This window comes from Megalops cyprinoides, chromosome 10 (genome assembly GCF_013368585.1).
Source record: "Megalops cyprinoides isolate fMegCyp1 chromosome 10, fMegCyp1.pri, whole genome shotgun sequence".
NCBI classification, from domain to species: Eukaryota; Metazoa; Chordata; class Actinopteri; order Elopiformes; family Megalopidae; genus Megalops; species Megalops cyprinoides.
Window position 1 is genome coordinate 32,226,738 of NC_050592.1, and position 143,208 is coordinate 32,369,945.

General features: G+C 45.2%; 4 protein-coding genes across 4 annotated transcripts; 2 read left to right on the forward strand and 2 right to left on the reverse strand.

Annotated features, from left to right (window-relative positions):
• Nucleotides 1–29,981: 29,981 nt before the first annotated feature.
• Nucleotides 29,982–39,952, reverse strand: cep76 (centrosomal protein 76). Its single transcript, XM_036539298.1, has 12 exons — nucleotides 39,626–39,952; nucleotides 39,104–39,259; nucleotides 38,828–38,909; nucleotides 38,319–38,543; nucleotides 37,713–37,898; nucleotides 37,267–37,364; nucleotides 36,379–36,507; nucleotides 35,770–35,958; nucleotides 34,237–34,403; nucleotides 32,974–33,307; nucleotides 31,172–31,389; nucleotides 29,982–30,211 (listed from the first exon to the last, which is right to left on the reverse strand). The coding sequence occupies exons 1-12, from the start codon at nucleotides 39,686–39,688 to the stop codon at nucleotides 30,073–30,075; spliced, it is 1,986 nt and encodes a 661-aa protein (XP_036395191.1). The 5' UTR covers nucleotides 39,689–39,952; the 3' UTR covers nucleotides 29,982–30,072.
• A 282-nt stretch (nucleotides 39,953–40,234) lies between these two features.
• Nucleotides 40,235–43,888, forward strand: psmg2 (proteasome (prosome, macropain) assembly chaperone 2). Its single transcript, XM_036539526.1, has 7 exons — nucleotides 40,235–40,404; nucleotides 40,575–40,746; nucleotides 40,906–40,964; nucleotides 41,443–41,561; nucleotides 41,854–42,027; nucleotides 43,184–43,304; nucleotides 43,403–43,888. The coding sequence occupies exons 1-7, from the start codon at nucleotides 40,348–40,350 to the stop codon at nucleotides 43,481–43,483; spliced, it is 783 nt and encodes a 260-aa protein (XP_036395419.1). The 5' UTR covers nucleotides 40,235–40,347; the 3' UTR covers nucleotides 43,484–43,888.
• A 7,476-nt stretch (nucleotides 43,889–51,364) lies between these two features.
• Nucleotides 51,365–65,467, reverse strand: LOC118784722 (tyrosine-protein phosphatase non-receptor type 2-like). The gene is made up of 9 exons (XM_036539112.1): nucleotides 65,293–65,467; nucleotides 63,150–63,240; nucleotides 62,818–62,918; nucleotides 61,066–61,164; nucleotides 58,687–58,824; nucleotides 58,099–58,308; nucleotides 57,632–57,793; nucleotides 56,986–57,197; nucleotides 51,365–56,579 (listed from the first exon to the last, which is right to left on the reverse strand). The coding sequence occupies exons 1-9, from the start codon at nucleotides 65,347–65,349 to the stop codon at nucleotides 56,387–56,389; spliced, it is 1,263 nt and encodes a 420-aa protein (XP_036395005.1). The 5' UTR covers nucleotides 65,350–65,467; the 3' UTR covers nucleotides 51,365–56,386.
• Nucleotides 65,468–66,065: 598 nt separating this feature from the next.
• cep192 (centrosomal protein 192) lies at nucleotides 66,066–112,513 on the forward strand. The gene is made up of 56 exons (XM_036539586.1): nucleotides 66,066–66,344; nucleotides 67,033–67,083; nucleotides 67,712–67,858; nucleotides 68,701–68,912; nucleotides 69,922–70,020; nucleotides 70,327–70,467; nucleotides 70,954–71,108; nucleotides 71,622–71,775; nucleotides 73,696–73,700; nucleotides 80,042–80,222; nucleotides 80,723–80,833; nucleotides 81,050–81,204; nucleotides 81,656–81,717; nucleotides 81,842–81,986; nucleotides 83,646–83,761; nucleotides 83,945–84,034; nucleotides 84,798–84,950; nucleotides 85,038–85,191; nucleotides 85,502–85,680; nucleotides 86,817–86,936; nucleotides 87,108–87,474; nucleotides 88,709–88,861; nucleotides 88,991–89,055; nucleotides 89,423–89,650; nucleotides 90,128–90,269; nucleotides 90,592–90,683; nucleotides 91,061–92,075; nucleotides 92,659–92,776; nucleotides 94,111–94,267; nucleotides 94,703–95,498; nucleotides 95,712–95,860; nucleotides 96,047–96,277; nucleotides 96,446–96,571; nucleotides 96,746–96,886; nucleotides 97,338–97,401; nucleotides 97,520–97,659; nucleotides 97,917–98,009; nucleotides 98,099–98,217; nucleotides 98,922–99,128; nucleotides 99,538–99,628; nucleotides 99,998–100,177; nucleotides 100,383–100,643; nucleotides 100,765–100,886; nucleotides 101,322–101,431; nucleotides 102,721–102,883; nucleotides 103,441–103,631; nucleotides 104,065–104,188; nucleotides 104,538–104,643; nucleotides 105,076–105,274; nucleotides 105,928–106,004; nucleotides 106,439–106,534; nucleotides 106,938–107,057; nucleotides 107,213–107,325; nucleotides 108,494–108,620; nucleotides 109,648–109,706; nucleotides 110,639–112,513. The coding sequence occupies exons 1-56, from the start codon at nucleotides 66,234–66,236 to the stop codon at nucleotides 110,769–110,771; spliced, it is 9,216 nt and encodes a 3,071-aa protein (XP_036395479.1). The 5' UTR covers nucleotides 66,066–66,233; the 3' UTR covers nucleotides 110,772–112,513.
• Nucleotides 112,514–143,208: the final 30,695 nt, after the last annotated feature.

Genomic DNA, 143,208 nt, shown 5'->3' on the forward strand with positions numbered 1-143,208 from the left:
CTGTCATGCCTGTCAAAACAGTTCTGGGCTCCTTTATGCATATGTTCTGGGATTGTCCTAAAACAACTTTGACTGACTTTGGTGCTATCCAAATTGTTAGGGAATCATTTTGATCTAGATCCATGTTTATGTTAACTGAATGATGACTCGTCTTACAATTTTAAGTTGATTCAGATCAGACTTACAACTAGCCTCCTTACCATCTGCCATAAAATATGGTTTACAACAGAATTACTCCATTTCTTCCAATAAACAGATATTGGATGCTTAAGTTTCAGAAAACAGTGTGGAGTGTGGAGTGTGATAGAACCACACTGACCTTTGTTTCATTAATACTGCTTTAAAAACCAGAGACTTAGAACCACACTGAACAGAACTCAGCCCTCTACAGTACAACAAACATTGATCTCTTTGGTTTGGACCAAATTCTGTTTCCATCAAATGGTTTTCATTTCTAATTCCACGTGATATATCTTTACAAAGTAACTTGATCCAGTTGATCCAGTCTACATCAGTGGCTCTACCTGTGCTTATGTAATGTTTATTTAATGTTGCTATTATTGTTTATATTGATCATTTTTTTCTTTGCTTGCTTGTGTTATAAGTCATCTACTTTATATGGTGCTTTTAGAGTGTGCCATATTGTCCCATGTTCACTCCTGTGTAAACACATTTGAAAACCAATAAAATGTATGATCACAAAAAATCCCATGAGGAGCAGGTCATACCCATGCATTAGTTGAATTCCATTATCATGACCATAAATGGTAAGTTGACCGTTTCATGATAATCATAAGGAATACTAATTCTACCCTGACTGAAGTGTCACACATCTCTGAGAGTAACAGTAGTATTTCACTCACAAAATATGAGAGTCGTGTTCTCAGGAGTCTTGATCTCCTCACTATCTGTCAAAACATGAACATTCTTGTCTCATACTGTATTCTGCATGATGGACAGGTCACATATCCAGCTGCATAAAAAATGTGCACCATCCAGTTTTGTACAGTAATATACGAAACTGGAAAGGGTTTAATTCCATGCGCTACCATGGGCATTAACCTGGTGGTGGTAAAACTTGTCTGAGGAATAAGAACAGTTCCTTTTGTGTACAACTGGCACTGCTGATGTTCTGAATATATTGATTAGAAATGAAAACAAAAGTGAAATACCAACAAGCTACTCAAGATAAGCAGAAATATAATTGTACAGTCCTCATATGTACAAAAGAGCTGAAATACAGAGGAATGTTAGATGGTCTGAGTATTATTGGTGAAACCTTGTCAGATGTTTTCACTTTGACCTTTGTTTCATTGTTAATACTACATTCTTTCTTAGAGAGCTTTAAAAACCAGAGATGTCTTTCTGTTCTTACTGTTTTGACTACAAGACTACTTTGCAGGCCTGTCTGTCCTCCAGTAGATGATTCCTTCATTAGCCTCTATTCTTCACAGTACTGTACAGTACAATACAGCACTGCACAGTACCGCAGACACAATGACTGTCTCCATAATTATTGCATTTACAATGCATACATTTCTGCTAGGCATTCTTCCGCTATGCAGTGGGTAAGAAGGTTTGAACATTACTCCAGATATTAAGACACTATAGCTTATATGTGTGAAGCGTACACAACTGAAAACAAGAGTGTTTCACCTAATTATGAACCAAAGAACGAGCCCAGAGCTCTAATCACACCACATAACTATCGTCTATCGACTGCTTTCTGTCTACCAGCAGCATACTCAGGTGTGAGGCTCACTGCCGCGGCGAAATGTGGACGCAAGCCAAGGTTAAAACTGGCAGGGAAATAAAGACGTCTCATCGCGGATTTGAACAGGAAGGAAACGCGCCTCTCTTGACGGTTATCCGTCGGCGCGCGAGCGGTGCGCGGGCGCGATGCGGAGGCTGGCTGCTGCGTGAGCTCCGAGAGCGAGGAGACTGGCTCCCCCCTGAGGGATCCTCTCTCCCTGCACCATGTGGAAACCATGGCGCGTTGCCAGGATACAAGCCCCCAGTCTGTACTGACAAGAAGACATGAAGAGCAAAGATTAATTATTTACAAGCAGACCCCTGTACGCCGCAACCACTTGGCACATTTCCTGCATTAAATGTCACTATCTATGAAGCCATTGGTTTTATTACTTATTTATTTGGCTATTAATTCTGACCTGCGCCCTGTTTGCGCAGAATCCCAAACCAGAGCTGAGCATGCATTTTTTCCCTTTTATGTTTATGTGAGTAATCTCAAATACTCGGTTTGCTGCAGTGCGTTTATACAATTAGGAAGGATCCTTGGTGTAATAGAGCCCTTTCAGATATTCTCTAAAATAACAAGGCAATGTGGTGCGACCAAAGGGCATTCCACTCTTCCTTTTTGGGTTAGATATTACATTGTTTTACTGTTTGGACTGTATCACAATATTTCCTCTGGGTAACGTTCTCCCCTGATTCATTTAATATTTATGGGGTCTACGCCATAGTGAGCGAGATCGCATTTCAGAGCGCCGCTATTTACACAATAAATTAAAATGATTTATACCATTAGACGTCTTTTCTTTCACGGTCCTGTCTTTCTTTAAAATGGGGGGCATATTTCAAAGGCGCTGAGGGGGGTCATTGAGCGCGTTTGCAGGGCTGTTGCCGCGCTGTGGTTTAATTTGCTGTGGCAGATTTCATTTTCCTGTCCTTACTGTGTCGGTGCTCCGAAGTGATGGCATCCGTGCTGCTTCGCCCAAGAGGGACTCCCTTTGTTCTTGCTGGAACCCTTTGTTGTGCACCGCGCTGGGTTTTATTTGCATTCTGTCACATAAATATTCATGACGGAAGGGGTCACTCCACATCCAGAGGCACGATTTAATTGGGCATCGGTCAAAGGGGAGCTTCGATACAGTCACAGGTGGAAGATTATAAAATCACGAGGCTGTTAGTACCATTTGCTCGGTATTGTTGTTATTACTGTTATGGTATTATTACCAAGGAGAAGTAAAAGTCCTATTCACCATATATGTATGTAGATAGATAGATACTTTATTCATCCCCTTGGGGAAATTCAGGTAAAATGATATATGCAGGAGGGTGTGTGTGGGCGCGCACGCAAAAAACTAAATATTAAAAGATAATTAGAAAAATTTTGCTTTAGAATATGAACGCATGCTGTATATCTATAATGAGCTCTGATCATTGTAAAAATCATGGCTTTTTCATGGTGAATATGATTCAAGGGAGCATTTTGTATAAATTCTGTTGGCTTTTGAGAATTTTAACAGGACAGCATGGATAAGCCCTAAGCACCACTCATATACAATAAAGGCCAAAATGAACATACAAGATCACAATGCAAACACTTCAACAAAAATAAATAAATAAATAAGACAACTAGCAAGAGAGTAACACAGTCACCATCAGAGGAGTCATTTTTTTGAAAAAGCAGGCCTCATAATATGGAATGTTGTGTTATATCTTCTAATATTTAATCAGCTTAATCAAACAGACTATTTGTGTAGATTTAGTCTCCTTCTGGCCCCTCTGTTTTCTTGAAAATGTAAATGTCCTGCTCGACAGTCTATGGCTTACCTAGCCCTGATTGCCTCCTCTCAAATTGTTTTGTCCATCATGGTATGTACCACACCTGAAACAGATATATTTGAATAGCTTTCAAGACATTTCAGACATGTGCACTCTGGCCACTGGTCTCTTATGAATATTTAATTTATCTGGGTGCTTTTGAGAAATGGCAGCAATAGGGAGGAGACTGTACAACTGAGGTCCCACCATTAGTGAAATGAGATGTGTGAGGGCCGCCGGCTACTGCAACATTTACGGTGTCTTAAATTGTGAAGAACTGCTCAAATCATGTTTAGATGTGCTTATAAATTACTTTTAATTATACAGTTTAGCTCTTTTATATGGAAGCACAATGTTTTATATATAAACTCTGTAAGGCGGTAATGATATGACTTAATAACAAGATAATGACTTCCAGGAAATGCAATATTTTGCTGTTATCATTTAAACTGTAAGCAAAAAGTGTGTTCATAGCTGTAATTTAGGCAGAGTGTATTTAAAATACATTGAAAATTCTAATGTGCTTCTCTGTGTGAGCTGTTAGGGTAAACTATGCTGAACAGTGGTGAGGATCAGTGGTGGGAGTTAGCTGGGTTGTGCTGACGCTCTGCTGGCAAAGAGGCAGCTCACATCATGATTGATCAGCCTGAATGAAAGACGTCAGTGTTCATCTCAAGAGCTGGTGACTGCTTGTCAGTGTGAATTGGAGTGGATGATACTGAATAACCAGACAGAATGAGGATGTTTTTCTTGTGCTTACAACAGCTACTATGTTGCTGTTTTACGTGTACCAAACAAAGCAAAGTACTCATGGGACGATATTTATTGATGGGATGGTTGATTGATTGATTGACTTGCTGTTTGACTCATTGATCAATTGAAACCATGACCCTGGAATGATCATCCTCTATCAAAAGAGCACTGAACACAATGTGATTATTATTATTATTTAAATTTAAATTAAATGCCATGGCTACCCCACTGCAGGGCTGTCATGCTAGCCATGAGGTTTGGCTTAAAATGGCAGCAGGATTGTTTGAGGCACAGTTATGAAGGGTACAGTCTCATTCAAATTGCAAATATTTTTTGTTCTATTTCTCCATGTTCCCTTTGGAATAAAAACACAGAGGCCTTAATATTTGTAACCAAAGTATAACCGTGCAGTAGCTTTTTGCGCCACAAACAGGTTCAGGGTACACCTAATGGCTTGCCACCTGGTGATTTTCAAGGATTGGACAATGACTCCCAGAGCTGAGATTCAGCAAGCTGCTCACGCTAGCCCCGCCACCAGCGTAACCCACTTTTTCTGATTGCTCACTTCTTGTTTTGTTTGGTTCTTCTCCCCATCAAAAATGTAATTACATTGTTCTTGGTGAAGGACAGACGATAAAAAAAAACTTGGTATAAGACTCGGAGTACGTGCCATGCATTAATTGAGATGCGGTCATGCAGACAAAAAGTGTGTGCTCTTGTGGCATTAGAAAGTGTGTTTCTTTTTTCCTCTTCAGAAACAAATTCAATTTCTGCAAATGTGATGAATGATTTTTGTTGTGAAATTGCACATCATTTCAAGTTGCAAAGCCTGCCTGCCAACGTTTCACACAAATTGATGAATGTCACAACAAAAAATACATGAAAATACATACAGTTGCAAACAACTTGAGGAAAATCTTTTACTTTTGCAAACACAGATGTTCCCCAGAATAACTGTACTCTTCCCCAAGACATGCTCAAAGATGAAGAACATGAAAACATTTGTAAGCACATTTGAATTGCCACTGACAGAAAAGATACAAGCAAACTGATCAAAAACAAAGTATTTTAAGTTAAAATTAGTCCAAAACTTTTTCTGAACTTAAACTGTGTATTTAGAGTGAGTGCCAAGGAAAAATTTCTTAACCTGGCTGTAGCACAGATTGAGCGCAGCTAAGCAAAGGAAAGTGCTTGGGTTATGTTTACAGTCTCTGTATGTACAGATGCCTCAAACATCCTGTTCCATCAGCCACGCATGCAGGGGCAGCTGGATCCATCACATGACCACGTAAATGGACAAGGAATGACCACAGACGTTTAACTCATTTGATTGCGCCATACTGTGATGCTATGATCTGAGAACGCATCTTTGAACATAGTCCGATAAACCCCATAAGGACAGGTATGTGAAAGTGTAAGATTCCGAAGGTTTGTAATTGAAATCTATGCGCTTTGATTGCCACAAAAAGCTTCTTGTAGAAATGTCACATGCTTCTGAACGCTGCATTCTGTTTTCATCCATCAGACAGCATTTAATTATGAGAATTGATGGCTTTCTGAGGAAATATTTAAATGAAACCGTACTTCTCCTCACCGCAGATAGGCAACGTCCTTTACGGTTCTCCCCTCGATTGTCTGTTTTTTGTACGGAGCCAAATTACTGCAATCCATCTCATTTTTCTCAGTTAGCACTTGTGTGGAATATTGTGACATAAACTCAAGGTAATTCCACGCGCTCTCCCATTTAGCGGCGAACAATTAGCAGCTCGGTGCGACGAAAGAAAAATCTATAAGGACAGATCATCGCGATGGGATTTTACATCGCTTTTTAAAATCCAATTAACTTCTGAAAGCAAGTGGCTTTCAACAAATGATGTGCTGCAAAAGTGTTGTCGAGAAACACTGTGCACCGCATTAACTGGCAGTTATTCAAAGAGGGGAAGGCTGTAATGAGGGAGTTTCAGTGAACAATCGCATGCCCTACTCTGTGAAATCCAAAGCAGGCAGATCTGCCCTTTTCGCCATTGCAAAAATACACCTCCAGTTTGTTAGCCCATTATATCAGAGCCATCCACCGTAATCTATAACCTCATTTCATAAGAAAACCCGAAAGTAATTTCAGAAATATGTGCATTTATCATATGTGAATGATGCACTGTATAAATACCATCTGTTCCCGCAATTATATGTCAGATTCAGTCTAACCACAATCTGATCTGTCCTTAACTCACACTAGGGTAATTAATGCAATTGTTTCTTTTTTGCTCTGTTTTTAATTAAACTCAATACTTTTGTTGGTTTCAGCCGTTGCCAACTGGTAATGTTGTATAATAAACCAAAACAAGTAAAGCTTGCTTTAAAAGCCTACTCAGCCAAGGGCAAAAAAAGCATTGCGATTAGATTGAATCTGGGCCAATGTCACAATTCTACCCGCCCTACTTTGGTAATACGCAATTATGCTTTTACTGTTGATTCAGACTGAACCCTGAGGACTGTAATGGGACATGTGAATGGGATATGTGAATATTGATATTTATCCATTTTGTTAATTAATTTTCCAATGTGTAGCCATTTAACTAATTACTAATCTGAATTAAGTAATAAATGAAAATGGACTAAACACACCTCTAACCACAGTATGTGGTTATATGAATCCTGGCTATGCCTGATGAGAGGAGAGGAGTTTGTAAAATGGCCTGATATTTACTGAGAATCTGATAACATTGTAGTGCGGTCACAGACCATTCCAGTCATGGACCTTATGCACTTTTCCAAGAATGGTTCCTTTATTCTATGCACAATATTTCATTTGTTTATTTCCTCTAAAATATTACACAGATCCAGCTTTCTTCCCAGGGCATGTCGCCAAAGAAGCTGGGATCACACAATAAATGTATGTAAAGTGTAGCCAGAAGAGCACACAGAGTAGAAATCCCTCTTTAACTCGCTGTGGTGAAACTTCGAATTAGTTGGCACTGTCTTCCCCTGTGGAGGCCTTGCAGTATGCCCACTGAAGCCCCGGGGGTGTTTATTATACAGCTAGGCCCCTCCCCTCTCCGATGGGTGAAACATTCCGTGTGTAACAGCAGTGCAGTGCCTCCCACGCGTCCCCAGTGCCTCGTTTCCTGCCTTATCAAAGAGAAGACGTTCCTCCTGCCTCTCCCAGAATCCACCAGGTCCCAGCCCCAGCCCCAGCCCCTTTCCCTCCACAACTCCAGACAGCACCCTCCCCCCCATTAGGAGGATCCCATTACCAGGAGGCAGGGGCCAGATGAGATCCCAGTATGCACTGTTCCCGGGGGTCCACTGTGATCTGGACGAGATGTATGCTGTGCAGCGGGGGGTGAGGAGGTGGAGGGCTGAGATCATCAATGCCATTGATGAGACAGTGGATATCTGTGGTATCTAACAAAAGAAGATGCCTCACACTACCTTTAGTTAAATACCATAGACATACATGTGATGTTTATCCTGTCACCACAGCCCACTCTATGGTTAATCCCCAAATCTGCACTGCAGTGAGCATGTTGATACAGTTCATCACTCTCCAGTCACTGGGGATGTACAAAAATGTGTCAGTTTTTAGCCCTTTGTACTCTAGGTGATGAACTTTATAGGTGGTAGCTTTCATCTTGTCCAGGAAAGGCTCTATAGGCATGCCATGGTGTAGCTGCCCTGGAAGCAAAGGACAGGCGTGTGGAAGGGTTTTCAAGGGATATGAAATATAATCAAACAATGCAACGGTTATACCATTTCTAGGTTTGATGGAAAACATTTCATTGTACTAATATGGTACTGTCTAGGCCAATAACAGATATGCTGGTGATATAAGAAGAGCAATTCATTTCAAGTGTAGTCACTGCAGGACTCTATGGAATACAGCTCTCCACAGAAAGCTCACTGAGAGGAAGACGTTGCAGTCACATCACTTTAAAAGTTTGAAGCCAGTTTCAACATGTCGTTAAAAGGCAGATAACAGAGCTGAGATTAAACTTGCATGCAGGAATAAAAGCCGTTAGCTGTTTTGATCAGTAGAATGTTTTCTCTTTTAAACTCTGCCTTTGATCTGTGAGATATGAAAGAAACCAGGAAAGATAAACAAAACATCAATACAAAGTCACTGATAACTGTCAACAGGAATCGTTTAAAGATCCGTTCTTAAAACTTCTCAGCGGTGCCCTGGTGCTCCGTGGAGCTTTTCCTGGGAAAAAAGCAATCGTAAAGTGCAATGCTTAAAATGCGAATTTCAGTTTTAGTTACGTTCAAACGATACCTCAAGCTTCATCTCCCATGATGCGAATCCATTTTGAGATAGAAGCTTTGCTAACGAGCATACTCTCGAGAAAACAATAAAATTTGCAACCTTTTGAGTATATGGCAGGTAGCTTCATGTGGACATATCAGTGTAATGATTACTGTAGAGTTCTGAAATCTGAAAGCAGCGGTGCACTGAAAAATGGGTGAGATAGGTACCAGGGGCCCCAGTACGCGCATACACCTGCGAGGTAGGCACTGTATCAGCAGCTCAAGCCATTACCATAAAAGGAGGGAAACAGTCTCTGATTATAGAAAACAGCAACGGAAATAGCAGCCAGCGCAGAGCAACATTAGCATAGTCCCAGACAGCTTGTTAGTTGAAGTGGGTTTTAATTAGCTATTTTCCTGCTAGCAAATGAGGAAATTATCAGCAGCCCAAAACAAGCCGTAGACAACTGGGCCAACGACCAATGCACACACACGCGCGCGCACACACACACACAAACATTTTCCTGTACACACACAATCAGAAACACAATAATTTATTACACCCAGCGGCAAGTATTTTATTTTCCTTGCAGTGTTGAATCTGATGGTAATATGATTATTTGTTTTAAGTGCTTAATCGCGTTCAATTTCATTCTGTTCAGATTCAAACAATGAGCACTTCTGCTTCTGTAAACTGTTTATCTCATTTCATGGGGATTTCTTAACCAGGTCATCATATCTGAATGATAACAAGGTGGCAGTGTTTAATTAGATGGCAGATCCCGGTTTCTCCTCAGTTAGTCAATGCAGTAGTATTTAAACGGAAACCCCACACTTGTCTCTCAGCCTGTTGACGAAGCCATGTCACACTCACATACTGTGCCGTGCCTGGAATTCCCTCTTCATCCCTTGATCTCGGTTGGTGTCTCGGCGACGTGGTACTCTAATAAGGGCTTTAGATATCACGATGACCTCTTACTTTCACGCCAAATGCTCGTTTCCCATGGAGCCTGAAGGACACACAGGGTGGGTTCAAAAGTGATATGTGCTTTTACAATCAACGGAAGTCTGTGATGTTGACATTGTCCATCCTTCATCATCTTTTCAGGTGTTAAGTAGGGATGGAAAACTGCCCGACCAGGGATTTCTGGGAAACTGATCTTCTTTTTGTGTGGGAGTATGTTGTGTTGAACCAAGATCGACTACAGTCATTGGAAACATTCTTTATGCTTCAATGCTTTGAGGAAAAATACACATTTTCAGGGTTTGTTTCAGCATTGTTTAGCTGTATTAATATTTTCCTGGACATAATAAAACCATTTATCATATGTGATGTGTTATTCAAAGAATAAAAAGAGAGGGATTACATTCTAAGGAAATATAAAACACGTCTTGTTTGGAGAAACAGGATAGAGAGGAAAGCATAGGTCTGTCCCTTGGCATACACGTGTCAAATTCAAACGCCTTCAATTTCCAAACCGTAACGTGCCTAAAAAAGATGAATGATTCAATCGAACGTGAATGCATGCTGACATTAACATTTCATAGCTTAATGGAAGACCCTTGTACTTCTGGAGTTTATCGAAATAAAATATAAAGCAAAACAAAGCACCTCGCTCCTATGAGACCTCTGTGTGTTTAAATATTTCAATTCTTTTCCTCTCTGACAGTAAAAAAAATCATATTTGCTTGTCTATCTCCACATCTTGTGGGACTTGCTGCATGCTTGAGGAAGACAACTGAATATGATATGACTGCTGTCTCATCCCGGATCCTGCCACGGGTGGTAATTGGAGAGTTGGCACATCGCATAACCGGTGACCTAGAAAAAAAAAAAAAACATTGATAACCATCCGTGCTCCTCATTCTTGGCAGCTTGCACTGACGTTTCCTGCAAGATCATCACAACGCATTGTGGGGAGCAGAAAACAGTTCAGACCTTCATGCAAATGAATTGTGAGACTGGTGAAGTTTCTAGAGACTGGGAGAGAAAGAAGGTGTACCGTCAGTTCTTACCTCAGACCAGAATATGTAGGCCTACTCATGTTAGCACCTCCCAGCCTGCAGGTCCCAAGGATCTGCCGGTGCTTCTCTACTCAACCTCTAAAATATTAATTGAGGACAACAATTGGATAGTAATTTCATCTACGTTTAAATGTTTACCATGTTTAAATTTTATGTAAATTGAAAAGTGACTCTAATACCCTGCAGCCCTGCAGGACTGCAATCATCTATCCCTAATTTGCCCTCAGGCAGTGCCTGCAAATTATGAAATTCTGACATGAAAACAGACTGAAGAAAACAGACCTGAAATCACAGGTGATTCGGGTTGGTCATAACTGCAGTCATGCAGCATGTGCTAAAGTTGCTGTTTCATGAGCTGCTAAGTAAGGGAATTTTAGGTTCTGTGGAATGTGACTCAGAGAACCTATCCCTGGACTCAGTCATCATCTATCCTTATCTTTATCTCACAAATCTTGCAAGTACAAGTACAAGTCTTTCTTTTCAGCGAAAGGGCCATTTTTAGACAAATTACATTACATTTACATTCATTCATTTGCCAGAGGCTTTTATCCAAGGTGGCTTACAAGGCCATTATAACAAGCAGCATTGGCACAAATAATAAAGGATAACCATAAACAACAAAACTATGAAAAGTAACACATCTGAAGTTCAGTGCAAAGATAATTCTCAGTTCCCATACAAGTGAATGTTGCAAGACAAAGACAGAACCCAGTTTCACTGAGCTGCCCAAACTGTAGCCTGTTTGTGAAGAAGGCAATGAGGGCTTGCATTTAACCGTGAGCCAAAGTTCAACACAGCTGTTGATTGAATCGGGGGGATAACCTCTGTGACCCCCAATTAATACCACAAAGTCATTCACCCTTGTTACAGAAATGTAACAACTTCGATTTATCGCTGTGCCCTCGCCATGTGTGTGTTCCCGTCACACAGTCTCCAACCCCCGACACCCCACAGCTCGACACCGCCGTCAGCATGCCGGAGGAATAAAGCAGGCTTTATGAGATCATCACATCATCAGATCTCACGGCTGCAGCAGCAGGATTACATTCGAAGACACAGTGTACTGTTGAAAGCACCAGTTTGCAAAGGGCAGGGTAAAGCACACAGGTTATCAGTTTGTCATAGGTAAACCAAGGAAAGAGCATTATATCTGATAAAACTGCACATTGCCTGCAAATCTACCCTCCTGTTCTGTGGTTTGTTGTGGATATAGAAAGGCAGGATACAACTCCCTAACTGTGTGCACAGCTACTGGAGACGAGATCCCTCTCCCAGGGAGACCCATTCACACACACCGGACGGACCACAATGATTTTCACAGTGGGACGTTTAGTATAACTGAAAAGAAGGTATTGTGCTGTCACAAATCAAAACTGCACTGGGTTAGCTCGTAGTTATTTTTGCTGTTTGCTGTTGTGAAAATTAGTTATACTAAGTCTGAGGTGAAACCAGGGAAGATCTGCATTGGCCATGCATTATATCACACGCTCAGTCCGTTTAAGAGGGTTCACCTTTCAATAGCCGGACATAATAAAGTACACAATTTCTGTATCTACCATCTGAAATCCATCTGTCTCAACGAACCCCTCTGGGACAGACCTGTCAGTTGCCGACGTAGGAGCCGCAATATCGCGGCGGTTGCATGGCTCTCCTCTGCCGGAGACGCGCCGTTTCCCGAATTATCATGCCGCGGAGCAACGAGGCATCAGATACCTGGATGAAAGCGGCCCCCTTCCTTTGACCTTCCTCATCTCCGGGTTTTTAATGAGGCAAGCCGGGCGGGAGAGAGTGGCGTGCGCCTTCCATTAGCGGCGGGCGAGAGCGCCGCTGCGCTTCCCCCGTCAATTAGCGCTGCCAAACCCTGGGTGCGCTGATTGCTGAAGGAGCTGCAGCAAGCGAGAGGCGCCAGCTCAGTCCTCAACACCCCACCGCATTTTAATTAGCCGTCCTCCCCTGGATATTCTACACGCCGGCAGGAGAATCCAAATCATGCTGAACAATAATATTTCTTTACATCAGCAACCAGACGACTGTTTTATTAAAGGGATCATTTCAGATTAGTTCCCCAAAATCTTTTCTTTAAAGGATGTGGCTTTCTGGTTAGCTGAAGTGTGGTTCATATTCAGCATAAACTTTAAATCACCTTTGATACCAGCGCTTTGATCACATGTTACTTCAGTGTGGTTGGAAAGCAATAATTGAGTTTTGAATGGTACAAACAACATGCACACAGTTTACTAACCAAACATACATTGACTCGCTTTGTTATGCAATAAACATAAACAATCAGACGTCCTTTTAAAATGTGTAGCATATCATAACAAAACTTAACATTCTCTTGAAAAAGGCTTCGAATTAGCCAATGTCAGTCTTGTTGTGTTTACTTTTCGGTGACTGTAGTCACATATGTTAGGACAGTCGTACACCTGTATGTATATGTGTGTGTGTACAGTATATCTGTGAGTGTGTGCGTGCATGCATGTTTGAGCACGTGTGTATGTGTATGTATATGCATATGTATGTCTGTGCGCGTGCATACACGTGTAGCAACTTTTGCCCTTTTCAGTGACCTGGAACGGCGATAATAGATTGAGTGAAGCCTGCTGGAGCCACTGCAGGGACGTCTCTACCCTGAGCGCGCTTGGGACACACAGCAGCCCGGCGCTCCCTACACTCTCCTTCATCGACGTGCCTCACAGCTTCTCCACATTAATCACCAGTCTGTCGCTTTTCCCCATCCCTGTCTCAATTTATGCACGGTGGTCTCCCGCCTTTCTCCTGAATCACGGCTAATTAGGTACCCCCGAATCTGATTTTCATAAAATCTGGGTGGTGGGGGTGGGGCAGCATCCTTTTGTGGAGGTAATTATTTTTTTTCGCATGTCTTTTATTTTAAGAAAATCCATTTCACGTTTCAATATCAATTATTGCTCTATACTCACATTGTACCCCACAGTTAAAATTAATATTTTCTACTGAACAAGGAAATTTTTACCAGTAATACATACTTTTTCTCCATTTACTAATTTACTTTATGGATGTACTGAATGGCCCTCTTCATTTGGAGCAATGAAAGTTACAGTTAGAATAGAATATTGTACAGTTGCAATGTTCCTTACATTTTACATTTAGTCTGGCTGAGCTAAACTCAAGATATTTAACCTCAGAATAAAATACAGCAGAGTTAAAGCAGCAAGTACCATAATGTAATGCAATCCTAGAGCTGACTTCAGAATGTCATTAATCTATTAATTTATAGCTGTTTGTTTCTTTTTGTTTCCATTGTGATTTGTCTGATGTAATGGTATATTTTTAGCAATGCAAACATACTAATACATGACAAGTATTTTAAAAGGTATATATCACAGTCATGATAGTACGTAGGCCTATTGTATAGGCCTGTAAGTAAATATATTAAAGTGTATTATGCCTGTTGAATACATCTCCCTGGCAGTGTCATGATATTTTAACTGTCATCCTGTGCAGTTATTTTTTTACAGAAAATTATAGCTGTATTCTACATTATGAGTTGCAGGGAAACGTGCCAAAGCTGAACTAACACATTTTGTACCTGATGGACGCCATCACATCTTGTTTCTTTACTGGGGCAACCTAGGGGCTCTGGGACACTCACCAAGAACAAAACTCTCGCATCTTTCTCCATAAAAATCCAATAGTCCTGACTGTCATAGTGGATGTGTACTCTGAAAGAAGCGCTCTAAAGAAAGGAAAATAAATGCTGGCTTTGCGTGCGGAATAACACGTTAAACGTCACTGTGGGTTAATCTAATCAGAAAAGGCTATTTGGTAAGTGTTATGAAGAAAGCGAAGAACACAGAAGATAAATTTAATGTACGATATCTTTGGCTTAATCTGTACAATGCAAAGTGGTGCGTCGGAAAAGAAACCTTATCTGTCATGTTGCACTAGGATGAAACGACTTTAATCAGCCTGTTTTGTGAATGGATAAAAAGGAACACATGTACACTTTAATAGTTACCAATGCCATGACCGCATATTTGCAGTGTTTGCAAATGAAATTCTGTGCCATGCTCTTGATTTCTTTGGCCGTACTATATTCTGTCGTCAATTTCCTCCTGGGGTTCAAACACAAAAATTGCGGAGCCTCTTGTCCGTGAAATGTGTTTTTTTGATCTAGATGTGTTTTCTGATTGAATTATTCTCCACTTTTATTTTAACTGCATATAGTAGTATGCATCAGTCAACAAAGCAATACGGCACAGCAAATGATGTGCTGTACCATACCGTAGAAGCCCTGTTGTTGCAAAACGTGTTACGATTTTATTTAGAAATGTGAATTAATTTGTGCTCCGTCTTTTAGATCACGCAGAGTGGCAGGTGTGCGTTTTGTTTGCGTGATTGCGAGAAAATTGCAGGAGACCGATCTAAAATTTTCAGAGAAGGTTTGACAAGTCGTGCTTTTCCCCAGTTCACACATTTATATCGACGACGGTAGATAATCTGAACTCAAGGACTGCATTCAAGATACAGCAGCAAGCGAGTGGTGGAATGTCTTTGTCCTGAGGTATTCGCAATACTGAGGCATGGCATTTGTGTTCCGTTATGGTTTGGCGTGTAAAATGGGAATTCAGGTTAACAACACTGTCATGACGTTCGGTTGGGATTAGTGTGCCTTTAAATATTTGAGGTAAGAAGGGTTCCAATAGAAGTGCTGAAAATAACATAATTCTATTTCTCCTTAGCGCTGGAAACTATGCTGCCATGGTAACCGTTCAAATCAAGTTTTTCTTTCGGTTTATTACTACCTGCAGATTTATAAAGAAAAACCCTCAGTTTTCAAGAGGACCTTTTGTGTGACACCTGTTTTGTGGAGTAATTAATATAATTGTTCAGAACCAACAGCTTCAACAATGTACAATTTATTCATACTTCACATTCACATTTTAATGACAGACTTTGAACCACAGCTCTTATAAGATATAACTTAATGCAGAGAACAGGGTGAAAATAGCACCCTGGGATGAATTTTGAGGCAGATTCTGGTGTGGGTGTGATTTGAGATGGTCCACTCTGTTCTAGGGGCTCCTGAGCTCCCCTGCTGGAGTGGAGCTACACATGGCAGGTTTATTTTAATGAGGACCCCAGTGAAAGGGCTTCTCCTCACAGAACATCCTATGGGGAGATAAGCAAATACCAGGCCAGCTTCTGCTGTGACATTAATGTAAGGATATTCGTGGTGACGTCCATCATTTCATCAAATGAAGCAGTTATCACAACTGGGAATCCTTGGTCAATTAAGATGTGCCTAAATGGATCATGGGATATTGTTCTTTACTTGTAAAACAGCAAAAGCAACCATCAGCCCACAACTGTTGCTTGTCAATTACTTTGCTTTTGTTTACCATGAGGAGGGATAAAAAGCAGGAGCATGTCACCAGGACAGTTTGCAGATATAGCATCAAGTGTACGGACAAATACTATCAATGTTGTGATATCTTACATTGTGGGCTACCAGTGGCAATGTATACATAATGTGATATATATATTGACATCAATGTGGTAAACCATTACTCTTAATGTTAAAGTTTGATTTTTAAAATATAATAAAGGTCCAGGGATTATATAAGGACATTTACACAGCAGCACCTCAGCACAAACAGCTCATGTATCAGCATTGTGGTGCTCTTTAAGAAACTGTGATAGACCAGCCATTCATGACATGCAGTATGGAATGTTGTGGGTGTTAGGGAGCATGTGACCTGCCTAAAGTAGATAATTATCTTTATTTTGTTTTCAACAATCTTTCACGGTCCATCTGTGGGCCTAAGTGTTCTGACAGCATGAACATAATTTATCAGTGAAAAAACGTAAGCGTTCCTACAGTCAGTTTTTTTCTTCAGTGCAGGAGGGACAACAGTTCCACACATTATGAGCCACCATGAGCCATACTCCATCTTGGCAATGTTTGTAATGAGAAATATAGCATTGTTCTGGTGGAAAAAGGCTGCTTGTTTACTAAAAAACCCCACATAATATGCACATAGTGGGCTTTGCGTCTGGAGAACAGACCTTTGAAAGGAACCATTTTGTTGATTTTGTCTGGGAACAGGGTGACAGTCTGTTCCAGGGCCACACACAGCAGCTCCAATATCTCACAAGAGGCTGCAGGTTGCTGTTTATTTTCTTTGAGTGCATCCCCATTACTGTCTGCAGCTAATATTGCTGCAGAGAGGGGTGTGTTCCTGGCTCTCCTGCACAGGCCGTCCACTGAGAGCTATATCCAGCGGCTCACATGCAGTGATGTCAGTGTTTGCCTCCGCAATGCTTTGTGACACAAACTGCTGAGCACCCTCTAACCTCCAACCGCTAAAGTGGAATCTCCATGGATGCAGCCTTGAAATCACTGCTCTGTTCATCTGCGATGCAGATTCTTCTGTGTCCATTCCGTGTAATTTGTCGCAGCCTCTTTGCAGTGGAAAATACCCTTGTTTATCCTTCTCGTGAATCTAGTGTGGTTGTATGCGTGTGGATGTATGCGTGAATGTGATTCTGGTGTTAGGCTCCCAGTTTTCTGTGAGGACTCCGGGGTGATTCTGAGTGGCACCTGTGTGTGGTGGGCACCCTGGCACTCAGCTCACATGCCTCTATCAGTGCTGTGGTCCTCACGCATCCTGCCGCTTTTGCTAACTGCAGACCTTCAGCTACGCAAGACATGCTCATTTGTGAGCATCGAAGGCCTGAAATCAAGAAGCCACAGTAACGTCGGTGTGCGCTCGCATCTGTGAAACTGCCACATTTGCATTTCAATGGCTGTTTACACTCAGGGTTAACCAAGTCTGCCTTGCCACTGTGATTATGCACACTGCAATAAACATAATGTGCTGTATAGCCCAGTAAATGAGGGCCTGGCAGCTTCTAGTACTCTAGGCCATGTTACAGTGTCTGTCTTCTACCGTTGCTTAGGAGGCACTTGTGTCCAGAGCAACTTACATCATTTGCATGGTATCAGCTGGACATTATATGGCTTTATATTTCACCAAGGCAAATTCAGGTTACCTACTTTGCCTAAGGGCACAACAGCAATGGCCCACTGGGGAATCAAACTGTCAATATTTGGTTTAAGTACATGCAGTGCTAAATACAAATCTGAACAGGTCTTATAGGAGTACAGAAGCCAATGGTTCTCCAAGTTACTGAAATGGTTAATAAGTCACTTTGTTCATTCTGCTTCTCTGTTTGGCATCCTTAAAGAGGTTTAGAAGGTGTAAGTGAAAAATCAATTACGCTAATGAACACGCCTTTGGCGTAATGCACTGCTACCAAATATCCTGAAGCTATATATGTAGCAGGAGAGAATGTGCGCAGAGCAGTAAATAAAATACCATGTGCATCAAATCCAATATCTATCACAATGAATTGCTTCTGACTCCCTGTGCTGGGCATCGGCTGAGTAATGTGTGAAAACAATCGGCATCCACACAGAACTTAAGCAGATGTAGTCAGATCCAGTCTGAATGTGGGTTGGGAGCCTTGCAGCCGAATGCCAGTGGTGTCAGCGGTACTCCTTTCTGGGTTCACCTAATGGCACAGAAATATGGCCTCAGGAGAAGCTCAACCACAGTTGCTGCTGCAAAAGACTTCCTGTCACAGAACGCAGGGCACTTCCAGCCCCCTGTCAGTATCCTCAGGCCGGTTTTGACAAAGGACCGGGCCTCCAGGTTCCCGGGTGTGAGGTGATCCAGTTGCAGCCCTGGCGTCATGGGTTCCGCCTCACGAATCTCCCAGACTCCCTTCACTGGTCCTTTTTTTTTTACTGCTGTTTTTTCTCCTCCCCTGCCTGCTTTCCTTCTTTCCCCTTCAGTCGCTCCAATAAATTATTTACACGGAATATAGATCTACAAGCACTCAATACACCACAGTCACTCAGCCACGGCGCCCCAGGGAGAAGAATATGGCCGAGCGTTTTACAAAAGAGCGAGCAAGCGAGGCGAAAATGCAACGTTCTCCAAAAGGTCATCAGCGCCCACAGGGGCTCCAGTGATATTTTCATTATTGAGGGCGGAAAAAAAGCACTTCCATGTCGTATGCGCCACCTTTAAATCTGTAGCCGTAATCCACGTTCAGAGCAGAGAGAGAGGGAGAAAGAGAAAGAGAGATTCATTCAGTTAGGTTTGCATTACGGCAAAGTCTCCTCCGCTAAACCTTAAAATCAGATAGGCTTTGATTGTTTTTGTTAGATACAGTTTAATCTCGGTTATCTCCGAGCCGGTCTGTAATTGAATTCTTCTGGGATGATCGGAAAAAGGGCTTCCCATTACCGGCAAATCTCTTTGTTTCAAAGGCTCAAACCAACAGCAGCCAATGCGTTTGGTGAAGATTTTATTGTAAAATTCTCAGGTCAGGTAGATTCCTTTACATCCATGTATTTATAGCAATTCCCATGCCCAAAAGGGCTGCTTTTTACATTACACCAGCCTGGAACTACACCTGATAAAGTACAGCTTCTGTAAGCAACTTTTCATTCAGCCCTTTAATAAGAAGGCCTTGGTTCAGATCAGAAGAAAAGATTATGGGCCTTTAGGCGTGGGTTTGTTTCCATCTAAACTTTGTAATTATTCTGTAGCAAAGGGCTATTATATTTGCCTCAGTTGGTGGGAAGAGTATTCTTAATAAAATCAGTGTGTCTGTGCTATCTGCCTTTTCTGTAATTAAAAATGTAATGATGTATGGAATTAAAATAAGACACAGTCACCCAACAGTTACTACATTTAGCACATGATGCTGAAGTCAATGACGTTGAAAATCTTCAACATTCTGAAATGAATAAAAGTCAAGCCATTTCATGGATGAATAATTCATGAAAGTAATAAGAAAACAAAAAGCAATTGTACGGACACAAAAATTTAATCAAATGCTTTAAAAAGATCACATATGGTTTACTTGACTCAAGTCAATTGGTCTTTTGTCCGGTTAAGTTTATCTTGTTTTAAAATCACACAAACTGCACACACAAACACACACACACACACACACACACACACACAAAAGCATAAGCAAGCGCACATGCCCACACACACATGCACACAAACAGGCCTATTTTCTGTCAAAGAGAAAGAACTTGGAAATATAATCTTGGCTGCACAAGGCTGCCAGCTACTAAACTCCACAAGCTTGTATCCGGAAATGGCTTCCTTTCTCCATGCTCTGCAGAAGGGAAGTGGACTTGGGGGGGGGTGGTATATTTCAATCCCAACAATTGCCACTTATGCCGCCGTTTCAGCGTTCACTGAAGTGAATGGCAAGAGGGCCTCCTTCCAGCTTGCCCAGCAAGCCCAAGGGACCCTGAAAAGCCTGGGATGGGACTGTCCGCTTCCCAAAACAGCGTGAGAGGGGCACGGTGCATTGTGTCGACTCTCTCTGCTCTGACCACTGGCCTCCGCCAAGCGGCTGGCCTGGGGCGCCCCTGGCCCGTCACCAGGGCCGGCACCTGCGAGGAGCCCGATGCCACAGCGTCCTGTTTTGCCATGGGCTTTTTTTCTTTGGTCTCGAGAGCGACCCTCGGTTTTGGCAGCCGGCACAGTGTGCATTTGTTTGCCGAAGACACTCGCTGGCTCTAATGGAGCCAAGAAGTGCTCTTTCATTAGAGAGAGAGGGGCTCTTCTTTTGAATTTCCTGCTTACTCCTCATAAACAGACAATGCGGCCCTTTTTGTGCACTGGAGGACCAGATGTACCAGGGCCCACACCACGATGCAAAAACCTTTTAAGCCACCCCTCCCCCCCTGCAATCCTGTTGTTTTTGAGCCCTTAACGGAGGGAAAAGTGAGTCATGACCCCATCAAAGAGCTGCAAGCCATTGGACGCAGAGGACATAAGGGCATGGCCGCCATATTTGCTCTTATAGACGGCCACTGAAGGAATGTAAGTGAAGCAGAATGTTGGTGAAACAGGCTGTCAGAGAAACAGGATTTCAGTGAAACAACATCGAAGAAAACTGAATGACTTTCTCTTCCACCATACTTTGTGATGTGTTCAGGATCTGTGGTTCCATTTATGTAGATGCTTGCTGTTTAAACTTCTGATTTTATTTTGTCTGGTCAGTTGGTATGAAACCATAGACATCAAATTCATCCTCCAACTGCCTGTTCCCAGAATGTACCACACGATGCAATAGGTTGCACTAATTGTAAGTCGCTTTGGTTTAAAAAAGCGTCTGCGAAATACCAAATTGTAAACTGTAATTGTTTTGAAACAAATATTTAATATGTACGTGGCGCACTGGTACCTATTGTTGCAAACGATCCACAGCTTCTAAAGCAGTCTGTGTTAAAAATCAAAGGGGAAAAAGGACTGCACTTTAAAACGACTGTTTTTTTTTTTTTTACACGTCGGTATTTAAATGTCTCCCTGGTATTCAAAGCGTTAGGAACGTTTAATCCAGCTCAGTATTAGAGCTTTGGCTTTTGCCACGAGCATACAGGGTCACGCCTTCTCCTTCCGAGATTTACACAATAGAAAACAATGCAGCCGGAATTGAAGTCACGTCGGGGTCGCAGCATCCCCCGTGAGCGGCATATGAATGCTGGCGCAGTCCGTAAGAGAAAAAATACGGGTCTTTACGTAACCCACGCATTTCACTGTATAGCCGCAGCAATAAAAGTAGGCTTAACAGTAAGCCGCTATTAATTTGATCATAAACACCGCCGTGCTTTATTATGCGAAGCTCAAACGCGTTGCTAGCAGCGTGTGCAGGAGTGTGGCTTGACCGCTGGGTCCTGTGTTTTTTGCGTTTTTTAATCCATAATTTGCATTTTTGCCACATATCCCTGTTTAAATGAGTGCCTTTTGACCCCATTAATAAGCCCACAAATAAACAATCAGCAATGAATACTGTATATGAGTTAATTACACAAAGCCTTTAATAACGCTTTAATTAGGAAAAAGAACAAAAGGATGAGAATCAGAGAATATAAAATGTCAGTAAGAACAACTCTCAGTATTGTTGGTAATTTACAAGTTTTAAATGTTTTTGACTTTAGTATCTTTTATCATCACCAAACCTTCATATCTCAGACGGGTTAATGTCTTTCTTTATAAACAAACACAATATAGTTGTTTATAATATAATGTGTCACTTAAATATGGGAGAAAGAAAAAATCCCATTAATTTGAGTTCAGTAGTAATTACGTTTGCCCGAGGAAAACAACAATGGCCTATTTAGGAATTTTCATAGAAATTCCATCATTTCAAAAGGAAGTGGTTGATAATACACATCGAATCTAGTCAAAATAGGTAAGACATTCAATTAATTTTTCCTGACAATACCAGACAAATTTATGGAGACATCTTCAGCACAGGGCCCTCTGAATTTCTGTACAGCAATCTTCTCAAAACATATTTACCCATTCAAAAAAAAATATGGCAGTGTTTTCTATTTTGGAAAACACACCAAACTGATACTGATTTTAAATATTGAACACGTTTATTTCCATCAGAAAAAATCCCTTCCTCTGCATCAAGGTCACCCACAGAGCATCGCAGAGTTCTATAACTGACTAGTCTTTCATCAGAAAAAGTTCTCTTGTACTCTGTCAAGCCCACTGAATACAATTCCAGCATTCATTCAGGGTAATTCAGGGTCTGATTACCGAATGCGAGTCACCTGCTCCAGTGGGCATTAATCAGCTGCTGGTTGCTGGATATTTCATATACATACAGTATCATTCCTCTGACAGGACTGTCCTTTTATCCATACTAAATGCATGAATGAAAGTAACCTGAAACAAAATTTTGGAATGTAGAAAATAGGAAATGATTTATCCAGTTTTGTTGCAGGCTTGTGGTTTACTGTTAGGGAAAGGGGAATTACAATCATCTGTCAGATGAAAGCATGAACAAATGAAATGAAAATTGGAATAATCTGGTTAATATGTGCTTGATGAACAGTCCAATCAAACCCTTCATACCACTTAAAAAACTGCAACAGATATTGAATTATTCTTATTAATATATTCAGTTTAGTCTGCACAGACTACACAAAAGGACACACACCCACACACACACACACACACAGACGCACACAGACACCACAAAGGCATGCATACATTATAAAAAACAAGAGAGCTCAGATTTTACATTTGTTCAGAACCCTTTCATAGTGGTTATGTTCATTCCTATGGGTGTTACATCTTCATATACTGTACATAAAATTAAAAATATTGATTACTATACAAAATATTTGTCATAACTTTGACAGCTATTTATTTATTGTTCTGAAAATGAAATAAACCACTGTCATTTTTTATTTTGATGTTGCATTTAATTATAATTTTTATCCAAATTTCAATACGTTTCAGCATGTGTATTTTGTATTTAATTACAGAAAATTTACTGCAGGTGTATTCTGTAACAACACTGTACATATTTTCTGCTCATCACTGCACATTCTAACAACTATCACAAGGTACAGATGCTGTGTGTTGAGGGGTTATCTACACGATAATGTACAGGATGCAGGATGAAGTGGGTAACTGTAACGACTAATAGATACAAAAGTCAAATGTCAGAAGCAGCTTTAGTTTTATGGACAAGTGCTTAGAAAAGGTGTGGTAAACCCCACTGCCCGAGGACACCTTCACTCACAACAGCTCTGTAGCTGTGAAGGTCAAATGCCAAGGGAAATTGGAATCTGTCATCGTCTGCCGGCACCCTCTCCCTCTCTGCTCTTTAAGCTGGGCGTTTCTTTGCTTTGACTTCCTCACATCGAAAGCAATCACCACCAGCAATCTCACTTACGAGCCCAAATCAAATCACATAAAGCGCTTCTTCTTAAAAAAAAATCTTTAAAATATTCAAATAAAAAAAAGCCCTCAGGCTTTTTGCAGTTGGCGTAGGAATATCAAGGAGCGCCCCGTTGAAGAGGGGGAGACGCGCCTGCTTTCTTCTCCTCCGCTTTTCTTCTCCCTCCCCTTTTTTTTGCCTCCGACAACAAGCTCATTAAACTGCGAGTAAACTGACATTTCACCCTTACTTTTCCTCCCGTTCTCCGGTTTCAGATCATTAAGTAGCAGCGTGAGGCTCAAAGGTAGCTCGCCGAGTCTTTGAGAGAATGTCTCGCCCGGCGAGCAGGCGTTTTGATGAGCTTGTCACTCCCTCACCCCAAACATGTCTCATTAATAGTTCAGTCAAACCGCCTCTCTCTCTCTCTTTCTCCCCCCCCCCGTCCCTTTCCCCCTCTTTTCGGTGCTAATTAGCTCGCTTTTTCCCTCTTCTGTGCTTCCCTGGTTACATCTCAAAGGGAGACGGATATGATTTTTCTTTAACCCAAAGGCCAACTTAATCAGCTGAATTAATGACTTTATTACCAGTTAGGCTCCGGGCCATGCAACACATTTCTCCAATACCCAACGCTCCCTCGCTCCTCTTCGCCTGCAGGATATTTCATCTCTAAATCAGGAGACAGGAGGAGGAGATATCAGGGGAGGGAGGCATGCACAATGATTTAGAGATATGGATGGAGTTACAGAAGTCTTCATGTACACCATTAAGTTTGATGGCATTGCACTGTATACTCTGTACAATACGTTGTGTGTATTAAATTTATCAATGGCGTTTGAGATATCACAGTGGGTTTGGACATTTTTTCCCCCAAAGAATATTTCAAAAACAATGTGTTGAACTGAAAAAGCTGATTGTCAGTGTTTCCCTGGCAAGAGAATGTAGTCTCCTCACATATATGTATGATCTTTTTTTCTGAAAATTGAACCCTGGAGGTACAAAAGTTAAGGCAGAAATCCCTTATTTAATTATGCAATTAATGCAAATTGTTATGACTTTCTTGGTCATTTTACATTGTTTTGTTTCTTATTTCCCCTCCTGTCACATACAATCACTCTACTAATTAGAAGTGGTTAAAATAATAATACCTAAAACTCTGTTGTGTTTGCTGTTTCAGCCTGGTGTGGATCCAGGAGTGCTCTGGCAAGCCAGCACTGTGGACTTAATTTAATTCCAGTTTAATTCCAGCCTGCCGGAACATACCAATAGCATGGAGATGAATGTTTGCTTGTCAGCTGGCTTCATTTGGAATTCTGACTTTGAAACAGAACGAGCCTTTGAAAACAAATCTCTGAAAAGACACTGGTAATATATTAACTGTGCTACACATTTATGATACATATACTCAAATTATGTATTTACTAGCAGATTTACTGACTGCGCTAAAGTATTGCAAGAGAATAATCTTTTTAAAACTACTGTTAATGTACTTCCTGAGTGCCAAATTAGAAATGAAAGATGTGGGACCGGGTTGTATTCATTAATAAGTGAACTCAGCTCATGTGAGAAGACTCATTACTTCTTTCCATGGCTTTAGAATAGGTGTCACTGAGCTATATCAATTAAACATTGGTGAGTAACTTTCAAACACAATTATCACCTACACAGTTACTGAAATGTAATTTTTTAAAAAGTGTTGAGAAGTGTTGTAATGTGAGTATGTAATTGCAGCAAAGTCTTACAGATCTCTTTCCCTCTTTTACAGAAAGCTACTGGCAAGTCTTAATAAACTTTTTTCAAATATTTTATGCATAATTAAGAATCCCATATCACAAATCCCAAGCTGGTGATGGTTTTAAGATTTATTTGAACTAGGATCCCTCTGGCCACAGAAAAAGATGTGAACCGTGATACTGTAATATTCAGTGTTCAGTCCAATTAAGTCATATTTCATATTACCCCGTATATTCTTTTTACATTTGCATTATGCTTGGTTATGAATAAATGAAGAAGACATAATTTATTGTATCAGTTCTGTTGTCATTTATACACATTTGACAATAATCTGGATGTTGCAGATTTTAAGACTTTTTTTAGATTTTTGTGTTAGTATTTATTATATACTTCATGGAAATACACACATACGCACACGCCTGTGTGCGCGCGTGCACACACACACACACACATAGAGTAAGCATGTCCATGTACACACATACATGATATGTTTAAACAGGCTATATATATCATCATAAATCAATCATCATATATCATCAAAAATAATTACAGTGCTCGCCAATTACAAATTACAACAAAATTACAAAATACCAGTATCATTTAATTAGACGTGTTTCAGATCAGTTATCAGTATAATAACACAAATAATAAAATAATAGAATATATATCAAGGGTCTCTCTGCAGAATGACAAAAGGGCCTGAATATCTGATTTTAGGTGCAACAAAGTCATGGCATTAAAATGAAAAACACCACAAAATTTTGTAACAAAAAACACCATTGAATATATCTCAATGAATAAAGGTATGTATCATGTCTGTTATACTTTATGTTATTTTCATATATGGAAATTCATATGAAGCAGGACGCAAAGTATAATTTGTGAGGAGGTTTTTAAAGTTGACAAAACAAACGCTAGTTCAATGGATCACAGCTATTTTTATACCAATGCCCTATGAAAATATTTCTCCTTGTCGAATCTAATGGATGTTTTATAGATGGCAAATTAGCCCATAGTTCCATGAATAATGCAAACTGTTAATAAGACGTTTATAGATGGTTTATACAATGTTACCCTTAAGCACCCGCCAAAACCACCAGATAACAATGTAGACACCTCATTTTTACCACATTGTTTTAAGTAGGTTTACAATTCTCGTTAAAGCCGGCAAAATAAACGATGACTCATCACAACCCAGTAAGGTGTCACTGTTTTCGTTATTTTATTCTTGTGAGTCCCTTTTCCCTCACTACCAGCGCTGCGTCCCACAGGACCTATTAGACAATTACACCTGAGTGATACTGTTTAATATGGGGTGAAAAATACCTGAGTTCCTCACATCAAACACTTCCTCTCTGAACATTTCCTTTCCTCCGCTGCGGTAATGAGGTGCGGAGTCGCGCGCGCCGGAGAAGGGAGAATTATTCATTAGTTCTGCCGTCCCCCTGATCCGCGTGTTCAACAACTTTGGAATGAGCACGGAATTGTAAATTAGCTCGCAGCGAAACTGAATTAATTGGATGTCCTCACGCGCTCGTCAAGTTCGGGGCTGATGTCATCGTTCCCCTATGGTGAATAGATTTGCGATCTATAGCAAGCGCGCCGCAGTCAAAGGGCATCGTGTCACTTGATGTAATGCACTGGCTCTACAAAGGCAAAACGGCATTTTGCACGAGCCATCCACGTACCCTCTGATCAAAACTCATTGGATCCAATTGCAAAGAAAAGATGTTTACTTGTTGAATTTGCGCTGGTTTGTTTTAAGATAATTGTCACTAGCCATTAAATTTTTAAGAGTTGTTTGACCCAAATATACCATTTCTGAAGTTAACTGAGTGTTTGAGAGAAAAAATGCTGTTTGAAATTTGGGGTTAACCAGTCAACCTTGCCGAATGAAGATAGAGTGTACACATTTTGTTATTATCTGATGGGTCTAGGTCACTTTTGATTTATAAAGAAACAGTATTGCTTTTTCAATTAGTGAGGAGATTACATAAAGGTTGGCATCTCCCCCAAAGACCTCGAACGCCTTTCCTTCAAAGTGGATCGTGGTGCACCTCAGCTGCAGGATGACACGCTCCCAATATTAAAATCTGCCAGGAAGAGCAGCCACTGTGAAATGTGAGGAAAAACTATTCATCTCCTTCACTGTTGCAAGGACCCGGCAGAGACAAGTGAGCAAGATGAATGTATAATGTACAGATTCAGTCTGAGCATCCTGTCTTCATACTGTTCAATTAAGAGTGCAGTCCTGGCAAACATTATTTGCAGTGCAATTTTCATTATGTCATGTCCTATTTTTTTTTATTGTATTTTTGTTCTTTTCTCAACCTCTGTAAAAGAAAATGAAAAAGTCAGTGCTGCGCCCTACGTTCTCTCAATCTTTCACAGCTGTGTTGATTTTGTTTGAGGCATGCAGTTTAACTCTTATTTTTGATTCATATGCAATAATGCCATTGAACTCAGTTTTTTGTCTTTTCAACGACTGCTTCCTCCTCGACCCCTTGCTTTCCCCTATTACAAGTTGAACTCCCAGTTAAAATGCATGTACTTCTATTTGAGGTCATGAGTGTTTGGATCATTTTTGGTTTCACCATTGGCTCATTCCTGAGGAGTGGGAGGGTCCTGGATCAGATAGCCTATTCATAATAACCTTCTCCAGAGGACAAGACAGAGACTACTAACGAGAGGCATAGGGCCAGGTAGTCACAGCCACAGAGCAAGTAGATACCGCAAGAACCGCAAGTTCAGACAGTCTTATTATTAAAATTGTATTGCTGGTGCCCAGAGAATGCTTAACCAAAGAAGAAAGACATATCAGATGCACTCAAAGTACTTGGTGTACATGTGCCTTGTGATTGTGTATGGGTGTATTGGTCTACGGTAGGCTGCCACTGAGAAAAAGTGACAGTTCTCAGATGCCATTTCACAAATTAGTTCAATCTCAGTTTCTAAACTGAGATTGCAGCCCGGGAACATTTTTGCATATTGCCCTTTTCTTAGTCTGCTCAGTGGCAGGTACAGCATTTTGTTATAACACCCATCCTGTCCCCCCAACCCACCACCATTACAATTTTTAAAAAGTGGCTGCATTTAATTTCATTTTAGGGAATATGTAAATGACAGAGACCACAGATGCTTTAATATATTTTACATTTATGTGAGGTACGTCTGACAGTTGAGAAATAGATCCACACAAGAACTTTTATTAGAATCTGGTTCTTCTGGTGTGAGACAGATAGCATGGATGCTCCGCCACACAGCATTCAAGATGCACCAGCACTCTTTTAATATTGCAAATGGGTACGGAGACCTGTGCAAATGGTCTAAAAGAGTATTTTATTTCCTACATTCTTATGAACATCTCCATAAAATAATTATAGTGATACAGATAGAATAAATTATGTTCTGGGTGATATCAGGCGTTCAGCAAACAGTTCCTTCATCCACCGCTCGTAAACATGAAACGCAAAGCTCTCCAATCTTTATACTCACACGCCATCTAGTGTTCATAAAAAGAACGACATTCAATTTCAAAGCAGAAATCTATGTAGACGAATTGCCCTGAATTACCGTTTCTGTTACCACAAAAAACACATACATTCTTTATAAATCAGTTCGCACACGTTTGTAAAAATAGTTCTGCCAATCAAACTATTGACATTTTCTTAGTTTCCTTATGCTACTTCTTCTGCTTCACAAAACATGCATTAAACAGTGCTAATGTTGAACATTGATAGTAGTAGTCAAGACACTGATAATTACTGATATTACTGCATATAGTATCTACAGCTATGGTACTTGGTACTGGAATATGGAGGGGAAAGTACCCTTGCTGGTCTGAATCAGAAGACTAAGACTGCTTTGAATTCATACGTGACACAGTCATACATGCCACACAAGAGAACAAAGTGGAGAAGACAGGCATGATTTGTCAAATTAACAGATGTGTGACACTTGAACTCGTGTGTAAGTGTTCTGTAGCTATGCAGCATGATGTGCTTTCTGTCACATTGCACCACGGACACATGTTTAAAAATTAATGAATTTTTGCCGGGGAAAAACGGGGCACAGGCACATTGCTGAAGGATAATCCTCAGGTCCAGACTGTTCCACCTGGGTCTGGAACCTGCAGCTCTTCAGAGCCACAGAGGACAGCCAAGGAGGGTGTGCTCACTCTTGAAACTGTTGTTAAGGCCTTCTAACTAAGAGCACAGGTCAAACTCTCCAGGTGTTCACACAGCACTGAAGCCTTCCTTGTGCAAATCCAGCACACATTTTCAAAGGGGGTAGTACACACACATCCCCCGATGCTCTGCTTGATGCTCAGATCTGGCTATGGACTGCAACACTGAAGTTAAGTTCTGACCGGGGAGTGTAGGGGGTGACTTTCCAGGCCAAGACGAAACCTACCCTAAATGCCTGGGATCCCACAGCACCCACCTCCATTCCCTCCTCACACCACAATTACCTGATCAAAGTCATCAGATCCTCCTGCACGTCTGCCCAGGGCCTTCAGGAACAAGGAGACCTCTTCACTGTACAAGTTTGCCTATACTAGATTGAGCAAATCTCTCTGACTTTAAGAGAGAATACAGCATACAGAAAGAGCACTTGTGTGTGTGTTTAGCGTACAGTTTTATAACTGAAAGTACTGGACTGTGGCATGTTTTGGGGTCTCTGTGCAGTGCCCCATGAATAATTTTGTGATGGTAAAAAAAAATATTAATCCAACTAACCTGCTTTTTTAATCAATTTCCACAGAGCTGTGAAGATCTCAAATACCTTTCTAAGAGACACCATCAAGCTAAACAGAGCAATTTAAAAGGAAATACAATTATTTATTTACAAACACACATATCATGTAAATATCATGTAAAAGAGTAAAAAGGGTCCTGATTCTGTACATTGGGGGGAATGATACATTTGGAAATAAAGGTAGGAGTGTTGTATGGCTCCGTTTTTCAGCCTGATGGGGAGCGGGCTGGGTCACGGCACGGACCGGTACTTGCAGGCGAACATGATCCAGACGGCGCACGCGGACTCGGGGTATGCGAACACCCGCACTCGCACCGCGAGCCTCACGTGGTCCCCACGGCAGCACACGATTTCGTCGCAGAACGGAGACCTGTTACGACAACGTCACATTCAGCGAGACACGTTAGGCTCAGTGATCGTAAGCCTTCAAAGGCACTGAGACAGGAGCAATACCAGCCACAGACACAGAAACTACAATGAATTCCAGACAACTCTTAATGTAATTTAAAAAGAGAAGGGTCAGATGTGTGAATGTTTTATCCTTGGAATTTCAAAGTTGTCCAAGAGACCAGAGCTAACCATTACATACAGGCTGAACATACAGTACATAGGCTGACTTATTAGTCTTCAGTTTTGGACAGAACTCTAGATGATCTGTGTTTCAACAATAAAACAGACCTAAAACAGGGAGGAGCCATTTGAGTCCTGTAGGGCTGGTGCTGTCTTGCAACTAGCAGCTGGTCACCACCTGAAGTTGACTGTCCATCCATATCATGATTTCGGCTGCATGATTACAATCTGAGATGGACCACACAAAACAATAGCAAGAAATGCAGTCCTAGTGGTTTGGAGTCTCCCACTGCTGATTTACACAGTCACTTGTGAGTTAACATTCAGAGTGTCAGTAGGGAGCAGCTGCTGGCTTTCTCTTGCCTCATTAGTTAATTGTTCAGTTTTTTGTCTCCTCACGAAGCACGCCAAGGGTTAACCAGCTGCTAATGGAAAAATCAGTCTGCAGGACTGCAGCTGTCTGGAATTGGCTACCTCTGGCGTAAACATAGACATGGTAATATGAGTGTGGCTGTGTTTGAGATGAAAAATAAAAAAAGCATGTTTATAACTGCTCTAGTTCTTAGCACCCTCCCTATATGCAAGTGGCTTGAGGCAGGAGCTGCCCTCAAGTACTAATCTTGGACCAGACTTTGTAACAATAATTCTACCCTCAGCAATTAAAAGCTGAACAGCGACTACTGGTCCTAGATCAGCACTGTTGGGCGGCATCTGCCTGGAGCTAGTCAGATCTAACCAGCACACTGGATGGGCCGCCCACCTGAGGCTGGTGGCGAAGGCCCGGCGGGCGTTGCGGTGGATGAAGTGGATGGGGAAGCCCTTGAAGGTGTGGCCATCGGGCACCGCCCTCCTCACAGCGTCCTGGAACTCCTCGTTGGCGCAGGACATGCCCGTGGTGCGCTCCAGCTCGTAGGCCGACAGCGCCGCCGACAGCAGGTAGCACAGGTGGTCATCCCAAGCGGTGGCCAGGCCCAGGTCCTGTGGCAGGCGGGGACACGGGGCACAAGGACAGTGGGCTGAGCGGGGGGACGCGCGGCGACAGTGTGACATTGTGCACAGCGTACGCATGAGAGAAGAGGGGAACTAGCACTTTCACAGCGCAGTACAGGAGATGTAAAAATGGACGCACAACATGGATGAAGGAGTAATTATGGGATAGAAAAGGAAAAAGAAATTAGGAATTTCAACATGGGATACAAATTAAAGAACAGAAAGTTCAGCATGAGAGAAACAGAAGCAGAGAAAGCACAGGACACACCATACACTAAAAGCATTACATTTATAACACACAGTGTTTGCTCAGCAGACAATCTTATCCAGAGTGATTTACATTGCTTACACCTTCTTACATGTTATCCATTTATACAGCTGGGTGTATATTTTTGCAATATTATGTTGAGTATCTTGCCCAAGAGCAACAGCTCACCTTAGAATCAAATTGCTAACCTTTGGTTTAAGAGCCCTGTTCCTTACCACTATAAAGAGTGCTGCCCACCTGAGTCCTTCTTAACAGCTGCACAGCTAAAGTTAAATAGAGAAGAGAAGTGTGATCTTGATCAGGCCACAAAGACCCTCCAGAAACAAAATGCAGGGCAGGGACTCTAGACACTGCAGAGGAGACTGGTGACACTTGATTTACGAGCAGAAGGTAGGGAGGTCCCGGTCATAAACCTGCTCTGGCATGATTGATCATGCCAAGTGAAACCACTGGCATGGAACAGGGCCCCCGAACCAAAGCTCACCCCTGGTCGCCACGCGTGCCACACTGCACGCTCACGCCAGAGTCACGCCGCTCCAGCAGTTCCGCAGCAGGTCAGTGGACCGGTCCTGGGATTCTGAATCCATTACTGCTCTATCAGGGCAATATTACCCCAGCGACATGACTGTGCAAAGGAGCAGGCCACACAGACAGTAAAGCAGGGCGGTGTAGAAGACCCCACAGGCTGAAATGGAACGCTACAGTTCTTAACAAACCATGTGGAGATCCCCTCTTGGTGTGGAAGACGTTCAAGTCAGTCTGCTTGCTCGCTCCTGTGGTAAAGCAGGGGCAGCAGTGTAGTGTAGTGGTAAGGGCTCGTAACTGAAAGGTTGACGGTTCGATTCCCCACTGGGACACTGCTGCTGTACCTTTGGTCAAGGTACTTCACCCACAGTTGCTTCAGCGAATATTTGGCTGTATAAATGGATAAAATTGTAACCTATTTAAGTCGCTCTGGATAAGAGTGTCTGCTAAATGACAATAATGTAATGTAATATAATGCTGATGCTGATGTTCATGGTCCCTATGACACTCACTGAAATGATTTCTAATGTCTAAGTTGCTCTGGGTGAGATAGATATATATATATATATACATATATATATATACATATATATATACACACACACACACACACATATATATATATATATATATAAATATGTGTGTGTGTGTGTGTGTGTGTGTGTGTGTGTGTGTGTGCGTGAATAGAGATGAGCACTCATGCATGCTGTTAATGACACGCAATGAAAGCGACGGAAGGGTGTTCACCACAGTGATGTCAATACAGCCGGCAGCCTCACCTTGCGATGCTCCGACACCAGGTAGCGCATCTCCAGCTCCAGCTGGTTGCTGGCGGCGGCGGGGTCCACAGGGGAGGCGCAGAGAGAGGGCGTGGGGGCCAGGGAGGAGGTGGCCCCCGAGGCGCACACGGAGCGGATCGCCTCCGCGCTCATGGCCTTCCAGCGCGCCCCGTCCCCGAGGTCGAAGACGCACAGCTCCACGGCGTCCGAGGGCTGGCAGTTGGCCAGGAAGGCCTCGTGGTTGAACACGCAGCCCACCGTGCGGTAGGGGTAGGAGGGCTTGGGCTGGGGTGTGAGAGGGGGAGCGTCTGGGTCGATGGGCTGGTGCAGGTACCTGCAGAACGTGGCCAGCACAGGGGGAGAGGCATGTCAGGAGCTGTGCCGGAGCCACTGCTGAGACGCATTATATCATCTCACATCTGATATGTGTGGGCGCAACCGACAAGCCCCAGCACCCATGCCCACATCAGATTAGAGTGACAGATTCACCATTACAGCCAGCCACCACAAAAGACGGGCCACTGGCCATTGAGAGTCACTTACCTCTCCTCCATTTTCCCTCTCGCAATATCACACGCCAAGATGTCCTGCTTCAGTGTTTGCCAACATAAAAGAGCATTCCTCAGGTTCTCCTTTAGCTGCCACTTAGGCCATACCTGCAGCTTTCCATTGATACTGTTCTCACTCTCTCTCCCTCAGAAGTGTCAGCTGTATGCAATGCAATGCAAACCTATGTGTGTAGATCTAATTTGTCAGGGCCAGATTGTTTGCTTGTGTTTGGTTTACTTGATTGAAAATTGGTTACTTTAAATGGAAATTCAAATAAAAAAAACGTAAAACAAAAAGGATGAGTGTTCTTACGCGCAATAAGAATTTTTTCATTTACAAGAAAGGGTTCTGAAAAAAAAAACTAGTATAAAAAGTATAAGCTTAGGAGGCCCAACCCATTAACATGGCTGTTCTCATGCTTGATGGTACAAAACCTTATTTATCACAGTTGCTCTTCACATGGAGCTATACAGCTTGCATTTTACACATTAATATATTACCATAACTGGTCACAGTTCCATTTTCCAAACCACTAAACTGCCTCCTGAATCTCCTCCTCTGTGTTCTTTTACAGCAGCCCTGAAAATCAGCTTACAGGCATGTTACTGCCACCTACTGTTCTGGACTATGTAGGCAAGACGACAGACCATGCTACAGTCCTCTGAGGCTCTAAATAAAGCCTCTGTCCCAGGAGGGTGAGGCCAGCTTCCTCACCTGTGCGCAGTCAGGCTCTCCCAGAAGGTGACGGTGCCGTCGGAGCCGCAGGTCATCACCCAGGCGTGGGGCGTGCCCTTGGCTTTGGTGCCCACGCAGACGTAGGCGTCCAGGCCGAACCCCAGGAGCAGGCTGCACAGCAGCGTGGCGTGGTCCTCGCAGTCGCCCTGGAAACAGCCAGTGGCAAAACAGCTGACATCTACACGCTCCAAAAACGGGGTGGGGGGGATCATTTATTCCGAGCCATTACGCGGCACAACAGGACTCATACAATCTGAGAGACTGAGGTTTCCCGCTCAAGCACACAGGTCCCACCCAATCCGGCCAAAGACAGAGGCACGTGACCCTGTTCCTGGAGCAGGACAATCACCCCCCCTAGGGCCACTCTGGCACGTTCTCAGTAGCAGAACAGAGTACCATGATGACACAGTCATTCATGTGAACTTGGCAGAATGAACGGTGAAATTATGCAATCAAACAATGACAATGACAAGAAACACTGCTCAACACTGCGGCTGACCGCTGCGGCGAATACCCCCACAAGGTCAGGCTACACTACGCAGCTGCTCACAGACCACACTCAGCTCCACAGTTAACAACCGTTACCGTCAAACTCCTCTGTGTTAATAACCCCTCCACCCCCACACGTCCAGGCTTTCCCAGCATTCAGGCTGAGCCCGGCCCTGTAATACAGTCGGTTTGGTGGAGACTGAGATCCCTGGTATAGGGGAAGAGGCCGGGCAGTCAGGATGACAGATTAGTCTCAGCAGCATTGATACGGACAGCACAGTCAGAAAGTGGGGCAGGAACAGACACTAAATTAATTTACTCGGAATGGAGACTATAAATCAACTGTGACAGGGCCTCATTGCTTTCCATGGGAGTGGCGCTATTGACTTCTGAGAATAAGGAGGAAAAAAACTGGCATTCGCAGGGGCAGGAGCCAGGAACTTCCAGGAAACATCTCGCTTCTCTAGAATATTGTTCTTCAGCCTTGCCAAGCGCAGAGACACAACACACAAAGAAACATAAAACTGGCAATGAAATTAGTTGAGATCAATTGTTTTTTTTAACATCCCAGTGTGACTCATGGCATTAAAAATTTCACGGCAAGTCAGAAGCTTTCCTCTCATAGAAACATTCACGGAAAGGTGAAAGATTAATATTGTGAAAGACTTATATGGTCATGAGAGACATCAGAGTGAAGTATTCCAAGTTAATTTTATGACCTCTTGTATATCTAGTACAAAATACGCATTTAATTTTTGAAACAATTTCAGAAGATGTGTCCTTGTGCATCAATTCATTGCAAAAAGAAAAAAAATAAAAATTAACAGCTCCGTCTGTCTGGTTTCCTGACCAGACAGAGGTCAGGAAACCATCAGAAGGCCTGAATTTAGCCAATGAAAGTACTTTCTGCCCTTTGAAACTGATTATGGAGCATAATGAACATATAAATGTATCATAATGGTTATATAAATGGTTAGGGTAAGGACTGTGGTGGAAACTGATCTCAGGTCTGTTAAATCCAACCTTGTTCCTGCAGAGGAAGGCCAGGAGGGTACACCACTGCTCCTGCCTGGCCCCGCCCCCGACCACAGGGGCCCTCTCCATGCCTAGCAGGCTGACGAAGCGAGCCGCCTGCCGGGGGCTGTCCAGGAGCCGGCCCGCCCTCAGGACCCGCACGTACGAACACACGGGCCGGTTCACCCCGTTCTCATCCTGCACACAGCACACAGGGAACAGGGTGTAAGAGAAAACACTCCACATGCATGGGGGATTACATAAACCCTGCCTGTATATCTTCATATCCTATTTGTCAGTGTATCACCCTCATGAATGGCACATGCCCTGACTGGAAGTCACATCCACCTAGTTTAATGATGTGATATCTGTTTCAAAAGTTCAAGTGAAGTGCTGAGGTAACAGGATAAACACCATGTGGGCTGAGACACTGTAATAAATCTCCCGGGTCAATGAAAAACTGTGGAGATGTGTGTACTTCCTTTTGTTACTTGAACTAACTGTTGGATCTGGGCACGATTTTCCTCCTTCTATGCATTGATATGAGTGCACTGATACAGATACCCCACACAGGAAAGCACAGCAGGACTGTGTAACGGTGCACTGCAACACACTGACCTGCGCAAAGATCTTGACCAGCTTGGTCTGGTGTGAGGGGCGGATCTCCAGAAACTCCCTCCACCACTGCTTGGCATAAACCAGAAACAGACGCTCTTTCTCCGCGGACCTCTTCCGCTCCAGCGATTGCTGCGGATAGCAAGCACGGCACGGTCATTAGAAACCTGGCCTCTGTCACAATGATGAAGGGACACGGAAACACTGAGTGCAGGGAGGGAGGATGCGCTACAGAGGTAAACAGCTGCCGGAGGGGTTTAAAATGGGCACAGGGAAAACTCATAACACAAACAAGCACTGGAAACCCACTGGAAGTGAGAACTTTAACTTAACAAATGAAAATGAACAGCTCACCATTCTGGCACTACTGCACTCCACTTTGTCCTGGCATAAGTGATGTTCTTACATAACAGGCTCGCTTTGACCAGACTTTGTGTTGTTACTTTAACATTTACTAGGTGAAATAATAGGTAATTATATGTGATATTGAATGAACTTGGTAAATAAATATATGGTAAACTGTATATACTGTGTATAGATTCTTCTGTTGTGTATGGGGTTCCTCGAGCATATACACGAGTCGCCTACTAATTTGCTATATTTTTCTGGAATGTATTCATTTGCAAGACCTGACTATAACAGTTTTTTCTAACCCCTCTTTAGTGAATGCATCCAGGTACTGAAATGAACAGCTAAATATTCCTGACTATAGCAGGGCTGTTTTTAATATCGCACCATGATAAATTACTGGCTGCGAAGAAACATCAAACTGCCAGTAGGCCTCTATAGTAATTGAAATAGATATCAGACACAGCAAAGCCTCAGCATAAGAAACAATGACCTTAAAATACCCTGTTAGCACATGTAGGTTCACAGGGCACAGTTATTCACCTGAGTGGTGATAACGTCTGGGGACAGCGTCTCTGTAAGAGGAGGGTACAGCTCCAGCCTCACATTCAGAACACCAACCGGGACCTTGCACTCACTTCCTGTTCCGCAAACACAGACACAACTGAGCACACTCAGCCGCCATCATCAGCTGTCACTTACGGGTGGATATGGGCCTTTAAATCACAGTTCAAGACAATCTGGGTGGGCAGGATTCAGGCCACTGTGCAAAATGCCCACACAAAATGGTACCCAGGTTACTCATTTATTTTCTGTTTAAGCTCAAGACATATTAATGAGTTTCCTTCATGTCATTTTATGTATTCTACACACAAGCCCTGAACCCACGTTTCCAGTCATGCATCAACTACTATTTTAAAAACAACAGATTTTATTCATTGGGCCTGTAATGACTACGATTTTCATTTGAGGAGATGAGTCTGACTTACCTACTCCCAGCAGCTCTATAGCGGTGTTTGTTTTCCCAATGGGCGCGCCCAGGACAGTCCGCCAGTCCAGGAAGTAGGAAGAGATGAGCGTGGTTTCGCCAGAGGTGTCTGTTTTAATCAGCACCATGTGCACCGAGTCACTGATAGAGAGCATTGTGGTAGCGTCCGCCATCTTGCTGCCATCACCTGTGCAGAGTGCAAGTGCAGTTCAATAAGCATTCAAGGAAACTCAAAGGTTCCTCCAATGTTCTCTCTTCAAGTTTGGGGGGATTCAAAGAATAGAGACCCCTGCATAACTAATGACACAACCAAAGACACAGCAAGGACATCAATTTATATTCTGATGCCACGTGATTGTCTTGCTACCATGTCATCTTCAAGAGCAGACCAGATGATGAACCTGTTGGCCATTTTATTTCACTACATATTTTGGATTATTTACAGCTCACAAGTTTCTTTTTTCTCTTTACGTTTAACTTTCATTTACTGTCATTTATCTGACTTTGCCCAACTCCAGTGTCTATTACTGCTGCTCTGAGTAAATTTAAATATGAACTGCTGCAATGTTGAGTATTGTTGTGAAATGAACAGAGATCAGCAGTGTACCCAGGGTGTCTTTGTGGACCTCCAGAAGGAAGCCCTCATGCAGGTCGGGCTCACACGCGCACGGCACCGGCTTGGAGCGGAAACGCTGGTTCCTGAAGCTCAGGTACAGAGTGAAGGTGGAGCACACCTGGCCAGGCAAGGGCTCTGGCTCCTGGAGGTGCTCCAGAAAGGCCTTGCCCCCCAGGATCTGCAGGTAAAGGCACCTCCTCGTTGGGTCAATGTTTGCTGGGGAATAAATTCCGGCCAAATTATCGGCTTGCTCCTCATTTTCACTTCAATATAATTCTTATGGAGCAGTTATAAATGAAGATGAAATAAACTGAAATTAGAATTGCTGTGCACAATGTAGACTCAACTTCCTGATGAATTAGTGTTCTTCTTAATATTTCATTTTCAATGTCATTATACCTGTCAGTTGATATTGATTCATTGTTTAAGCTTACCCTCCATATGCATCTACACTACACTTTTCAAAAACTACTTTGGCCATCTGGACATAATGCACTTACTCTTCTTCAGCTGTATCCCCTCTTTATCAATAAAATGTGTTGCAGGCTTGGGAGACGGTCCAGCCTCTGCGTCTGGTATTTCCTGAAATGGAACAACAGGATTTCCATACTGTCCGTCATGCTTTCACGGCATTTTCATGGATAATCACTTCTCAGTCTTCATTTTGCAAGTTTCAAAACCTTAACGCTAGAGGCCATCGTTGGCGTATTAGGTGATGCTGGTATTTCATGGTCATTTATGTTGTCTAGAGTGTAAAGTTACTGTTAATTCATCACCTGCGCAAAATGTAGGTCTCTCATTACATCATCCACGATTCCCCTACGTTGTAAAGCTCGTATGAAGTCCTCCTCAGATAGTGGGCGATGTCCAGGACCTAACTCCTCTTTCACCGTCTCTGCGAGCACATCGCGAATTTTCCCGTGGATGTCCATCTGAACAAAGAATGATTTAATATTGAACATTATCTAGGTCATCATGTTTTTATTATAATTAGCGCCAGCAATCTCGCACTGTTCCTAGATGGATACGTATGCTTGGGGAAAAAAACATACATCGAACATTCAGAATGTTTTTGAGTGTTTAAGCAAGCAATCACAACAATCACGTTAAAAAACCTAGCTAGCTAACTAGCTGTGTACTTCAGCTACAAAAGCATCCAGCCAGTTAACATTATAAATGCCGAAAGACTGTAGCATGACACTTGCTGGCTACGAGTCACAGTTAGTTAAGTTATTAAGAGCAGTAGAAGTTGTTGAGAAGTTGAGACTAAAGGTATCTAGTGATGGCTAATTACTCACTTTTGTCAAATGGTTGTGGATGATCTGCTTAAGTTCAGCAGCCTTTTCCGGAGGCAGAGACATTTTCACAGGAGATGAAAAGCGTCAGGTAGTCTTGCAAGCAAATTCAGCTTGGGTCGTCGTTAGTATTCCAGGTATAGCTAGCCACCTAATTCACAGCCAGTAATTTGGTTACATTTATTTAGTAAGCTAGCTACATGCATGACCAGGTGTCTGCGAGTTGGTGTGGGAATAAAAATAATCAGGTAAATCACAGGTGTGAAAACCCAAAACTTCGTCAAATGGTCTACAGCCTCATATTTTCACTGTTACACAGGGTTGACTACTCCTACAAGAGCTGTCAGTTTAAACTGTGGCGGAAAAGACAGCGGGAATCCACACAACAAAGAGCCTGAATTATATTCTGAAAAAAAAAGAGTAAAAATCCCATACAACAATTATTTTAAAATACTTTTGCAGTACAGTGTTACATTTACTGTAATATTGTATTGTAAGCGAATAAATAGTCGATACAACAAAAAGTGTTTATGTTTTCATTCAGGCATCATCCCAGGCTTCCCAATAGTTTAGACGTCAGAAAGACGACATGATACAAGAAAGCCCCTTGAGCGGAAGAAAAGTGAAAGCAAACGCTCCGTATGACAAGTGGTTAAAGAAACTTACTCGAAACGGTTTTATAAGTATAATTACTTGTATATTTTAATTACATTTTAATTTAAACCATGTTTGTCCCGAATGAAAACTCTTCACTCAGTTTCAAAGACTTTACCTTCATTATGGTAAGTACTCATTAAAAGAGTGGTTCTGATCATTCAGTTCGCACTGTCATATTGTAGGGAATGACACCAGTTAGGGCAAATCTGCCTGAAAGCTAGATTTGGTGAATAGCTATATAATTTCAGTGTAATGTCTTCTTTAAATTATTGCACGGTTTTATCCATCGCAACAGCCTGCAGTGTCCGTGGGGAACGTGGGGCAACTCGCGACAGACCTCATCATTTCGACCCTCAACATGCCACAAGTGGGATACTTCCACACCGACTGCCTTATTCCCATGGCAGGAAACAATCCTTATGCCACACCTGGAGATAGTTCAGCTGAACTGTGCACGGCAGCAGAAGGTGGGTAGCTATCTTGCTAGTTTTAATCGTGATAGCAAAGTAAACACAGCATTCTTTGAATGGATTTCTTGTTCATTTAGCTTCCTTAGGTCACATGTATCTAGCTAGTTACTACACATATACAGAATGAACAGATTTCGTCCTTTTTCATTTATACAGTTTACTCCTTGCCTGACTTGAAGTTGGCTGTACTGCAGATTCGGACACCTATCCTCCAGGTGAGGGAGTGCGGTAATCTCATCAATGCACCTATTACAGCTACGTATTTTGAATTAAATTTTATCATATGGAAGGGTTTGCTGCACTACTATGGACAGCTTGTTATAATTGCTTTCCAATTACACCTGTTGCTGAGTTTTGAGAATCAAAGGTTTCAATGAACTGAGAAAAAGCCTCAATGCTGCATTGGTGTGTTAGTACTGAACTGTCCTTAATGTGGCATCAGACTGTCAGTACTGAATTGTGAAGAATCCTTAATGCTGCATTGATATGTCAGTAGTGAAGTGCCAGCAGAAGCAGTCATGCCGTTCTGCCACTAGTGCAAGTACTGTTCATGTAATCTGTTCAAAAATGTACACTTTTGATGTTTTTAATGATTATTTTTATTGTTGCTGTGCTATGCATTTGCTATGTCGTGTGTTTAAGTGATCCTGAAAGTATCACAAGACAAAAACATAATTCCCCCTTTACTTTTAGGCAAAATACAGACAATTCCGTAATCTGATTACCTCCTGGATCAAGACAAGCGGCTTTGCTCGAACCATCATGTTGTCCAGCAGTCATGCCTACCAGAGGGATGACCAGCAGATCCACAGGTAAACATCGCCTCTTTATCTGAAGCATTTATTTAAAAATACCATGCATATCTCCTGGCAGCCTTATGAACCAGCATGTTTGTGGGTTAGGCTTCTTGCTGCCGAATTTGACTGTCACAGGAAAGATAACATATATTTCAGTAACTTTGTTTAATTTTCTTTTTCAGAAATCACATGTAACTTCATTTGTGCTGTGAAAAGATGGAAATTAGTAGGTTATTGTGGCAGTATTGTGGTGTTTTGGTAAAGAGCAGGGCTCCCAAAGGCTGCTGGTTTGATTGTCTCTCCCCAGCACTCCTCTGCGGTACTTGCTGAGCCCTGCCATGCAGCGCAGGGTTGGGGACAAGCTGCAAGAGCTGGAGTGGAAGGAGATGGAGAGGGTGGCAGTGTTTCCTGGGATCAGTGACACAGAGAAAAGGCTCTACATCCCTGGAGGGGGCATAACTAAAGGCTTCTACACAGACTGGTATGTTGAGAAATCGTTACATCCTGAAAAGCTGTGTGAAAGTCAAAGCAAGCAGTCACGTTTCCCATTTTCCCTGAAAAGTAATGGAAACTGCTCAGACATTAACATGTTTCAGCGTTCCAGAATACATCTATTTGGGCTCCAGAGCAGTTCAGTGCTTAAGACATTGTCTTTAAGAGAATTCTGCACTCTAAAGTCTGGGTTCAGTCCCAACCATGTCATTATTTGATGATGATGATGATGATGATGATGTAGGGGTTGGTATGTCACCAAGCGTTGCTTGTCTCGCCACTGCCAGACACCATGTGACTCATCAGGCGCCAGCAGGTTGCTTGGATGATGTCAGTGAAGTAGCACCTAATGCGAGCATTATGTGTCCTTTTGGCAATTCCAAAGTAGGGCTGCATAAAGGGGGAAAAGGCAGTAGAAACAATAAAATACATTCATTTTTCTCATTAGCTTGATGTCAGTTTGTCTTACATCTGGTGATGTCATTTTGCTGACTGGCAGCAAATTGCTAAGTCAGTGGTTTGTCCATTAAGCATGCTACCAAATTGGTGGCTCATGCTCACTGCCAATAGCATCAACAAGTGTGTGTCCATGCAGACACACACACACTTCCGTCTTCAAAATAACCCACTTTAACAGGAATTTGACTTTTGCAACCATAGATGTAATCTTTGAAAATCTTATTTGTCTTTAAAACATCACCGAGAAGCACTGGAAAATACAAATCTGAACTGAAGGAAACCTTATTTTTATTGGATTTTTAAATAACTATAGCAGCTTGTTAAAAAAATAAGGAAATGTGTAATTAATAGTGAGGGAATTACACAGTTCACATGCACCCCATGAGCAAAACAGGATAACTGAATTACAGATTCTTGTGGTTTGGTATTTTGAAACTCAGCAGAAGCAAAATAAACAGAGGCATGCGCACTAAAGCAAACAGGGAGGACTTCAACCAGCTTTATTTATTTATTTATTTTTTGCTTTCCTAAACATTTGAAATGCAAAATATAAATGTGAAGTAAGAAAGCTGGTTGCCAACCTGCCATTTTGAGTAGGACAGGGTATGGGGCTCTAGTGTCCTTCACAGGAAGTGGAAGGCAGTCTGCAGTGACTTGTTAACATTCCACTGCTCTTCTTTCTACAGCTGTTCAGAGGACCTCCCACTGGCAGTGGTGCTGATTTTCTGCTCTGAAGGCGACAACATCCCTGACGCGTTCAACCTCATCAACCACCTGAATGACTGGCTCCATCTGGTGGACAAACCTGTAAGTGCTCCTGAGCTTCAATTCCACTGTGGCACCTTGGGTCGTATGCACTTCAGTTTCGCTCAGCCAGAGCTCTCTCTTGTTCTTTGCCCACTCAGAGCAACCCGTCGGCACAGTGGAGGGTCCCCTGCTCCTGGAGGCTGCTCTTTGGCAGTGGCATCCCCCCAGCCCTCTTCTGAACAAGGGTGCCCCATCACCCAGCACAAAGAAGAGGGGGGCAGCTACACACCTTGCAAAATCATCTATATGTCCCGAGGAGACGCCCACATTCACCCGACCTCGTGCACCATCTCCATCTCTGCCTCAGATGATGGGGTTTACTTTGTGCTACTCCCCCAGCTTAGTCTCCCTATCACAGCCACACATAGGGGTCCTCGGTCCTCATTCAGTAACGCTGGAGTCAAGATGGCTGCTGTGCATAATACGCTTATTGGCCTGTGTACACTGAAGGCGAAACTGAATCCAGTAGTGGAGATTGTACTTAGTCACGGGAAGCTTGTATTGTTCATACTCCTGAATCTGATCTGTGTTGTCATGTGCAATCTTTATTTTGCCAAAAAAAATATTACACAGTTCCTGTTCATATCCACTGCAGTGTATTTGAAAAATAAAATCTGAGAAATGCTGTTTTTTAATAAAAAGGAAATGAGAATGTATTCTATTGAAGTCTTCAGATGAGCACATTTTTGTTACATTAACAACTAAATCCTGCCCTGAAGTGGCTATTTGTACTGTAGATACCGATATATCTTACACCATGACAATAGGACATTATTACAAAACCAGTCAACCACAGGGGTTTTCCACCTCCTGTCAGCCCTAACTCTCTCCCATCAAAACATGATGTTTATGCATGAAATACTCTGGAAGGCAAGAAAAATATACACAGTATTAGCAATAATGTTCATGTTGGACCTCTTTCACAAGTGACATAGAACACCATTATAGACATTCACAAGTTGGCTGCAGTGGAATTGTTTTATTAAATTCTGTCTTTATTTGAGAAACAGGGTGATACATATCAACAAAGCAACACAAAAAACAGAATTTCTTCTCTGCGACACCTGTATAAATAATGTCGCTATACCTTACAAATACTGCCATAAGCAGTACACGGTATACAGAGTATCCCTCTTTATTAACACTGAGTGTTGTGTCCAATGAAACAAAGCAAAATAAGTGTCAATGAGGGAAGAAGAGGGAAAACAGCGACAAAAACTATAGATTCTAACATTTGTCATATCTCCCTTCTCTCAACTTTCTAGTCTTTACTTTATATAATTAGATCTATGAACACATAAAATAACCTGGGGTGCTCTTTCCTTTCTAATAACTCTGTTATAGATGATTGATCATAATTTAAGCAAAATCTTGTCTAATGGGTGCTATATACTCAATCCATTTTGACCAAATAGTCAAGAATTTTTCTTGTTGGATTCTAATGGCATAGGTCAGTTTTTCTAATACAAATATTTCATGGATAATTTCTATCCACTCCTCTTTTTTGGAGCTTCTGTCTTCAACCATTTCTTAGTTATTGCCTTGCAATCTACTTGCAGCCAGGAGAATTGCCATAAGCTTGCTCTCCTTATGTCCTCTCAGGACCCCTTCCATATTGCCCAGGTATATAACTTCAAATTTAAAGGGGATGTTAACTTTAAGAATCTCCTCTAGTCTCCCGTGTATCTTGCTGTATCTATTGCCAGTGAGCAATGATGACTGGACATTTCCAGAATATGTGATAATGATGTGCCAGATTATCTACACACTCTCTCCAACACCCTGCTACATTTGTTTTGTGTCTTTTCTGAAGGGGGGTAATAAAAAAGCATGTGATGTTCTTCCAACAAGATTCGCTCCATACTAATGAACGTTGACTTCTATTGTGCTTGGCATACCTTCTTCCATGCTTCAACTGATATCACCAAGTTGCCCTCTCTCTCCCATTTCCCCTTAATATACAATGCATTCATACAATGCATTCACTTGTTTTACATGTACATTTTACATGTAAAAAGCCTTTATATATTTTAGCTATAACTCCGTTACACCCCTCCTTTATAGGCTGATGTAAATACCTTCATAATGCCCTCATTCAGAGTCTTTAAAACTTCTTCCTTAAAATTTGCACAAAGATAATTATGCATTTGGAGATATCTGAAAATGTTCGGTTGGATTAAGCCATGTTCTTCTCTGAGGTCCTGGAAATGTTTGAGTACCTCCCTATGAATCAATGTGCAGTAGGCTGTCAGCCCTTGCTTCGTCCATATGTTAAACCTACAATCTGTTTTATTAGGAATGAATTCTGAATCAAAAGCACACCATTTTAATAATTTTGACGACTGATTCAGTTTACACATTTTTACTGTCTCCTGCCACAATTTCAGCAGTAATTTAGTACAGGGGTTTTCTTGGTTTAGAAATTGGTTTGTCAATTTCCCATCAAAAAAGTTGAATCTTTTTCTTCATATTTTATTTGCTTAAGTATTTAAATTACAATTTTTTGAAAACACCACCCTCCACACCATGTAGTATAAAGACCTCTATGGGTCTTCATCCACCATTGTGGCCTGTTTTTGATTGACTCTGTGACTCTGTTCTGCTGCTGTGGGTGGCCGGGATGAAAGTTGCTGGCTTTGACCCTCCGGTCGGCAAGTGCGTTCCAGCCTCCAGCACACTGGTGGTGTGAAGGCGCTGCTTGTGGTAAATTGGCCGTGTTTGGTGTCCATCTTGATTTTCATCAGGTTTGACATTCAGCCGGTTGAGTCACCTCATCGCCTATGAACGGCCAGCTCGTTCACTGGGAGGCGGAGCGCTTGGGCAAAGTCATTGGTGTTCATCACAGTCAGCCGTTAACCATCAATTAATGCAAGTGATGCCGAAAACCTTTATTCAGCATTCCAAATTAGTATACTTCATTTTCACAGAATAAAGAGTGCATTTCTTTTGCCCAGTCACGGTCATGTTTTTAATCATTGTTACAGCACGCAAAAACCTATTCGCAACTTAAGCTAAGATAAAATAGTACATTCCATGACCGTATTTATCACGGGAGATCAAGTGTTCACTGAAGTTAAGTCTTATTTTTAATATTTAGCTCTTTCATTTATAATGGGTTCTAAACAGATGTGTCCTAAACAGAGTTGAAGTAGCAGGATTGGACAGCATTAATTTTCCAATTGAGAGTTACATCAGACATTTCTGTAGAGAGTTTTATCCAAAGAGAGCAGATAAACAAAAACACGCCATTGAACCACCCACGCTCCGCTCCCACGAAACAAAGAATTCATGGCTTGTTGCGAAATGGTTTTATGAAAACAATATAGTGTTTGTGAATGTGGCAAAGAACAGTCGATTTTAATGCTGGTTACCTTTGGGCATGGTCTTTTTCTACAGAAGAGAACCATTTTTTCCATTGCCGTTTCTAAATCAAATAGTCTACAGAGTATTTCTTAAATAGTCTACAGGCTCATCTGTGACAGTAGTTACGTGCAAACATGTTTGCCTCGAGGCAGAAAATATTTTCATTCGAATAATAAAACAACCTTTAATGCTATTTTATTTTATAACGATATAATTTTATGATGCACAAACAAAATGCATCTCTTCAGTTGGGAATAATTTTACAAGTCCAGAAACATTCCAACTGTTATTGTATTAGGACAGACCTGTAGTTTGAATTACTGTGTTATTGCTGTCATAAAACCAAATTACAGATGTTCCTGGACACAATTAAAAAAGTCTAGTGATCGAAACTATCACGTACCGTGTCGCGCTAATGCTGCTGGTCACTCTGCTGGGTTGATGAAATTACTGCGACCATCTGCTTGTTCGGGAAATATTGAATCAGTTCCTGGAAAGGAGCAGAGTGGATGACCGTGTAATTTTACCTGCCGCGGTTCCGCTAAGTCACTCAAATCATAACCGTAATGAAATTCTGACTCACCGATATCAAGTGGGAGGCTGAGCGCGTGCGAGAAAAAAGGGCACCGCAGGGCACTATGACCTTTCCCAACACCTAAAACGAGAACTCGCGACACCCCCACAAACTCCTCTCCCTTCCCTCCAACAACGCCCTTTTCATTGCCTCTGAATGAACTCATGATTGAGAAGAACAGCTTCTGTATCCACAAGAAAACAAGAGAGACATTAAGATCTGAGTGACCGGAACACCCTTTGATGTGTCTGCTAAACGCGCGACCTTTTGTTACGGTCACTTGCGGGAAAATGTGCTTTAACGCAGCAGACTGGTGGGGATCGACTTCCGACACGTTTCTGGCCCCTGAGTGCTACCCAATCCAAAAGGACAACAAAAACAATCGCGCATTGCTGGGAATGGGACAGTCATATATCAACTTTCAGCCACTTCCAGAAAAAAGATAAGCCGTTGGCGTGATCATCACGCCGTTTTCCAGAAAATCTTTCTACACTATCAGATTAGCTCATCAAAGCAGTCAGATTATTTGGACAGGAACCTACACGTAGTGCAGGTGGCAGACTGCGGCTTTGAGAGAGTAGCCTATCCACTTTTGTACCACCCAGGAAGCTTCGCGCCACAAAATACGCACATATACATTTTTAAACATAGAATGAATCGAATTTTCTAAATCCTGAAATCGATATTCGCTGCCTTATATGACACCGCAATTTATAATGGTACAGTCACTTGTGACAACAGAATAATTTGTAAGTTTAAAAAAAAAAACTTTTCTGGCCTCACCAATCCAAAAGTTCTACAATCAAAGGGTTGTTTGGAGTTGGAAGAGTTAAGCAGAGGCTAGGTTTAGCTTTATTTGTCTTGGAGTCTTCGTGAAAAACCATCTTAAAGGTTACAGTGTTCTGTGTCCGAATGTAAGGTGCTTCATCTCTTAAACTGCCAATGCTAAGTCCATTTCGGGTTTCAGGGGAATTTGAACGAAGTACCACCATCTCAGCAAAGCACCGTAATGCTTCAGAGGGAAGACATTCCGCTAAGGTCAAATCTAATTGCAGCGCATCAGCGCGACAATTGTTTGTCCTGCTGAGGCTGGAATGGAATTAAAATCCTGACTCATCAGGTAAAAACCACACGAACTCTTATCGCAGTTCCGTCTGCTCAACACGAGGAGGTGGGTTCTGCCCTTGAGGTAAATGGTGAGTACATTAGGTGTATAATTTTCGAAAAGCCGAGGAGTACGTTTTGAACGAATCGACTCCGGTTGTGACACTGAACCGCTATACGTAGCGGAATATTCTAGGATGGTAACAGGAAAATGCAACAGCAACATTTACAAATTTCGAAAGAATAAACCATGATTCACATAATCAAAAAATAACACAGGTTTTATTAGACGACTGAATTCTTGGATAAAAATCACATGACGTTGATTTGTTCAAGTGTAACTTTATAACACTTATAGTCAGGATAGTCAGTTTTAAAACAAATACAAAAAATGGTCTGTTTCCATAATTTTTATAAAATATATTTTTCGACATATCTGAAAAGTATTCCCTCAGCACTCCCTACTTCACAAAACATGCTTGATGTTTTTCTAATTTTCTCTGTATAACACACTTTAATCTTGCATGCTGAGACCTTAAAGAGCACGACTGATCCAGATTTGTCCCCAGTGACATGCGTGTATCTTAAAACGATGCAAGGTAAAAATTACAGCTAAGCCCTAATTAAATTATGCACTTAAGCGTTGCAAAGTTTAAACATCTGTTGTAAACATCTCTTTCCAGCAAGCTGGTGACTCTGACCTTTCCAGGAAGATAATGAAAATTCACTAATGTCATAACCTTAAACAAGTCAAAAATACTGAGAGCCTCCAACAGTTTCAGCATTTAGGCTGTAAAACTACACTGGTAGCTCTTTACTGAAATGATTAGCTGTGCCCCTTTGTCCCACTTCTAGTACAGTAGTTTGGCCAGTGCCTTCACTGTCTTCTTAATCTTGAACCTTTGGATGACCACCAAAAGACACTATACTGTTAACCTTAAATATAACTGGACAGCCAATAAAAATGACATTTTTATGTTGACCTGGAGTTTGATTGGACAGCCACTTAAATCCATTTTTCCGTTGACCTGGAATTTGATTGGACAGTTACAAAGTTACATTTTGCCTCCAACTTAATGATAAAATCTAGTGCTTACTGCCAGGTGGAATACCCCCACCCACTAAAAATGTGTTCTATAAAAGGTATTCATAGTGTGTCACTTGGGGCGAGACATATTTTATCACTCAGTAATGTTACACATGTGGTTGCATTTACTGTCAAGTACTGATTCGAAGGCTTATTTCTGTCATGGAAAAAGACTACAAAACAGTATTTGTTCAGTATTACACACTGGAAGTGCCTGCTAAGCCTACACATTTTTTCCTGTCTTTCTTGTTAGTGCAAGCATGCAAGCAAGTGAACACAGGGCACCTGAAATACTACTCCTTGAGTCCAAAGCTGGCGCCTTTTATATATAAAAAAAATCTTCATCCAAAGAGAGGGACATTTTGCCTTGTAAATGGTTAGATGGGCATGAGGTTGACCTTTGGGTTTGGGGTAGAGATCCCTGCTGGCGTGACTCTGAGGCCCACAGGAAAGCCACAGAGACTTCAACGTCTGCAGATTTTGCTGTGACCCGTTCTCTGCCTGCTGCACACACCCGCATGCGCACCCACACACACACACACACATACACATACACACATACAAAACATAGAGAACACTGGTTCAGTAAACATCCCCCTTGCGGAACAATACCAGTCAAAGGTTTGGACATACCTGATTAAGGAAAAATGTGTTCAAAGATATTTTGATCTAAAGACCTATGTTTAAATGCTTGAAATTTCTTAGGCAAATATAAATAGCAAAGTTGATGTCTATATATGAATTTCTTTCCAGAAAAAAATGAATAAAAAAATGTTTTAGACAAAATGTAAGATTTAAGTTTTGATTTATTTAACATGGTTTTTGGTCATTGTATAATTCCATTTGTGTTATTTCATGGTTTTAATGTCTTTACTGTTATTCTGAAATGTGGAAACTTTTGACTGGTACTGTAACACATACTAAGAAAGACCTACACCCTGTCCCCCCAATAAAAATACTGCAGTTTCACAAAGCCCAAAGCAACGTTTCGCTGATGTTCTCCAGCCCCAAGCGTGCAGAGGTTGTTCGTCCACTGTGATCGAAGAAGGCTGGTCTCATTAGGGTCGTGTGCTGTTTCTTTTTTTTTGTTGTGGTCAGAAAACCAAGCAGTCAGCATTCCATAAACCCTTCAATAAAAGAGCTTTCAGTTGAAATGTCTGTAGTCTGTCTGCATAAGCTTTTAGCTTCCATATGCATATGCCAAATTAATGAAGCCTTTTTAACTTAACAGTTACAACATTTGCTTTATTGCTGTCCCTCTCAGTATTTTCACTTGAAACTCAGAACAGGCAATACACCAGACATTTTCTCCCTCCAGGCTCTTCTCAAACCTAGGCTCTCTCGTCCCAGTGGTCAGATGTTTGATATTTGATTATGGTAACTGAATTGCACCTCAGGCATTTCGAACTGAAACACACGCTCTTGCCAGACTTGAGGAAGATTTAGTATAGCCCTGTGAAGTATGACTAACATCACATTTACACCAAATATATATTTAGTCCCTGGGTTCCAATGTAATATGGCACTACTCTTAAGGTTGTTACTGTTGAGGTCATGAACATAGCATGATACACCACTTGGGAGTTGCTTCAAATTCTTGTTCAAGGGCACCAGTAGAAGGTCTTATAGGCTATGGGGAGCCTACCAAGGCTTTAGCTACAGCTGAAGAGTGTCATCTCAGAGTCAGAACTGAGAGCACCCCACACAAAAGCAACAAGAACCAATGACCCTTTGGTTCAATTCACCCAAACCTTTTATTCTTTAGGGAGCAATAAAAAAGCAAAAGATAGCCAAAGGTTCTACAGCAGAGCTTAAAAAAGAAAAGTTCATTTCTGAAGCTTTAGGGAAAAAAACCACACAGATGAAGCTGTTATTTCTAACACATTTATTAAATACAAAAAACAAGCTTACAAAACTGAAAATTAGGGGGGAAGGGGGAAGGGGAGGAGGAGGGGGAGGGTGCAGCTAAAAGTATTAATACACAAACAGGACCAGCAACTTAACAAGGTCATGCTTTTTTCCTGTGAAATTCACAAGCAGGCAGAGCACAAGAGGGGCCCCCTGGGGGCCTTCGCAGCAGGCCATACGGCAGCCACTGGAGCGCTAGTCAGCCCACCTGAGCGCACCAGCGCACATTGCTGTCCAACCGCTTTGGCATCAGAACTTCTCATCCACCCATTGCCACACAAATTTGCACATCGTCCCCACCCCCTACCAACGGTTGGTTAAGAATGACCATATATATAACACTTTGGTTAACTTAAAGGAGTCTGCTATAAAGGAAAAGAGAAAGAGGAAGAGAAAAAAAACAAGCAAATAAACGGTGTTCACAAATCGCATCTATCAAGTGCACCGCGAGTAGAGCGGTTAGCACCACGATAGTCAGAACATCGGGATGTTGATCCAGCATCAGTGGACTTTTGTATACAGTACAGGTTTTTTTCCTAAAGTGCACCATTAGAGGAGGGGAGCAGGTGACCGGCTGTCTGGTTTCACAGCGGTGACACACAGATGAATGACCGGTGGGTGGAGCGACCGGGACCTTCCTTGAAACCTAACCAACACATTGTGCCGAGAGGCATCAAATGAAAGGGCTGGATAAGCAGTGAGCGCGTTCGGCTCCTGTTGGTCTTGGGCACTCCATTGTCCGGTATGTTGCAAACACAGAGGAGGAAGATGCACTGGCTAAGAGAGTGAACCCGCCCTTTGCTACGTTCCAGAGCACAGTCTCCCAAGTATCCCATGTGCTCACGGGACCTGGGTCTTCAGAAAGACTTTCCCCTGCTGGATTCTAATGGCAGATTTCCCAGTTATAGAATTGTAACTGCTCACCTGTCTATGCCACACTAGTTCTAATATCCTCAATAGTACGTAGGCAAGCATGTGTGCTGCGTCCCAGATTGACCCAAAATGAAAATGTGCAGCCGTTTTATATGAATAATTAGATCAGAGGTGTGACATCATGTGGAAAAGCAGATTGCAGAGTCCGCTAACTCAGTGTCTCTCATCTCTAGCCCTGAGCTTACAAATGATTAATAAAGGTTTGATCAAGCTGATAAATGAATACTGATCTGGGCAACATCACTCAATGCCTGCTGTTTGCTGTCCAGGTTTGTTCTAAGAGAAGGACACAAGTGACATGTCTTCCTGGAAGTTACTTCTATTCATCTGAGTCCATCTGAGTGGTTTGTCAGGGCTTAGAAAAGAGAATTATGCCAAACTGACACAGGCGCACCAAATTTTTTCGAAAGGGCAGATAATCATAAAAACATGTTTAATGAACAACTTTATCCTCCTGTAAACAGAAACATCTCTGACAGCACGTTTTCTTCACCAATTATTTCTACCTGGATAAATTCAGTGATGTCAAAAAGAGATCAATGGTCAGATAACAGCTCAATCAAGTCTAAATAAGTGAGATCTCAGCTGGGTGGTTTTCATTCCAGGACCAGGACTGGGAAGCACCAATATAAATGTCCATTCCCTGTGTTGTGATTTGTCACTGAATCGGCTCTGGAATGCAGCGACGGGATGGGGTCCTTGGACTTGACCAGAGCCTCTCTGTCCACAAGCAGCACACTCATATTTTCGGATCAGCTCCACAAAGCCCTCTTTTAAAGCCAACAATGCTTACAATTGTAGAAAGGAGGAGACAGAGAGAGTCAGGATTCTGAATGAAAAATACTGATAACCAAATACTTGTGTGTTTAAGAAACTTATATGTGGGACACTGTAATGACCCAACACACAAACTACAGGAAGCAAACAAGTGCTGGTTTCTGGGAACACCAAAAAGGATATAGGCTATGTCTTAAAATATTTATTTTCAGTTCATATTTGTGTAATATCTGTTGCATTCTCTTTTGGCTGAGAGGTAACGATGCCAGTAGATTTCTGGTGTTTTGTCTGGTCAGTTTTACCCTTTGAAATTTCTCTTCCCCATTTAGTTGGCAACTAACGGACCTAAAACCATTGTCTGCATTTGTGTCAAGTACCATGCCACCACAATGCACTGCTGTTAACTGTCTAAGCTATGTAGCAGACTTACAACACTAGCGCACAGCGATTTCCTACTTCAATTAGGTATGGTGCCTCCCAGACTCCACTGAAAATTAACCAATTTTAAAAGTTTGCAGTAAAGGGATAATAGACTTAAGCTGCCACCATTTAAAAGAAGTTAGAAAAAGAGGGTGATTGTTGGAATGATACCCTCTGAATTCCACGCGAAATCCCCAGCTGCACTCAATCGCGTCTCAGTTCCGCCATTTGCATTCCAAAAATAAGCTGGATCTGCAGTTCCCGCAGCTGTCTCTGCTGGAAGTGGAAGCGGTAAGACGTTCGGCGCGGCTCGCGCAGGCTGGGCTGCGACGGCTCACAGGAGTCGCGCAGAGTCGAGATCTGACGGGCGTCAACCGTCTGCGATCGGAGGGTCACAGGATGTCCCGACCGCACACAGCCATTATTGCACAGAAAGAACCCCCCCTCTTGAATGAAAGAAAAGACACTTTGCTTGTCTAACTGGCTGTGTGCTGTCTTTACTGCAGCTTTAAGGAGTGCACAAAACTCATTTTAATCACTGGAGAAAGCATGAGAGGACTGATGTGATGGGAGGTGGTTCCATCCTTAACAGCTGGTATGAAATAGTTCTCTCGCTGGGCTGAGGGCCGAGTGCTGAGTTGATTGAGACGCATGATTCAGCTGGTTGAGGGATCTGCACACGGTCACAACGCGCTGCTGCTATTCACAGCCCGAGCTCGGCGTGAGTGATCGACGTGTTCAATGCATGGTCAGACTCAGCCTGTGGCACCGGTGTGCATTGCTCCTGCAAAGTTCTGCTACAGTTCTTTCAATGTAACTACACTGCTGGGGCTCTTCCAATGCTGCCATGCAAAAAAGTCTCCATGCTGGTTTCCATTTCAATCACTATAAACATGAAAGCCTATTACAATGGCCAAGTGGGGTGGGGTAGGGAAAAGACTGGCTGTTCCCCCCGAGAGCCCCCACTGGCTGGCTGGACAAACAGGTTGACTAATCTAAGCCTTTGGTTTTGGATCAGGGTAGGTTTCAGAACTGTTGAACATATATTCTAATAATGTTAATAATAATAATAATAATAATAATAATAATAGTAACAATAAATTCCTCTAACATCAACAGCTGTCTACATCACATAATGGAAGCAACTTAACATATTCTCCTGAAGGCACACAGATAAAGGGAACATTCATGATGGTTGTATTCAGGTTTTGATGAACAATATATAAGTGCTTGCATCAAACTAAAAAAACAAAAACAAAAAACCTTACGTTTCTGGAAGACGATAAAAAATGTTGCCATAAACTACACACTAAACGTGGAGGCAAGACCAAGTGAACATCAACCCCACCCTACCCAGCCTCTGCTTTGAAAGGCTGGGCTTCTGCGTCCCTCATTCACGGCCAGCTACAGTGCACATAAACACTATAATCTTAACACAACAGTATGCGTCTGAAAAGCCTACAGCTTTGCACCATCATTGGTTATCAATGGCTTCACGGACCGCCTTCTGGGTGTACCAGCGGTCACCGACGCATATGTATAGGGGAAATGCACTTTGATGAAATCAGTGAGTCACCGCTCACCAGTATCCATTACCGTTCCATTGCCATTGTCACGTCAAATTTCATTCACATTCACGGTTGTTCCAGATACCTTTGGTCCCAGTGTACTGCAGAAGTTACCACCGAAGGCGAAGATGTACAATGCAATCATGAGCTCTTTCTCAGCATGGACTGCATGCGTAGTTTTCCCCACATGGCCAGACTGCTAGCGGTGGAGACTGGCAGGGTCATCGAATGGGGCTCCTACAAATGACATCATGTGAATTGCCGGTACTTCAAGTCTCAAGCGTTTCGGATGCAAGCACCTACCAGAGGCTTGACGATAGGGTCTAATAAATCATACAAAAATATACTCAAAAACAGCTGAAATATAACAAACCAGATAATACTGTGAGTAGAATCCAACAAAAAGTATTGTCCCGTATGCTCTCTTGTCTAGGCCATTGTTCTGATCTCCCTCTCGGGATATTTCACCCAAAGCCCTTCGCAGAAACAAGTGAAGGACACAAGAGCCATAGGGGCAAACTTTCGGCCTTCATCGTGAAATTACATGACCAGTTTAGCTGCTGGTTTGCCCAACCAGTGGGCTGCAAGTGCCGCCTCGTTCCCCGCCCACCCAGTCACAGGCCGTGAACTCGTCCATCCAATCAGAAAAAAATAAAGCCCCGTCTCCCCCCTACCATATCTGTCCGTCATTCAAGCCTTCCCGGAACGGCTGTTCTCGGGTGAACGAAAAGTGCCAACGGAAGAAGTGACGGCCGGCTTGGCTCTCTGCGTTGTCACTCCAGTGTCTGTGACCGGGCAGCGTGAGAGTGGGCATTTCTTGGGAAAACGGCAAGCTTAGCCGAATCCGGTTACATTTGGTCCTTTCCCTCTTTCTCACAAATTGTTTTGGAAGAACGTTAACTGTTCTGTGAAACACTTCTTTATGGCGCATGCAAGCACGTTCAATTTTCCCCTGAAAAACAAACTGTTTTCATCACAGAATCAGCAATACTGAGTAGAGCCTTCCCACTCAGGATTCTGACTGGAACTCAACTCTAAAATGTCTTTCAAACACACACACAGACAGCCGACAGTCAGTACATTTTGTGATGAATGCGCCTGCACCCAAAAAATCAAAACAAAAAAAAAAGATCCTGAGATGTTACGGCTGCGATCTTACATCGAATAATCCTTTTTCATCTAATGCGCTAACAGACTGCTGCATACCTTGAGAAACACACTCTGGTTATGCACAGCCAGCCAGCGCAGAGTAAAACGTACCCTCATTCAGGTACTGGTGCAAAAATAGAAGAAAAAAAAAGGGAAAGAGAGAGAAAAGTCTGTGTGCAAACAAATCCCAGCAGTCACTTTACTGGGAGAAGATGCCCCAGCACACGTACAATCCAACCGCCACGGCAGCGCCGGCCCCTACATTAAAGAGAAGAGGTTTCCAGTATAGCCACCTTTCTTTCTTCCTCTCCGAGTCGTTCAGTCTCTGCTTCATCTGCTGTAGCTTCTGCACAGTGCTGGCTATCCTCTCCTCCCTGTGCCTCTTCCTCAGGCTGTGGGAAACCAAACATGAGACCGTTATACTTGCGAGGCGCAGGTGTGCAGCCTACGTTCCGGCAGCTTGCTTGTATCACGCGGTTCAGGTGTGCTCAGCAGGGGAGCCAAATCAAAAGGGTGGGAGATAAGCTGAAACGGTGTTGAAAGAGTGGGCGCCAAAAGCAATCATTCACCGTCTTACATTGTGATGAAAAATGTATTTATGATGACGTAATCATGATATGAGACGGAGTATAGAGCGAGATAGAGCGTTTGTGACACATATGTAACAGCTGTTGTTTGCCTGGTTATCATACACGGCAGATCTTTGTACAGGTTGTCGTTTGTGTGGCGATGGAATGATGCAGATCTCGTTGTTTGGGTGGAGAATGTATGGTGGGAACATGGGCATGCTGTACTTACTTCACCCTGTTCTCGCCCACATCCTCCTCCTTTCCTGCTACGTCTGCCCCCTCTGTCCTGTCCAACTCAGGGTCACCCCCCTCCTCCAGGTGGGGTGCTCTGTTCCCGTTGAATTTATCTGTGGGGCGCCTGGGGGGCTTGGGGGGCTGTGGAGAAGGGGACGACTCCAACACCGGTTCCTGGTCCTCGTTGGAGAGCTCCCGCCATTGCCTCTGCACACAAGAAGTGCATAGACTTTAAACCCCACCCAACTGCCTTCAGCTATTCCCTCTGCTTCCGAACACAAGAAACACATCAGTCTTAAACTCCACCCACTGTCTGTTTACACAGGAAACACATCTGCCTTCAGCCCCACCCAGACTCTACACACACAGAAAAAACACCAGCTTTCAGTGCCTCTCAATTCATATATCTGAATTCAAATTTGACATATTTCTTGCTGGTAAAACCCAACGGGCATGAATGGTAATATTCCACTGTTTTTCCTGCCATATAACAGGGAGGGCAGTCTGCGCTTGTTGTAGACACAACTGAACTCCCTACGCAACAATTCATCTGAATTTTAAAATTCATACCGGTAGGCACATTTTCTCATCTGTATGGTGAAAGCAATACTCGCAGCCAGGCAATACTCCCCACCCAGTACCTGCATAGAATCGTCTCCCATGATGCACTTGGCACCCTCAATGACAGCCATGTAGGAGAAGCGGAGCTGGTCAGGGGTTTGGATCAGCCCCATGCGGTACTTCCTCATGTCAAGCAGGACTTGCTGAATGTCCACAGTCGAGGGGTCTTTCCTCTTTTCCATCTGTCCAAATGACAAGGGATTCGTTTTTACTAATCAGCAGTAGACCAGTGGCAAACCCTCAAGTGATCTGCCAGTACACCAGATTCAACAACTTCTACTGTGGGAATGGCTTTGAAGAATGACAAAGTGAAAAGGAAGAAAGCCTTCCTTTAAAGATGCATGTTCATTCCCCGGAGGGCGAATAATAATTTACTGTGGTAGCCAACCCCAAACGGACAGATTTCAAAACTTAATTTAAAAACTACACTCAAGGCACCTTCAGAATACATGAAGGGACATGGCCAACAGCCAATGGTGGGGCTTACCAGGACGAGACAGGTGTCCACCAGTGAGAACGTCCCCGACCGACCGATCCCAGCGCTGCAGTGCACCACCGCGGGCCCATGCTCTGTCCCCAGGGAGCCCGACTCTCGTACCTTGAACAGGAAGTTGAGGAAGGAGGCAGGGGATTCTGGAACGCCAAAGTCAGGCCACGTGGTGTAATGAAAGTGAAAGATCTCTCTGGTCTCTCCTGTCTGAACGCAAGGACACAAGAGAGCCAAGTGAGGAACGGTCACAAGCCCCCAAGCCTGTCATTCATACCCCTAAAATCATATTCAGCCCATGAAACCCTTTCTAGAATCAATTACTAATCAATCAGAAACTTCAGTCAGATGTGATCAACCAGGATGCTGTCATTCTCAAGAGATAAAGATTGCTGTGACCCCAGTACTGGAATGCCACCATGATACATTTTTCTTCCATTGAAACACATACAGGTTGTTACATGAATTCAGTTGCTATATAGAATACTCACCTGAGGCCTTAAATTATGAAATATTTAAAAACCCATGCACATGCACACACGCACACACACACACACACACACACACACACACACAATAATGACTCACATCTGTGTTTTGCAGCTGCAGCACTCGTGTGGTGTAGTAGGATTTCACGTCCTCTGACAGCAGCGTCACGATGAAGCGCGTGTCCCTGAAAGACATCTCCCCCTCCTCCTGTGTCGGCCAGTACTGCGCACATTTCTCCTGTGAAACCACGACAACCACACACCAGTGAGAAAACCAGCCCTGGCTGCTTCTGACAGACAGATTCTACTGTCAAAAACTTCTGGGCTGACAGCAGAGAGCTTAACTCCAATAATTTGTCACATGATGTCTGATGAGACCGCAGTTATGTACAATCACTCTCCTTCAATGCAGAACAAGGAACACTGCTGGGCTGAGAAAAAGATGGCAAACTAAATAAAATGATACCATTTTGACACACCTCCCAAGACCATTGGACTGGCAAAGGAGAGATTATTTTATCAATGAGAGTTCAGACTTGTGTCTCTCTTCTGTCAGGACGAGTCACAGGATACTAGAACTCTTTTCATACAGCAACAAAAGGTACGTTCTTACAAAGGTTCTCTGTTTGATTTCCCAGAGGGCCACTGCTGTACTCAACCAGAAGAGCCTTAGCAAATATCCAGCTGCATAAATGGATAATATGTAAAAATTTTCACATATGTAAGTTCCTCTGCAAAGGGGAGGGCCCCCCCCCAGCTATGTTTGCATCTAGTTGGCTGTGATGCTGCCTGTGAGGTGGGTTAAAGCCACCTCTGAGCTGGTGGCTGTGCACCATTGTGTGTCATAAACACTAGTTGGAGTAGCCAATCACAGAGCTCATAGGAGTCTACTTTACATTCTAGTTACTAATATTTCATGTTTGTTTGGTTTAAATGGTGTTTACTAGGAAGCCTAAAGGAGAAGTGATAGCTGGGCAATCTGACAAGACTGAACCTTGTTTGCCACCATTTTTGCACTCCATTTTCACATACTGCAACACACTGTGGGCCAAAACAGATTTGCCTGGTGAGCTCTGAACCAACACCAGCAAGTTACCAATTCTCTCATGGTATCAGCCTCTGGCATGTAAGGGTAGTCAGTTTTTGGAATTCTCAGGCTGAAGGCTTGTTGAATGTGGAAAGGACTAAAAATTCACAGCTTGTTCACCCTCCCCGGCTACATGTGGGAAAATGTCATGTCAAATCTGTGAGCTGATTCATAGGCTTGTGCCTTTTGAAGAGCCAGTTCCATGGCTCACCACTGAGTTGGCGTGGGCTCAGATCCAGAATGGTTTCCTCACTTGGGGCAAGTTACATCACAGCAAAGTGGGCCCGCATCATTACTCACCAAAAACCTCAGTCATTCTGAAACTAAACACTCACTTTCCATGATCTCCTATTCTTCACCCAAAACGAAAGGGTTTCGTTCAAGCCTGACAAGAGATTACTCAGTACGCTACCATCCCAAGAACACCTCATTCATTTTGCTGGCTCACCCACCCCCAGGTCTTTAAATGACAGGATCACATCAGCATATCAAAATGATAAATGTATAACCAGATGGACGGTCTGCACTAGTGTGCTATACAGCTTGGTCTTCTTTTCCATCCAGCAACTGTAGCATTAGCCTGTGGTTCAGTGGTTTTTAACAGTTATTCCAGAGATCCATATCCCCCCAAATCACCTGTGCCTGTCAGTGGGAACCAGGTGCGCAACAGTCACCAGGAAAGGGTGACATTGCAGAGGTAGAGGGGTTTGAGACCGCTGCTATAGAATGGGCAGTCGTCTCCACTCTGTGAGTAGGGTACAGGAACACTATCCCCCCCCTGCCACCACACCAGCTGTTACGCAATGCTCAAAATTCCCGGTAAATCTCAAGCCCGGATATGTGGGTGAACTTGCGTAAACACTGGCTGGATCACTGTACACAGATTACATTTTGGAATTCCAGCCGGCCTGTAAATCGGCAGCACCACTGCAGAAACCTTGCACCAACGTGCCGTGAGGATGTCAGCTATGCTGTGGAGGGGACGTGCCCCCACCAGGCAGGCCGCTACCTGGCCGCACGGGGTGAGCCTCTGCTGATTTGGCTGCCCGCCAAGCACGGCTGTGGGCTCCTGGCGGTGGCGAAACTGCGCACCCACACCATGTGTGCAGAGGCACGGCGCCCTCCGAACATGGCGCCCCGCAGCAGTGATTCATTCATTCCCTCTTCCTTCCTTCCCAGATGCATCCCAGGGACCGTTGACAGCGCGCTGTGAGGCTGTCTCCCACCAGGCGCCTGTTATAGTAAACGCTCGGGTACAGTGAGCGAAATTACTGACATGTGCGTCCGAGCCCATGCAGCACGGGTGCGCTTTCACCCTGGGGGGTGCTTGGCGAGACTGTGGTCTGTTAAATATCTTGCGCTCTTATGAGCGGAGAGACGTTAAGTACTTACCGATCCTTTCTCAATGACTCTGTTCAGCATTATGACGGCTTTCGTCCTCTGCTCCCAGATCATTAACCAGAAGTGACCGCAAGTGTTTCTCAATGGGCCCTGCGGAGGTAAAATCACAATCAGCAAACTCCACCGCCTGCTGAAATATGAATGAATCTCTCCTGTTTAATAATAACACTGAGGCATAGTCATTCCCGGTCATGCCTCACAGATGTAATACATACACACATACACACATTTTGTACAGACCTACATAAATATTTATAAACATATATATTATATATATATATATATATATATATATATATACACATACACATATATGTGCGTGTGTGTGTGTGTGTGTGTGTGTTTGAAGGAACATGACAATTTTGTTTGAAAGCATTCTTTGCACAGCAAATGCATTCGGAACACTCTTTTGCTCTTGAAATCGCAAATGCGACCCTCTTTTGTACAATGAGCTCATCACTAAACACAGACAGACTGCTTCAGTGGCCTCCGCGCTCAGTAGAAGCAGACGTGCCGGTACACTGCTAACGGCCGTCCTCCATCAACGAGCCGGAATCTGCCCGAAACGCGCTCTCCTAGATGAAACCCGATCCGCGAAGCAAAAAGGGGCTTCTTCCTGTAAAAAGCCCTCTGCGAGCCTCCACCGAGAAGCGCGTTTGTCTTACGGCGACAACTTAATGCGGCGGGCAGACGAATGAGCGCTGCTCCCCGGGGCTCTCCTGAGCAATGCGGCGCGGAGCCGCTTACTGTCAGGGCCGACTCTATCAGGGGGGTTGAAACCTCACACCAATCATTCGGGAAAGCCAGCGTTCGCTCTTCCTGATGCTCATTACTCAGTCCTCCGGGCTGCCGAAAACTGCATTAACTGTAAGGAGGCGTGACCTACGAATAAATCTCTGACTTTTTTTTATAAATCTCTGACTTTTGAGTGTATTTCTTGAGTATATATGTAAGAGGAGCTTGAAACTAATTGGAAATTTTCTGGGTCAAGTGTTTGAAAAAGACGTTGTTATTGATGCATCAGGTCTAGGGGTCCTAAAAACTTATTTATAAATGCTTAGAATGTCCAACCAAACAGTTTTATTTTCTCATAGTACCACCCAAAGTTGCTTTTGAACTAGATTTACAAGGGTTATGGCACCAACATAGTGACATTCACTCATACTTTACTGCAAACTGATACAAACACAAAATCCACACGGCTTGCATGAAACACACTAAAATTCAGAAATAAAATGCTAATGCTCCTGTCTGGGGGTCCCCTGTGCTTGTGAAGCACCAACAGTACCATTAACATTGTGTCTGTCTGAGAATTTAATCGCCCCATTCAAAAAACAAAACAAAACAAAAAAAAAACTGTCTTCTCAAATGAGTGCATGGTCTCTCTGCCCTGCCCGTGCTGTCACAGTGCTTTAGACGCCAACCTTCAGTGTTCTGAGAATTCAAACATCTGGAACAGAGGGTCTTGAGAATGTAAGACTGAAACTAGAGCTTAATATGTACAGATCTGCTAAGGCATGCACTGGGAGGCATCTGAGAAAAAAATGCGCTCACTGTCTTCAAATATAAAGCCAGACAACACATTAGCAATGAACGCCCCTCTCAAGGGTTGTTCCTTCAGTTATGTTAAATCCCCGCTCGACCCAGCACACCTCCACAGTGACTCTGTGACACAGAATATTGCTGCCAGGGTTCTGTCACAGCGGACAAAAAGCACTGAATGACTGTTGATGGCATCCTTACCTGAGTTAAAATGTAGTTTCTTTGGGCTTCTTCTACTACTACCAAACTTGCATTAATATAGTCATTTTCTAAATTTTCTAGTTTAACTCGACTGTGGTCATCTGAAAAGAACAAAGAAACAGCAATCTTCAGAGCGGTGCACTTTTTATGCATTAGTTAGAAAGCAGAAAAATAACTCAGATCTAACTCAGATAATGTCATCAAATGTCAAATGAATAGAACTGCATATGATAAACAGACTATTTCAGACAGAAACTGTCTCTAAAGACGTTAACAGTAATAACATGTTTATCCGTTGGACACAAGTAATGATGTCATTCTTGGTCACTTACATGGACTGACATCTCTGTATCTGTTTCTGTTCCGATTCTCGGGAAACTTGGCCACTTTGTATGGACATTCATGAGACTTGTTGCGAATTTCCTGTGAGAAAAGGGGAAAAAACAGACTTTGGTTTTGAATAATAGTCACAAATTTCTACTTAACATTCAAGAGGAATGTTGAAGAGAGAACTGACTGCAATTACACAGCACCCTCAAGAGTGTACAGTTACAGTATGTGTCCAACCATCTCTAGTGGCTACATATAATGCTCTGATCTAACATATTTCTGTGAAAGGAACAAATTCATATTTGTTGCTTCGGCAGAAAAAGAAGCCTGAAATTAATTCTATAGCCTTTCTGGCAATGAAGAAAGTTTTGTCTTAGCGGTGCAACAGGCCAAACACACTGCCTTTCCATTCCTTTTTCCCCCCATTCTTTTAAATGGCTTAAAGTGATGGTATTAGAATCATGATCTGAGACCAGAATTTGAAAATCAGACCTCAACTTCAGCGGATGTTCCTCAGTCAAACGTAACGCTGCGGCCAAAAGCCTGACCTAGATCACGAACACTCACCTACCAGTTAGTTTCAGAGGAACCACTTTTTAATTTTTTTGCGCAAATAAGCATCTTCTCGTGAAAGGCTGTTCTGTGAAGTGGTGACTTGTTTAAGTGAAGTGATTGTTGGCTGAGTCGTATCCTCGATTCCGTAATGTCTGATTGAGCTGAGTATGACAGCCTCAGTCAATAAAATATCTTCAACAGAATTGCTGCAGTGTAAGCACCAAAGGTACATGTCTTCCCGTCTGATGCCCCCACTGACGTAGGGGGAGCAATACACGGATTATCTTGATTATGTTAACAGACGTGTTTCATGAATGAGCGTCAATTAATAGAAGGAGGAAGCAGGTCCTAACAAGATTACTCATGGACAGTCATGTCTATTTAGAGAAAATATAAAAGGTCTATATCATGTTGGTTCCCATTTTCTTAATAGGTGTGGCGACAGATCGGATCATTAGGGTTGTCTTTAAAAATAACGATATACTTGTAAAGAAATAGTTTTAAATGAATCTTGTTTTCAGTGTAACTGCTAAGTACTTCCACACTATTAAACGTTGGTGAAATAAATACCATAATTATAAGGTTATTTTCTTCAAAAGATGAATTTACGATGTAGTTATTAGAAACTAATTTCGGACATTTCCTGCTTTGTGAGTTTAGGGTGAATAACTTGCATCCAAAATGTGTTTTTAGACATGGAAATAAATTTGATTACGGTTAGATTGCGGCATTATTTGGTTTTTACGAAAACACAGTTGCGTTTAAAATGAGCAGCTGACACAGCCACAACACCCACAGTATCTAGGTCTAGTCTTCGACGAGCCCAAAAGCCTGTGCTCAAACGACATGTCTGTTTAGACCTAAGATGCTGTCGTTCAATTCAGGAATCCACTGTGTTCTTGGAAAGCCCCACTTCTCAGAAACTAAGCTTTGCAACTACTAGTGCAGCCAGCTTGCTACGTTTTCCGGAAACCCCACCACAATTCCATTTTAAAGCTACCTGGTTAGTTACATTTGAAGGTCATGTCATTACACTACAAAGCAAGTTATATACTGACATTAAGTTTAACTATTGGATGAAAGTTTTCGTCACCTGTCAAGACTGGATACTAGATATACTAGCTAGATGACAGCATAACTGTTTTTGTTTAGATGCAAAAACCTATCGTTCGGTTCATTATCTAAATGCTCTGTAGCTAGGTAAGTTAGCCAACTTCATGTCTCGTTAGTTATCTACTTATCTAACACGTTTATAATACAACTGATAATCTATAGACAGTATCAGATATAGTTTGTCCATTAGTTTGTTCGAGCAAGTTTAATGATTGAACATATTTTAAAAGCTTGCGAACAAGATCATAGACACTGACAGTATTCCATTTAAAATATAACGCGCGCTCCCGCAATTCCTGGTATTGCATGCCGCATGCGCAGTATGCAGGCTTCTCCACAAAACGCATGCGCTCTTTGGTTTTGGCGACATTGCGCGCTACCGAGTCAGGCTGCAGGCCTCGGAACTTCCTAAGAGAGTGGAGACGTTCAAACGTCTCTCGAACAAATATCAGATGCATAAAAACAGTCATGACTTACAATGTACAGGTTCTGCCACCGCCCCGCTGAATCTATGTCCTTAAATTCTTGGTCCATTTTCAGTTCTTGATAAGTCCAGGGTTGTGAAATATTAATATTACCTAAGTGGCAACGGCTTCAATCACAAAGTAGCTAAGCTAGCTACACATCCTCCTGTGCAGCCATTCGCCGGAACACAGCGACACAGACTGCGCATCTGTGCAGCAGATCAGTGAGCGGATACGTCTGTGTACGCATGCGCACCGAGAGGGTCCTTCAGAGATCAAACACTGTTCAACCTACGCTTGGGGTAAAGCGACGGAGTGCGGCGGAGAGTCCTTACAGTGTAATGAAAAAAGTCACGCCATCCCTATCTTAACGAACGACGTATCAGTTCATGTTTGTATAGTTTAACATGTATTTACGATGCAATTTCTATAATCATTGGCAACATTGCGTAGCTGGCTATCAAGCTAGCTCCTTTAAAAAAGTCCTTTAAAAAATTTCTCATCGTTCCATCCGTGCCTTATGGTTAATATAAAATAACTAATAATTGCAAATGAAATTGAAATAGCAAATTCTGAGTGGTGTGTACTAGCATGATAGACCCGTTATGCTGTTATCGGAAATGAATGATCAGAGCTCTAGCTAATTTAGCTGTCTTATGAAATATAATTGCGACGGGAACGAAACTGAATAGTTTGTACCTAGCTCCGTTTGTGGCGTTTGGGTGCCCCCTTGTGGTCGATCTCTGTACCACGCTACCGCCCCGGTGCTTGGAAGGGAGGCGCCAAATGAAGAAATGTAGACATGAACACAGACGTTCACATGTCAAAAGCTTCTAGTTAGCTAGCTACATATACGCCTGTTGGTTATAAAAAACTATATAGGGTTTATTTAGTATTTTAAAGTACTCGTAGTGGACAGGAGACAGTTAGCTGGCGGCACCATTCCATTTTACAATGTTTGTTGCCCGGAGCATTGCAGCGGATCACAAAGATCTAATTCACGATGTTTCCTACGATTTTCACGGCAGGAGAATGGCGACTTGTTCTAGTGACCAAAGTGTTAAGGTAAATCAAATTAGCATCATTTCGGAATTGCCTAGGTCATTACCTTGGTATTTTGGAAAATCGGATATTGAGTAATAAAATACCCTGCATAAGAAAGCAAAATGAAAGTGTTCCGTGTGGCAAGCCAGCTTGCGGTACGGCACATGTAGACATAGTTGCATAGCGTAGGCCTCAGTTGAGGTAGCGAATTTTTCCAGCAATTTAATAATGTCAACACGCAAACCTATGCTGACTGCCACTTTATTTTACAACATCCTCCCTTTTTGGAAAGCCAGTATGAACAATCCAAGCAGAGAGTTCCCACTGCGACTCGGTTATGCACTTAGATTGGAGTTAGCTAGCTGCTCTCTGGTGGGGATGTCGCGGTATGTGGTGTTAGCTGGTTTGCTAACAGTAGCTGGCAAGTGCTTACTAACGCCCTGGCCAGTTCTGCACACCATTTCACGAAATACAGTGTAGGTGTTAACTTATAATACATTTTTTATTATATTGGCTACCTAGTATTTCAGTCATTCTGGGACCTTCTTCATAGTTTTTGAAGTACTTTAAGATAGCTGTTGTCCTTGCTATTTGGCACGACAGATCCCGGCAAATCCACTTCTCTTTGGTTGACGTCTTTGCTAGTGGCACTTAGAACAGAGATTTTGGTGGAAAAATACAGTACAGCTGGCTTTTGCTTTTCTTGCAGGTTTGGGACAAAAGTGAAAGTGGAGAATGGCATTGCACAGCCAGCTGGAAAGTAAGTGATTTGATTGTAGCTCCATTCTCAAGGGAAGCTTATTTCTTGTCATGTCATGTGTACAAAAGGATGTAACTATACTGTGTTTCCCTGCACCTAAAAAAAGGAAAAAACTTATATTGTGCATTCACATTAAGGGTAGAGTACAATCGAGTCTAAATGAAGTTTGCGCAACTCTGCTTCCAATGCGGAGTGATCCATCACATTACATTACATTACGTTATTGTCACTTAGTCAGTGACTTACACGGATTACATTTTTTACGCGTTATCAATGTATACAGCTGGATATTTACTAAGGCAGTTGTGGGATAAGTACCTTGCCCGAGGATACAAGAGCACTGCCCCAGTGGTGAATTTAGCCAGCAACATTTCATTTTTGAGCCCTGCTCCTTAACCACTATAGCAAGTTGATCCTTGGAGTGCTGAGGAGTAACTAAAACCTGTAAACAATGCAGCCTGGTTGGCCCCACTTCAGACACAGAGTACTGGGTTGGTGCAGTCGCAGGCTTTCCCCTGAACCCTGATCTAAGGGTGCCCCAAAGCTGCCAAACGATCAACAACTTGTTGCATCCATAATACATGTTGAGGGGTGAGAAAACGAAGCCGTATACTCTCTGTCTCCCCAGACCCACAGTGGGTCGGTGTGGCGCGTAACCTGGGCACACCCAGAGTTTGGGCAGGTGCTGGCCTCCTGCTCTTTCGACCGGACGGCCGCCGTGTGGGAGGAGATCGTTGGCGAGTCCAACGACAAGCAGCGTGGGCAGAGCCACTGGGTGAGTACAGCTTGGGTTCATTGCCGGCCGCAACGGCTTTTTGTGTTTACACGACTGGTGTGAGAATGTTGTGGACTTCATTTTGACGTCAGCTTTCAGTAACACCTAAAGGTACTAAGACAAAAGATGTCTGCTTTGGGGCTCCCGAGTGGCTCAGTCGGTAAAAGCACTCATACCGAGCGCAGACTGAACGCTACGGCCTGGGTTTGATCCCAGGCGTGTAACTAGCCGACAGTGACCGGGAGCCCACAGGCGGAAAAGATTGGCTTTCGTTCCACCAGGGATAGGGGTGGGTACGTCGGCAGGGGCTTCGGTCCGGTTAGCAACAGCGACCCCTGCTGGTCGGTCGGGCGCCTGTGGGGAGAAAAATGGAAAAATGCAAACAAAAGGAGGACAGAAAAGGTAGGCCCACTCGCTTGTTTTAGGTTTTTTTTTTTAGGTTTGGCTTTAAAACATTTGCTGTCGTAACTGTCTAGTAGCTGACACACATATCACGTGACCTGGTAGGAATGCTGCATCACTTGGAATCATGGGTAAAGTCCATTAATGTGCATACAAAGGTCTGGTATATCAGAACTTTTTTTTTTTTTACTTAGTGAAAAGATGTATTGATCCCTAATTACATCCTGGAAAAAAAGAACAGACAGGGATGGTAATTACTGTAGCATCTTGGCACTGAACATGTTCTAAAGGAGTGTTGTGCTGGTATGTCATGTGGTTTTAGTTGTGAGAATAGTAGCGTTCTTCCGGTCAGTTAGCAACGTACAGCAAGGTCTTGTGGCTACCACAACAATACAAACACAATGTCAGTTATTTAACCTTTTTTTTTGCAATAAATGCAGATTAAGCGGACAACGCTGGTGGACAGCAGAACGTCGGTGACGGACGTGAAGTTCGCTCCAAAGCACATGGGCCTGGTGCTGACCACCTGCTCGGCTGACGGCGTAGTGCGGATCTATGAGGCTCCGGACGTGATGAACCTGAGCCAGTGGTCGCTGCAGCATGAGATCTCCTGCAAGCTCAGCTGCAGCTGCATCTCCTGGAACCCCTCCAGGTTGGGGACACCCTTCGCTTGCCTTCATGTGTGCCCCCTGCTGGCCACGTCCTGCATTGCATTACGTTACACATTACGTCACACCTGCTTAGCAGATGCTTTCACTCAGACTGACTCCAGGTTTTTTTTTGTCATGTTATTTATACAGCTGGATATTTACTGAAGCTATTCTGGTTAAGAGTCTTGCCCAAGGGTGGGATTGTGGTGCTCCTCTGAGGAATTGAACTGGTAGCCTTTTGGGTTGTGAGCGCTGCTCGATGCCACTATAACACATACCACACAGCTGCCTGTTGGTCATGGCATTAGTTGCGTGGGTCTAAATGTAACAAGCGCTTCAGATATTCTAGCAAGACACATTCAGCCCTCGCGGTGGTCACACCCAGGCGAGTCTCAGCTGGCTTTAATTCAAATAGTTGGCATAGCCTTGCTCATATCTCGGAGCTGACTCTGCTAAGCGCCACATTGGCACTATCACACAGGGGTCTGACTCTTCCTGGAGTGCTCCAGCAGTCAGACCTGTTTTCTGTCTCTTAGAACTTTTGCTAGTCTTTGACCTTCTCACTTGGCGGAAGGCATTGGTTGAACGGTCAAACGGAGGTGGCCAGGCAGTTGGCGATTGGCTCAGAGTTAATTAAGTGAACACTGTAGCTGAACTGGCTCTGAGTTTAGCACCCAGGCATTCGAGTCCTGGCGGCAGTTTGACTGCAATATAAAGTTATTTTAAACATGAAGCTATTTATCGATGTTGGCTGTCCACAGGAAGGAGTGTGCTGAGCCTAAGAGCTTTGGCCTCTGTTGAATCCAGCTCTCTTGGGACTAATTAGGAAGTCCTTGACAGTTGTAGTTTTTCTGGAAAATAATTTGATCCAAGTATACCTTAAATATAATTTAGCAAATATTGAAGTAAATAAAGTAAAGTAAAGAGAAGCAAATGGGAAAAAAACTGTAGACTTTGTTGTCATGAAGGCGGCTCCCTGAATGCAGCCCTCTTTTGATTGGTGCCCTTCAGCTCCCGGGCCCACCCTCCGATGATCGCCGTCGGCAGCGATGACGGCAACGTGACGTACGGCGGGAAGGTCCAGATCTACGAGTACAACGAAAACACAAGGTGGGTGCCGCTGTCCCGATGTGCTCCCCCTCCCCCAATGCCCCAGCACCCGGACACACACGGGCCACCAGCACATTTACATTTACGTGCAGTCATTTGGCAGACAGTCTTATCCAGAGTGTGTTTAATAGGGTTAGGCAATTAGCTGCACAGATACTAAAACGGAGCCTTCCTTGAAATGTGGTGTCATTGTGGGAAGCTTTGCCGCAGTGGGATTAAATACGTTTAGTGCGTTTAAATGAGGATGTCTAGGGGGAGGGGTCACTTATACGCTGCTGATGGTTCGTGCTGATTCTCCCTCGCCAGGAAGTATGCCAAGGCAGAGACGCTAATGACTGTCACGGACCCGGTCCATGACATTGCCTTCGCCCCGAACCTGGGCCGGTCCTTCCACGTGCTTGCCGTGGCGACCAAGGATGTCCGCATTTTCAAACTGGTGCCGCTGCGGTGAGTGTATCGGCACGCTGCTGGACACATAGGCACGCAGCTCATAAATCACCACAATGACTCGTGTCCTTTCATGTCCAGTTGAGGCATGAGTGGAGGAGGAACAGGGTGTCATAATAAACCAATGGCTGTGCATGGCTGGGCCCATAGCCATCGGGACACCAGCGATATTCTGGATAATGACCAGATATTCAGCGCTGTGTGCCTCTCATTGAGCATCTTCTGAGTGATATTGTTTCTGCCATTCTGGAAGCTGGTTATGAATACTCTTGATAGGTTGTGGTCTTGAATAATATGTCTTATAGCCAGTTTAGCAATGCAGACAACACCAGAACATCCTGTTACCAGCTGGAATCTCCTAGGCAAGGATGTACACTGCACAGAAGAAAGAAATATTTCGTCATTGAACAGAATGTCAAATGTGACACCCCTGGTGCCTGCATTGTGACACACTAGTCCCTGCATTGTGATGGTTGTTGTTGACAGGAGGGAGACCAGCTCCACCGGACCCACCAAGTTCGATGTGCAGATCGTTGCGCAGTTTGACAACCACAACTCTCAGGTGTGGCGTGTGAGCTGGAATATCACCAGCACCCTGCTGGCCTCCTCTGGCGACGATGGCTGCGTACGCCTGTGGAAAGGTTAGTATGTGCCACCTGATCGGACGCCAGGAGCATCTGGCAGTCTCGCATTGAATCAGACAAATGAACGTGTAGTGTAATGTGTAGTGACACTAAATGTGTCAAAAGTAGTTTACAATGCATGCAAACTGCACTGCAGTATTTTTATTGCTCTAAGTAACATGTATGTGCAGTTTTTCAGCAAGGATTTTAACATGGATGACTTTTAGAAAGCATGTGTGTGTCTGTGCGTGTTGAGATGTAATGAATTTTCCTCCTACATTGGCATGATTTCTTTTAGTCTTTCCCTACACTCACCGCACTGAGTCTTTAACGTTCAAATGGCAGGAAGTAGTTGCATTCTTTCCAAGACTTTTAATTCACTTTGGATGTTCGTGGGTTAAGAAAAACTTCGGTGTGATGGTGCAAAATTAGTTTTGTTCTATGAGTGTCCCCTCCCTCAGCAGTATTGAGTCATATCAGTTCCCGCACAGCGTTCAGACTGCTTCTCTCCTGCTTCTCCTCCGCCCACAGCAAACTACATGGACAATTGGAAGTGCACAGGCATCCTGAAGGGCGATGGCAGCCCGGTGAATGGGTCGTCTGGTCAGCCTGGCGTCCTGAACGCCGCGGTGGGGTCGGCTGTCCAGGGCTCCCAGAACTCCCTGAATGGGACGTCGGCTGGAAGGTAGGTGTGGCGCTCGGAGGCTGGCCCCCTGTTCCCGCCCCTCCCTGCCCACGCCCCTGCACCCACCCCTCAGAGCGAAAGTGAAGACAGGCGCTGCTTTACTTGTGGGACCTCAGCACTGACCATCAATCCTAATGACAAGATAACGTAACGAGAGAATGACGGGATAACCGTAACGAGAGAATGGCGAGATAACACGCGTGCAAAGAGCTTGGCGTCCAGCAGGGGTCACCGGACAAGTGAAGCGGTGGTTTTGTTCATGGTTCATGTTCACTGCACCAAAAGCATTTTACACATTATTTTCTAAAGTAAAACATGCCATGTTTATGCAGATGAAGTAAGAATCAATGGGTTTTTTTTTTGCTTTCTTTTGCCATGTGTTCAGTCCAGAACAATTTCTTGATTTGCATATGGTGGATTATGGGTAAAAGCAGGTACAGAGGCTGATAGTGTTTCTGTGTGAATGTTGAATACTTGAAAATTTGTTACATACTTGGCAAAAATCACCATTGTTGCAGCAGAAAGCTTGGAAGGCTGTTGTATATGTTGTGCCACCTTTCTAAAATGTTTTGTTTCTGTAAATATGTATGGTTTTGATATTTACCGTCACACTCATCACTCCACATACAAACATAAATCCAAGGGTTCCCTGATTGTGTACAGCCAAGCATACAATGCTTACCAGCAGTTATATGGAGATTTACACTTCACACTCCACTTAGACCTGTCTGTGAAGGCAGTTGTGTTCTTGTATTATGTTGGCCAGATAATTGGGTTCATTTTAGACAATACAATGGCAACACATTAGACATAAGACTGTTGTTTTTAGATTCAGTCATTCACTGATTTCAAAACTAAGGGGCGGGGTACACGTCTACACATAAAGTGACAATATCTTGCAATGCAAGGAAGGTTCAATACAAGGCATCAGTTTGCAGTCGCTGGCTTAAGGTCGCCAAACTCTTTGCACTATGAATGAACAGCTGGTGTGGAACATGTTAATGCCTATTAACAAGTGTGGAGTTCATCTAATGTCCCAGGCTCTCACCACTCCCTGCTTGGCCTGCAGACAGCAGAGACAGTGTCATCCTCAGTCAGGTTTACACCTTAAATTGAGTAAATGGCAGTGGTGTGATTTGCCACTAATGAATCCTTGGGCAGATTTAAAGATCCATCCTTATATGGGTGATGTGGGTGGAGCGAGCACCAAGGCAGAACTTGCAGTTGGCGAGCAAGTGAAATAACTTGCGCTGTTCGCAGGATTATCGACAGGGTGAGTCGTTTTCCTTCCGCGAGATGCCTCATGGTGGTGACTCACCATAGGTCCTTCTCAAGCGATTGTCTCATCCAATCAGAGATGGTCACACTTAGCATGTGAAGAGGGAAATTGGCTCCCCTTTTTTGCTTGTAATTGGGTCTACATTGTGAGTTCCTGCTGTTGCCAAGCATAAGACAGGTGTGAGTTTGGCTTCTCTTGTCTGTTTTTACCACAAAGATGCTTGTGATCTCTAATGGCCAGTCAGTTTTATTTTTTGTAACGCAATCTTACTTTTTGTGTCCCAATTAAATGAGGGTAGATCATACCATCTATAAGCCTAATCATTTTGGGATGTCACATTCCTTTTGTTGTGACATAATGTGCTCCTTTCCAGTAATCCAAGCTACTAGTAACATGAAACACATATATTAATGCACAGATACACAAATGTTAAAAACTATGGGGAATTATGGATGGTATGTAATACTCTAAGGCTGCTGTGCTTTGTCCATGAAAAATAATATTAAGTGCTTATTAAAGACATTCCTTTCAAATGCTTCCTAAAACTGTCATTGTTTTAAACCTTGACTGTTTGAAAATGCACAAACATTTCTGAAATGGAGCATAGTAAGTAATGATTGTAACTCTGACTTGTGTTTAAGAACAGGTACTTTATCGAAGTGAGTGTCTGAAATGCCCAGAAAAACTGTTTTGAAGGGCATTTGTGTGTAGAGACTTTGCTGTGAAGGTGTGTTTGCTACTGCATAATGCCTGTGTCATGATTTTGGTTGATCAAAATCTGAATCTATATATTTGCTGTGGGTTTGTCTTGTGGAATCCACTTGGGTGAAAGAAAAATTGTACTGGGTTGAGTTTGTCTCAAACTTCATGAGTGTCATGGCCTCCATCAAGAGGCAATACACAAAACTGTAGCATTCATGCACTCCAGGCCTAAACTGACAGTAAGGGTTCATGGATATAAAGACATGCTTTATTCTGTATTAGGGAGTCAGTAGGTGGCACAAATGTGGAGTGAGGCTGTTGCACACGTGGCCTCTGGTTCCCTTGTTTGTACCTCACAGTCTACAAGCACCCTCTCGTTAGTCTTTTCCTAGGACCTTTATAACCTGTATTACAGTAGGAATGTACACCTTCAACAATGTCATGTTGGTTAGGACTGGTAGTGATCTCTCTTGTACTTGTGCAAGACTACATTTTTTGTTTAATTTGATCTATGAATATGCACCTAAGTTGGAGTGCTTTTTTCAGAGTTGTGATACAAGGGACCTTGAACTGAGTTTAAGTCTTTACTGAAAGAGACAGAAAGGTCAGCTGACACAGGGCCAGTTGGAGTAATTTGCTGTCTTGCTGGTTGTTGCATGCACACAGGGTCGGAAAGAGAACCCCTTTTTCCCCTCCCCAGCGCCGCTTGACCTCTCCAAAGATGCACCTACAACTTGCCTACTACTAATCTCAGTACCACATGGGGTTTTGCCCTGCCCGGGTTTTGCTTCTTTGCACAGTCACATGGTCTGTCAACAGTTAAGGAGATGTTGTGTCACATGACTGATTCGTAGACATGGCTGGGAAAAAAAAAGGTTGGTTTATCCTTGCTTTGTAACTGGAGGAGGTTCCTGTAAGGTGCAGGGCTGTTGCGGTGTTTTATGTCTTGGGGAACAGACAAGCTTCCCTTGACATCCTTCCCAAGCAGTTTGGTATATTAACTGAGTTTAACTTATTTGTTATGAATTCTCTCCCTAGTATCTAAAAAGAAGGCATTTTACTCTGAATCAGGGCTTTTTCCACTGAAATATCAATAGTTCTTTAACATATAAGTTAAAATATTAACTGTGAAACAATTTGGGAGTTGGATAGTGGTTAGCATAACCCTCTCACTACGACATTGTGATGGTGGAAATATATTTTAATACCTATCTACTGTTGCCTGTCATCTGTGAATACACATGGGCTTTGTGGAAGTCAGATTCTCTGATCACACAGTCATCTTTTTTGAAATTCTTCATATTTTGTGGTTTGAGAACTGTGTGGGGAGATGTCTTGAGGAAACCTTTGAAGATGAGGGGAATTTGTGGGTCAGAATCCAAGGCAAAAAATATCTGGTGTAGCTTGCACCCTGAATCCCTTCAAAAAAATCTGTAGGTTTCAGATTCATTTATATTTATACAATAAAGACTTTGCTTCCCCTAAAAGCAATGAATCTGCAGTTTGTGTATTGACTATGGTGTTAATCAGAGATTAGAAGAGTATCAGACAGTTTGATTCCGTCATGTTCGAATAATGTAGTTCTATCATCATTGCTATGCTGTGCAGCTAAATCAAAGTCCACGCCTCGCCCACTGCTGTGGATGCAAATCCAATCAGTGCATCCATGGCACTTTAGTTCAGCATCTCAATGTTCTGGATATTGCTCCAAGGCCTGGCCTATTGGAAGAGCGAATGGATCTGTATACACATATATGGACAAAGGAAAGCCTTGGTTTGCTTAAAATGCCCACACCAAATATCTCCATTCAGCCCACGTGGATATCTCATAGAATAGGTGTTATTCACAGTGTGCCAGTTTATTGCCTCTCCTACTGTTATCGTGCTCTGGGACCATAGCCATTTGCATTTTTGAGGATTATCAATTTGCATCGTCCCATGGTTCCGTAGCCATAGATCTGAGAGTGAGCCCTTCTTAAATTAGACCACATCTTCATGTTTCCTCCTCTGTTTTCAAACTGTTCGATCTTTCAGGTCTTACTGTAGGCCTCAGCCACGTGATAGCAGTGAAGTTTCACTGGAACCATTTTCTTTTTGGGAATCATGAACTTTGTAATTTCTCATAAATACGTCTTTTTGCGTTATTACGCAGTGTTTGTAAATTTATTGTGGAAGGAAACTTCAATTTGTGTGTTGGCAGAGTTAATGGTCATATGGCTTTCAGGCATACAGCATAAAAAGTCAAATAGTTCAAACCTGACCTTAATACATTTACAGCACATTTGTGCTGTACTCTTTCCCTTTTGTGTTTTGCTTGGGTCTACATTTAAGCTTTTTTTCCATGGTCTTTTCTTTTTCCCCTTTGAAAGCACGGAGTCTGGTCCTCCCCCCCACCCCCCAATCCTCCTTGTAATTACTACTTTTATCTTTCTGTTTTTGTTCTGTTGTTTGTTCTCGTTTTCTGTTGTTTTTCGGTTTTTGTCTTCCTTTTTTTGTTGGTGGTGGTGTTCGTTTCTGTCTCCGCCGTTTCAGGTATTTCTTTCCTCCCCTGGACTCCCCTCGGGCTGGCTCGAGGTACACCCACCTCCTGCCTCCTCCATCACTGATAGAGCAAACATGCGATGCCGATTCCGCCAATCCCCAGCCACCCCAGCTGCGCAGACGTCGACCCCTGAACCCCTTGCCAGAAAATGAAGGGGAGTGATTGGGTTCTTAGTAAAATAAAATGATGTCGGAGGCCTTGCCCGAACAAAGATCCAGCATTGTAGTTATGTCCTCTTTTTGTTGTTTATTTTCTGTTTTTTTCTGCCTCTGTTTTCTTTGGTTGTGGTTGTTCCTCTGGTGTTGCTTTCTCATTCTCAAGGATGGAAACCAACAGTGAATTGCTGTTCCCCTCCAATTACCCCCCTAGGTGCCTTTTCTTTCAATTGTTATTCACACTGATAAGCCTTGTAAATCAAATCTTATTGGGTTTATAGTATTAAAATTTCATATATATTGTTGTTAAAACTTTAATTACGTGGTACTATAACTGACATTGTTGGAACAATGGAGTTATCCATTTCATTACTCTGTGGGTCCATTGCCTGATTATGAAGCACACACGCTGGATCCAATGTGAATCAGTGTTCAGATAATCACTGTTCCAATTGCTTTATAGCAAAATTATGTTTTAGTATTCAGAGCAACACTTTGATTTTCCATTCTCTTTTGTTGACAAGAAGAATAGTTGTATTAATTTTCAGCAGTGAATAAAATCTTTGACACTTAATTTTGAACAGCACAGTTAACAGAATGACTATGGACAAGCTTCTGGGTCAAAGTGCTTTGTAAAGCAGTGGAGAAAAGTGAAGTTTACCTCACCTTTTTTCATTGTAATGCTGAGGAAGAAGCTGAAAATGAATGTTGAAAATGAACAACTTGTGAGCACAGATACATGGAAAGGCATATGATGTTTGTTTTCCCATGCAACTCATAGTCTTGAGGAGTCAGTCACATTAACAAATGTGGAACAGTGATTCAGAGAGTAGGTAGAAGTTCCTGTTCCCCATTTATACATATTTATTTATTTTTTGTCCTGTGGCTCACATTTCTCCGTAACAATATAACTTCATTCTCAGCAGTTTCAGATGGGATTTTATTTCTATGTTTTTGCACCCGCTGAGTACCTCACCGAGGGTCTGTCAGCACTGCCTGTTACAGGTTGTTTTTTGCTTGCAAGGCAGGATCACCTGTTGCTTAATGCCGAATCAAGTTTTTCAGGAGTATTTAAATTCATTTTAGTGTTGACGCACACCTTGCTGTATAAAATATGCCTGACATGGAATCTTCGATGATGATGATGATGATGATAATAATAATAATCTAAGCATTTTAACATTTAAAATGTTTAGACGGACAGTATTTGTTCTGGAACTCTTGTGAAATAGGATTTTCGCAGCTGTTCCCGTTAGCCAATAAAACATGGGGCTGTGCATGTGTGGGCTCACGCCCAGCTTTTGGAATTCCTGAGTGTCAGGATTCTACGCAGGACATACTAGAACTGAACAAATGGGCAGAGGCATGACGTACATGTGTTGGTGCTTCTACAATGCAGGGAGCTCTAATCAGGGTGTTTTCCAAGGTTTCGCTGTAGCTATATTAGCTAGCTGGTGTAATATGCATCGCTTCATAGCTACATCGTGGCTATTGAAGGGTCAAACTCAAATCCCTTCGTTGCTGTGTAATCAATAATTTCTCCTTAAAGAGTATTACACTTTAAAGAGTATTAGTAAACTCGTTGTAGTAAATTCTTTGATTATACATTGAAAATACATACAATTATACATCAACTACCAGTATCTGTTCCAGCGACTCTATTCACTGTTGGTACTGTATTGGTTATTTCAAAAGTGGCTTATTCACAGAACGAAACTATTGTAGATTGGCAGACAAAAAACCAATTAGGCTGCACCTTTCGTTGCGGTTCATCTTTTTAACCAATGACCTTACGATTTTCTAGCACAATCCCGCCTACATAGAGTGACGAGGGGGAGGCGGGCTTCGTGTCATTACCCTACCGGATGGCTTGGTACCCGGGAGTGGGCAATGCTTATGGTTTGTTTCGATCAGTATGCAAAGCTGATAACTGGGAGCGAGAAAGCCGCTATAGTTTGAAGTTTTGGCGGTCGGAGAGTGGAAGGATTCTGCACTATATCCAGAGCTTCTGTCTCAAGACAATTTATTTTGCGGTGCATTTCGAGGTGTTGGCGCTCGGACAACTGCGCGGGGGAATTAGTCGAGCGGTTTTCGGACGGGATGGCTAGCTTGGCAGCTAGCTGAAGTTAGCAATGTAGCTAGTTTTCAGTGTTGCAAAAAGATTTTCAGCAGTTGCCAGTGTGGGGTTGGGAGGAATTGGATTCGTCTTTCTGGAGGGAGTGGCAAATAAAGTAAGTTTATTTTAGACATCCAAAACGAAGGTTTGTGGAACATGTCAGTGTTAGCACGTTAGTTAGCTAGCTTCCTAACGTTAGAGCAGTAAAATCAATGGCTAGCGTTTTGAGAAAGTTCGTCGCTGGCTAATGAACTTAGCAGGCTAGCTTGTTGGCTAAGATTTCCCTGGCGTCGTTTTGCTGTGCACAAATCAAATGGCCCTGTCTTGTTACTTTGTGTGACTCGGGTCATCTTTGTTTACATCTTCGGAAACGGAAGAATATGTATTTCTTTATAATCCGCTTAGTCAACTGCGGTAACTTTACTTTTGTTTTCTGTTTCAAGTTCAGTTGCGCTCGACAGTTTAGATTAACTAGATCATTTTCTTGTCTTCGCTAGCTGCAAGTTAGCCAAGTTAGCAAGCTAATGCGTCGGACAGCAAACCAGCTATCAAGCTAGCTAAGTGCTAGACAACTTAGGCTCTGCAATTGCACCCAAGTTTGTGTGTTAACAGGTGTGACAGCAGTTGACTGGAAAATATTTTTTTCCTGTAACCATCAATAACGGCGATCGTAGTTGGTGTATAACCACACTAGTTATGTATAAATCTGCTGCTCTCGCAGTTAATTAGCTGTCGGGCTAGCTCTTGAAAAATGGAGAATCTCATGATTCCATTGCTTCAGTGTGTGCGGTCGCATGATCGATTTGACATAGTGGTTATCTGAATGCGTTGGCTTGCTAGCATAATTGTTTTGTTAAACTTTTTGGACAAGTTGTAATTAAAATACCTCACTGCTCATATATTTGTAGGATTACAAAGCAGTGTCATGTCGTGCTTTAATATGTTTCTTTAGGTACTTTTTCTTTTGCAGCTGTTTAAATTTAGCTGATGTCATCCATGCTGCCCTAAATATTTGAATTCCATTCATGGCAGGTACTGTGTCGCACTGCACACATGTCAAAAAGATCCGTCACACACAGGCCCAGTATCGGTGGATGTTATGCAGTTTTTCCCCCAGTCCTCACAGATTTATCAGTTTACAACAGTCTACATTGTTTATTCAAGTAGAAGATGGGACACACGATTATTCCGGGATTGTTCCATTGAGAACAGGTTTTGTTAAATCCATTCATTGTTTCACTTATCATTGGAGAAAGGAATTTCAAAGTTTTTTTTTTTGCTGCTATCATAAGGTAAAAAAATTAGTATTTGTGTGGAACGCTTCACTTGAAGATAAATGGGTTTCTGGGCAGTTCTGTGTTGACTGGTATGTGTGTGCGTGTCTGCTGAGGGAAGAAATGTGCGCGTCGCAGTGTCATTATTTAACATGGTGCCCCCTTTAATGTTATTGATGGTCAGCAGGTGAGCTGGAGCCAGCGGGCCCACGATGAGCGAGAGCCTCCAGAACATCGAGGATGAGCCATTCCCCAGCTTCCTGTCGGCCTCCCTCAGCAGCAGCCACGCCACGCTCGGGAACGTGACCCTCGGCTCGACGCTGGGGGTGCCCGTGGCCGCCTCCACCGTGGCTAAAATTAGAGCGGGGCTCGACAACAGGTGGGGTGTGCGTCGCCTGCTCCCCGCCTACCCTGTCCCAGCACGGGAAGTGACCCAAATGCCCTCCCTTCCTGTTTGAAAGCACTGGGGGGATATATTGTGATAGGAAAAAAAAAGTTCTCCTTGTTATTTGAAGTGTGATGACTGCGGGTTGTTGAAAAAAGCAAGAGGAGATTATACACTAAGCTTGTCTGTGTTGTGGTGTTTCATGTAACTGTCAAATAGTGACGTTTTGTGTAAAATTTAGTTGGCTGTATAAACAGACAGCTGTGACTACAGTCATGATTTGCAGGTTTGAAAAATTATAGCTGCATTTATGCATGTGATGGATTTTAAATGAGCTCCATCTCTAGACCACCAGTTGCCTTCCTAATATTTTGACATACCCAGGCAGGGAGGTATGAGTTTAAGATTTTTAATGTCATTTTGACCTAGTAAAACAAGTTGTTTTCAATAATAATAACGTGTCAGTAATATCGTGTTTCTGTAAATGTTTGCAGAGTGTCAGATGTTCAGGCATCTTATTTGGAGGATGGGCAGCTCTCACTGGCAAATTCGCAGTCCTCTAACGGAGAGAGGAAAATGTTTGCCCTCAGCTTCAACGATGAGCTGTGAGTGTTCCCCCACTACTGTACACCCATAATAAAGAGCAAAGTAACACACCTTTGTGCTCTCTGATGAACATTTATTTAGAATGAAAAGGAGTGCAGATGTAAGTTAATGTAAATTGGAGCCTGAGAGTGTAATTTGTCCTTGTATTTGGCGTGAGCTGTACTCTGATGATGCATGTATAATGTGTCTAATATTCATCTAATCTGTCCTTGCAGAGATAAAGACAGCTTTATCCAGCCCCACTGTTTGTCAGACTTGCTGGTCAAAGTCCATTTGGATGAGACGGAAGTCTCCAGACTCAAGCCGTCCACGCCGGGCCCCCCAAAGCAGACGAACGCCCCTGCGGGACGCCCCTCTGAGCCTGGAGATGGTACGCACAGTGCGACCCCACCATACCGTCAGCACCTCTTTGTTTCATGTGGCTCATGCCTATCGCCTTTGCAGAATTCTTTATTTAAGTACTGTCCACCAGTGCATCTTGTGATATGTTCATTGTGGTCACAAAATTGTGGCATGAACTTGGGACATATGTCAGGGTGTTCTTTGCTTTGAAAGCCTTGCCGTGGCCATTTTATGAGAACATGAAAGGGTATCAGACTTAAATTTTTTATGAACAATTACAAGTGTAACTTTTTTATATTAATTATCACCATTTGTCACTATTCAAACATTGCTTGATTAATATGCCCAAACTTTCAATCTTGCTTTAGTTTTGAATATTGCCAATGAGATTGTTTCTGACTGAAGTCAGAAGGCTTAATTAACTACGGCTTAATGTAAGTAAGGCTTATAAACTAGAATCCTTTGGCCTCTCATTGCAGAACTCTCCACAGGACTGATTACATTCTCTCACCAGGGAGCTAAAGACATCTTGGGTCTGAAGGTATCGCTCTTTGAATCAAAAACTGTTCTTTTATGTAATGTTAGCCGTCCACCCTTTAGATTAACAGGTTTTGTGTGATTTTTGCCCCCTGCCCCCTACCTTCCCTACACCCCCTACACTATAGGCCACAGTCATGCTCCCAGGGACACTAGAGGAGGACAGCCCGCCCAGCGAGGGGGCGGACAGTGACCGCTACAGTGGCAGCGTCTACAGCTTCTTGGCCAATGAGAAGCTCATGTCCGCATACAGCATGCACAGTGACGTCACAGGTGGGCTTTGGGTCTCTCGTCCGTGGTAAATTTTTATTACATTGACATCGACATTAAAGTATGTAGTGCATACAGTATACAGTATTTACCGACTATAAATAATGTAATATATTTTGGAAAAAATGCAGTCAAATTATGTACTAACAGCAGAAAATGTGTAGACAAGATGTCAAATTATAAATTATTTTTGTATAATGCGGAACAGGTGTGCATTTACAAGATTTAAAATGCTACATGGCAATATGTCTTCTGAATGATCTTTTGTAATTTTAATTGTGTTTTGAGCATATCAGCTTCTAATTTGATCATGCCACAGGTGCTGGTGAAGCTATGTGTTCACCCCACCACTGAACAGGGTAGAGGACAAATCCCAAATGTTTGTTTTTTGTCGGTACTTTTCCTCTGTGCAGTGGAGTTACCAGGCATCGTCAGGTGACAGAGGGTGTGTGTCACACCATGGTTTCAGAGTTGTGGAAATCTTTTACATGACATTACATTATAGGCAGTTAGCAGACACTCTTATCCAGAGCGACTTACATCAGTTACAATGTTATCCATTTATACAGCTGGATATTTACTGAAGCAATTGTAGCTTAAGTACCTTGCCCAAGGGTACAGCAGCAGTACCCAGTGGGGAATCGGACCGGCGACCTTTCGGTTATGAGTCCTGCTCCATAACCACTATGCTACACTGCCACTCCATAACCACTATGCTACACTTTATGTAAAATAGTTCTGCTTCCACTCACCCAGTCAAGGAACTAGTTTTATCACTGCAAGCGGTTGGAAACCACTGATTGTACTGCCACATGTAAAGCTAGCTTACAGTAGGTACAGTTTATCGCATTACCTTTTTAGGAACTGCTGACACAAAAGACAGTTTACCATTTACAATGCTTAGGAGAAATGCAATGACTACAGCAACAGTAACTGTTTATTTCAAGCCAGATTTTGAAGCCAGTCTATATTTTATGCCTCCTCTGTGTGCTTGCAAAACCTTAGTGCAGTATCTGCACTGATCGGTTTAATTGTTGGGGGGGGGGGGGGGGCATTGGTTGCTGGGGTGATCAAGGTTCCCATGGTCAAGGCTTTTCAAGGATTTCCCATGGAAATCCTTGAAAAGCCATGGAATTTTAAAATCCCATTTTCCAGGCCTGGAGAAGACATGGAATTCAGTACATTCATTGAAAGTTTTGGAAAAGTAATGAAATTTGATTTTGTCATACCAGGGGCGTAGGAGATATAGGAGATAAAGTATATCTTATTGTGGATTTTATGGATTAATGCGAGTCACAAAATCCAATCACCTCCTACTCCCATGGTAACAGAGAGTGAGGGGAGAAAAAACATTTTAACTAATCTTGTTTTGTTCTCCGTGAAGCTTCAGTCTGAGCTCCGCTGTTTGTCATTCAATAATTGGGCCCAATCTGTGGAGTAAAGTACGCAATTTTGTGTACTTGTAGGTAGTGACAGGTCATGGAAATTTCATCAAAGGTCATTGAAAAGTCATGGAAAAGTTTTGAAATCTTGTCAGTGAAAATGGGTGGGAACCCTGGGTGATTCTTGATGCTGTAAACTCCCAGTTAGACTGCTGGGTTGTCACACAAGCTGCAATTCTGAAGTGTGTGGGAGGAATCTGAAGTACCCTGCTCTCCACAGATGATGACCTCAACGCTGACCACCTGCACGACGACGAGCTGGAAATGTACTTCAAAAAACTGGTCCCCCCGGCCATGCAGAGGGGGCGGGTCGAAGGCCAGGAGCTCCCGTCGGCGGTAAGTCACCGCCTCCCACCCCGTGTTGGTCATGTGATGTTCACCGTGTGATATTATGGGGTGGGTAACTTCATCTTCCTTTCAGTGATATGCAGTCTACTATCACCTTTATTCTGGTGTTTACAGTGTAGTTTTCTCTGGTTTTCTGGTTGAAGGTGTTTTTTTTGTGCTGTGTGATTCTAGGATCTGACTGGAAATCAGGATAGTTCATCTAACCTGAGTTCCACAGGGCCAGAGAAGGATAGATACCCCTTTTTGGATGAATTTGACCAGGTATGTGCTGTGATGTAACTGTACAGCTTTATAATAATTGATAATTGAAATGGACTTTGGTTTGTGTCCATGTGTGTGTGGAGAGGAGGGCAGGAAGTAATGTAGCATGGCACAGTGTACAGTTACAGAAGGTTGTCCATATATATATATTTTTTAAACATGTTTGTTAAACTCTGTAGTATATACTGTTCAGTTCTGTTATTCTACGTCAATTTGATGAAAGTGTTATTATGAAATCATTACTTTTTTCAATTATTAGTGCTCTAATCACTGCTTGTCATTAAGAATAGGAAGCACTGTTATTTATACTATATAACAGTCTATGTAGACTGCATTTTTTGAAGGGTTTGTTACTCTAGTCCCTGTTTGGATTGTGCTGATTTGTCTGCTAATTCAGTTAATGTAAGGGTATTTGCTTATGTTAGATGTGATATGAATTGTGAGTAAAGGCTCAGCCATTGCAGGGCACATGTGGGGCTTCACCTCCTTGGAAAACACGTGCAACACTGGTGTTAGACGTGGGATGTGCCCACAGGAGTGTGGGCTTGTGCTTATTTAAAGGGGAGGGCATTGTTGCAGTTGAATCTGTCACGTGGGGCGCTGCCACTAGCAAGAGCTTTGAATCACTGCATTCCTGCCTCGCTGTGAGGTCCTTCCTTGTAGCAATGTGGCAGTGCTGCTGTGCTGTGGAGGGGGTGATGAGGGTTCAGTTCCCAGCCCTCTGGCACAGTCCTCACGGAGCTTGTGTTGGCTTACATGGCAGGATGACTTCCACATGCCAGACGTGCGGCTGGCGGCCACGGGCATGGACTCGTGCCCTGCCAGCGACGAGGACACTGAGGACGAGCTGGAGGCTGCCCGCCGGCACAGCAGCGCCAGGCCCCGCTTCCTCCTTCCCAGCACCTCCAGGCAGCTGGTGAGCGGCCGCATCGCACATCAGGGACAAACAGGGTTTCAATGAGTCGAGTTTGACCAGAGATTGACCACATGTCTTTGACCGCAGGTAGGAGAGAGCCATCGCCCTAACTTCAGGCCCGGCCTGGAAGGGGGCAGCTCTGACGACGAAGAACCTGCTGGCAGCCGAAATGCACCCGCCAGCTCTGGAATCGAGTTCAGGCGCTCAGCGGAGGGTCAGGTCATCAATTCACCTGTTACAGGTAAAGCGACTGAGGAGAACAGTGTACGTGTTTACGGTTGAACAGTTTTTCACACATTCAGGTTGTCACTTTGATGAGGCTGATAATTCTATCGAAACGGAACTTTTTATCTGTAAGAAATAAATTGGGAAGCGTATGGAGATGATATCAGTTGTTGTGTGGATGTTAGTGCCTCAGGATTCAGAAGGCAGTTCTTTAGCAGTCACATCATCCTGAGATAGAGAGCTCTTTGTATGTAAGCCCCTGTTTGTGTGGGGCTCCTGCTTTGGTGTGTTTTTGATGGGGGTGGTGGTGATTTCCGGGACGTCAGGTGACGGTGGAGGAGGTGGCGACGGGAGCAGTGGGAGCGAGGAGGACGGGAACGACGGGGGGGTGTCCACTGTCCCCCTGCCCCCGGGCGGCGGCCAGACCCCCTACGACACGCTGCGAGGCCTGGGCATGGTGGGGGAGGACGGGGCCCGGGACGAGGCCAGCGTCGGACACAGCGAGGTGTGCGCCCCTGCACTGGCCAGTCCTGGCCGTCCTTTCATCAATCTCTGTACCCAGAACCCAATCACATGACTGGGTCAAGGTGGGGTATGGGATTAGCATGTGAATGCAGAGAACCTTAGCCAGTTGTGGGTGATAAGTTTCAGAGATCATTGCACATGGGAATACCTGAAATGCAACAGCAAAAAGTGAGGCGCAAAGGGCATTTGTTCCTGACACCAAATTACCACGTTTTCAGCTAAAAAGGTTTACAAGGCACTTGTCTCAAATGCAATGCAGCTGTGAATGGTATATCAAGGTGTGAAAAACTCCATGTAGCTTCACTGTAAATTTAAAATGTAATAAGTTGTCCTTTTCATTTACTGCTGTAGGTCCCTGTAATGAAAATGTCTTAATTTGGTAAAATAACAAAGACTATGAGTCAGCATGAAATCATTTTCTGGCTTTATGATGTGTACTTCAGGCTGTTTAATTATCATACAAAGCCCAGAATGCATTGCTCCACCCATCCTTCTTTCTATGCACTGAACAAATTATGCTTCCGGGTTGCTTCTACCCATTCTTTAAAGGCTATTGTAGTACATTGAATACAAGACTGTTTCGATAATAGCGAGGGTCTACTTTTCAGATAATGCATATATTCTGCTCTGTATTCTAAACTGATTTGAAATATGAAATTTAATCCATTTTAAGTACCAGAGGGGCTCTTTCCATTGTGTCACAATGCATTCTGGGAAGTGGAATACACTGACTTGTGCTCATTTGTCAGTTACTCCTTAGAGGGGGAGTTTCATGAGCAGATGTCAGTCTGGAAAAAAATCTGGATGGAAATGGAAGTTTCTCTTTTGCCAAACTGGTTTTTGGCTTTTGAATATGCAAACATAATAAAAAGGAACTTGAGGTGAAGTTGGGAGCAAGCATGAACTTGTTTCCTAAACTAATTTACTTCCTCCCTTCACACGCCCTATAGCGCGTTCTCTCAGCTCATTGGCTCGCACCTCTTTTGTGATGTGTCTGCCAAAAAACTCCTGAAAATGAAGGCCAATGTCTAACAGCAGGGATGGGAAGATAGTCTTTGTTCAGTTGAATCAGGAGACCCGCATGTGTCTGAGAGACGTTGTGTCGGTGTATTTCAGATGGGGGACCGTGTTGGCCCAGTGGGGACTGGAGAGGCTGGCTCCGTGGCGACGACGTCAGGGTCATCGAGGGGTTCCCCCGCTCACTGGAGCATGGCCCTGGACCGACAGGAAGCACTGGTGAGTTCCAAAAAATAGCATTAGCGATCCCCGTTACCAAAGTCTGGACACGCTCCATTCTTGTGTTCGTCTTACATTGCTGTTTTAAGTCTGTAATTAATGTCTGGGGAGTGTTCACTCTTTAAATGTTCGTTCCACCCTTGGTGAATATGCGTCTGACATGTTTCCCAGGATGCCATGGACAGCACAGAGTCGGCGACGGCAGTGGACGGGCAGCTGGACTCCCTCTACCTGCGGAGCGGCGCCGGGCTCTGGAGGCCGCCAGACGCGTCGGCCTCCGCCCTCCAGGGCACGCAGAGCAGCTTCCACCTGTCCCAGGTGCTCTCCGCCCACAGCTCGGAGGAGGCGGAGTCCCTGGGGCTCCGGGGTGGGCCGTGCGGGGACTCCGCTGTCCCCGAGCCCTCGGACAGCAACAGCGAGGGTGAGCCGCGGGCCGCCTCCCTGGAGGCGAAGTACTTGTCCCGCACCCTGCAGGGGGACGACTCGGACGACTGCTGGAGCCACCGCCCCGACAGCGCTGAGCTGGACTTCCAGCAGGGTGAGGGGCCACATGCGTGGAAGGGGAACCGGGAGTTGTCTGGTGTAAAGCAGTCTTTAGCTCTCCCTCGAGCCGTCTGCAGATTCTGCTGCAAAGCAGTCTATAGCTCTCCCTGGTCTGCTGCAAAGCAATCTGTAGCTCTCCCTCGAGCCATCTGCAGGGTCTGCTGCAAAGCAGTCTGTAGCTCTCCCCGAGCCATCTGCAGAGTCTGCTGCAAAGCAGTCTGTAGCTCTCCCCGAGCCATCTGCAGAGTCTGCTGCAAAGCAGTCTGTAGCTCTCCTTTGAGCCGTCTGCAGAGTCTGCTGCAAAGCAGTCTGTAGCTCTCCTTTGAGCCGTCTGCTGTCTGCTGCAAAGCAGTCTGTCGCTCTCCCCTGAGCTGTCTGCTGCAAAGCAGTCTGTAGCTCTCCTTTGAGCCATCTGCAGAGTCTGCTGCAAAGCAGTCTGTAGCTCTCCCCTGAGCTGTCTGCTCTCTGCTGCAAAGCAGTCTGTAGCTCTCCCCTGAGCTGTCTGCTGTCTGCTGCAAAGCAGTCTGTAGCTCTCCCCTGAGCTGTCTGCTGCAAAGCAGTCTGTAGCTCTCCTTTGAGCCATCTGCAGAGTCTGCTGCAAAGCAGTCTGTAGCTCTCCCCTGAGCTGTCTGCTGTCTGCTGCAAAGCAGTCTGTAGCTCTCCCTGGTCTGCTGTAAAGCAGTCTCAGTAGTTTCCCTTTTACTGTTTGTCTTAAACCCTAGTTTGATACACTTGACTGAGATGAAATTTGACTTTATTATAGGATTACTGTTAGTATGCATGCACAGGCAGACATACCCTGCTCCAGGTGATTTATGAAGCAAACTTAGTCTGCAACAATGTTTATAAATACAAGCAAAATATATAAAATGTCATTATAAAAACCATTTTTATGTGATGTCTACATGTTGCAAAAAGGAATCATCATAATTAATGTTAGTTAAAGTGAAAATTCAGAAATGTTTCCTCTTGCTAACAAAATAAAAGGGGCAGAATGGTGATGCTGAAGTGTTTCTAAACCAAAGCTGTACAAGACTCCTTTGAAATCCTGGTTGCATACACCCTGGTGTGTTGTAGAGAGTGTAAGGAGTAAGTGTGTGATTTTGGACATACCCTGGGGCTTATGCAAGGCCATTTCACCAGTTCTTGGTACATCCAAACCCTTGCTGAGGCCTCTCTGAGTAGATGCTCCAATTCGTAACGTTCAGCTGCTCCCTTTTTGTTCTTAGGGCCCAACATTACTCACAGTGTGGTTTACCAGAATGAGGAGGGGAAGTGGGTGACTGACCTGGCATATTACTCCTCCTTTGAGAAGGAGGCGGAAAAGAGCCTTCCGGAAGCTGTGGCCATCCAGTTTCAGTCAGAGGACTTTGTTTCAGGAAGTAAGTTTCAGCAACTGGGATTAGCTGTAGAGCAGGCATACCTGGCATCATTGCAAGTGTGAAACAATGAAACCCATTTCTGCGTTGCCTTGCAGAGTTTTGCCTTTGTGCTCATGTTGTTCATTTTAGGTAATGCCATTGAGAAGATTATTGAAGATCAGGAGGAGTTTGAGAAGGAGAACCAGTTCATCCAGGTCAGTAGACTTCTGTCTGAAGTATTAAGTGTTTGATATGATTTGTCATAAGTGATGCGCTCACCCTTTCTCACATGACGAGTGGCCTTTGGTTACACACCAGGAAAAATCCCAGGAAAGGGGATTTAGATGGATGTACTGAAAAATTGCTTGTGTTTAGTAACTCCAACTGAATGCTTTCCCTGTTAAATATCAATACTTGCCTATGCCCAAATAAAAAAGAAAACAATGGTCTTTGGTTAATCAAATCACATTTCGCACATGGTTAAAGCAACAGTAAAAAGAATCCTTTTAAAAAAAACGTCACTGGAAAGCAATGGCAGACGTGGCCCTGGTTTGAGTGGTATCCCTGCTTGGTGTCGTCCAGGAGGAGCAGATGGTGGCCCAGAGCAGCAGCAGCAACAGCCTGGGGCTCGGGGACACCTCGTGGAGGCTCCCCACCAGCGGCCACGTCCTGATGAGGGCGTCCCAGGTGTCCTCGGAGTTCGAGAGGGGCAACCAGAGCTACCTGCGCCTCTCCCTGGGGGAGTTCTTCCAGCAGAGGTCCGAGGCGCTGGGCTGCCTGGGGGACAGCGAGGAGGACCGCGTCAAACGGGTCAGTGGGAAGGAGCCAGCGGCACAAGTTTCACTGTTTTCACTGGTCCACAAACCTCACCTTTTGCGGTACTGATTAATGCGATAGGCCCAAGAAACAACTGTTTGGCGATTGAAAATTCATGTTTAAAGGGTAGTTTTACCAAAAATTTTATCTCCACTGAAAGCACCATTGTATATGCAGGTAAGATGACTGGAGAAGTTTCATCTGAATTGCATGTACACAACGCATTAACTCAGGATCTGAGAGCTGTGTTTCTGAGCAAGATTAGATTAAACCCCCAGTGCTTGATCAAAGGACTCCCTCTGAGCCTTTGAATGCTGTACCACCCACCCCCCTTTATTTGGCTGTGCGTGTCAGGCACCCTGCGGTTCCCCCCTCAGTGAGACTGTCGGGCTGCTAGCTGTGCTGTGTGAAAGCTTGTGAGTGAGAACCATTGATTTTTGATTGGATCACTGTGGTGCATGCTCTGCCCAGCCCTCCTTCGGCTACGTCATCACATCCCCGGAGAAGAGGGAGCCCTTCGCCCTCATCCGCCCCTCTGATTTCTCCTCTCGCGGGAGCTCTGTTCACAGCGACACCCTCCACCACAGCGACACTGACAACACCATGAATCCAGGTAAAGTGGCCCTACTAACAGCCTTCTGGTTATTTACATAGACTGATCAAACTCTTCATTTTTGTGCTCTTCCACTATGTTACTTAACCACCCTGTTTGTGTGTTTGTATGTAGTCAATTTTATGGTAAAGCAAAGTTAGTTTTAATTGTATGTCGTTTTCGCTCCTTTACTATGCCTCATAGTATGGCCAGTAACATGCACACTGTTGTGAAGGGCACTGTGCTTGTTAAAAATGTGAGCTTTCTAATGCGGTCATTGCAACAGAACAGCAGATTCCAGCTCTCATGAATTCATATCTCTGTTGTTGTTTATTGTGCACAGAGGATTTGGAGAAGACTTTTCAGGCTGTGGCAGAGACGAGCGTACAGAAGGCTGACGAGCACTCGGTGGCTGTTGAAAAGGAAGAGGCTCAGGTCTGTGTGTGAAGGCCGCCATGGCCACTGCTTGGTCCCGACATTTAGTCTGTCATTTGAATAACAGAATTCAGAGACAAGGGGCATTGCATTTAAATTGAGGAGAGACCAGTGTCTTAATTTTAGATGGATTCCAGTATGTATCGCTTGTTTTGCACTGTGATAGAGGTGAATATTATTGGCTCATAGTAGCCAGCCTGCTTGAAGCTCGTCCCAGGAAAAGTTCTAGGTTCTAGCACTCTTCTGTTGATTATTCTGTTTTGACAGATACTTTAATATTTATTTTTTAGGAAGAAAGCGCTTTCTCGCCATTGAAAGAGAGCGTTACATTTTGGTTTCCCTTTCTGTCTGCTGATTCTGTTTGTTGTTATTCTCAGGATGCAGGGGCGCAGGTTCCGGGGAACAAGAGCACTCAGTCTGGGAGCCCCGACTCCCTGAGCGGCAGCAGTGACCCCACGCTGAGCATCAGCACCATCGCGTCGGCCATCGCGGACGCCTCGGTCAGCTCCGACCCGGCCCAGCTGGCCGCCATGATCATGGAGCTGTCCAAGAAGAACCGCGGCAGGGGCCGTCGGCCCGGGGGGGCAGCGCCCGCGTCTGACAGCCCCGCCCCGTCGCCCGCCGAGCGCAGCGGCCTGCTGGAGGCGCTGCAGAGGAGCGTGTCTGCCGGGGAGCTGAGCGCCTTCGACATCGAGAAATACCTGCAGAGGGCGGACATGTCCAGCAGCGACAGCGACACCGCCGCCTCCCCGCACAGTTTCGACATCCTGGCCTGGGCCGACAGCCTCGGCGCCTCCCACGGGAAGTCCGGCCCCACCGTGCCTGCTCAGAACGCCAAAGCGCCCCCTGCTGGAAAGGATGTCTCTGTCATCGGCCCCCGCTCGAGTGCGCCCCCCGGTGCAGGACCAGGGAAAAAGTCCGATGTACGACGGAGCTCCATTCCGCGGCCGAAGGCCAGCTGCGGGCCCGCTGGGTCAGCCGGTGCTGGCAGGCGGTCCGTCGGGTCGGGGCAGTCGTTGGTGCTGGAGGGCAAAGCCGGGCTGAGTAAGAACCCCCCGCGGGGCACGGCGACCCCCGCAGCGAACAGGAGCAGCGCGGGCACAGGGTCGAAGCTAGGAACAGTCCGACCGCGTGCGCACAGCACAGAGGCTGCCCCCTGTCTCGCCCCTCAGCCCTCCCCCATCCTCAGGGCATCCCCCAGCCGGCGGGAGGGGTGCTCGGAGCCGGCCCCACCCAGGAGCCCAGCGGGTCCCGCGCTCAGACAGGGGAGTGAGGGGCACGAGGGCGAGAGAACAGGTGCGCGGGGGAGGGGTCCGGCAGCTCCTGTTGGTGCTGCCGTAAAGCATGTGGGCTTTGCTCAGAGTCCCGTGCCCCCAGCTCAGGGCAAAGGAGGTGAGCAAGTCTAGTGAGTCTGCCTCTGCTTTTCACACACACCTTTAAGGTGTAATTAATTGCACTGTCTAAAAATAAGAGCATGATTTGTATGAGGAACAGCAGTGTGGCGCAGTGATAAGGAGCAGGGCTCATAACTGAAAACTTACTGGTTCAGCTCCCCGCTGGGGCACTGCTATTGAACCCTTGGGCAAAGTACTTAACTCGCAGTTGCCTCAGTAAATATTGATCTGTATAAATGGATAACATGTAAAAACTGTAAGTCTGGGTAAGAGTGTTTTCTAAAGGACAGTAAGCTAATGGAAAATGAGTCACCTGCAGCCCTCTACCCCATTGGTTCCCAAACTGGGGTACCAGTATATTTTACCATGCGTTTACCTTCTACTCCTGTGACAAAAAGCTGATGGACTAATAAGAGCACACAAGCATATGGTCTGAAATGTAAACTCCTTGCATGCACACCACCATACATTTTGCTTGCCAGTGTTCACTGTGATCTAGCAGTTCAAACAGCATTCTGTGAAAACACTGGCTGGTTTGGATGGGGGCACACATTAAGTTTGGACCCATTGTTCTGTTGCAGCTTCGTCCCCTGTGCGGGCCCCCGCGGGCATGGAGGAGACCCAGTGTAACTTCAGACCGTCCACCTCCCCCCTCACCCACTCATCGCCAAGCCAGACGTCCCTCCCCAGTGCTGATGGGTAAATCTCACCCGATACCAATTGCTCACATTCAAACATGTGTCTGATTGCTATAGACAGTTAAGGTTAGGGCAGGATGGTGTTGTGTAGGGCTGTATCGAATGCCATTTTTTGCGGTTTGAATTTTAGCCAACCTTTTTCGAATGAAGCTTTGAATGTCTGTGACGTGACATCGTTTTGGCCTGTTGTTTCGGCATTTCGTAAGTGACCAAATGAATGTAACAAACGGTTCTGTCTACAAAAGTTCAACCAGCATTTGCTTTAGTGTACGGAATTATTCCTGTGCGATTTCATGACACATAATTCATTCCGTAAACTGCTGGCTCATGGAATGTATTGGACCAAAGCCCTTTCGTGCACATCATACTTTCAGTAATATAGCAAAACTGTAACAAAAAAAATAACAAAATGAACATTCAATGGCACGGAATGATGATAGTTTAGCGCATTCTGCATTTCGTGCCACAACAGCATAAATGCTGGCCTACAACTTGTATTACATGGACAGAATTACTTTTGTCTACAAAATGAAAAACTGTCAATTGCACGACAGGAATCATACGTTTTGTTTTCTGCGCATGAAAGTATGCGCTCTCTTCAGTATTTCGTGGACACGGTGCTAACGTGTTTGTGTTTTTCGTGAACAAAACGCGTTACGGTGTTACATGGTTTCGTAATGAATTTCGTAATGAATGTGTTTCGTAGCACAGAAGGCTACGAAAAAAGGTGTTACACTTGGCGTCCCACAGTTTATTGGCAAAATTGTTAAATTTAACATTTACATAACAATTTTAACTTTAACATTTTTTTGTATTACGGTAGCAATAAGCTTAAAACTGCAAATGAGCACCCATCCTAATAATTGAATGCTTAATTTTACAGTCGAATGGCAAAACAATGAATGAAACTTCAAATTTTTCAGTACAGCCCTAGCGTTGTGTATATTTCACATGTAGTGCTTTGCATAACAGTGCATGCTAGCTGATTGTGAAGTGGACAAAGGATGTCATTCATTTTAATCGATAGGGATATTTTTTCAATGGTAATATTTTTATAAATTTCTCTCACTGCCAAACTTTCTGTGGTGTGTAAAAGTGTAAGAAGAGTAAGAAGTTTAGTATTACACATTCAAAAGAAACTCAGAGTGGATAAATTGAGTGTCCCTCTAATGAGGTCAAGGATGGCACATTAACTGAAAATGAAGTTTCAGAAGTTTCGCATACATAACAGGTAGATTTGTGTTTTTTGTCTTAACGCTGTCCTCTGTTCTCCATCCCTATCTCTCCCTTCATTCCTCGCTCCCTCCCTCCTCTCTGGATCTGTGCCTCCTGCAGGACGGTGTCCTCTCCGGCGTCCCCCGGCGGGGGGGTGGGCAGACGCCCCTGTGACCCCCTCTCTCCCCCGTCCACCTGCTCCAGCCCCAGCCTGAGCAGGCTCACCTACATCTCCCTGAACGACAGTACCGCCCTCCCCACCCCCGACAGGAACAAGGTGAGCAGGGGGCGGAGCCTCACTGTGGCCCAGACGTGACATCGCATCACATTACAGTTACTTAACATTACTTGGCGTGCATGGTTATCCAGAGCAACTTGCAAAGCTTATAGTTTTACATGCTATGCATTTTTACAGCATGGCATTTACTTGGGCTGTTCTGGCTAAGTACCTTCCCCAAAGGTGCAGGAGTAGTGATCCAATAGGGAATCAAACTAGCACCCTTTGAATTGCAAGCACTATTCCTTACCACTACACTGCTACCCCAGGCATTGTGGGAAGAGCTCTGAAACTAGCTAACTAGAAATGATGCCCTGCCTGTAAAGGTCTTTTCTTTATACTTGCTAGGCATGATGGGATTGGGATTGACTTGCCCTGCACGGGCAGGGGCGATGAGATTGTTAGCGTAGAACGTAACTGTTGGTGCCTGTGCAGTTGCAGTATGACAGCAGCATAGCCCTGAGCACCACTATCGTCCGGGCGAGTCCCACACCCATGGGGGAGCTGGAGGTCCCTCAAAGCCACCACAGGGACAGTCTGTGCACAGCCGAGGGCCTGGACCCGTGCTCCCGCACCAAGAGCCCGGACTCCCGCTACGCCTCAGACCACAGCAGCCCCCGCAGCCGCAGCGAGTGCGGCTTCCGCTCCGACAGCCAGGACCCGCCGTGCAACGGCGGGAGCCGCAAGCACCAGTCCGCACCCAGTCCCCGGCGCTTCCCCCCGGGGGACTCTGGGTACTCCAGCAACCTCAACATCCAGCAGCCAGGCACCGCCGGCCCAACCGGCCAGCTGTGGCCCGGCACGGCCGACAAAGTGGAGCCGCGGTCCAACGCTGCGCTCGGGCTCCCCCACTCCTTTACCCCGGACGACCTGAGGTACGTCCCCATCGCCAGCTTCAAGCCCCAGGGGGCGCTGCTGGACCTCCCCGCGGGCGTCCCCTCCCTCCTCGCCGGCCGCTCGCTCCTGGGCTCCCAGCTGGCTCAGCAGTACCTGGGGAGGGAGGTCCCCCTGCACCCCTACCACATCAGTGCTGCCGCCGCGGTGTACGGGGTGCCCCCTGCCCCCGCCCCGGGACCCGCTCTCCCCCACGGCTACGTGAACGCCACCGACCTGCACGGGACCCACCTCACCCCTCTGGACGCCGGGCTGATGGGCGTGGGCAAGCCCTACGGCCAGCACCACCTGGGCGCTCCGGGCGTGTGGTTGCCAGGAGGCGTGGCCGACCTCCGAGGTGAGGCCAGAGTCTTTACTTAGCCCTGTTCTTTCACCTTCCTGAAAGACAGCTGCTAAAATATTCAGGGGCCAGACATGTCCTCTGTAAAAGATTCATGTGTCTCCGTTTTCTATCCCGTCTCTTTATTTGAGAACTTGGAGAGTGGCTCTTAGTGATGCGCATGGAATTTTTTTTTTTTTCTTCCTGCTCACTCACATGGTGCTTTTATAGCCCAAGTTGTTGTGCCGGAGGAGCTGCGCTTTCCCAACGCCTGCTGCGTGGGCATCGCGTCCCAGACCTCGCTCAGCATCTTCAACCCTACCGAGAGGTGGCTCCAGGTGGCCCTCGCTGTCACCAGCCTGTCCATCGACGGAGAGAAGGTGGGACACAGAACACTATTAGCGCAGCAACTGTTTTCAAGGGGCTCAGCAAAGCCAGTGCAAGAAATTCTAGTATAGTCTAGTATTCTAAATTCCAAGCTGGTCACTATGAGACAAGATATGGTGCGTATTTGGCCAATCAGGGGTCCCTTTATGCAGAAACTGCTCTCTCTCTCGTGCGCATAGGTGGACTCCCTGCCTTACCAGCTGCTGATCATAAAGAACAAGACCATCATCGGACCCAAAAGCACGGAGGAGCAGAAAGTCCTGTTCATCCCGCCGCGGGCCGGTCTGTACCAGTGCGTCCTCAGCGTGTCGTCCTGGCCCACCGCCGCCGAGTCCGGCGCTGTGGCACGCGCCGAGGTCTTCGCCAAGAGGGTCGTCCTCATCGCCGTGGCCGAGAACCCGTCCCTGGAGGTGAGTGTGATGGTGGGTCGGCGTTCGCTGGCTGGACTTGTATGCACTGTACGCATTTTACAGCCAAATCTTTGGTAGTGCCACTGTTTTCATTATTTTGAATTGCCGTGGAGTTGCCCAGTTTTGCACTGAGCGTGAGCCAGGCCTAAAGACGAACCCGTTTCCTAGGTGGATGTGGGTGTCTCGGGGTGTCTGGATTTCGGAGACCTGGCCTCAGGCAGCGCCAAAGCCCTCCCCCTGAAGCTGGTCAACAAGACCCGCGCCACAGTGCCCATCCGTCTCGTCATCAGCGCCGTGAGTTCCGCGCCACGCTGCCCGCTCCTCGACAGTGGCCTCTCTTCTCTCCTGTCTTCTGTCTCCCCTCTTCCTTTCTCTCCACCCCTCTCTTCTTTCTCTCCCCCCTTCTTTTTCCTTTTGCACATCCTCCTCTGCCTCTCACACTATCTCCTCTCTCTTTCTCTCTTTTAGAATGCTTCCGCCTGGCGCTGCTTCACCTTCTCCAAAAGCCCAGTTGCCGTGCCAACGGAAGGGATGGTGCAGACGGGCAGCGTCACCCCGCTGGCCGCCCCGTCTGTCATGAACCACGTGATGCACGCCAACTATGGGGACGTGAGTGTGCGCCTGGGCTGTCTCTTCCCACGCCGCGGTTCTGACTGACGCTCTGTGAAGACCACAGGCAGCCTCCGGGCTATGTATCATTTCACACGTATAAACTCCATTTCAGTTAGCCCTCTTAAAATATAAAAGATAAATTTTTAAAAACAGAGATGTGTAGCATATATGGATGCACTATCATTGTGTTTGAGATGTAAAGTTGGTAGTTGCTACACTCTCACACTAGATTTATTTCTCAATAAAATCCAAATTACACACAATCCGTGTGTACTCATCTCTCTTTATCATCCCACACTTTTCCAGTGCACGCAGTTGGGTTGATTTTAAATATCAACTGTCTGTTTCTGTGCTGTAATTAAAGTCCAGATGGACATTGTTTCCCTTTTTACAGTAGAACCAAATGACACATTTTAATCAATTACTTGTGCTTTTCTTTGTCACACAGAATCCAGAAAGCTTCATGGTGTGGGTCCACTTCCACGCGCCCCAGAAGTACGCCTCCACCTCAGGTATGTAGACTCGGACACCCAGTGGAATGCGTAAGTGTACGTGGCCGTTCAGAGAATACTATTGGAGCGTCCCCCTGCTTCCCTCCCCTCATTGGTCGGTTTGCGTTCTGTGACCTAGGAGAGCTGGGGCCGGCGGAGGAGTACAGCGCGCGGGTGGACATCGAGGTGGACAGCCCAGGGCCGAGTCACGTGATCAGGAGCGTCCCCCTGCGGGCCAGGTCGGGGACGGCCCGAGTCCACGCCCCCAAAGACCTGCAGGTAGGAAGCAGGGCAGTGACATTACCCCATAATCCCCCAGCGCTCCTCCAGCCTGTTCCTGTTAACCAGCTTCTTCTTGAACAGAAAGTTCTGAGGAAATGTAATGAGCGATCAGATCCCCAGGCGCTCCATTGGTTTCGGATTTCCACCTCAGAGCCACCCTAAGCCTTTTCTGTACATATTTATCGAGCGGTCATTTAGCTGCATTGACTTTTTTTGTTTTTGTTTTCCCTCCCAATCCCCGCACGTGTTTGCAGACTGTCTGCCTCTTAGCGCCACTGGGAAAATCTGCAAGGCAGACGCTGCCTTTGAAGAATGCGGGGAACATCGACGTGCAGCTGAAGCTGAAGGTATCTCCTTGACTGTGGCGGGGCTCGGGCGAAACGGGCGGTGCGGGCCGGTACTGATGGGTCTCCGCGTTGTGTGTTTGGCCCTGCAGTGCAGCGACAGTGAGGACTGCTTCTCAGTCAAACCGGAGGAGCTCCTTCTGCGGGCGGGTGAGGAGCAGGGGATTGTGGTCTGTTTCACCGCCAGCGGCACCAGGAAGTACAGAGAGAGGTGAGACTCCTTCCCATAGGAGTCTAATCTGAAGCGAGTACAGTTAAAGCCTATCACTGTTCCTTAAAACAGGTTTCCCACAATCCTTCAAAATATTTTACCCTGGAGAGTCATGGAAAATGGTTAAAGACCTTGCTGTCCTTAAAGTAATCACATTTGTCCAGATTGTGTAAAATCTAAATGATGTCATAAAAAAAGTCTTTTTTAAAAAAAAGCCTTTTTCTCTGGTAGTGGGTGAAATGCATCAGTCTTTTGTATCTCACTAACTGCATTTTACCATCTCGTCTTGCAGTGTCAGTGGGCTGGTATGGCTGACAAATCAGCAGTCACGCTGGGTAACTCCATGCCAAAAGTCTGGTGTCACTAGTATTAGCTGCTAAAAGCATCTTTGTGTGTTGCCTTATACATGTGGAAAATTCTGAGAGCAGTACATTTCAATATTTCCCTACTCAGTTTCATTGTCAGTGTAGCAAAGGCTCTTGGGAGTTTGAGTATTTCTCCAATGAAAATGATCTGTGAAAATATATTTTCTGTGACTTCATGGAAGATATAAGGATAAATACAAGTGATCATAGTGGGAACCCTGTTCAGTGTTTTCTCTGTAATATTTTTCCCTTCTCGCCCTGTTGCCAGGTAACAGGCATTGTCTCTGTTCCTGGACGCTGATTTTCAGTGTATCTGGATTTTTTGTGTCCCTGTTTCAGCATGCTCACCATCCTGGTGCTACCTTACGGGCCTCAGTATGAAGTGGTGCTGAAAGGAGAGGTTGCCCCCGACGACAGCGCTGCCGCTACGCGGGCACCGCCCGGCAAGGCAGGCCACGAGGACGGGGTGATCCCTGGCGACGTGCCCCCCATCCTGTCCAATAAGCAGTTCATGGCATGGGGAGGTGTCACCCTGGGCCGAGCCATGTAAGCAGCGCATACGCCGTCATACACAAGCCCTGAACTCTCAAATATGAAGACTGGCAGTCAAGCTTTGTTTAAGGACTTTGTTTAAGGACTGGCTGTTTCTTTTGTTTTGACGCTACTGCCATTTGCACTCCTGTTAAGAAAAGTCACGATGGTGCATAAAAGAAACTCATTTATGATTTATTTATTAATTTTTTTTGTTGAGTAAAAGTCTTTGTGTCGTCTGCCTCAGCATTCATAAACACATAAGCCCTGTGTATTGTAGCTGGGCAGTCGTGACTCCATGGGTTTGCAAGTGTTGCTCTCCTGTTTTCTTCCTCCTGGTCCTGGCGAATGAGTGTTCTGGAAGGTGTGCTGTGCTGTTGCCGGGTAAACGTTTTCCTCTTCCTTTTCTTCCTGTGTGCTTCAGGCAGCAGAAGCTGGTCCTGAGGAACAACTCCCCCAGCACAACGCAGCAGCTCCGCCTCCTCATCAGAGGACAGGATCAGGACTGCTTCCAGGTAAGGCCCCCGCTGGGCAGGGGTGAGAGCAGCCTCACTTTAGTGAGGAAGACTCACTGTAGAGTTACTGTAGAGACACTGCATGGTTTGTACAGTAGAGAGGCTACATGGTTTGTTCAGTAGAGACTGTATGGTTTGTACAGTAGAGACTGTGTGGTTTGTACAGTAGAGAGGCTGTATGGTTTGTACAGTAGAGACTGTATGGTTTGTACAGTATAGAGGCTGTATGGTTTGTACAGTAGAGGCTGTGTGGTTTGTACAGTAGAGAGACTGTGTGGTTTGTACAGTAGAGAGGCTGTATGGTTTGTACAGTAGAGAGACTGTGTGGTGGGTTTCCTGAGTGGCATGGTCTCTCTCCTCCCGGCTCAGCTCCAGAGCACGTTCGGGCCGGAGGAGCGTCTGACCCGGCACAGGGAGCTGTCCATCCGGCCCAGAGAGGATGTGGCGGTGCACCTGCTGTACGCGCCCACGCGTGTGGCCTGCATGCTGGCCAAGCTGGAGATCAAGCAGTCCGGCGTGAGGCCCTCTCAGCCAGGCGTCAAGTTCACTGTGAGTGTGCGCATGTGTGTGTGTGCGTATGAGTTGAGAGTGTCCGCGCCTCCTGTTTTTATATAGCAATCAAAATCATACTTGATTCGTTTCACCATGTGCTAAATGCATTGGATTTGTCAGTGCAGTACGGTGTGCTTTACAGGAATGGCATGCCATGAGATCTCTTCCACTGAGGGAAAACACATTTATCTCCCCCTCGCAGATCCCACTGTCTGGCTACGGTGGCACAAGCAACATTGTCCTGGAGGACGTGCGGAAGGTGTCGGACAGCTACGTGGTGACAGTGGGCGGCGTGGCGGCTGGCCGGGTCAGCAAGGTGTGCCTGTCCATGAGGAATACGGGCTCGCGGGCTGCTTTCGTCAAAGCCGCCGCCTACTCCGAGCTGCCCACCCGCACGCTCATGGACCCCTCCGTCATCAGCATGTCCCCCTCCCAGTTTGTGCTGAAGGAGAGGACTCAGGAGGTATTTTCCGCTGATGTTTGTTGCTGCTTCGGTGCTGTTTTTTTACTGTCTGTATAATATGATATTCACGCGTTTGCCTGACGGCTCGCTCTGTGGCCTGCCCGCGGGGGATGCTCCGCAGGTGGTGACGGTGCTGCTGAAGGCCACTCAGAGGGAGCAGAGCCTGTGCCAGGCCAGCAGCGGGCTGCTGGCCACCGTCTGCTTCTTCTGTGGGGACGAGGTCTCGCGCCAGCAGTTCAGACGGTGAGTCACCGCGGCGGGGCGGCGTGGCCGTGTGTCGCGGTAGAGGTCAATCACAGCTTTGATACGTTATTGAGCTGAAAGGAAATCTCTTCTTTTTACCAAGTTGTTACTAAGGTAGTGTACATATTTGCCTTGGATGTGCTAATGCAATTTAACAATACCTGCTCGTGGCATCACTGGATTTTCTTTGGTTTGAGGGCTAAGGAACCATGTCCACCAAAACTCATTGAGACTGAGGGTGGCTTGTCCTCAAATGATGAAGCCAACTGGACCCTCTGCTCATCATTGTAACATCATAATTTCACTTGAACATTGTGTTCTCTATAGAACCCTTTCAGATGGTTGCCCTTCTTCATTCTGCTCACATGACTTGAAACTGTCGCTCACCAGTAGCAAGCCTCCCTGTGTGATCCACCTTGTCCCCCTGCCTTCCAGGTTACTTCGCACCAAACCCGACGCAGGCCATAAGGTGCTCTCTGACAACAGCCTCCTGAAGAGCATCAACTTCAATGAGAGGTTCCTTGGTGAGGAGCAGGTGACAGAAGGTAAGGGAGTGGGTTTCGGACCGCCTCAGCTTCCTGCATGCCCCTGCAGTCTGGCCTTCTTCCTGGTGCAGATGGTCAGTACAGGCGCCATGAACCTTTTAGGAGAGCGGTCTATGGGCGTACTCACACTACGCCTGGTTGCCTTGTACTGTGCCTGAGCACGATTGTCCCCCCTCCCCACTTTCCTGCTGGCCTGCGCTCACATTGCGCTTAACGTTCTGGGCCCGAGCACGCTTACGTCAACACGAGGCAACCTTTTGTGTTGAAGAAAAGCGCTCTCGCACAGCACAATGGAGTTCATGATTGTGCTTACTTTGTGGCTTATTTGGAGTCATTTTGGGTGCGGTGACAAACGGCCCTCTCACATGCCTTATAGATTTATCAATTATGCAACGCAGCAGTTTTCAGTTAATCGTGTTGCACGTTATTATGAAAAGAAAATAACGTGCAGATAGACTTTCAATGGGTGGCCATTATAGTGGGATGTAGGGGTATTGAAGGCTTTTGTCACGTTGTTGTATGTAGACTACATTTTGTGTGGTTACTGCTTTGTGCGTGTGTGAGTGAGAGAGAATGGGTGCACGTCTGACAGTAGCACAAACAGGCTATACAGCCGTCGGACTCAGTGTCCCGGACAACAATATTTTAAGGCTTCAGAAAAGATTAACCTCTGCCAGCTCAGCAAAGATTTGTGTATGTAGATAAAGCTTAGCATCATGTCTTTTTGATGAAGTTACACCTAGATCTGTGAGGGCTCTACTGGTTAGCATGGTATAGTTAAAATCCATACCGTAGGGCAAATTCATACTGTGTAATTCATACGGTGTACTTTCTATACTGTTTATACCGCCCACCCCTAGTTGTAGGGTTTTTCTTCTACAAATCCGTCATTTGTTTTTGCCAGTTTGATTCCTGTTCTCCTCCCCCTTCCCTATATGTCTTCATTTCCCCGTCTGTGATTCCCCCCCCCGGGTAAACAACCTCGCCCTTATGCCCTGGTGCAGTTTCACCCAGGGGCTCTGGCTATACTTGAGCCATGTGTGCACCGTCGTTGAAAAATCAATTTCCAAGAAATGCCACGAAAGCAATATAGTTGTGTAGAAATCAATTTTGGCTGGATTTCCTTTTTGCCCCCAGCGTAGCAGAGGGGAGACGGGAGTTACGCCGTGTTTATTTTCCAAAGGGCTTGGCGTGATTGAATGGCTCAGCCTGTGTTGTGACCCTTTGGCCCGGTGAGGAGCGGGTCAGGGCAGTGATACATTCCCCCTCCCGCTGCTCTCTCTCCTCAGTGTTCGACATGCCCCAGAGGCCCAACGAGGCGCAGCTGTTCTACAGCCACGTGAATAAGGTGGTGCTGTCTGTGCTGGGCAGCACCGAGGCCTCCGACTCCGGGGACAGCGACTGCATGGAGTCCCTGCGGCCCTCGCCCCGCCACGGTTCCGAGTCCGACAGGTATGGCTTTCACAGGGGTGAAACCCAGGGAACACGTTTTGTTGAACGTGCCGTGCTGGTTTTAATTACATTTGCAAGTGGTCCTTTATGAGGTGTGTGTGCTTGCGTGTCCAATAAAGCACTTTTCCTGGGCTTTGTTTTCAAATCCTAATTGACTTCCTCCAGAAATACTGAAACTGACTTCAAACTCCCGTCATGTTTAGATATTTAATGACTATTGTCATTGTCATGCATCTTTCGGACAGAAATTGTATATTCTTCAGAGTTGAGGTGTTATCCACAGTAGCTCTATGTACATGAGTATCAGGTCATAATAAAAGTAGGTAAATGTGCTGAGGGAACATCACCGACATGAGGCATGTTAATCTGCTGTCTGAAACCAGGAATGATGCCTGGCGTATTTACACTTTGGATGATGATAGTGTCACCTTGGATGGGAGTGTAAGGGCTGTATTTCTCCTTTGCCTATTTTCTCAGTGCTTTTATTACAGATCAGCCATCCTTTACTGGCTGGTGTTGATGGTTAAAGTGTGGTAACTTTGCTCAATCTCTTGCAGTGGTTTCGGGAACTCCGATCGCCACGTCAGCAACGTCTCTCTGGACGTCCTCCCAGTGAAGGGCCCTCAGGGGCCCCCTTTGGCCCTGCCTGTCGGGGACCCCACGCTGAAGGGGCCCTCGGATCCTGGAGCACCGCAGGACTCCTGGAGCGTCCAGCCTGAGCAGCTGGTTCTGACCGCACCCACCATCAGTGAGTTCCCAGCTCCGGAGGCTAGCTGGCATGTTACACAGATTAGATCCTTGTCCGCTGTTTCACCGTACCTTTCTTATAATGATATTGCAAATTGGTGCCTTCACTTTCATTTGGGCTGTTAACCCTGTTTCACTGGAAAAGGCTGTATTTGCTTGTTATCTCGAAACATTTGAATCTTTATAAAGCAAAGGCATTCATAAAAGAGCCATACTTTTTCCTTGTTTTTCAGTTATTGTAATGATCTGTAGAGCCTGTTTGAAACTCAGTCCACTTCCTTTAAAAATATTTTACGGAGCTGCCACAGCAGTGGAGGGCTCACAAATGTGTTCCTGTTTCTTTGTCCATGTCCCTGGCTTTCAGCTGGGATAATCGGATGAGCTTGTAGTGTTCTTTTCCCTCTCTCCCTGATTGAAAGCATGGACTGTTGCAGGTGGTGGCGCTGACACCAGGCACGTGCACATCCAGAACCACAGCTCCAGAGAGCTGAGCTTCGAGCTGTCCTGGCCCGCCCACTGCCTGACCATCACCCCCCAGCACGGGGTCATCGAGCCCCAGTACGAGCCGCCTTCACACACAGCTGATTTCATGTTGTCGGTTTTGTTTAGTTTTTTTTTAACTCTGCCATGAAGGCCAGTGGGGTACGGTTGTAGTTTTTGTCTGTGTTTCTGCCTGTCTGTCTTGTCTGTGTCTGTGCAACCGTGCCAATCCATAGGTGCATGCTGAAGAGCAAGGACGAGGTGGTGACCCCGGCTTGCTTCTCCAGCAAAGGGAGTCTTGTGTGTCCTTAGCTGCGCTGATATTAGAACAGGTGGACTCTCCACCTGCAGGTCCATGCGCTCTGCTCTCTGCACACTGCGTTCTGTTATCACAGACTGAGAGCAAACTCTGTCCTCCCTCTCCCAGGAGCCACCTGCAGATCCTCATCAGCCCCAACCCCTCGCTGGCCTCCAGGTCTTCCCTGCTGCCCTGGAGCGGGCAGATCTACGTCCAGTGTGACGGCCAGCAAAAGGTACTCTCATCACTCTGACTTTATAGCTTGCTGTTGCGCTCTGACCCTAGATTCTCCATGTTCAGCTGGAAATGATGTAACCATAAGGCAGCTGTAGGTATCTAGACCAGTAAAAATGTGTAGGCCAGCGTAATTGGAACCATATGTATCAAGGCAGTTAGAGCCTGGGTCTTATTAAATAAAGCGACTGCATAAGAAGCTCTGTGCAGGGCTTAATGGTGGCGATGATGATGCCATAACGAGCTCTTTCTCTGTGCCCCTGCGGGTCCCCTCATCATCATCAAGCCCTGCACAAGTTTTGTTAAGCAGTCTTTTTCAGTCAGGCCTAATTGACTTAATATGTTTGGATTCAATAAAGAACACTTAATAATGGTGGTGATAATTAACAAGCACTTCCTCTGTGCCCCCTCCCTCCCTCCCTATCCACTGCAGTTTATCAAGGTGCAGATCCGGCAGGACCTGGCACTGGACGTGTCGACCACGGGCCCCTCAGTCAAACCCCTCTCGGCCCTGCCCCCGCAGGCTCAGACCCCTCCCACATCCGTGGGGGCCACGCCCCCCGGTAACGCCCACGTGGAGATCAGAAACCGCACTCTGGTGTTCCCAGCCACCCCCTCCGGAGAGACCTCAGGTGTGTACACACCGAGCAACACTTGTCTGTTCTGGCAGCTCCAGGACAGTTAGTAAGAGCTGTAATGATTTGTACACTCAGAGGCTTACAGTGATGAGCTAAAATGGAGCAGCTCAAATCGGCCTCCGTGATCCAGCTCTCCTGACGCCACAAAAACTCTCAGAACTTGGGAAGGGAAGCTGAACTGGTTTGGTTAGGATGACCATTATGCTTGATTTGCGTAGTCTGAATAATTTTTTGCCAGATTTTTGGGTTTAATAAAATGTTTGATTACAGTGTTATTACTGACTGTTTATCGACTGGTTGAAAAGTGAGAAGCTGTAATAGAGTCAAGCATTACAACACCTCCACTCACTGTTCTATTTTATCTGGTGTTCTCCAAAATAACCTTATTGCACAACAGCTTTATCTGTGCGTCATTTTGTGCAGTGGTCAATGGTTACCATTAAAATGAAAGAATGGGAGACCCTAGTGGCTATTGATTAAGGCTTTTCTTCTTTCAGGTACAAAACAGTTTCACAACTGTGACTTGTTTGCCTTGAAGATTTGTTTGAAACTTTCAAATTGCTTTCTGAAAGGATAACATGCAGCTGTCCAGGACAATGACTGAGTAGTTTTCACACAAAGATTTACCCACACGCTCCCTCTCACAGAATCCGTCCTGGAGGTGGAAAACAAGGGAGAGGAAGTCAGATGGTATCTTTCCTCCTTCGCCCCGCCATACGTCAAGGTATTTATTTGGAGTTATTTCTTCAGAAGGAGTCTGCTGCTTCAAATGGCATCAATTGTCTGTATCTGTTCAGTTAATCCCATTGATGCTACTGGCTAATGTCTGTTTGTTAGTGTGCTGATTCTTTGTGCTTTGACTAACCCACCAGGAACTGCTGGAGAACATTTGCTGGAGTGACACACCTCATTGTATCAGTAACGCTAATCCCAGATGTGGTGCTCACAGATATAGGCTGCATGCCGTTGAAGCCAATTTTACTTTAAGCGCATGATCCTAGAGTAGTTTTGGTTGATGCAAGTTACTTGGAGGCTTTCATGAGACGGTGGGCCTCGTGCTGGCCATCTCTGCACCACTGGTACAGTAAGGGTTACGGAGGCCAAACACATCCCTGTACCTCACTAATGGCAACACTGACCAGCGCTCTCACCTCACAGGGTGTGGACAGCAGTGGGGACGTGTACCGGGCCACCTACACCGCGTTCAGGTGCTCCCGGGTGTCGGGGACGCTGGGACAGAAGGAAAAGATGCAGGTGAGGCCAGCGGGTGTGGCGGACTGCAGCCTCATGAGGGCGCTGTATGTGTGTGTGTGTGTGTGTGTGTGTGTGTATGTATGTGTGTTTGTGAGATACATATCAAACCTCATCATCTTACAGGAATAAATGAGGTGAAGTTGCCTTTCTCTGGTACAGAGAAATAGCTTTAAGTTTTGTCCAAAAAGTGTCTCAATTGGTCTGGATCCTCAAACTTTTTGAGCACCAGAAAACTTGATTAATAATACATACACTTTGGCTTTGATATTTCTGTAAGGGTTTTTAATTAAATACGAGAAACCTTAACAAGGCAGCTCAAAAAAAGTTTACAGAATGACCTGAAACGAAAGGCTGATATTTTATGTCTGCTACGCCCCCCCCCCCGCCCCCCCCCTTCTTGCAGGTGCCCATCACCTTCCTGCCACGGGACAGAGGAGACTATGCCCAGTTCTGGGACCTGGAGTGTCACCCTGTGGCCGAGCCTCAGCAGAAGAGCAGGGTCCGCTTCCAGCTCTGTGGGACAGTGCGTATTCTCTTTGTCTCACGCTTGCTCAGGGGTCAAGCAGCATAACACTCACTGAGATGTCTGCTACTGTGTGTGGAAACTTACAGATCTCATAGGACCTTTGGAATGAGCTGGGTATGTGTGTATGGAGTGACCAGTCCTGTTAATTTCAGGGTGTAAAGGCCGGGGCGCAGACCGTTCCCGGAGAGAGCGATTGCTCCCTCGTGCGAACCGAAGCCATTGTGAAGGCCCGGAAGAGACCGGACGCGGCTGTGGTGAAGACCAGGTAAGGGCTGGTGCCCCTGCCCCAGTACGTCTCCACTCCAGGACCTCAGCAGGGGAGGCCGTCCGCATGGCTGTCCCATGGCTTCCACGGGTGCCACTTGCACCTGAGCTTGGAACGCTTAGATGGACTGGGTTGCAGAAATGGGGGGGTTTGTCAGTCGTTGAGTCAGTATTGTTTGAGTCAGTGTTCGGTTTGATGTTCGTAATTGCTACCCAAGAGAAGTTTTCTAGCAAACATACAAGACCAATTGTTGCTAAACCTACTAGTACTACATACTTTATTTATGTATAAATTAAGATTGCATACTTAACTAAGCGTGTGTTGATAACTTTCGGGGAGTTTATACACATTTTCATTTTACATCGGCCATCTTCATGAGATTTACCTCATAATAAAGATAAGAGGTAAAACGATGCAAACCAAGTGGTAGAATGTTAAGAACTGCAAGCAATGTTACAAAGATCAGTTGCACATTACTAAAATGCAAAGCTATAACCTGAAGCTATACCCTGAAGTTATATATTTGTCCTGAAGAGTATTGAATGAAATACTCAGATGGGATAAGCAGTCAGTGTGTGCAAAAAACCTATCAATTCCCATTAATTATTGTACATTCCCGTAAATTCCTGTAGAAAATTCTTGGTATTTTGCAACTGTAAGTGTGGATGCCCTAAGACAGTGTTTCTCAACCCTTTCCTGGAGTACCCCCTGCCCTGCATGTTTTAGATCTCTCTCTGCTCCAACACAGCTGATTCAAATGACCAACTCGTTATGAGCTCCTGAAGCTGCTTAATAACAAACTGACCATTTGAATCAGCTGTGTTTTAGAGATGTAAAACATGCAGGGCAGGAGGTACTCCAGGAGAGGGTTGAGAAACACTGCCCTAAGATACTCCCTCGGTGTGCTGGCCAGCAGGTGGCACTGGGAGAGGGAGCTGCATTCGTAATGGTGCAGGGGAAAGCGGAGTTCTTTGATCAACCCTCCAGCCCTTTAGTAGATAACTTGTTGGTTTCATTTGTGGCCGAAGGGCAGTGTCTTTTCTTCTCTTGCTTCTTTGACCCGCTGTGCTGAGAACGTGCGCTTTGCCAGGCTTTCTGTGCATCTGAACGGCCCGTTCCGTCACAGGGTTTAGAATCTCGCGGTTCTCCTTTTTTTTTTTTTTTCCAGTCAGGAGGAGGCGCCGCGCAGAGGGGTGTACGCTCCCCAGGACCTGTACACCTTCCCTCTGACGCGGGTCGGCGAGGCCAGCACCCTGAAGGTCAACGTGCGCAACAACTCTTTCGACACTCACGAGGTGAGCGGGTGGGCCTGAGCCAGCTGGGGGACTGGAGGGCAAAGTGGATGGTGTTGCTGCGATGAAAGTGCTTGCAGAAAATAATTGTGTGTGTATGTATGTATGTGTGTGTGTGTATGTATGTATGTATATGTGTGTGTGTGTGTGTGTGTGTATGTGTATGTGTATAATTTCTTTTTTACAGCAATACAGAATTGGAAGTTGAAAAAGTATGGCATGACAAAACCAGTCATTTTCTCCCAGACTCATCTGTCAGCAAAGCAATTTCTCCCTCAAGACATTGGCTCTTTAATGGATGTGCTTGAACCCTATAGTTAACGATGCTAAACTTGACCCCCCCATTTCCTCTGATGCGTTCATGTGCTGATAATGCACTCAGATGTCAAGTATTTTTTTGGGTTTTTTTGTATCATAGCCTGAACAAGCAAGCCACCATTCTTGAATCCAGGGCGCGAGGTTGTAGTCTGAGGCCCTCTGAAATCACGTTTGTGTCTGAGAGGTGAATGCTGTCTGGGAGGAATGAAATGCAAACAGGCTTTCTCTTTTGTTGAGGAAAAAAATGCAAGAAAGGAGCATTTTTAAAACAGATTCACCATTCAGTGCTTCGCAACCCAAGCACTAAAAGCTCCATGCATAGACACCGCATTGTCTCTCATGGGACCAGATTCTGAAGCAAAAATGCTTTTTATTGTCGCTTTTCTGAGAAGGCATAAAACTTTTTTTTTTTTTCAAAAATGTACCATGAAGGAATTTGATAAACAAAAGCATGAGTAGCTCCTTGTTTCTTCTCAGAGTAAAGGGATTCTAGCTTCTCCTGTGGTGCTTGTTTCAAATAGCACCAAAATAGGGGTCCCTGTTTGTGTGTCTCAGAACGGCTCCAAATGGGGTCGCTTTTCCTCTGTTTGCATTGTGTTCACAACATTAATCAGCCAGCGCATGTGTGCTACCTCTCCCACTGTGTGACAGATAGGACTTCCCAGAATGCTTTGCATGGATTTGATGTTGAGCTTCTCTAATTGACTTGCAGCTGAAATTCATAAGCCCAAGGGAGCCCTTCTGCATCAAGCATTCCAAATATTCTCTAAGGTGAGTGGCCAGTCTGTCGTTCGGGGCGACTCTCTCTCCCTCCCTTCCCTCCCTCTTTGTCTGCTTTTCTTTCTCCGAAATGTAATCATCAATGGAAGCTTGGTTCTATAAATGGTTGCAAAGGCGAGTGAAAGGTCTCAATTGATCCAGTGTGTTTAACATCGCCTCCTTCCGCAAGCGTATGGCGCAAGGGGGAGGGACCGGATGGGCTCCCTTGGCAGGTGCATGACCCTCCTCCCCATCGGGCCACACTTTGTCGCCCAGGGTAACAGCAGCAGGTACAGATACAGGTGTGCAGAGTACAAGGTGTTCTGCATGCTCTGACCCTCGTGCATTTCCATTCGTATATCCAGCCATACAAAACCGACAGCCCTCCCCCTTTCTTTCCGAGGTTTCTGTGTCTCCTGGTGTTCTGGGCACCGGGGACAAAAAAGATTAAAGGAAGGGCTTTGTATGAGTAGTAATCCAACAATGATGACCATTTAATTTAATACATACTGTATGAACAGGAAATAAATGTAATCTGTTGGCACAACTGGGTTGCAGTATGTAGAAGTTACTTCAGTTGAGGTGAAGAATTACAAAAATGGTGACCTAGGAATGAAAAACATGACCCCCTGGTCCAAAATTCGGAACTCTAACCTTGACTGTGACTGTGTGCAGGCCAGAGTGTGTCTAAACACACACATGCTTGGCATTACTGTTCAGTGTTTCTTTTGGTTCCTCAGTGTCTTTGTAACTCTGTACTCTTGAAATGGACGCCTGTGTTTCTGTCTCTGTGTTTGCCATCCCTCCATGCATGGGCAGATGTTAACAGTGCGGTACAAACTGGAGATGGCTCCAACATGGCTGTCTCTGTGCTTGTCCCGCAGAGATGTCAGTGTGTGTGTCTGTGAGACAGTGATCTAAAGTTTCCTATGCCACCCCCCCAGATCTCAGCACTACATCAACCTGCCAGTCCAGTTCAAACCGGCGGCGGCAGGCAAGTACTCCGGCTCGCTGCTCATCCAGACGGACACAAGCAGCAGCCTGGCCATTCAGCTGAGCGGCGAGGCCCTGGCGTGAGAACACCCCTCTCCCCTGTCAGACGCCGAAAATCAGCGATGCGCAACGCGAAGGTCACCCTGTGAACGAACGATCGTCTCTGCCGCGCCAATGGCGGAAGCAACACCAGTCAGCGTCTGCAATCACCGAAACCTGCAGTCACTATTTCTTTTCCCCTCCTGTCCTCCACTCTGGCTTGGGATGCAGGTGTCCAAAGCCTGTCTGTACAACACTATCTCTGCACTGTAGCAGTGCTCTACAACTGAATGTCCTTGTCTGAGACCCTGCCACTCTTTTGTCCTCCTCTGACATGGTTGCTATCGCTTGACAGGCACAGTTTGATATTTGCATAATCTTGAACCATGTAACTGTACCAGAGTCAAACTCCTCTGATTTCCTCTCATTTTGGAGGATTTCAGTCACATCAGTTGATGAGGTTAAATTTTTTTTTCTAACTTCAATTAAATATGAAATCCTCTTTGGTGGAAACCAATTGCTTGAAGCTACTTCAGAGCCAAAGAAAAACATTCTTGGTAGGAATGTTACCTCCACTCTTTTAAATGGCTTTTTTTTTCAAATGTTTCATTTTTTTAAGTGGCTTTCTTGCAGTGTTTCTGAAAGATGTGGAAAAACTGGAATAGGACTCTTACCGCCACAATGCCCCTTAGCAGTTTTGTACCCTGCTCTTCCAAACGTCCTTCAAGTTTGGTGGCCCTTGATGAGTCACTGTCTTCGTTTCTGTTGGGCAACGTCAGCAGTGTATTTAAGCAAGGTCCTGAAAAGGCAACAAGTCTGCCCAAGTTCTGCCTTGAATCTTCTGCATTTTGATTGGCCCTCGCCAGTTTTCTGTCCAGGATATTTTATTCTCCATCCGAAACCCATTTTCTCTGCCTTGGTATCTTTAAATGCGTGTGGTCCTCTTGCTGGGAAGCTGTCTGTGCTGACACTGATGGTCAAAGCCACTGTGTTGCTGAGCTGGCAGCCCCTCTCTGCCATGTGTCTGGCCCTGGCATCTCACCAGAGGCCCATCTGTACAGATGCCCCCTAATCGGGTTACGAGACAGAAGCCTCTGCGAAACGTCAGGGTTTTTAAACGCTTACATGTTAAAACGGCCATACCGAGGATGGGTCTGGGGGCAGGGGTCTGCGACCTTCGCCTGGCTGGGGCCGGCGAGGCTTAGGCTGACATGCCCTCTGCCTGGCATGGTGAACCGGGCCCGCAGCGCAGCCTCTGCCACATTGGGGATGGTTCAGAGCTCCCTCCACGCCACGTTTGGCGGTTTCCAGGCAGCAGGAGCTGGCCCAGGTGAACCGGAGAAGTGTGTGCAAGTAACTGGAATTCAGTATTAGTCCACTCTTATTGAATGTGTTCTGCTTTTGAAATGTCAGTTCATTTGCCCTGGCCTTTGGTTTGTGGCGTACGTAGAAACAACTTTTTCTTTTGTTTTGTTTTTGCTGTTGATTCCATACCCGTGGACTGACCATCTGTTAAGTTTAGAATTTGTTCACATTTCATTTTAATTTCACGTTTATGTATCATATTTTGAGACTGGACAAAAATGGAACATCTTTTGTACAGAAGGCCATCATTTGCAAGTATCATCATACGCCCATATAGATTGAAGTGGATTACTTTTTGTAATCCTTGGATTTGACAAGATGAAGCCGTGCCACCTTGTTGACTATATAAAAAAAAAAGTGAATTTGCACATGCTTTGTACATTCTGTTTGTATCTTAGTGTCAAAATGTATTTATTTTTAAGACCCGCTTGAGAAAATAAAGATTTGTGTGGATTGTTTCTCTGTTTTCTGTTCCTAGTTATAAGGAGTGTCCTATCCAGCCCACAGATGGATTTTGTGAAATGACGGTTTCTGTGGTTAATAACTTTACATAGCATTTTCAGTACCATCTTCTGGTACTGCTTTGTAATACAATCAAAACTGCACTCTTAAAATACATAGTTTCAAAATTTTATATTTTGGTAACAAGTTTCCTCAGATTTCCCTCAGTATGGGGAGTCTGCATATGGAATTAGTATGTGCCGCCAAGAATATCTGTTTAGTTGAGCATATACAAACAGCATTATGTAACTTAGATGATAGCTTTTCTCAAGCAAGTTTCCCTTTGGTGAAAAAGAATGCAAAGACAGGTTTGGGTCACATAAAGCTGAACCACTCGCCATCCACGATCCAGAGATTATCCTCCGTCTTTGATGTCGGTGCCCAAAAAAGGACAAAGATTGACCCCGTTTCTGGATTTTAGAGGGGGAGGTGGGTTGTTATACAGGAAATCTAGGGGCAAAAACTCCCCGGAGGCCACGCGAGCCAGACAGCGGAGATTATAGCCCAAACAAACGAGCAGACCGCAGCGCGCGTGCTTGCTTTTTTTTTCATCAACAGATGCAGCTTGTAGGGACTTGAGCCTCGCGGCCACAGAAGCGCTGCCCGCGGAACATATGGTGTCCTAATAATGCACCTGATAAGCCCGTGGCCATGTCATGTCTGCACGGGGCTTGCGTGCTCTGCCAAAGTTGTCGCGGACTGTGAGGCGCTGCGGACTTTCAGTCCACCGGGCGGGGAGGGGGGTTGGTGCCGGGGGGGGGCGGTGTTGTGCGAAGCGGAACCTGACGAGGTGGCTGCAGTCTGGCATAGCCCGTGGGTACCTGCAGCCACACGGCACAGCGACGCAATGACTGACAAGCCCCCTTTGTCTACAGACTAAGCCCCCGACAACTGGGGATTTATTCAATTAAACTCACCCCGGGAGCTGTGCCCCTACTACAAGCTCTCCTCTGAGGGAGTTACCCTCTTACCTGGACTTGCCAGGTGCATGGCAAGTGATATTTTTTTACATGCTTAGATTTTATTACTATTTTAGTTTTATTGTAATTGGGGTCAATTGCCTGTGCTTCTTGGTTCAGCGCTATGCCAGTTACAAAATCCTTTTGCCAGTCAGATTAAAACTCCATTTCGTTTTCCCCCAATTAAACGCAGTTGTGTTCAAATTAATGTTGATGATACTAATGCTATCCAATAAATGTTACTTTCCAGATCACTTTTAATCATTGCAGTTTTAATTCCAGTCCAAGGGATGATCTCCCTCGTGCCGCAGGGAACTGAAATCTGCTTTTCAGTCATTGCATCTGTTGTTTGTGTCATTGTGTTATTTATGAAAAATTTACTTTAAAAAATTTGCATTTAATGCTACTGAAAGTTGAGGTATAGCCAATGAGATTTTACTATGCAGGTCTGAATGTGTTTACAAAACTCATATGAGAATCACACAGTTTACATCAAAAAACTACCTGAAACCAATGAAATGTATTGTTTTTGTCATTGTTTTTTGGTGTCAAGCAACATATTAATTGTGCATTCTGCTACTTTGACCATTAAACCTGGCTAGGAAATCTCAACTGTTCGTTGGAAGTGGAAATCTGGCAGGATTGTAGGCTGTGGCTGCATCTTAAGCTGGACACATGGACCTGATGGTCAGTCAGGGTACTCTGATGGTATACTCAAGGGTGTCTGACAATCTTTAATAAATCTTTAATGAAGAAGCACTGGAATGCACTCTAGACTGTGGCTGAAAGCTCATATAGAAATACGTTCAGTCTGTATGTGAAGAAGAAGCTCTTTAGACCAGGAAGCCTGCAATAACTGCAGTTATATTTAACATCTTGTCTACTAGCTATCAATGCTATCTATCTCCTCCATCAGAAACAATAGTCATTTCTGTCCGTTTATCGTGTAGTTAAATTACATAATTAGCTATCTGGGACAGATAGCTTTATGTTAGCAAAGCAATGCTGGCCACATGGTCTTCAATCTCCTGCCACAGATTGAATTTCATGAGCTGTATAGTTTTTCCATTATACTATTAAGCACTGGCTTCTGTTCAGCCAAGCTGATCGATTTGTACTTGTTCTCATCTGTCCAGTTCACCACCATAACTGCAGTTATAATGTGTCGTCTTTCATCTTGGATGAACAGGAAAGTGAGCCCTCTGCCTTGTTCTCATTGTTTCTAATTTCTGTTCCCTCCTGGGGATGCCTCCTGCATTCTGATTGGCTCAAGGTTGAAACGCTCTCTAACAGCTGGTGCCAGTTCTACATGCTGGATCAGGAATGATGGCCATCAGTGACAGGTGACTACAGACCAGGTGCAGAACACACTGCAGTGACTACAAGCAATGGTTGGCTACCAACCGTTTTTGACAAGCTGTTCTGTGTGCGTGCATGTGTGTGTGTCCACCTAAGGGAGGCCCTTAGGTCACATGATGTGGTAGCAAAATTCAATATTACTGCCAGATTTGGTCCTTGCAAAACATGTCCTATAAGTCACCCTACAGCCCTGAAACTTTGTATACATCTGCTCCTGTGTCATGACCCATTTTATTTGCCAATTTACATTTATTTATTTTATTTTCTGGATTTTGGAAAAAAATGAGAATATTACTTTTTTTTCTCCTATTTTCAGCATACTCTTTGCTCAGACATGAAACTTCCCCCCAATAACAGTAAATCCAATGAGGAAATAAAGCCTTAGGGCACATGATTTACTGGCCATCTTGAATTAAGTGTAAATGTAAACTCATGACCCAGTTGGACAATAATCATGAAATATGGTAATTTCATTTTTTAAAACAATGAAAATGTTAATCTCTGAAATTTCAAAGAAAACATTGATATATTCAAAAACATGGTCACCATGTGCCAGCAATCTTAATTGATTTTTGATTTGATTGATTTTTAATGTAGATATACGTATGATTAGGCCATGTTTGAGTTTGCTGAAACATGACATATTTGCACAGATCTATAGTTTGTAAGCATACCAAATGAGTCAATGGGTAACTTGAGTGAGGGTGCTTACTGTTATAATGGAAATATACAAACAGAATAAAATTTTTATGTAGTCTAGTTTAATCATTTATGTTTATATGGACAATGTTTCCTAAAAAAAAAAAAAAGTTAGCCTGTGGCATAATCCTGCGATTCTGAAATTACAACGTCTACCACTAGAGGGTGTATTTACTTACCTTAGGAGTTCCGCAATTACTTTTTTCCATACCTGCCAAATGCTTCAGTCCAGACATAGTTTGGGACATTTAATTTCCCTCGGGGCAATGACAACGATGTAACTGATCATTATTTTCAAAGGGCATAACGTTTTGACCATTAAACTCTTCACCCATATAACTGATCTTACAGCGTGTGCTGTGATGGTATGCGGTGGGTAATGTTCTTGACGATCTATGGCAAAAGCGAAGACATACTTGTTTTCTTTCGGACCCTGTCTGCAATGATAGCTGAAGAATAGGCCTATTTTTTCTGTGCCATGGCATACTACCACTTGTTTTTACAACGGGCTCTTCACCAAGTCATCTCCGTTCGGACTCTGCAGTCTCTATTGAAAAGCTCCTCTTTATCATAGTGTCGGTGCCTGGTCTGACCGCAAAATAGAGCAAAATACGTAGATGCCACGGATACGAACGTCTAACGAGTCGCGTCCAAATATGGAGAGAATAGGCTACCTGCACTACTAGAACAAAGATGTCGACCTTTAGTAAAACAGTTTCTTTGAAGTAATGGAACTAATATTTAACAACCTCTAACATAATGTTTAAGATGCATCTTTAAGATGACTTTGCATCTTTCAGAACCTATGCTTAAGTAAATAAACTCATGAACTATAAAGTATAACGCATGGGAAGCTTTAAATATGTTTACAAAAGTGCAGTTTGATTTATTTTTTTAGTCATATGTACTTTCGTCCTCTTTTCCCAGGGCAGCTGACAAAAGGTAAACCTCGACGAACATCGTTACACACACGTTACTGTACAGTATGCCTGATGTAGCTGATCGTTAGACTGACATCTAACTATGTATTTACAAGTAACCTGTAACTCTCATATTGGCAAAAATCTATATTTCACTTGGATGTATACAGGTAGCCCATTCAGGATCTCCTGGTAGAAATCTCTGGCAGGAAGGCTCAAGCACTTCATGCAGCCGCGTTAGTACTCCCATGCTGTAGGTGGCGCTATCGCTTTTTTGGAAGTTACTCGGGTGGAATACGGAGGAATACTGGAACGGAACACTAGTGCCGATTCGCAGTGATCTTGAGTGTTTGCGCTGGTGAGTCTTTGGCAGTGAGCTTCGGACCAGTCGCGTTTGACAGCCACGGGGAGGAAGCAGTGTCAGTCGCAGTTAGACGCACTCAACGGGGAGAGCGGAGAACAGATTCCAGAAGGTGAGGCTGTAATGTTTCCTTAAAGTACATCGCTGCGGTCTTGAGCATCGATGAAGTGGCGAATAGGGGGTAGATGACGGAGGCTTTGCCGTTTTGCATGAGCGATTTTAGCTTGCACTTTTGTAGAGGACCAGGCAGGGGCGGCGAAAGTTGCGAGGAGTTGTTGCAGACAACACAACCAGTGTGAAAACAGGCACAAGTTTAAGGTCTGTGGCTCTTAAAGGGACCGTAATTAATTTGGGTAAATCATTTGGTGATGATATGGTGACTCATTGGAAATACATGTCGGTAACCCGATAGAAAGCATTTCTTTTCTAGAAATATGATCAAATAAAATGATTCTCCTTGCAGCTAGCTGCATGGATTAGATTGCCGTCTTTTAATTTCTCGCTCGCCTGCTAACTGGCTAGCTGGCTAGGTAGGTTAGATGTGGTGTGCGTCCATTTTTATCCCGCAGGCCAAAGCAAAGGAAATAGATCAGAAACCAAAACGTTAGCTAGCTAGTGCCCCGATATTTTGCTAGTTCACCAGTTAACCAGCAAGATAGCCAGATAAAGAATGCATATTTGGAGTTTTGTGTTGGACTGTTTAAGTCATGTTATCAGAATCTGATAAATGCAATTCCATCGTATCGGATGCAAACGGAATTTAAATTTAATTGGCATGTTTGCGTCTCAACAGCTGTCTGTCACATTCTTGTTTACAGCTCGTCTATAAGTTGGCAACTAGATGGCATCCTAAATGATTATTTCGTCATACAAACTTGAAAGAAAACGGCTAATTACTAGTTAGCTGCCTTGCTTGATCGCCCGTGGTTTTTGGTTGTGTGGACCCATGCCATCAAGTGTAACGTATCGATTAGCGAGCTACTTACATGATGTCATTGTGGACATACCTGCGCTATTAATGTAAAGCGACGGTCGTGTACATATTGTGTCATTGACGGTCGGTCGTGGTAAAAGGACGGCTAATGAGTAGACTTAGCCTCTGAATGGCAATCCTCCGCATTTCCATACAGTGTCTAGGTGCTTGTTCTGTTAGGAATTAATGAGGTTGCTGTAATTTCACTAAAATCCAACAACTTGCTGGTGTGTTTATATAATCTAGATGGTTAAAATTACTACCTACATATTTGCTGTCTGGCTATATTTCTAATTAACCTACACCTTTAGCAGCTGCGATTACATGACTGCAGAGAACAGACTAGGCTATCATTGGAAGGATGCAATTTTTGGTTTGTAAAATAGGCCGAAACCCACGTCCTAGAATTTGGGCCATGAAATCCACTGTAAAATACAATAGTGCTTCACGAGTTACTGTGTTAAGTAAACGCTAAGATTATTCAAATAGAATAGTCATGAATATTATGGATATTGGTTTATTTGTGGCAAAAAACCCAGCTTGACAATGTCTGCTATCTTCGCCTACTTAAATACTACCCGGTAATGCTAAGTTTTGAATTTTACAGCATCTTGCCAGCGTATTTGTGCAGATTAGGATCTCTTGAGTATATGGACACTGGGACTTAATCAGCGAAGTTAACTAGTGAACTTCAGAAGGATGTAACCTCGCGCACGGCTAGTCTGTCGCAGTTTGACAGCGGTCACAAAAAAGAAAGCGTGACGGCATCCGCCGAGGTTGCATCGGAACATCTGCCGAGTAACTGCACAACAGCCAAAATAAGAACACATAAAATAACTCTCTGCTATAGGGAATGTGCTTCGAGACCAGTATCTGGGAGATTTAGATTGCACGCTTCAGTGCGCATGACTGCTGTTTAAGGGATATTTTTGCAAACAAATTACAAACCTCTGACGGGGATATGGGCAACCGCTCTGCTAGCCACACCCAAGTTCAAAACTGCAGTTTTGTTTGAAAGGGTTTTTCCCTTTATCGTCTGCAGCTAGAGTGTTCTGTCTGTCTGCACGGTCTAAAACTTTCGGGAAGAATGTCTCGAGTCGTCTCACTAAATGTCTCGATCTAGACACGCTACCTTTGAAAAATGGCAGGTAGAGTCGCTGCTCTGGTAATTGATCAGACTACAGAAGTAAAATCTCTTGTATAAGTAGGACGTAGGGTCTGCACTGTGTTCTGTGCAGTGGTACCTGCATGAGGTGCACCTTATTGCTCGTTCTCAGATCGTGGACGGCAGAAGACACAGGTGGCCCCCCACTGGCTTATTTGGAATGGCCCCATGCATCCATAATTGAAGTCGTCTCTGTGACAATTTTTTTTTGGGGGGGGGGGTGGGGGCTTTACTGCATTTTCCAGTCAGCCCTCCCCTCCCTTACCACTCATATTTAATGCATCTGACACTCGGGGCCACACTGCGAGCCTCTCAGAGTCTGTGGGACTCCCTCCCATCCGCTCAGCCTTGGACAGAGCCCTTTGCTAGCAGTCGTTGTGACCAGCGGCCATCTCTGTTACAGAGGGGCCTTCAAGCCCTGCTTTCCGAAAAAACCCTGGGCGGTGCCCTGCATGGAAGGCGCAGGGACTGTCAGATTGGCTGTTACAGGGAAAAAAAAGGCAATGGTTTGGCGAGTTGCTCTGCCTTTGGTACACTTATTCATGGCTGGGGTGGGGAGGGGGGCTCAAATGTATCCCCATCTCTGTTGCTTCTGCAGTTTCAAAGCACAGAAGAAGCATGCCCATATGGCAGCACTTGCACTAGGAGGCTCAGCTGGGAAGTGAGCCGCCGAAGAATGTTCTGGAAATTGTCATGATGCGTAATAGTGCTGAACAGCACTGGAGTGCACTCTCCGTTGTCGTTTCTGTGTTAATTGTGGTAGATCAAGGATAAGGGCAGTAGGAAACTAAAATAAGAACATTCTCGACATGAATTTGGTGAGATGCTCAGTAGTTGACGGGGAGAGTGGATTTTTATCATACTTAGGACCCTGGTTGAAGATATTTGGCTTGTTATTTAATATTATGATATTGTAACTTATGCGTTTAGAATGAAGTTTTGTGTATGTGTGATTACATAATTTTGTTTTATTTTTCTGAACCATTCAGTGTTTTCGAGTGGTGGCCAAACTGATTTTCGAATGTGGTTTTCAGACTCACATTCTCTCCATCTTTTCAGAATAGAACAGTTTGTTCTTGTGATATGTCTGGGCATTCTGTGGGTCATATCCTTCTGTGAAGCAAGCAATAAAACAATGTAACAAAAAAATCTCTTATATTTTGTCCTCAGTACCATAACCATATTTTTGTCTGTATGGCGGTGAGTTTTTCCCCATCCTTAGAAAGGGAGGAGTGATGGGCAATTTGTCAATCAGTCAATCAGATGCTACTTAAAACACCTTTTGTCATGGTCTGACACCAAACGCAACCTGAACTAATCTTGCTGAAATTAATAAACAACTCTGTGTGTAATGTGACAGGGCCATGCTGTCCTGGGACAGCATTGGTCAAGGGTCAAATTGTGGTACTCTTCACAGGAAGAGAGCAGCTATTGTGCTTTTTACTTATTTAAGAAGTAGTACAGGAGAGCAACCATAGAGTTCAAAGCAGATTATTTACCTAGCCTTGTGTGGTGCCATGTATGTACAAATAGTGACATTTTCAAACGCACAACAGAAACACAAATGGAGGAGTAAATATGTCTCTCAGACCACTACTGGCGGTCCCAATTACTGTATGTATGTAGCCACATTAAGTTCAGTACGCAGCACTGTCCTACATGACTCTTGATTGTTTGTTTGTCCAGAATCAAAAGCATATATCCTGCACTATTTTTGCAGTTACAGTTTTTTTGAAAACCTGTGTCAACCATGTTTTCTCATTGGATGTTGCACACAGGCTCTCATTTTGTGTTGGCCCTGCTTCGGCTCAGAGATCAAACGATTTCCACCGCTTTCTCCTCCTCCTGGTTGTGTGTGGTTGAAATCGAGTGCTGCTTCTTCCGTTGTGCGAGGGAGTGAGGAGCTGGGTGTCCTCCCCAGCTGAGGCGGTGGGGGTGGGGGGGGGGGGTGGTCAGAGATGAGGTCTGACACGTTCCCCCCGGGGCTGAGGAAGCGCGGTCTGCGAGAGGCATGCTCTCCTTGGCTGGCGACGAGGGCCATTACATCATCCCAGCCGGGCCCCGCCACTCCCGGGGCCTCTCGCCATCCCAGGAAACCGCCTCCCGCTGCCGCGGCCGACGCTGGAATAACACAGGGAAGGCGTGAGCGTTTTCGCCTGCCCCCAGCGACGATCAGGGACATTGAGACCCCGTGACAAAAAAAAAAAATCCAAAATAGCCCCATCCTCTTGTGTCTGCAAAGTCATTTCCCATTTCCGTGTGGCTATTTTTGGGAGGATATTTTTTGATGCGTTTCTCCCACTGTGATTTCAGTGGTGAGATATCCCGTTGTCAGCCCTCGCGTGCAATCTGCCGTTTGGTCCAGGGCCTGAGTGTCTGTGCTCGTTGCTCACCTGCGCCCTTCTGAAGGCCGAAGACCTCCAGGGGTCTGATCTAAGGGGGAGGCACATTTTGTATTTACCAGTGGAGAAAGCTGACTGTAGAGAACAACAGTTACATATTTCACTGGTGAGGCAATCTGGACAGTGAAACAGTGACCTTATGGAGAGGGTTTACTAGGAGGATGGAGGCTGTAGAGGAAGGGGGCACAGTTAGGTAACTTTGGTCCGTGAGGGCCATAATCTGTTGCCTTTACAAGAAGCGTGAATCCGGATATGAAAGAGTAGTGTATTTCATGGGTTGCTGTAACACTAATTATGGTGAGGGGTATTTCCTCATCTGTCCCCACTGTACATTATCACCCCAAGGTGTGTGGAGGTGCCAACACCCTGTGTCGCCTAATGGGCAAGGGGAGGGAGAGACCGGTGTGCGTCGTGCCATCTGCCAATCGGCACACTTCCACCTTGCCAAGCGAGAGGCCTGACCATCCCCTGGTCAAGGGACCTGCCGAGCCGGCCACCGCCGCCGCCAACCAGAATGTGTTGCTGGGTGCATCAAACCGCACATGTGACGTGCAAACATGCCATCGCGACGTACCACCGTGCGGCATCCCCCGTGGAGACTTGGGGGGGGCACTAGACTTGCAAATTAGGACGGCGGAGAGTGTGGGGGGTTGTGGTGCTGCAGAGATTACCGCATACATTGGGACACCCTGGTACAAAGACGGCAAGAACGCTGCGTGCGGTACACGATGTTCGTTCCCTGGCCAGCGAAAGCCCGGCACAGGCGCCCATTCATCCCCGAGGCGGAATTTCCGAAATGAGACCCCCCTCACCACCACCCTGAGTCTGAATAGCCCCGTCTCGGCGTCTGTGGGCTTGCGCTTGCTATAATGGAGGCCCTTTCACGTCTGTCAGGAGTGAATGGGGATCCGCGTGAGGCCGTCAGCGGCCATGGTTTGAGCGCGTCGGGCGGGGAGGTAGACCCGGGCTGGCCGAGGGGACTGCGGACTCGCTGCACACACAGAGCACCTGTCAGCTGGGGAAATTAATGGCGGCCTGCAGCGTGGGACCGAACATCCAAATTCATTCAAGCCTCTCTTTCACAGAGAGGCTTCATTTTTGTGAGGAGGATTAATCTTACACCCTCCCCACACATTACCCCCCTCAAGTATCAGCAAACAGGAGGAGGATTTCAGAGTTGATGGTTTTTGTTGTGGGTTAGGTGTGGAGGGGGCCCTGGAGAGGGAGTGCATATACAACGCATGCATATTTGAAATTATGTTTGTAATCGCTCTGTACCTGTATCAGTTCAGTTTTCTAAATTCCTTAGAAAAAAGCTCTTCACAAAGGTTAATTAACTTCTAAACACCTCGTCAACTCCACTTGTACTATTTTGGGATTAATTAAAGCCGCAAACATGAAGTGGCCTGCCTTCTTTCACAGGAGTGTAGGCCCGTGGCCACAGATTATACCGGTGTGGTTTTTTGCTCAGGGAGCTGGCAACTTTTACTCAGTAACAAACTTTACACCTCTTTGGAGTCTTCCCTCTGCATCTGCCTCTCCGAAATCGCTGTTCTCCACAGAAGAGCCCGTGTATCGAAGCATTTTGCGATTGTACAGAGACTTCCTAATTTTAACTGTCTCTCTGTTCCCCTTTGTACTTCTGTTCAGAGCGACATTGTGAACACATTCACTTGAGAACATTTGCTTGAGCGTTTACTGTGGGTTTGTAGCGTTGGATAATAAATGTAATGGCTGCAGTTTTGCAGTTGGAAGTTTTTAAAAGATTTTCCCCCATGCTTAAATTCGATTGACCAGTGGGATCATGTCTGCTGACATTGACTAGTCCATCTGTTGAACGCTCAGAAGCAAAATTGTTCAATGCCGGGTTCAGTGTTAATTTTTTTCTTTGTATGCACTGAATGAAAGTGCTGGTAAATACCAGGATTTGTGTACAGCTAAAGTGCGATATGCAAGAGTACAGTTTCAAGTCCTGAGGACATCCTGTTACTTTGCTTTAGTTTTAATGTTTGTTCAAAATGCTTGTCATTTTTTTATGTTTATATTTTCTGAAAATTAACTTAAATGAAGTGGCAGGCTGTGAGGAAGACCTTTATTGATATCCCTTCCCAGAGGAAAACATAGTCTGGCATGAGGTTTACATGCATTTACTTTGCTAGGCACCAGCGATTGTATTAACGCATAGGGGGAGTGTTGGATGACACCGGATGAGCAGTAACTCAAGAATAGCTCCGCATCCAGAAAAATCATGATTCACTCTGCGTGAGCATGCTGTGAGATTTTAGCATTCGGCGGCCTTGGGCCCAGCATAGTATTTTAGCAGGCTGTCTGTGTGCAGGAGCTCTGCAGAGGAGAGCTGCTTAAGTGAATCGGGCATATCCTCAGGGTCACTGTGGTGATAAACAATGAAGTCGGCCACAGTCCTCATGAACAGTTTTTAAATCATCTTCAGCTCCTCTTACCGGCGAGAGAGTCTGGTAATCCAGAACTTTTAGGGCTGATAAGAAAATCGGAATCTCTCTTCCACAGGCAGGTCAGAATCTGGAGATCTTGGAACCTGGAGGACTTGTGAATGAAGGCTGTGCAAATATAGACCAGAGTTGTAGCTCAACTAGCCTTTTGTCGCAAAGTGTTTCAGTGTGGAGGTGGGTAAGAGTGTTACTCCACCATTAACCACGTAAACAAGAAAAATAATAAATTTTGGCTGAGAATTAGCAGACACACTGTTTTCATGTGAAGGGTAGCGTGATTGAATTGCAGTAGGGTAGAATCAGGTGAGTACAGAGCGATCCTGTCCCCCTTAAGCTCTGATGTGTTCTTGGTAAAATGCTCTCATATAAATGTTTTTAATAATCAGAGAGATATTGCTTTTAATTACCATCATGATGTTTAATCGTGTTTACATGGGGTCAGTTCATGTGGTCTCTTATTTGTTTTGAGACCATCTTGTTTCAGGAAGGTGTACAGTATCTGTAATCCCTTCATACGGCTGGTGTTTTGTTACTAAAGGGTGCAAAGACACGCCCACTTCCTCTTGGCCCATTTTTTCAGCCATTTTGAGTGGTACATCAGCAGGTGAACCCAGAGAAATGGGTCCTGGCCTGGGCCAGGGCTTATCTGGAGGTGGCCATGCTGACATGCCAGAAAGCGACCAAGCAGCCGTATAGCTGAATCCGGAACAGTGTAAAGGTGGTGCTGCCAGCCCTATTTGCCCTCTCGCCGAGTTCTGGTGTCGAGTTTAGAGCGGCACCAAATGTTCTCCTTCCTTGGCGGCAGTTTCTCGCTTTGTGTCTCTGGGGCAGAGCTGCGTGACAGACCCTTTGAGAGCCCGGAGGACTCACCGCGAGAGTATCTGGAAAGCCTTCAAGGACGTCTGTTTGGCATAGAAACTCCATTTTAATTGGAGGAGTCTCATTTGATGCAGAGAACTCTCTCTCCCCTCTCTCTTTCTCTCGCTTGCTCACTCTATCCCTTTATGTCCTTTCTGATTCACTTACAGTAAGCAAGCAGGGCCAGGTTACATCAGTACCTTGGCCCACCTTATTGAAAGCAGACAAACCCGATCCCAACAGCAAGCTCATTTTGGCTTTAGACTAACCAGTCTTTTTTTCTGACAACTAAAAAGTTTCTATGAATAGCTTTGCTATCAATCTTAATTCTTGACCGGGTTCCAGCCTTGGATTGTTAGCGTGGCTCCTGCCAATATGTCCAATATATTATCAGTGAAAAGGATGACTCAGGAGCTACTTGCCGCGTAGACTTGGCCTCGTGATTCTGTGCCGTGGATGAGGCAATGAGTGCTCGTCTCCTGTCTGTAGTGTCATCAGCCTCGGTGGCTCTCCAATCTGGAGGCACCGCGAGGTGGCCTTGTGTCTGCCGATGCTTATATGGAGATGGCACTCGGCCAACTGTGACAGTGCTCTCCGGTGGCAAATTGAGGGCACGCTGGTGGAAATACGATAAATCTGTCAGAAAGCTAAAAGGAGCTTAGCCGGGTTACGTGCGTTCAGCGATCCTGGCGCTATAAACTGCCAGATCCGTCATACGAATGTACTGAAAATACCCGTTCGGATGGCTCCGTGAATTGCAGCCGTTTGCTTTTCAGTGGGTTTGATTGTTTGATCCCGTCTTTAAGTACAGAGGGACTACAAAGCGGCATTTACATCGCTCTCCTCTGGGGGTCACTTTCTGTCTGAAAGCAGAGCTTTGTTTGAATGAGGGGAAAAAAGGCAAGTTGATATGGATTCATTACAGCGGCGCAGCACTTGTCTGTCACATTAATCTCGCCCTGCCTGTCCTGGCGTGAGAAGGAGAGGGCCACTTGGGGGTAGGGAGGGGGGCGGAGGGAGGAGGGCATGGGCCGCGGTCAGCGGGAGGGTTCCTCGGACGTAGGTGGAAAGCTTCCTGCATCACAGAGGGCTTGTCTGACGTCCGAAAAATCGGAAGGCAGCCCGCCTGAGGGGTCAGCTGTTGCTCTGTGGTTAAAGAGGGGCTGGAGGGGGGGAGGGTGTCAGGAGACAAGAGGCTGGCACTGGAAGTTCTGTGCGGATCCAGGACAAGCCCCCCCAGTACTCAGGCCCTAGGCCCCGACGCAAGAGGACAGTGATCTCAGGAACGGCCAGGGTGGTGGGCCCAGGGGAAAGGTGGGCTGTGGGGGTGGGGGGGCTGTGGGGGCAGGCCCTGAGCCTCGCCCCGTGGACGGACGGACGGACGCAGGCGCCCGGCTAGCCGCGACATATGGCTGGAACGTGCTCCCAGGGATCGTCTTCCTGGACGGCTCCTCAAAGGGTGGACAGATGGAGGCTCATTCGGCCTTGAAGTGCTCTCTAATCCTCCGCGCTGGCAGTGCCCGGGACGCAGCCTCCCGCCTTGTGGCATCCAGTCTAAAGCACACCCCCCCGGGCTGTGCCAGGCCGGAGCCGGCGCGGGGGGTGCTGGGAGCTGCTTCCTGAGTGGGATCGTACCGGGTCGCGGGCTGTGCGCTCAGACTGGGCTAACCGTAACAAGGCTGCAGCCATTTCAAAGGAAGTGCCAGGGGCTGTGGATGGGTCATATCGGGTGAAGTGAGATTCTCGTGAAGATTCAGATGCGTCTCTCTTGCCAGGGGTATTGTTCAGACCTGTTTGAGTTTGTTTCTATTGTTGGAAATACTGTTAGTCAAATTGGTTGTCTTTTGCAGGTTTGGCCTACCCAGACAGTAATGCTTAAGGTTAATGAGCTTAGCTGTGTGAATGAAATCTACCATTCGGCAGCATTGGAACATTTTGGATTCAGAGTCAGGATATGGTATGTTTTCATTCACTGAAGTGCACCCTTAAAATAACCGGCAATGGAGTTGCTCTCCTCATTACATATTTGGTGATGTTTTTGAGTTTCTGGTTAATATTGAAATCTAAATTTACCACTGGATTATGACAATAAGTCTGTGTTAATACTATTTATGGCAGTGCATCTTTCTTGATCTTCCTTTGGGAGGAGTATGAGTATTCTGTTTGCCCTTTCTCACAGCTGAAACTTCTCACCAACACTGTATGCTCCTAAGTGAAATTTCTAGGGTACTGTTCAAAACCATCTGAAGTACGTTGTTTACAAAATGTCTTTTTATACCCCCTTTTCATGACCAAACTAATAACCAAGATGGCCAGGTAGTAGTGGATCAACATGTCTCCACTGTTACTTTTCATCAGTTTAAATGAAAATGATAAGGGCTCAAGGTCAGTGAGTGGTCACTGTTGAACTGTAATGTTCTTCTCCCTCGGTCATGTTACAAGCCATATCCCTGAATCTGCAGAACAGCCCATACCAAAATCTCCGAAGTTTAAAGAACGACATCGACTGTAAATGTTCTCATTTCTGTTTGCGTGTTCTAAAACGTGTAAATCGTATAAAAAGTTCCCCTTCGACTGGAATGGCTTGTTGTCTGGCTGCAATATTCCAGAAGAAGACATTTGAGTGAGTTGTTTCACTTTATATTTGGTACGTATAAAACTCACCCCTGGCAGGGCAGACAGGGTTACCCCACGAGCATCTCCGAGAGGGTTCCGTGAGACCCCACCCCACCACACAGAAAACCCCTCGCCTTTCAGCATGTTGCATTCTGGGAGAGGGCTCCAGATGGAACCATGCACAGCAGGAGGAGTTACCCCTCCAACCCTTGTGAAAGCTGTGAGAACGTACGAAACCTTTCCCTGTGAGCGTAGCAGAGCGTGGGCTGTGGCTCTGCTCTGATAACCTGCAGCCTGCGGCGGGCTTTCAGCAATGTCTTGTAACCTTTACCGTTCTGAGATTCGCACAGACTCCGGGGTGTGGTGGCCATGTCTCTCCTTCTCGTCGGTGCTTTCGCTTTGCTTTGAGCCTCTGTCTCAAGTTAAGCTATGTGGACACTGGCGGTTCGAGCGCCCTCATCCTTTATGAATATGTAAAGTGACCCCCTTGCAGAAGTACAGTGCTCACGGGCTTATTGGACAGTGCCAGCCATTTTTTAGCAAAGCTGGAAAGGGGAAGTTTTTTTCTCCCTGCCAGAAAATGGAAAGCTCTTCACGCTAGAAGCGGACGTGCTGTAAGGCGTGATTCTCGACTGGTTGAGAGAGGTTTGTGATGCGCCAGAGAATAAATGCAGGCAGTGGTTTGAGGCAGGATGGACTGCAGGGTTCATTTTTTTTTTCTTTTTTGACCCCAGACGGCGGGGTCCCCTGGGGCTTCTCCCACTGTGGCAGCAGCCTGTGAGGACCCCTTAGAGTCGGGCTGCTCCGCCTCCCGTGCGGGCGGCCGGTTCCGCGTGCCCCCACCACGTCCTGTCATTTGTCGGTGCGGCAGCCGACGCCCGCTGTTGCTGGGCTGAGGACGGAGTGGCACTGCGCCACTCTGCTGTAATCCTCGCGCCGTGCGGAGCCCCCCCCGCGCTCCCTCCCACAGAGCACGGCTCTGCCGCCTGCCGTCACCCAACACAACGCTGCGCAGACCGGTGCTGTGTAGCGTAGCGCAGTGCAGTGTCATACGACATGGCGTGATGCTACTCCAGCAGTGTGATATAACTTATGCCCCTGTCTGTTAGAAGAGTGGAAATGCAGGTAAAGGGGGAGGGGGTACTCAATGCCTCTTTCTATGCTCTGGTGTCACCCGCTACCTGCGGCATTGCAGTAATCCCCAGTCCTGCACGTCTCCAGGTTAGTAAAAATCTATTTATTCTATCTGAAAGAAATCTGGGAGGAAAAGAAATCTATTAAACGATGTTAATCTGCAGTTGGTAGTCGTGAACAGACCACCTCCACCCCCCCCCCCCCCCCCCACGCACACACACTCCCTCAGGTCAATAATTGCAGCCGAGTGGAGGTCTCTCGTGTGACTTTGGCAGCGAGCGCGGCGCGTGACCTCTACGCCGAGCCTCCCCCCGCGGCGCGGTGCCGCTAAACGTCTCCCCGTCTAGACGGTGTGAATGGAATTCTGAGAGGCCGGCCATTGATTGGGTGGAAGGTGAGCCCCAGCTGGCTGTCTGACACCGTGCCATCGCCATGGGAGACGGGTGCAGAAATGAGCAAACAGCTGAGGGGGGTGGGGGGTGGGGGTGCGGGCTTTAAAGGGTACTGTGAACTGTTCTCCGAAAGCCCGTACAGTTATCCTTTAATGTCTATATCAGATTGGAGCTTGCAGCTGAAATTGTGGGGCAGTGGAAAAGTCGGCAGGCTTTCGAAAAAGGGCCCTGTGTGTTTAAGCAGACGTCCCAAGCATAGTTTTTGTCCCAGGGTTTCATTTTTTCACATTCACCCAGTGCCATTACCGTGAATAGGAACCTGGCCTATTTGTCTTTCTGAGAGCACGCACTCAATAAATGAGCCTTTTGAGTCAGATTTTATTTCTTTGTTTTAAAATGTCAAGCCCAACACTTTATCTGGCTTCTGTTTTCTCTTATTGTAACCATGGGGGCCTTTAAATTTCTTCACTTAGCTAGAAGGCTGTCATTACCTCAAAACATTGGCATTAAAACGCTTGCAAAAATAGTTTTGAGGAGATCTTAAAAGGTGTTCAAATGTACTGTCTTCAATTTTGGCTGATGTGAAGTCTCTCCTGTTGATGATTAAGACATGTAGGGGAAATATCTTTCCAGGAGTGCTGGACGTGCAGAAGGTAAATACATTTTGGGAAGTTTCTTGCACTTTTTATATGTTATTGTGAACAAGTTTCCATCTGCATTTTTTGTTATTGTTGGTTACTTTACTCTTGGTTGCGGTGGAGAGGTGAATGATTGACGCCAGCGTTGGGATTGTGTCGTGAGGTGAAAGCATACGGAGCCCGTGGGCTGCGGGCCTGGAAAAGAGCAGGCATTTGAATACGCAGACTGATCCTCCCAGCACACAACCGGCCCCTGGCTCGGTCAGCGCACGTGCGACGGACATCCTCGAAGTGCGAGTTTGCACGGCATGCAGCAGCCTTAGCGAGGGACGTGGTGCCGGCAGAGGTTCTGCCAAAAGCGAGGGGGAGGAGTCTTGGTGAGCCTGCGGCGTGGGCTCCCGCGGATGCCGTGAGCGTCTGCCGTGTCTTCCGCTTTGGGTGAGCTGCTTTTTCAGCTGCTGGAGATGAGACGCGGGTGGAGGGAGGAGTATGGTTGTTCTCTGAGCACTTCTTACCGGACCAACCAAAGATGTTCAGTGTTGGTCTCTGGCCTTTAGAATGCAAATTGGTATTCTGGGTAATTTACTTTCAGCGGCACCTGACTTTTGACTTAGGGGAAGTATTTAGCTGGATGTCAGTATTTGTGTAACAGCTTTGTATGGGCCTTCTTCTTGGTCCGTTCTAGATACAAAGATACTATCTACTATCCACTGTCTTTGTATTCAATGTCAGTAAATGAAAATAACCTCCCACTGATGTGAAACGAATTGAAGTTTGAACGAATGGTAATTGGTCAGAGAAATATTCTTGTAGGACGGGCAGGAAGTATTGGCCCACTAATACACACGCTTGCAGAGCTGGTATCAGACTGGCTCACTTGGTTTACATTCCAGCTGGTTTTCTATTACCTGTTCGTTGCTCTATCCTCTGTCAGCTCTGCCTGTTAGTCACTGGTCTTGGGCCACACGTAATCAAACTGTGGGAGGAGTCAGCAACCTTCGTAGCTGCTGTGTTTATGTCAGTCTAAAAACAGAGGGAGAGATCATCGGGGGGCAGAAAGAGACATGCTACCATCTGTGGTCACGGCAAATGGTCAGTTTTGAACTGCGGGTGATGTCCAGGCAGGCTGCAGCGTTTGGTGTAAGGCACTGTGCTACTGCTATGGATGTGGGTAATGCAGTGGATAAGCTCCTGTACTATGCCGGGTCGTTTTAACCTGGTTCCAGCTCTACAGGAGAAGCAGCACTGACGTTTAGATGTTTAATGCTGCAAGGTGAAGGTGATTCTTCAAGCCGAAGTTATTCGATTGAATGGAGAGTTTTGAGGAGCAGCGTTGCTCATTGGCCAGCTGTGTCGACCAGTTAAAACTCAACCTGGATTGAGACCAGAATTTTCCATACTTGGAGGCCTTCTTGCATGCATAACTTGGTGTGGGAGGAAAGGAAAGGGCTACAGTTGTATTTAGGGCAGATATCCAGCAATATAACTGTCTTTACTTGTCATCCAGTAATGGTTTATTATGTTGCCTTTCATGTATAAACATTAAAGTACGCAAAAAGCAGGAAGTGGCAAAAGTCGGTGTGTCACAATACTAACAGGTGCGTTGTTAGCAAATGTCTAGCAGGAGACCAAATGAGCTTCTCGCAGCCTGGCTGTAGCCGACGCTTTGCATAAATCCCTGCATACTGCAGAACACGTGCTGCTCGGCAGCACGATTTGTGTTTGAAACCAGGCCCGATAATGTGTTTGGGCTCCACGGCACCTCGACTGCGCTAAAAAATTTGATTGTGGATTTATTTTATTTATTTGATTTTTTTTGGAAATTCCTTTGAAAACACGGAAAAGGGCCTGATAAAAAAGGCGAGGGGCTGCAGTCGCCCCTTCCGATGGAGGCTGGCCGCGCGTGGCGCACTGAAAACCAGACGTGTATTTCCAGCCTTTGTTCCAGTTTCTGCCTGCTGCACCAGCACAACGGGGCATTGAGCGTCTCCCCGAACACCATGTTCTCGTTTAGCATTTTGCTCTATTAACATTGTTTGTGCTTGAGTCATTTAAGGCGTGTAAACATTACCGTTCAATGGCTTTTTAATGAAAGGCTTTTACTCCGTAGCGCGCATCTGCATTAAAAAATGTTAACTAATCTGTTACTGGGTGGTGGAAATTCAGCTGGCCGCTTTCCTCAGACTGGCTGTGCCCAGCACGGCATAAACAAGGCAGACGGCTTCACCCAAATGGGCTTGATGGGGAAACGATTTTGTATTGGAGAATTGCCTGTACAGCTGCTTGTCTGATGCACCTATGTACCAGCCAAGAGTGCCAGAATCTGCACTTTAGGGCAGGGTCTGGGGCCTCTCTCCCCATGTCCTTGAGTGTTACCAATCCATAAAATGTCCAGAAGAGGTTGGTGTTTTGTGCAAGAGTTGCCAGTCTGTGATTCAGGATCGTAATGGATTGAATCACAGACTGGGGCTCCTGCTGCTGTTGACGTTTGTCTGGCTGTGTGGGCGTGGTGGCAGGTGTTTTAATCCCAGAGAAATTCAATTTAAACTCTGTTAGTTTTGCTTTCTTTTTGAGTGGCTTTATTATGGGTGCACTGGCAAGCGTAGCGTGCTGGGTTGGTTATGCTACTTATTGTACAAATGCAGATATCGACAGCAACATTATTAGCATGTTTTTATCCACAACTGCACGTGCAATGTTACCATTCAAATTATCTGAATAACTTGGTGGGTGAGTGGGAGGGGGTTCATGCATCTCCTGCTTTCAGTGTGGCAGGTAACTGGCCACTGTTGTGAGACACTGAAGATGTTGGCACCATATTAAGATGGACCAACATTCCTTTCTGAGCAGAAGACTCTGGATATTTAGATTGCAGACACTGGACAGGGGCCTAAATGAGGACTCTGAACTCTTCCACTTCCTGTGCCTGACAGGCACTGTGCTGGTAACAAAACACCTCTCCCTCCACTTGTTCTTTATGTCTGAGTTTTTCTTTGATCTTTTCCTATTCCAGACGACACAGTTTGTAGTTCTGACTTGTTCTGCTTCATGCAAAGCGCAGTTTGACTGTTATTGTTATGTTTTCTATTCTTTTAGTGGTAGTTTTTGTTCTGTGGCTAATGTGATGCATTTGGATTTTGGTCTCTAGAGTAGTTTAAACTGACAGGATGACTCAATCGGCTGACGGTCTCTGACAGTTCTAGTGATGAACGTAGGAAGTGCCAATGACCTGTCAAGGTTAAATGCTGACCAAGCCGCAGCAGGCGAAACCCCTTTTTCTCGGTGATTCATTTTGTTTATGAATCGAGGGTTGATGATCAACATGAATCAAGAGTTCGTTGATGGAGTGCGGACGTTTCCGCTCTGCGCTGACAGGAGCCAGGGCTCGGCAGGTCCGTTTGGAATGTCTCCCCCTCCCCCCCCCACCCCTGCTTGTGGGTTTGTCTTGGAAAGATCTGGAAACTCTCAGCCGCAGAAACAGATGTGCTCCATTATAGTCTCCGCTCTCGATTTTTCAACTTGTGCGGTCTTCTGAAAAGTGCGCTCTCCCCCGATGGACTGAACCTCTGACGCCCACCCACGATGCCCAGAGACACGGAGAGCATCTCTGCGGATGGTAGCTGTACAGACTTGTAAGCCGTCCAAAGACAGGGGTCGAAAGTCATTCGGACACTCTGCTCTGCAGGGGAATGCCCATGTTAATTGCGCCAACAGCAGTCGCCACGGCCGCGATCAGATCCGCGCCAACCCGCCATACTTCAGTTCCCTCAGGCAGGGGAAGTGTGCTGATAGGTTCTGCTCTGATCGCTGTCATGCAGGTGATTTGAGAACATGTCCATCGCAGTGCTTCCCATGTTTTGCTGTACCTTTGAAGTAAAACAAAACCTAGGGGAAGGATTTGGTGGGAGGCATCAAGCATTTACAAATTAGTCTGGGAAGAGCTGTTGACACATTCTTATTCTATCCAACTTAAGACTTAACTCTTTTGACAGCATTTGTTATTTTAAAAAAGCATGTATTTTTACCCAGAGAACCTGAAACTGTTGCTTGAATGACTGCTAAATGCTAATGGGACATGTGTGTCACAGTGAGCTGCTGAAGTTTGGGTCCCCGCGGCAGTCCCAGGTGTCCTTTTTAAGACGCGCGTGCCAGATCACAAGACATTAGGCTATTCATAGACCCGCGGCCCTCCTTGTGTGCCTGTCTGCGAGCCATGTAACGTAACTTGATATTGTCTGCCCGAACACGGGGTTCCGCCCCCGGCCATATGTTTTCCTGTCAGACGGCGGCCATGTTTTTAAGCCTCGCGGGAAGAGGAGGGGGGTTGACGCACATTAGTGGCCCCAGCAGCCGCGGCATATCGCCACTGGAAGTGCTCTGTACAATGACAATGAGATTTATTTAGTCTCTCATTCATATAGATTTTATATGACAAGGTATGTCATTTATATATCATAGTGGGAAAGCATTTACAGGGCATCTAGCGTGTTAACATGTATCTGTATGTTATGTGTGTATATGTATATATATATATTTATATATAAATTTTGCCCATATAATGTGTTTTAAGAGAGATGATGTGTTTAAAAACTGATTAAAATATTTTTGTGTTGCATGATAGCCAGAGTGTTTCTGAAGATGTGGTTCTGATGGTGCCTTGGGCTTGGACCACTTGGGCTCTGTACTGGAGTGCACCGTGAGGACGGCTGGTCTGTCACCCCCCTCCCTGCTGTGGAGTGTGAGCATGAATGGGCACAGGATGGTTTCGGGACAAGTGAATCGGATCATGGAACACAAAGTGAGACACAGAATCGGGCCCTTTGAAAAGGGCCGTTTGAAGAGCAGCTCTGAAATTAAAGCAGGGAGTGGGGAGCAGAGAGAGCGAGAGAGGCGCTAGGTATCTGCTTTAACTGGGTACCCTCCTCCTGTCGGCTGGCCCTCCACCAAACCTGGCATGGGAGGGCCGAGGGAGGCTGGTGGTGTGAAACGGAAGGGGAGCGGGCCATGGTGTGTCGAGGTCCGGCCCGCCCCTCTCCCGCCTCCTTTCTCCTCTCTCCAGTCTGGTAGCTGTGCCCGCTACCCCCTCGCCAGGGTGTGCTCCGAACATTGCCCCACCTGTCCCATCAGGGCCGCGGGTGCACTCAAGCCTTGATAGCTGATCCAGAGTCAGCTTGCTCATCCCAGAGCCCCACCGACGTGTGATTGCTCGGAAAAACGGGTGCTGATCTGGGATCAGTGCTTAGTGGTGTAGGCTGTCCACAACCACCATAGCGGTTTCTGGTCCAGCCGCACTCGAGTGAACCTAGACCTTTTAACCCCAGGATCATCCTTATATAATACAATGTATTCTTCCTTTGCACCACAATGTCAGTTATTCGGTTTGACGAAGTAAAAATAAATAGGAAGGAGCTGAAGCTAAAACGCTGGAGAAAGAATGGCTTGTGTTGGTCCTTGGTGGCAGTTTGATTCCATTTAAGTTTTTATTTATTTTTTTTTTAAAATGAGAAAAGAAGCGCCTTGAGGAATCTGCACTCTGTGTAAGAGGGCAAATGATTTAGTCAGCCTTGAGCTATTGGTACATCGTGTATGGATGTTTCAGTGTTAACAATAGTACCCAAAAAGAGAGAATCTTGGATGATAAAGAATCACTGCCAAGGACTTCTGACACAAAGGGGCTCATCCCTTAGAGGTTCCCGTCACGTGCTGCAGGTGAAGGCTGGGTAGGAGAGAGGGCGGTGTCTACAGCACAACACAGCACTAGAAACCAGTCCCTCCCAGCGCTGTGGGCGCTAGCGGGCCGAGGAGGCCGCGGCATTGGCTGAGAGCAAGTCCTCCGAGTCAGACGCCTGTGCGGCCTTACCATGGGCGAAGCGGGCCGAGGATGCGGGCCTCGATGGACGCTCCGGTCCGCAGCCCCCGGGCGTGGTGTGATGCGGAGGTCGCCCTGACGGTTTCAGGGTAATTTTCCTCTCACTCCGCCTCAGTGGGCCACTTTGCCAGACTGATGCTGCTGCCCGCGCCTCACAGATGCAGACAGGCGGGGACGGGGGAAAAAAAAGCACCACGTTTCGAGCGAGACACCTGTCATCAGGGCCTGTTGCGAAAGTGTCTGCTCTGAGGAGAATATCCCGGGGATTAAAGCGGCAGACTCCTCTGGAGGGGAGCACCGCCTCGTCTGTCTGGATGGGGAGGGTGACACAAAGGGAGAGTCGGAGGAGGCGCCCCAGATCGGAGGATCTGACAGGAAGTCTCAGATCAGGATAAAAGCCCACCGGTTTTCCTCTCGTCCCCTCCCCCTCTTATTTGTGAAGTGAAACAGAAATGAAAGAGCTGGGAAGGATGGCCCGTGCTGGAGAGGCGCGTGGCCTCGCCGAGTCTCATCAAGTGTAATGATGGCAATAAATTCCCCATCTCCGTCTCTCTCTCTCCCCCCCCCCCACCCCATGTGCGCGGTGTCTGCCGCCGGCTGGGGCCGTTCTCTGCGCTGTCTGAGTGGAAATGCGATCCTGGCAGGGGGGCGCCCCCCCCCCCCCACACACACACACACACACACACACACACACACACACACACACACACACACACACAGCACGGCTTGTTAAATCATCTCCGAGCTGACGGAGGCAGTGCAGGACCGGAGTGACTCACCCAGCCGGGGCCCGATCAATCCTGCGTCCCAGACAAGGGGAGAGAGGGTGCGGACGGCCTCGCACCGATGAGGGCTGACAGCAGCCTCTCTCTCTTTCTGTGTCTGTCTCTGTCCTGCTCTCTCTCTCTCTTTCTCTCTCTCTTTCTTGCTCTCTCTGTCTCTCTGTCTGGGTTTCTCGCTCTCCACCCCCCAATTGTGAATTCTGATTCACTGCGCTTTCTCGAAATGACTTTATAGTGCCTAGTGTTGCTAAAGCAGGTTTACAAATATGAAATATATGATGGCGTGATAACAGTGTTAATGACTGTAACTTGCACAATAGTGTAAATGTTACTGCAGTGAGAATAAGCAACAGAAAAGACTAAAGCCAGGGGGAGATGAAATGCTGGCTGTGTTGCTTCATAGCGTCTGCCCAGCATCCCTAAGGCGGTGGCAGGTGGACCCAAACCCAACTGCCATGCCTGTGGTCTGTTCCTCCTCTCCTAGCAGGACGGGGACTTTTCTCAGCTGCAGTCTGAGATGGCATTAAACCGTGGTGTCTGCTTTCCAAATGTCGAGGTTTATCTAGGTCTGTCTGGCTTTTGGCTTCCCTCTGTCTGCCTCTTTCACTCTCTCTCTCTTTCTCTCTCTCTCTCTCTCTCTCTCTCTCGCTCCCCCTCTCTCTCGGGGATACACCAGCTCTAGTCCAGGGCGTTGTGGTTCCCACAGACGCCCGGGTGCTGTCCCCTCCGGGGTCTGCCAATGCAGTGTAGTGTTACAGAGTGCGCCAGCAGGACAGGTGCCACCTGTGTGGAGGTGGTGCGCTGGCAGCCAGCGGGCCGAGGCTGGTAATGGCATGGGCCCTCCCAGGGACCCGGACCTGCCAAGGCTCTGAGGGGCCCGTGAGGACAGAGCGTGGCTTAGGAGGAGCTGTCTCCGCTGGGGGAGGGCGGGCTCTTTTGTTCTGGGCTGAGTCGAGGCCCGGGGTTTATCCCAGCGGTGTCAGCTGGGCCAGTCCTCTCCAGCACTGGGCCTCCACCCGCCCAGCCAGCAGAGCTGTATTGAGCTGTTACACCTCTCCTGCTGAGAGGCTCCGCCCCCATCCCCCGCCGGGAAACGCCGTACAGAGAGGCAGGCTGCGGTGAACGGTGTGGATGCTGGCTGCTGTCGGGGGGTTCTGCTCTGCTGGAATGGGGGGAAGCAGAATGTGGTTCCGCTGCTGAGGCTGTCTCCCAGAATGGTTTGTAGCGCCTCCCAAAAAATTTCAGTTTCCTGAGCTGTCATGCGGGGGTGGGCTTGCGGAGGTCTCCGTTTCTATGGTAGCCTCTCCAGGCGTGATCATTTTGGTGGCATCGAATTAGCGCAGCGCTAATATCTGTTGCACCTTATTTGTCTCTTCTAATTTAAATGAACTTCTCTGTCAGAGAATACTAACATCACTGGCTGCTGTCACCAGTGTTTAATGTCAAATGCTTACTTAATCTGTTTTTATAAAATGTGTTCAAAAAATTGTCTTCACAATGATACGTTTATGTGTAAAACTCTGTTTTTTCTGTCTGTTCTTCATGACTCTGCCCATAGCATACCAAACATGAGTAGATGGATGTCATAATCTTAAGATTCAGTATCACAACTGGAATGATTGATCTGGTTCCAGGCTTGCAGTGTAGGGGACAAATATCTGTTTTGACAAATTACACTAGTTACATTGATTGGACATTTTTACCTGGCTGTGGCTGTCAGCTGAACACAGTGTATGCTGTTTTTATTGAATCAGGCCAGTGTTTGTCATCAGATTTGTGTAACAGTTGAAATATTCACCTGCAGATTTCATGTGTAGCCTAGTTGTTCTACCCATTTGGAAGAGCCTTTTCTTCTCTTTATTCTAGTAACGGGAATTGGTAGAAAATGTGTCTTTACTAGGGATGTAATGATATATTGAATTTTGCAATATTGCGATTAAAAATGTCTTCATATGGTCGTGGGACTGTGACAAAATCTACCAGGATATTACATGGTTATTTCTCTAGTATAGCTGCGTTCTACTATCTCTTCTTTTGAAAATTGTATTTTTGTTTTGCAATTGTACCAGGGGCGGTTTGTTCCTTAGGGCAGTCAGGCGACGCACCACCAAAGTGAGAAAGGGAGGGAATTTTTCTACCACATTGTACCACAGTGTTATGCTAAATGGAACTGTTCTAGACAGTTTGTCCTGCCTCTGAATGTCATAGTCCAGTCAGTATCAAGTCATGTTCCGAGGAGTACCGCCCCTTTCGGGCGATTTCAGTCTGGTTGAAAATCGCCCAGATAGCTCGGATAGACTGTCATGTTACGGCAGTTTTTTTCAAACTGCAGGCACTGCAGTGCAATCTGTATGTGTTCCAGGTGGGCTTGCAGTAATGTACTTGTCATATGTAACCTGTTGTAGGGATCGCTGGGGCAGCCAGCGATCTTGTCACATTCAAGGTCAACATGGCTAATGTTACCTCAACCCAGCAACTTGATCGTGTCATTAAGAGAAATACCGTTCAGTCATCGTAGTAATCATGATAAATTGGCAAGTAAAGAATTAAGACTACCCAGACCAAATTTAATCATCAAGCAAGTATCTACAAAGGGGGGAAATTGTATAACGGGATTTTCGCGGAGCTGGTATGAACGGAAAATGTGGCTAGCAGGCTGCGAAGTAGCTAATGCTTTGTTTGCAATGTGACTATCAAGTTAGCTAGCTGACTACTTTGCACAATGCAGTGTGACAATGTCTAGTTAGCTAGCTGTTAAGTCACCTTAGCCATCATTGCAACAATTGCCCCCCCCGAGAGATTGGGCAGGAGCCGCCACTGAATTGTACATACATAGTTCAATCATTCATTGCCAAAGACAATTCATGCCAATTTTTGCACATGCTTTGGTCATGGTTGGCTACTTTTATTTTATTTTATTAAAGAAGGAAAGCAGAAGCACTTAAAGTTAAAAGGAAAAACAAATTTTGTACAAATAAAAAATGCTGATTTATTATTTAATAAAGGACATTTTTTCAAGGCATCATTTTTCTTCATTTTTTAATATCGCGATAAATATTGTATCATTGACTTTTTATTGTGGTATTATCATACCGTGAGTTTTTGGTATCGTTACATCTCTAGTCTCTACTATCTAGACAGCTGTATATCATCAACTAAGATTATCTAAACATTTTCCATAAGTTGTGCACTTTTACTGTAGTGTTTATTTATTTATTTTTTTTACTGAACACAGTTCTCACAATATTGGAAGTACCAAGACTAGAAAGTAGGCATTTATGTATTTCCTAAGAAGTTAGTTTATCCTTGTGATAACATTAGGCATGATATCATATCTGTACTTTATGGGATGTTTAAGATTGAATTATTTAATTGCTTGGTTTCCTAACACTTTATTATAATGACCTTTACATAGTCCGATTAAAAAGTTTGTGAATCTCACTGGAGATTGTAGAACACGGTGACATTCAAGGGCACTCCAAGAGGGCTTCACTGCATTTGGAATCCTGAAACAAAAAAAAAAAAAACGGCATCCCCCCGGGGTTGGGGCGAGTAGCTGGAACATTACGGAGAAGGGACTTGAACAATGGAGTCACAGCTTTGGAAGGGCAGGACAAACAGATAGCAGGTTACCCTTGATCAAGGTCCTCCGCTGCCGTAGAAAAAATGTTGTTAGCTGGGTGGCTAATGTAAGCGCCGTGAGTAGTGTATGATAAGGTTTCTGTATGTAATGCTGAGCATACAGAAATCGTTCTCATAGACGTAGTCACAGACATGAGGAAACATGATGGGCTCAGAGGAGATCAGATGGAAGTTTGTTAAGCACCTCCCACTAAACCCACTTTTCTCTATGCATATCTAGCTCGGAGCATCACGTCAGGGTGTGGCTCCGTAAAACACCTTCATTCCCACGTTAATTTCTGATGTCTTTTTAACCCAATAGTTATAATGAGTGCCCTGTAATGTCACACCCTTCATATGTGCATCTTTTTTTCCTGCTTCAAAACGTGTTCTGTGTGAATATAAAGGGGGGGACGCACAGGTAAAGCGGAGGCCTGTTTCCCCCCCTCCAACGCGGCCCTGCTCTTTGTTATGCACAGAGAGGAGTGAAGTTGTTCACTCATTAATCACTGTCAGAGTTACAACACAGCCTCCAGGTTTTTCCTCATTGGGAACACACTGCTACAGGTACCGTGGCTAATTAAAGTCTGCGGTGTCGAGATCGGGGTGTGTCCACGAGGGAGTCTGCCTGGTGAATCTCGTCTGTGCCGTGGCAGAAACCTGTAACCCTGGGAGCAGCCGGCTTGCTGCTAATGAAATCGAGGCCATGGGGGTCCGTGTTCAAGCCAGCCTGGCCTTTCCCTGTTCAGAGAACCTGGTCGGAGAGACTCCATCTCAGGCTGCAGCGGAGGCAGGTGGTGACCAGTGTGGGCTTGAAGAAGGGCACTGTCGACAGAAAACAAAGAGGCGAACCGCAACCGCTGAACCTGCTCTACCGGTAGATACTGTGGGATGCACAGGTGTGCAAATGCTAAATTCCGGGTCAAGTGGAATTCAGCTGTTTTGCCACCAGGGCTTTTGCAGGCAGGGTAAATGGAGCCGATGAGGACCTCAGATCCGTCGGCATTGCATGATTCGTGCACTGATGGTTTCTTTATGTGAGGATGAGATAAGGAGTGTAAGACTACTTCATCACTTGGTGAAATTATAACCTGAAGGAACGTAACCACAGAGGTTAGGACCACAGTCTGAACTGGCGAGCTCGAAAAAGGAATTTGCAATCAGCTTATGCTCGGTTATGCAGTGCCAGTCCAAAGCAAACCATTGCACGGTATGTATGTCTTCTGTGGGGGCTCCTTGGGTGCAGCGCGACACCATGATTGCATTCATATTTCTCCCCCACCCTCTTTCAAGTGATGTCACCTTGCAAGAAAATGTGGAAGATAACCAGTTTGTTTCAAAATACCCAGATCATTAGCTGTAAGATTGCCCTTGTCAGAGGTTTATGTGCGCCAGTGGGCTGCTTTCATTGCCTTCAGAGCACAGTGGTTTTCTACAAGCTTGTGAATATTTGTGGGCTGGCACCTTGTCGATACTGAAGCATGTTTAGGCAAATAAACCCTTCTGTTGTAGCCTACAAAAAGAGCAAAAATGCTGTTTGGATTTCTTTAGTATTGCACGATAGATGTTTTTGTGTGTGTAAACACGTCTTTTTTTCTGTTTTTTCTGCTTTTTCACCCGATTTGGAGTAGTAAGTTATGCTACAGTGGGCTGGCGTTTTCGTGCACCCTTAAATATAAATGCAACCCTCCGATGCTATTACACTGCTGTTTTGTGGACGACAATGCGCCACACTGAAGCAAGTGTGGATTGGAGGATAGGCCCATGTCTGTTGATTGGATAAAAGCTTCTGCCAAATGAATAAATGTAAATAAATGTAACGTAAATTACAACAGTGGCACGGCGTGTAAAACCTGGCTGATGAAAACCCACCTTTCTCCAGCTGCACAAAGTCAATTGTGTTGCAGTGGTACTGACTCACAGTCATTATCTGTGAAACAACCAGCTCAGGTTCAAACCTGGGTCTGAGCTGTAAGTCTGGCTCATAGCTGTCTGGGCATCTTGGGAGCCCGTAAACATACTCCTTACTTAATCACTGTAAGCACTTGAGTACAAGTATCCTCCCCCACCCTCATAGGCCTGTTGTTACGGTTAGTCAAAGCAGACTCAAAGAGAGATGGATGATGTTTTGAATTTCCTGTCTATTTCCTGGCATGCTGAGTGTAGCTGCTCACCCCTGTAAGGACTTCCTGAAACACAGTCATGAATTCGAACTTTGCCCGTGACACCAATTCATTCGTTTTTAAGCCGGACTGGGGGTGGGGGTAGGGGGGAGGGGGTGGGCCACAAATCCGGTCTGCCTGAGCGGTGACTCGTTATGAGAGATGGCAGTTGTTCTGAAAAGGCCTTTATCACTTGTGCACAGATTCTACAATGTCATCATTGAGTCACTTTTGTTGAAAATAGCTGTGATCTGGGCTGCTGTTCACTCGCTGCGGTCTGAAGTTTTTAACAGTCGAGGCGTATCTTTGATTGCTGGCCGATCACCAAAATGCGTTAATGATGCTGAGTCAGACGGACTGCTTCTGTGCAGATAACAGATTGGCACTGGAGGGGAATTCAGAAAGGTGACTTGGGAGATGCTGGCTCTACTGTATTCTGGTGAAGTGAATGGCGCCTGACTTTAGCAGTGGCCTTTGAAATAAAACTGCAGTAATATTTAGAGGGGAACTTGTGCTGCTTGCAGACTTAAAATGGCAGTAACCCCTGGCATGCTGTATGGTGTATTTCACCCACCATGATTGGCCATGATCTAGGAATAAGTCACACGTCACACCTCACCTAGATCTAAGTCTTTAAAACACCTTTGCTGCACATTGCTTGTTAAATGTCTGGTCATGTCTCATAAATGGACAAAAGCCTTTTAGGAAGTAAGTGAACAGGTTTTAAAGCTATTGCACTGACAGTGTTCCAATGGAATTGTAGCTGCTTTTCCAGTGACGTCCTTTCCCACTTCACTTTGTGTCTTCTGTCAGAAATATCCCGAAGTATCCTGCATGGCATTGTGGGAAATGGCTGATATGAAATGAGGCATGGTCAAGAACCAAACAGATTTTAGAGCTGCAAAAACCTGTTCAGGGTTACAGTTAGGGGAAAGCAAGACCTGCCATTAATGCCCAGACAACATCAAATACACAGTAAAAGGCAAACAAGTAAGACAGCCATTGTGCTATGAACACAAAGGGTCAGAAGGAGTTCCAGACAGCATGTACTGAGCAGCTCGCCACCCAGAATATTGGGTCTGACAATTCATTTTCTCTTCAGAGCCTGACACCTGGCCCAGACGCCCCCCATGCACGTGTGCCTCCCACTGCCACCCGCCCCTCCAGGGAGGGCAGCTGTCTCTGATGTAGCTGCAGCAGGAGCGGTGGCATTGGGATGAGGTAGAACTTTGCTG

Excerpts from the sequence above, each read along its gene's own strand:
- psmg2 (XM_036539526.1), top strand. The coding sequence starts at position 40,348 with ATGTTTGTCCCGAATGAAAACTCTTCACTCAGTTTCAAAGACTTTACC. Across the intron at positions 40,405-40,574 it reads AAGACTTTACCTTCATTATG|CCTGCAGTGTCCGTGGGGAA; the intron begins GTAAGTACTCAT and ends CCATCGCAACAG. Across the intron at positions 41,562-41,853 it reads GATGACCAGCAGATCCACAG|CACTCCTCTGCGGTACTTGC; the intron begins GTAAACATCGCC and ends GTCTCTCCCCAG.
- LOC118784722 (XM_036539112.1), bottom strand. The coding sequence starts at position 65,349 with ATGGACCAAGAATTTAAGGACATAGATTCAGCGGGGCGGTGGCAGAAC. Across the intron at positions 62,919-63,149 it reads ATACAGAGATGTCAGTCCAT|ATGACCACAGTCGAGTTAAA; the intron begins GTAAGTGACCAA and ends TGTTCTTTTCAG. Across the intron at positions 57,794-58,098 it reads TGGACACCTGTCTCGTCCTG|ATGGAAAAGAGGAAAGACCC; the intron begins GTAAGCCCCACC and ends TCATTTGGACAG.
- cep192 (XM_036539586.1), top strand. The coding sequence starts at position 66,234 with ATGTTTGTTGCCCGGAGCATTGCAGCGGATCACAAAGATCTAATTCAC. Across the intron at positions 81,205-81,655 it reads CCCCTCTGAGCCTGGAGATG|AACTCTCCACAGGACTGATT; the intron begins GTACGCACAGTG and ends CTCTCATTGCAG. Across the intron at positions 90,684-91,060 it reads TTGAAAAGGAAGAGGCTCAG|GATGCAGGGGCGCAGGTTCC; the intron begins GTCTGTGTGTGA and ends TGTTATTCTCAG.
- cep76 (XM_036539298.1), bottom strand. The coding sequence starts at position 39,688 with ATGTCTCTGCCTCCGGAAAAGGCTGCTGAACTTAAGCAGATCATCCAC. Across the intron at positions 39,260-39,625 it reads TCCACAACCATTTGACAAAA|ATGGACATCCACGGGAAAAT; the intron begins GTGAGTAATTAG and ends TTCTTTGTTCAG. Across the intron at positions 38,544-38,827 it reads GGGGATACAGCTGAAGAAGA|CAAACATTGACCCAACGAGG; the intron begins GTAAGTGCATTA and ends TTTATTCCCCAG.